Raw genomic sequence first — 142,414 nt, forward strand, 5'->3', positions numbered from 1 at the left:
ATAACCAAAGGCCAGAAAAATAATTGGTTCTCACATTGGCATGCTGGATTATTGGCTACAACAACTGATATTATGTTAATGAAGGGAGATATTTTGTTTTGCTCATGAATAATTTTTTTTAATAATATGCTTGACTGTGACAACCAAGAAGAGGTTAAATATATGTCAATTATCTGATGGAGTTACATGGACTTGATGTAAAAAATACATTTTCCCCATGGTCTGTATTTTCTATATGGGCAGAACTATTTGTATTTGACATTTGTTGCTGAAGTATTTTGTAATCTCACGTGCTCAGAGATGTATAAAATATTATAATGGCATGCTTAATATCTGGTGGTTTAAAAATAGTTATTACTTTAGGGGCTCCTGGGTGGCACAGCGGTTAAGCGTCTGCCTTCGGCTCAGGGCGTGATCCTGGCATTGTGGGATTGAGCCCCACATCAGGCTCCTCTGCTATGAGCCTGCTTCTTCCTCTCCCACTCCCCCTGCTTGTGTTCCCTCTCTCGCTGGCTATCTCTATCTCTGTCGAATAAATAAATGAATAAATCTTAAAAAAAATAAAAATAAAAATAGTTATTACTTTAAATATTATCTTCTATAAACATAAAGTATATGAATTAATTCAAAAAGCATATGAATTGATGCAATGTGGAGCTTTTCCAAGATATAAGGCATTTAGCTTGGTCCAGTAAATGGTTATTATTAATACCATGTTTTCCTTTTGAAGGGGTCCAGAATAAGCCACTCTGGCATAAAAAATATTTTAAGCTGAAAGCATTTAAGTTCCTGAAACCCATATTTGCCTAAAAGCAGCGTCTCCTAAAAGAATTCGGTTGTCATAAATCCTTTCCCTTCAAGCAATTTTAATCTCTTCTTGGAGAGGAAAAGTCTACACCACACCCAAACATACATGCCACAAAACTATCATATCTCCCATCTATTCTCCCAAGGGCCCATTTATTGTTCCAAAAAATCATTTGTGTTTAAATGCCTTTTTCTTCTGCTTCCCCACCCTGTTTCTAAGAAGTCATTTGTTCTCCCAGAAGTGCTCCTCTGCCTCTCCCCTATCTCCTATTAAAATGGTATATAAATCCCAGATTCCTCCTTGAGTCACATTTTTGTGTGAATAAAAATCTGTCTTTTCTCTTGCTAATCTAGGTTTGTCCATTTTATTTGCAGGCCTCAAGCATGAACCTAAGAGTGTAGAGGAAAAATACTTCCTCCCCAATACTTACTCTCTGAAACTTGCAGACACTGTTTACATATTTACTCTTTTCTGGTGTTATCACATCCTCCCAAATTGGATTTGTGATTGGACAAATGAGGTGACTCAGACTGAGAAAACAGAAGGCCCCTGTTCATGGTAGAGGTGGGATTTTTCAAGCAGCTCTATCTGACCCCAAGTCCCGTACTCTTTCTATTGAGCCTCTGTATTGTTCTGATGGTTATGTCACATAAATTCAGGTTTTAAGAGAAGCAGCTACCTGATCTTGTTTGGCTCTGTCTCTCATTGCTTAGTGGCTGAACATCTCTGTGCATCCAAAACGACCTACTCCCTCCATTTGTGATTCACAGACATGTAATGAGCCGTGTGCTATGTGATTACATCTATATACGTCTACATCACCAGGCAGTATATTTCAGATAGGACAGTATTAGCTCGTGATGCAGACTTTCCTTTATATACAACTTGAGATGGAGGCAATGTAAACACACTTGAAACTCTGCATGTTACCAAAAGACAGCTCTGTCCTCAAAATTGGAGTTTGGTGTACTGTGTGTTCCCTGGGCTTGCAGTGTGATGGCTTTTGGTCCTGCATTCGCCGCTAACCGTGATTTATTTATTTTTTTTTAGTAGATCCCTCAGGCTCCCTGAACGTCTGCTTTTTCACCAGGCACGTCCTATCCAAGCCTTTCTTCCTGCGATTGTTGTATCAACTGAGGAAACATCGAGGAAAGAGGTTTTTAAAGGTTAAATCCCCACAGCGCTATGACTTGAAAAATCCTTATGAAACATGTTGTTTGAGCTCACGTAGCTGGTGCTGCCCTAGTCGAGGCGTTAGGTCAACCACCCGTCTGCGCAGTCCACGCACTTAAGGGTTTGTTTTTCCCTAGACACAGGCATGCACGGCGCCCTTCAAGACTCATGCTAGAAAGCACGGATAATAAATTATTAAGAGAACAAAGACTGAGCTCATCGAAAAGCTATTGCTCTGTGGGTAAATACAGCCCCACTGTGTATTAAACAAAAATTAAACCCCATTTTCTTTTTTATAGTTAACTTGCCATCAATTCAAATCGAGAGAACAAGGCACTGGACACAGTTAATAGTCTGCGGACCGGCCAGGCCCAGCTTTGAAAGCATTTACGCTTCCCTCAAGTGCTGCTTGTGCCCAATTATAACTCACTACTTACCATCTTCATAATTTAAATCTGTCCGCCCCTTAGGGGGGAAAATTTTTTGCCAATCAAAGCCATGAATGCACCTTTTTCTTTTTGACAGCATTAAATTAAAGCTAAATGGTCGGTTTTGAATGAGTTACTGTGAAGAATAAAGGCATTAATGAGGTAATTTCATTATGGAGACTCATCCAGGCCTATGTGAAAGCGAGGGAAGTAAGTGGAGGGGAAAGCTGCAGAGGAAATTAGGGTTCCTTCCACCCTAATTAATGTTTGGGGGCATTTAGTACAGGCACCAAATTAACTGCTCCAAAGAACTCTCATTGAAAAAAAATACATTGTTGCCCTCCTGTGTAATTAGAAGACACTCCAAGGAGAACCCTCCGTGAGTATAAAGCCCGGCTTTAACTGATGCTGCCGCTCCCGGGGAACTGGCCATTAGGGAGGCTGAAGTTTAGGGAAGCGCCAGGCGGACAATATAGGATTGTTTAGGTCCTCGGCTCCGGGAGCTGTAAACAGGTAACCTCTGAATAAGGAATTATGAGACTCCCGGGAGGCCTGTCTTCCCAGCAAAACAGTCTTAAATGCATCCAAAAGGAAGAAAGAAAGGTGAATAGACCCAGCGTGGTTAGCAAAGAGAATGCTCAATGCTTGTCTTAAGTGATTACATGAGGTTGTGCCGGCCTCTCTCATTGAGTTATCTTTACACTGCTTTTGTCTCCTCTAATTGGAGCTGATGAGGTGCTAATTGGAGGCCTTTTTAAAAAGCCCACTACTTTAATCATTGGAAAATCTGGGGAGACTGAGGGAGTGGAGTTAATGAGACCAAAAAAGAAAAAAAAGAGAGAGAACTCTAAAGCGTAGCCGGACCACAAATAAAGCTGTCATCTGTGTGTGTCCAGGAGGGCTGAAAGGGAAAGGTTTGGTGGGGGAGCAAAGGCGTGACCGAGAGGTTGGATTTTCAGATCTTTCCAGAGCATCTTCCCAGGTTAGCCAGAACAGGAATCATCTGGTTAGTCGGCTGTGCCCGTCCTCTCATTCCCATATTGGGCCGAATTCAGGCTAAACCCTTTGTGTTCCGACTCCCTGGCTCCCTTTCAGAACTGTGGGCAGAGACTGTATGGAGACAGGCATGCGTCATCCTGACCTTCGTCCCCCTTCTCTGAGGGAAAAAAATTCTCCTCCAGCTCGAGTTGGATGTGATTTGCCATTTCTTCCCCCCGTGGAGAGGAGCCTCCATCACAGACCTGCCCCTGCGTCCCAGGCATGGGGTGCAACGTGGTCATGAATATTTGCCTTCAAGGAAGAGGAATTAGTGAAAAGAACATAGTGTTGACTTAACCAACAGTGCTTCTGAGAGTTGAATGTGTTGATTTTTTTTTTTGCTTCTTCTTAATACTTTTCTATGCTTTCCAAATCTTCAGAATGAGCCTGTGTAACTTTTATCATCAGAAAAATGGCATCTTAATAGCTTCAGTCAAGGTGACAGTTTACGTTCTTAAGTAGCAAAGAAATGAGAGCGGAGTGGGTTCCAGGGAGGAGAGGGGTGCTAGGGAACAGTGGGCTTCCAGAATCATCTTCTGGCGGGCAGGGCGGTGGGCTTGTCTGCTCTTGCTGTGTAACAGGACCCCACAGAAAGGAAGGATGCCAGGGGGACGCGGAGATAAGCATCAAGAACAGGGGCTACATGGGGCTGCCATTTGACGCTCCCTTCCCTGACCTCTTGGAGGATTTAGAAAGTATGCCGAAGGATTTAGCACTTTATATGTCTTATTGTTGTCAAACACTCCTTGCAGGTGAATTTCCTGACACATCGTAACTTACTTGAGGGCACTCACCCTGCGGTTTGTCTCCACTTCCACCCAAGTATTCAAGTGCTTAAGTTACCTTTCCATGCTGTCTTAATGTAAAATCCAGCCACACCGTAGCCATCGATCAAAGAAATACAAAGTTGACATGCCACAGGTCAGCCTGTCACTGTGAGCACGTGACATGTGCAAACCCTAGGGCGACTGCAGTTTCTCCTTGTTGAAATGAGCTGATACATGCCAAGTGCTTGGAACAGTGCCTGGCATGCAGTTAGGTGTCAATAATTTAAAGCCAACACAAGGAGACTGAGAGACAGAAACCTGGGAAGCGGACAGTCGTAAAAGGCAACAATGATTGCATAGCATCTGGTCTGAAAATTGTAAATCAAAGGAAGAGTGTGGTTTAGGGGGAGATATTTAGAATGAACATTATTTATGTCATTTGTGGGCTGAGAAGGCAGCCTGCCAGTACCCTGGCTCTAGGTCGGTGAGACCACACTCCCCACACGGAGAACCTTCGGATTGCAGCGCTAGAAAGATCCCTACAGGTGCCACTGTTCTGCAGAGGAAGAAGTGATGAGCTCATAATCACCCAGGTCACCGAGAGGGGCTGAGTCTGCACCAGACTTTAGATTTTCAACTTACCAGGTCAATGCTTTTTTCCCCTAATAACATGCAGCCCCACGGGACTGGAAACCAGCCAGTCTCCTCCTCTGAAGTCCCTGAGTACGTTGGATTAGAACAGGAGAGCCCTGCTGTCCATTGTATACACACGCATGGATTTGCACACGTATTCTGACACCTGGACCTACGATGTCAGCCCCAGTTGGGGGAAAATCCTTCTTTCATCTTACATGGACAATTTGAAAACCAAGAGGAAGGTCTCTGTGTGTGTCCGGGTGGCTCTCCATCAAACCGAGGCACTCAGTCACTCACGCAGCTGGGCATTCAGCATCCAACAAATACTGGGACGCCTGCAAAGTACCACCCTGAGCTGAGTACGGGGGTTATGAAGGTGAGAAAACCCCACACAACCTGCCCTCGCAGAGCTTCTTGTCCAGGGAGGGAGGGAGGCATTGCACGAAAATTTACACGAGAAATATTCTGATTCCTGATGCTGGCATAAATGCTATGGCGGAAAAGCAGTGTGTGATGCCAGAGTATGGGTGTTGTAGGACACATTTACCAAGGTCTCCAGGTGACACTGAGGCAGGTGATTTGAGCTATGGTCAGCAGACAGCAAAACCTCCCCTCAGCTGCTATTAAAGCAGCTTCTAATGAGTTAATGAGCAGCCTGAGGATGGGGGTGACTGGGCAGCCGGCGGGGGAGGGGAGGGCAGGGAGGACACACCACGATCTGCAGAACCGCAGCAGATGCTTCAGCAGGAGGCTGGGGAAGCTGTTTCCCAGCTGACTGCAGCTTCTGAAAGAGCAAGCAGAAGGGTCGATCAATGTGGCCTCCATCAGTTCAGTGGCCATATTTTTTAATATTAAAAAGAAAAAACCAGAATGAGTAATCTGACAATGTTTTTGTTTTACAAATTAATTTGATCAAATAACTTGCACAAAATTTAAATTGAACTTAGTTATACAAGTATTCGATTGACTACATTGGAAAAATACCTTTATATGAGGTCTGAGACACGTGAGAGCCAGAAATTAAGATCTCAGCTTTTTTTTTTAATTTTTATTTTTTTAATTTGAGAGGTGAGAGAGAGAGAGCACAAGCATGGAGAGCAGCAGGCAGAGGGAGAAGCAGGCTCCCCACTGAGCATGGAGTCCGACGCAGGGCTCAATTCCAGGACTTTGGGATCATGGCCCGAGCTGAAGGTAGACGCCTAACCAACTGAGTCACCCAGGTGCCCCAAGATCTCAGCATTTTAGCGTGAGAGGGGAATTTGAAGATCACAGAGACATATCTCCCAATTGGACAAGGAAGAAAGGAAGATCCAGAAAGGTAAGTGACTTCCTCGAAGATCATGCCAACGGCAAGATTAGAGAACGGGGCTCCTGGATAATACATAAAGTGGGTTAAAATGCCTCAAATACATCAAAAGCCATGAGTTCAAAACGACACCACCAAACAGAAAAACACCGGAAGCCAACAACAAAAACATATAGGTCACTTCTGGATGATGCCTGGGAACTAACTCTTTCGTTTGGAACTGTTTAATTGTGTTGTCCCTGCATTTCAACCCTCTGTGGAGCGTGGGCTATGCTCTGTAGGTATCAGAGCAGGCTCTGAAGGGGGTTAGGGGAGGGTACATTTGAAGGGCAAAGTCTGGCAGGTGGCAAGTATTGGAGAGGCAACGATAGCCTTGAGGTAATGCACCAGCAGGAATGGAAAGGAGCAGGAGCATGAAGCCTCCCATCTGGAATGGCTGGGAGGGAGCTTTCTATCAAAAGGATTCTAGTGCTAAATGGGAATTTAGATGAAGGAGGAGGACCATAGTGCCAAAGGGTCTACAAGATGACTAAGGGCAATGGTAGAAGGGACTAAAGCTGTTCTGGAGAAGAGAAGCTCTAAGGGCAGAGGGCAGAATTTGGGAGTTCAGAGGTGTTCCTGGTACACACCAGGAGTGATGGGGAAAGCTTCCTGGAAAAGACGGAACTTGAGTTAGAAAGATTAATTGGTAGGTTTGGGTGGAGAGAGGTCTCCGTGCACGACACGCCATCTTACCTAGACATCATTTTAATGTTCTTGCTTTTGGTTTGTGATATTTCATTTTGCTTCTAGATTGTTTTGGTAGCATTTACTTACCGTATATTTGTTTTTTCCTTAGTTTAATTTTGACCAAAATATTTATTAAACATATTTTATGTGCCAAAAAAAAAAAAAGAATATCATCATCTTGGGGAGCCTGGGAGGCTCGGTCATGAAGCGTCTGCCTTAGGCTTGGGTCATGATCCCAAGATCCTGGGATCGAGCCCCGCATCAGGCTCCCTGCTGGCAGGAAGCCTGCCTCTCCCTCTCTCACTCCCCCTGCTTGTGTTTCCTCTCTCGCTGTTTCTCTCTGTGTCAAATAAATAAATAAAATCTTTTAAAAAAATATCATCATCTTATCAAACCCAATGAAATAATGGATGGAAGAAAGAATTGTCAATGGTGGCTCAGAACCAGACATGATGCATCTCCTAATAGGAGTACACATTCATCGCTGCCTATGACCTATTCTTGCCAAAAATTCTAACAAGAATGGTGGTATTCTGATGGCTCAGCATTCTCAAAGATGACCTTTGTCCCAGGCTCAGAAGTTATTTTGCAATAAACCCCTAACTGGTCCTCTAGCATCTTGTGGTCCTCAGTCTCCTCATCTCAAACCCCCAGAGCGATCCACATAAACTACGTATTAATATGCATCTCTGCCCTGGTCTAATGGGCCAGGCCCTGCTGTGGGTTGAATTGTATCTCCCCACCACCAAGAAAAGATATGTTCTAGCCCTAACCCCCAGTACCTATGAATGTGACCTCATTTGGAGACAGGGTCTTTTCAGATGTCAAGTTAAAATGAGGCCATCCTGGATTAGGGCGACTTTCATCAATGACTAGTGTCCTTATGAGAAGAATCAAATTAGACACAGAAACACAGAGGGAAGACGGCCATGTGAACACAGAAACTGCAACTGGAGTGATGTAGTCACAGCCAGAAATGCCAGAAATCACTGGTAACCACCAGAAGCCGGGGCTCTCCCGCTCATCTACAGGGATGCCTACCTCATCCCCTCGGACCTCCTTACCTATTGTCCCCTCTGGCCTGGTCTGATGACAATGACTGTCATCCCTTTCCTGATCTCCTCAGAGGTCCCCCAGTCTTTGAACCCTCACATTTCCTCCCAGGCAGAACTAAAGTTCTTCTGGGATCTCAAAGCACTTTGTGCCCACCTCTTATTTCATGTTTACTAGGCAGCACGGCAGTGGATTTCCTGCCAGGTGTGAGCTCTACCATAGCAGGGAGAAGGTCTTACTCTCTCCATAATCCCAGCACCCTGCAGAGTAACGGTAATGGGATTGAGTGACTCGGGTTCCAAGCATGGCTCCGAATCTTTTCCATGTATTGACTCCGTTAGTTTGCACAACTCTGAATCATTATCCCCATTTTACAGATTAGAAAACAGAGGCACAAAAGGTTAAGTGACTTGCCAAGTATCATACACAATAAGTGGTGGTGGCATGATTCAAGACCATTCTAGACAGAGCTCCCGTGCTTTACTGCCTCTCAGGACATGGCGTAGTAATAGGTGACCAGGAGATGAGACAAGGGTGGGGACAAATAAATGAACGGATTTGTAAAACTTCTCTTGATGGTGTGCATAATCTAAATCCAACCAATTCATCATTCTCCTATGCTTCCCAAGTTACCAACCCCAGAGCTGGAAGTGCAATTTGAGAATGTGTCTGAACGATGTTGAATGGCATGGCAAGGGAACCCGGTGGTTTCTATGTGATCTGAAGTTCACCCATACGTGAATCCAGTTGCCAAAATCCTGGGATCCAGTTGACTTTCTGTCCACAGAGTTCCCTCTGGCCATGGCCTCTAATTCCTTGATTTTTCATCTCTCGCATCTTTTGTCACTTTCCCACCCTCATCAGCTCTTCAGTTCCTTTGCTTGACCTTGTTGAACTGCATTCAACTTGATTCATATCTAAGTTAGCCAAGCACATTTTAATGTTAGCTTTCAACAAGGTACTACTAGGTGCATTAGCTTGATGTTTTCTCAAAACAATGTAGATGCATTTTAAAGTTTTACTATGCTGATCATTAATGAAATGTTACAAAATCAAAACATCACTTAGCAACCACGCACCACACCCACGAATGGCTTTGAGGAAGTACCGTCTGATGTGTTTTCCACTCTTGTTCTTTTTTTTTAAGGTTTTATTTATTTATTTGACACAGGAGGGGGAGAGCAAGCACAAGCAGGGGGAGCGGCAGGCAGAGGGAGAAGCAGGCTCCCCACTGAGCAAGGACCCCAATGTGGGGCTCCATCCCAGGACCCCGGGATCACGACCCAAGCTGAAGGCAGCTGCTTAACCAACTGAGCCACTCAGGTGCCCCCCACTTTTGTTCTTTACAATCCTTTTAAAAAAATGACGGTACAGGGGCGCCTGGGTGGCTCAGTCGTTAAGCGTCTGCCTTCGGCTCAGGGTGTGATCCCGGCGTTCTGGGATCGAGCCCCACATCAGGCTCCTCTGCTGGGAGCCTGCTTCTTCCTCTCCCACTCCCCCTGCTTGTGTTCCCTCTCTCACTGTCTGTCTTTCTGTCAAATAAATAAATAAAATCTTTAAAATAAAATAAAATAAAATAAAATAAAATAAAATAAAATAAAATAAAATAAAATAAAATAAAAATGACGGTACAATACACATAACATAAAATTTACCATCAGTGATATTAGTACATTTACAGTGTTGTACAACCATCACCACCATCTAGTTTCCAAACATTTTCATCACCCCTAGCAGGAATCCTATACCCAGTAAGAAGCCCCTCTCCATCCTCCCTCCCCCCTGCCCTTGGGAACCACCAGTCTGCTTTCTGTCCCTATAGATTTGCCTAGTTTGAATACTTCATATAAACGTAGTCATATAGTAAGTGACCTATTGTGCCTGCTTGTTTCACTCAGCGTACATGTTTGCAAGGGTCATCTGTACTGGAGCACATATCAGCTCTTCGTTCCTTTTGTGGCTGAATAATATCCCATTGTAGGAATCTATCACGTTTGGTTTACCCTGCACCATGAATGGACATTTGAGTTGTCTCCAACTTTCAGCTATTGTGACCAGTGCTGTTATGAACGTTTTCTTTGAACACCTGTTTGCCATTCTTTTGGATATGTATACTCAGGAGTGGAATTGCTGGGTCCCCTGATAACTTACGTTTGAGTTATTGAGTTATTGAGTATGTTCTTGAGTTATAGGCAAACCAGTTCCCATAGCAGCCGCACCATTTCACGTTCCCATCAGCAATGTACGAGCGCTCCCACTTCTGCACAACCTTACCAACACTTCCTTTCCTTTTTTTTTTTTTTTAATTATAACCATCTTACTAGGGGTGCCTTAGAGTCTTTTTAAAGCATGAATATGATTATAGCAGTGCATCTCAAAGTTTTATGTACATGTGCAGAGCCTGGTGATCTTGTTAGATACAGATTCTGATGCCATGGTCTGGGGTAGGATCTGAGATCTGCATTTCTTTCTTTCTTTTTTTTTATGATTTTATTTATTTATTTTTGCATGCATGCGTGCGCATGAGAGAGAGAGACAGAGACAGAGAGAGAGGGAGAGAGAGAGAGAGAGAGAGAGGGAGAGAGCACAAGCAGGGGGAGCAGCAGGCAGAGGGAGAAGCAGGCTCCCTGTTAAGCAGGGAGCCCAATGTGGGGCTCAATTCCAGGACCCTGGGATCATGACCTGAACCGAAGGCAGGCACTTAATGGACTGAGCCACCCAGGTGCCCTGAGATCTGCATTTCTAACAAACTTCCAGATGATACTGGTGCCACTGGTCCATGAGATTCGTTTAATGGCACAGATCACAGAGGAAGATTATAGTAGTTCCTTGCTGAAAACACTCCAGCACTTTCCATCTGTAATTCAAATAAGATTCAAACCCCTCACCATGTTCAGAAAGCCCCTGCAATCTCCCAGCATTTTCTCCTACCCTTCTCCAACATTGGACCACACCCCAGTCCTTCTGGGTTTCTCTTCTGCCACAAGCCACAGCTTTCCCGACCCAGGGACTTTGCACTTTCTGTCCCTTCTGCCTGGGACACTCTGTCGCCTGATCCTCACTTGGCTGCCTCTTTATTCCTCAGTCCTCAGATCAAATGTCTCCTGATAGTGAGGCCGTCCCAGAGCCCTCCACCTGCCCACCCAACCCTGCCAATCACTCTTACTCCCATTTCTGCTTGCTTTTGGTATTGTTGTTGTTGGGTTTTGCGGCATTTATCAATACCACAGTTTGAAATTTTCTTTTAAAAAAATCTGTCTATCTCCTGTTATGAGCATGTAACACACTAGGAGACCAAGGCCTCCTCTGTCTGGCTCATTGTTCTACCCCTAACGCTCGGAGCAGTGCTCGCGTGTAGAGGAACAAAATAAATGTTAATCAGATGAGTTAATGAGTTGATTGCAGTTCTGGGCCCTTGTTATGGTTTTTAGATGTGGTCACACACATCTGAAATTGAACCCAGAGAAGGTTATAAATCATGACCATAATTATAGGCACAGAGCACCTTCCTGCATACTTCCAGACCATTTAAACAGTCATCAAAGGGCTTCAGTTTATTTCTACCTCCCAGCTGGCTGGTGTGTTATATCTGCTACCAAATCTACAAATCTACTTCCCTCCCCACCCCAGTGCTTTTTATATCTGTTTACAAATACAGAAAGGAAACTATGAGGCCCCCTTACCTCCGCCCATCCCATTTCCCTTTATAAATGCACATGGGCGGGGTGAACATCTCAGCTGAGCGTCCTCTACCTCCATGGGGAGCCTTCCCCCACCCCATCTGATAAAGCGGCATGTTTTCCTCACTTGAGGGTCTCCACTATACAACCAAGTGTTTTCAATTTCCCTCAGTAGAGCTGATATCTCTTTCTTCTCCTTTGCCTTTGGGCCTCAAGTCTCCGAATTTCTTTGGCCCTTCTTTGTGGCTCTGCTTCTCACTCAGCAATCTTATTTGGATCTCAGCGCATTGTGAGCTTTATTCTATCAGGTTTCCTTTTGTCTCTCTCGGTTTTTTTGGTCAACACTGGGCATTCATTCCTTTATCATGAAAAGAGTTTCCTAAATAAACATACAACGTTCATAAATCCCATCAGCCTGTGTATCTCCGTTTTGTGGAATCTGAAGACTCGTTCCCTAACACCGTGAAATCTGTCCTTTTCCAGTTTGGTGTCACGTTAAAGTGAATTGTCTCTTTCCACTTCCTGGCATCTAAACCTGATAAGTTTGGGATCATTTTTGTCTCTCACATACTCAAAACTGTCCTGACCATAGAACGTGTGTACCTCGGTGGATGCTGAAATCACATCATGCTGGGCTGATTTTCCTGGCAAGGACGTGGTAGTAAATCTTTGCCAAAATATCTTCCTTGTTCTTTACTCTTTTCTACCTGAACCCAGAAGTTCATCACCCTCTGCTTTTCATCTGTCTCTTGAGTTAGTGATTATGAGCTGAAATTTTCAGTGCCGAGGTTTCCTTGAGTGCTGGTTTAGTCGACCACGCCATTGGCCCTCGTGATAAATCATCTTTCTTGTTACTAGCTCTCCTTCTTATTACTGAATATCCAAGAATGTACAGCATCCCATGTAAGTCCGACTGCATTTCTCTCTCTTGGGGTTTACAGCACATTTCTACTTGCTCACCAGTCTCCTTCACCAGTCTGTGGACTCTTGCTGTCAGACACCATATCTCATTTATCTTGGTATCTCCAGCATCCAACACAGTGCCCACCTTACGACCGATTCTTAGTAAATGTTTATAGAGTATTGACAAAATACACATGACTCACAAGCAAAGAGTCCCAAAACCAAGGCAGGCGAGACAGAACATACAGTTGAGCGTGAAATGTGTTTCAGTAAGCTTTTGAAGGAGGGACGTGAACAGGGTTCACGGAGTTGTAGAAAGCCTTGTGGAATTAATGTAAGACCCAACCTTGGGCATTGGGGAAAACGAGGCCCCTTAAGGAGTCAGCGAGGTGCTGGAGGTCTCCACCCTGTCCCACTTAGGTTTCCTCATGGGGCTTTCTTTGCATCCCCACCTTCTCACAGCACTTCTCATCAGGTCCTTGGCACCCTCCCCTTCCACCTTTACCAACCTGGTCAGAAATCCTGTTATGGTGCTTATCTGTGCAACCTTATCTTATTTTTTAGTTCAGCGTGAGATAGCAAAGCCTCTGATGGACAATGCTACCTTTGTCTCCTCTTCCAAAGGTCCCTTGGGCCAATCTCCCAGCCTGGTGTAGTTACTGAGGCCACCCTTCTGGAGAAACTAGGCTGTGAGGTAATTAGGTCATAGGAAGCCCTGAAATGAGAGGATTCAGCTGGAGACAAGTCTAAAATTCATAGAGAAAGATTGGCATAGCTTGAATTCAAGAGAAGCTAATTTTAGCTCCGTAGCCTTGATCTAGCTGAATAGTGACAATTATATCCTTTTCTCTAAATGTTTAGCCTGCTATAGCTTTTGAAGCATTTATTTTTCTATCACTGCATCATTCAATAGCAATATAATTGTTATTTCTATTTCCCTGGCTCAAACGGGTCTGGGAGCCAGTTACCATTCCCAGTTCATTAACCGACTGGCCTTTGCATTAACAGCCCCTCCACCGGGGGTTGCCTTGGAGACAAAGCTTCCTGTGGGTAATCCAAGATTATCTAGCTCTTTATCCTGCATGTGACCCTTAATTACTTGCTAAATTAGAATGGTTTTCTGAAAATCACAAGCGGAGGTTAATATGTTCTTCCAGAGCTGGTCAAGCTAAGATGACACTGAATTCACAGGGAATTCACGTTACATGATCCCTGAAGGCGTCTCTTTGAGTAAGAAGATGAACTCTCCCCCTGGGAGGCACTGCCCCCCCATAAAGCCCCTGTCACTCACTGTTCCTCCGCCTGCTTTTCTAGTTGTGGTTTAATCTTCCCGGGACAATTCACTATGTCAATATTGAGCAGATTCATTCTGGTGCAGGATCCTGCATCCGTTCGTCTTTGATAACTAACTGCTTTAAATCTAAGTACGTATTTTTACCATAATTGCAGGGTTTTACTCTATGCATTTCATCTGTGCAATCACCAAGCTTCATGTACCAATTTGGGACAAGCAAGGGAATGGAAGAAACTATTTTAAAAAACAGAAAGTAAACACTTTGGGGGAAAAAGCTGGGGCACTAGCGTGTCCTCCCTTATATTATGCAGGCCTCAAAGGGAGATTAGTGGAAGGAGGGGCCCTCAGAATGCAGCTAGTAAGACGCCGCTTCAGATGGTTTTTGGAAGTAAAATATGAGTAAATGCGGGTATTGAATGAGAATTATCATGAAAGCATGCATTTAGCATTACTAGTTGTTTATTCGTCTAGACTGTACTGAAACCATTGAGTGTAGTTCTTGAAGTTAAAAAAAGACACTGTCTTAAAATTTTAAATATTATGAATGGTCCTCAACATAAAAGTAACAAACTAGAAATAGTAGAGACCCTGGAATCTCATAGCCATCCATCCAGGAAGTGTTTAGGAAACAACCGAATTGAATGTGTTAGAAACAAACACCATTAGGAGAGAAAGACAATTATCATATGATTTCTCTCATCTATGGAACATAAGAACTAGGAAGATCGGTAGGGGAAGAAAGGGATAAAGAAAGGGGGGGTAATCAGAAGGGGGAATGAAGCATGAGAGGCTATGGACTCTGAGAAACAAACTGAGGGCCTCAGAGGGGAGGGGGGTGGGGGAATGGGATAGACCGGTGATGGGTAGTAAGGAGGGCACATAGTGCATGGTGCACTGGGTGTTATACACAAATAATGAATCATGGAACTTTACATCAAAAACTAGGGATGTACTGTATGGTGACTAACATAATATAATAAAAGATTATTATAAAATAATAATAATAAAAAAAGAAACAAACACCATTAGGAAGAAAGAAAAGAAAGAAAGAAAAAGAAAGAAAGAAAAGAAAGAAAGGAAGAAAGAAAGAAAGAAAAAAGAGAGAGAAAGAAAGACCATTGGTGATTGGATACCTCATATTATTCGTGCAGACTTTTGAAGGAGTTGTTGGCAAATTGCTAAAATCCTATTCAATCGGAATGTTCACTGATGACATACAAAGCTTTGTATGTTCAGGATTATATTCCTCAGCTGTATTTCACCTTTAAAAATATTTAAGTATCTGTTGTGTATAAGGCATTAGTAGCCCTCATTTTGTCCACCTGTAGGGGTCACAGGAGGAATTAGCAGAGAAGTCCTATGAAAATAATTTTATTAGATTTGATCATAGCTTAATCATGGTATGTGTGAAACACTCAGAAATGGACTATGGCACAGTCAGATTAGCTAGCTATCAGAGTGCATTTGCTTTTAGAGAGAAGTTTGGCAAATCTTGGAGTGGTTCCTAATGGAAACAGAATTTCTTTGATAGTGTTTTAAAGTAGTTTCATTTTGCATTTCCAAAAGTGTGTTCCAGGAGTCCTGCCGTATGTTAATAAGTGTGCAAAAAGGCTCTTGTGACCGAATAGCTTTGGGAAATGCGTTAAAACAAAATCGACTGGGCTTCACCACTAGAGAATTTCTATGAGCTTTTAACACTTCGATGTGCAGACAGAAGCTTCAATCTCCTACACTCATCTGCTAATAGAACCCTGATCCTCCTGGTCTCTCATAGCATCCCTCGGCACCAGGGAATTTTAAGGAGCACACTCTGGGAAGCACCTTTTTGTTTCTCTTACTCTGATTTGACCAATGGGTGCAGATACAAATGATACAAAGATTGACCAACCAAACATTGATTACTACACCCTCACCTATAAAAGGTACCCTAATTAAAAACCATCCTGAGGATCGAAGCAAATTGCTTATGGCTCCGCCCTAGCAGTTACACACTGGCCTCCAAGAGACAATACTGACTCCAAAGGCAGGAGAGGCGATCCAGAGAGGGAACTCGACAGTTCCGTCTAGAGACTCGATCCCATGCTGTGCTCACCGTCCTTAAAAATCTTACATCTTGCATCCCTGTTATCTGATTATTTGAACTATGGTGTAATCTTGAACTGAAAACTCTTTTTTCTTATAATCATGTTATCATGCCCTCCTAATTTAGATCACTCTTCCGTCTTGCACCCATACGCACGTATAAAATCGTTATCATGTTCTTGCTTAAACAAGTTATCATGTTCTTGCTTAAACAAGTGTTGGTCTAAGAAGACGCTGTTGGTTGTCTTCTGATCTTTCATTTCAACCCTCTTCTTTCTAAACTGGACCTCGACTTTGGTCAGCTATTCACCCCTCCCACACATAGGGGTGTGGCTCAGGGAGCCATCTCCCTCCCCAGATCCTAAGGTAGATCATGATTTGTCTAAGCCGGTGATCCTCAAAGTGTGGTCCCCAAAACAAGCAGCATTAGCATCACTGGAACTTGCTAGCAATGCAAAGTCACGGGCCCCATCCTCGACATGCTAAATTATGAATGTTGGGGGTGGAGTTCCACAGGGAGTTCTGAATCAAACTAAGATTTGAGGACCACTGTTCTTAACCAAATCTAGTAATCCCCCTCTTATCAGTAATTGATTCAGTGTATGGTCTTCTCTTGGCTACTGTTAATGTTCCAAAGATGGGCATGTAACCTAAGTTGAACAAAGAACAGTAGTTTGGGGGTGCCTAGGTGGCTTAGTTGGTTAAGGGCCCGACTCTTTTTTTTTTTATTATTCGACAGAGATAGAGACAGCCAGCGAGAGAGGGAACACAAGCAGGGGGAGTGAGAGAGGAAGAAACAGGCTCATAGCGGAGGAGCCTAATGTGGGGCTCGATCCCAGAACGCCGGGATCACGCCCTGAGCCGAAGGCAGACGCTTAACAACTGCACCACCCAGGCGCCCCAAAGGGCCCGACTCTTGGTTTCAGCTCAGATCATGATCTCAGGGTCCTGGGACTGGCCCAGGGTCAGGCTCCTCACTCAGTGCTACATCTGCTTAAGATTCTCTCCCTCTTCCTCGCCCTCCGTCCCTCCTGCTGCTGAGCAAGCTCTCTCTCTCTCTCAAAAAAAAGATTAATAAATTCTTTACAAAAAAAAAAAAGAATAGAAGAATATATTCCAAAGTTGGAAGAGAGATTTTTTTTTCTCTCTCTCTCTCTCCCATGGAATGTGGAGAAGGAACTGCCATCTAGAAGTTGGAGAGAAGCCTGAGGACAAAGTGAAAATAAGGTAGAGCCAAGGAAATTTCAAAGATGCATAGCAGAGCCTTGTACCTTCCTGCACCCAGTCCTACCTCTCACCTACAGTTCTGGGGAAAACTTACAGTTTATGTTATTTTTTCTGCCACTTTAAATTGAGTTGTGTTTTTTTGTTTGTTTTGTTTTTGTAGCCCAACACGTCCCATTTATTAAAATATATATACTAATTTTCTCATTATTTAAGATTAAATCTGAATTCTCTATACAGGTGGTATTCTTACGGCCTTGCCTCCAGTATAGTGGAGTATTCAATTACGCTTAGTGAGTGATACAAATGAACAGATGCATGAATGAATGAATGACCACACACTGAAAGATCAAGCAGATAGTATCATCATTTTCATGACTGTAATGCAAATAGCGAATTGTCATGTAGTCTTAGTTTGAACACTGTACTTGCTACAACTAAGTGAAATTTTTCCCAGCCAGTTTAAGTGAAAATGAGAGTCTAAGGTTGTTGAAGTGTTTCATGGACCAGATTTTTATCCCTGACTCTAGCCAACAAGAATGAGTACCACTGGTAAGGGTAACGTAGATGGGTTAAAAAAAAAATCGAAATTGATCACCAATTATGGGAAAACAACACATCGATCCAAAGGCTACTTCAATGAGCGGGAAGACCAGGAAGAAAAGATGCCTCCCAGTCTGCTCCTGATCTTTTTACTCATTTAAGAGCAAAGCAACACCACAGGTTATATAAATGGGACAGTCCAGTCAGTCTTCCGGCATCTAAGACACTTTCTGCTAGCATCGGAGAGGCATACAAGGTGTCACTGCTCTTACCAGGAAGGAGTTACAAGGAATCAGTCACCAAAGTGAGCCCCAGTGTGGCTACTCATTTCTCAGCTCTGTGCTGGGCTCAGCAGGATGGGGATAGACTTCTGTAATTTATATCTCCCTTCTGACTTAAAAATTAAAGCTTAATTTTTGAAAATTGACTCAAGCATTGGAGAGTGGTAGAAAATCCCTTCTTGCCATATTTTACAAAACTTATGTATTAAAACAACAACAACAAAAACCTTGTGGTATTGACCCAAAGGTTCTATTGTAAAGAAGGCTTCACGTTTCATGACTGATTTGTAATTGGGAAAAACTTGAAGAAGGGCTTTTAAGATGTTCAACATGTTATTTTATGGAAGATAGGCATATAGTTTGAGAAAGAGGACTATTTCTTACAAATGAAATAGCTAGGGCAAAGCCTTGATGTTAAATGAAAATATTGGGTTAATTTCCTCCTAAATGAGTGAATGTACGTTTATCACCCTGAATAGTGCCTGATACATAGTAGCACTCCATACATGTGAGCTATGATATCAGTTAGGATTGCAGGTAACAAAATCTGGAAATAATAGCTCAAATGAGTGAGGGTCTTATCTCAGAAAACAGAAGTCTGGAGATAGGCAGACTTGGCCTGCCAGAGAGCTCAAGGAAATCATTAAAGTTAGGGGCTCCTCTGGCTTCTTGGGCCATCATTTTTATTGGTCACAAGATGGCTGCTGCTCTCTAGGCATTGCAGACACATTTCAGGCAGGAAGTAGTACAAAGAGGGAAAAGGAAAGCCTTCACCTAGCGAGGTTTTACCTTTTTATTGATACCTGACTCTCCTCAGGCATTTCTGCCTACCTCTCATTAGATGTCCTGCAGGCTGGAGAAATGAGTATTTCAGCTTAACGTATTGCCACCCTAAGCAAAATGGTGTTCTTAACAGAACCGAAGGAGGAACAGATAGTGTGCAGGTATTTAGTAATATCCACCTAGGCAATCATTGATGAGGTTGGGGAATATACGTGAGGTTCAGTGGGGTGGAGTCCGGAGCCGACGACCAAGAAAGAATTCTTGAGGCATCTTTGGTGCAAAATGGTGGTTTATTAAAGCACAGGGACAGGACCCGTGGGCAGAAAGAGCTACTGCCCCGGGGTTTGTGAGGAATGGCCCATTATATACTCTCAAGTTGGGAGGGGGTTAGGGATAGCGTAAGTCTCTAAGGAATTTTGGAAGCAAGGTTTCCAGGACCTTGAGGCGGCTAGCTGTTGTTGGGAAAAGGTCATTTATTACTGTCTAATAAAACCTGAGTCATGAGACCCTTCATATGTATATCGGTGGGCCATATGCTTGGGGGATGATTGCCAATACGTATCTTGGGGGGTTAGAGATAAAGGAAGTTTCCAAAGGAATTTTTATATGTTAAAGTAGACTTACAGGATCTTGGTTGGGGGGGGGGGTCAGGTAGGACTGCCTTTTGCCCTTAGCAAAGTATTAACGTCGAGGCTGCTGAGTTCCTAGAGGAATGTCACTGTGCCTGTTTCGAGGACTTGTCAATGGGCTGTAAGTAGTAAGGACTGTTTCTTTGTCCTTTAGGGCAGCCAGGAGTGCCTGAGGAATGTCACATACATCCCATGGGGGGGGGAGGTTTGCAGGGTGTCAGCTTCTGCTTTGTCCTCAGCTTGCCTTCTGTTCCCTCATCAATCATTACTTCAACTGAAAGGCAAACCTAAGGACATACAAGGTGGAGGGTGTGCTGAGGTGGGATTAGGAGAGAAATTTGAAGTTATTCACTGTGTCAAGTTCTCTTGTCTCTTGTTTCTATTGCCCTACTCTTTTTTTTTTTTTTAAGATTTTATTTATTTATTTGACACACAGAGAGATAGCCAGCAAGAGAGGGAACACAAGCAGGGGGAGGGGGAGTGGGAGAGGAGGAAGCAGGCTCCCAGCTAGGAGCCCTCGGTCCCAGGACCCTAGGATCACTCCCTGAGCCAAAGGCAGACGCTTAATGACTGAGCCACCCAGGCGCCCCATCAATTGCCCTACTCTGGTCTCACTCAGACACTGGTCACCTCTCCCCTAGGTGTTCTCTCTCAACAAGAACCTGCCCCATTTTTTTCTCCTTCAGACCATTACAGACACGTCCTACTTTCAAGAGCAATATCCCAAACTCCCTAGCTTAATATTCATGGCCCTCTTGAAACTTCCTCACACAGGTTGTCGGAGCTCAGTGGGCTGGGACCATCAAACCACTGAACTACGCCTTCTTTCTACAAAGTCCTCCTAATGAAAACCAGCTACTGAACAATCGGTATCACATCAAACGAAATGACTTTCCTCTAACACATCCTGGAACGGTTTATTACAGCCAGAGGACAGATGTGGTTGGTCCACAAGTGTTAGCCCTCAGGAATTCCACCTCTTTTTTTTTTTTTAATTCATGAGCTACGCACAGAGAGACAGATAGAGAGAGAGGCAGAGGGAGAAGCAGGCTCCCCAGGGAGCAGGGAGCCCCATGCGGGACTCGATCTTAGGACCCTGGGGTCATGCCCTGAGCTGAAGGCAGACACTTAAGCGACTAAGCCACTCAGGGGCCCTCCTGCGTTCCACCTCTAACGCATGTTACGAGGCAGGAGAAAGCTTCTTGCAGGCGGGCATGTGGTCTGCTCTTCCAACACTCCGGGTCGCGTTGGAAGGGAATGTTGGAGACCCTTTCGCGCCTCAGAGAGGACAGGAGGAGCTCGCGGACAGCACCGCCCCCGGGCCCCGCCCTCTCCCGTGGGGCCCCGCCCACTGATGCTCCGAGTCAGCCACCGGGCTCGCGGAGTCCGGGGGCGGGGCTCACCCTTGCCCTCGGGGTCTCCCGGGCTCCGCCAATCAGCGAGCGCCCTGTTGGCCGTCCGCAGCTCCCGCGCCCCTCCTCCTCCCGCCGGCCTCCGCTTCCCAGAATCCAAGATGGCGGGATCCAGGCAAAGGGGTCCCCAGGCCAGAGTTCGGCCTGTTTTCTGCGCCCTGCTGCTGTCGCTTAGTCGCTTCGCGGGGGGCGACGGCATGGGAGGCGACCCTGCGGCCGCTGTTACCGCGGGCACCGGAGCCGCGTCGCCACACCGCCGTTTCGAGTACAAATACAGCTTCAAGGGGCCGCACCTGGTGCAGAGCGACGGGACAGTGCCCTTCTGGGCCCACGCGGGGAGTAAGCCGGGAAAGAGGGCGGGGGGCCAGGGTCTCCTCCCCGCCTTGCGTCTCCTCCTCTCTGCCCTCTCCCTGCTGCACACCGCTGGCGCGGTGGACCCTTCTCAGCAGCCCCTCCTGCAGGTCGGCTCTGGTCCGCAGGGCTCTCTCCGCCTGCGCCCGACTCTTACCCCTATTCTGACCACCCCTCGGCCTCCTGTCCTCCTTTGATCTCGTCCGTTCTTTCCGTTCGGTCTAGAGGTCTTTTGTTACTTTCCTACACTTCCAAGCACTCAAACTCTCTTCTAAGCATCACATTTCACCCTAACGCCACGTCTCAACGCGAACGTCCCGCAGCCCCACCTCCGGCCATCCCAACCTGAGACCTGTTGAAGCAGCTTCCCTACTACCTCCTTTCCCGCTGCTCCTAGGTCCTCCCCTGCTGTCTTTTCTTTGAGGAAAGAGTGCTAGCAATGGTTAATGCCCCAGTTTGTACCCCCTGATGACTCCGGAGATAGCATATGTTGGTTTTCGAGTAGTTTTTAAAGCCTTGTTATGTTCGAGGACATCGTTACGCTGTTGCAACTACTACACCTTGAATTTGCGTTTCAGTGACTTGGTGTGGTCTTTGATCTTTTCAGTTGTATTAACACATTATGTAACAAGAGTCGCGCTCATCCCTTTATTTAGCAGAAGGGATATATTTTTTGGTATTGTTTCTGCACTTGATACGTGAAAATAACATTACATATACAGCCTCTTCAAAGTTATATTTAGTTTTTTTGAAAATTGAATGCAATCTGTGCTCCATATTTTATTCACTCTGTGTGTTTGTCACTGTTAGTAAGTAGAGAGCCTTGCTAGACATTTACATATGTGAAAGAAAATGTATCTTATCTGTACTTTCTAGTGCTGATGTGTCACTGCTGACTAAGGAATCAGCCATAACACTTGGCGTGCTGTAAGCTCTGTTCAGTGACCATCAGATGCACCCTTTGAAGCAAATGGCAAATGCCTTTCTATGGGGTGAGAAGTTCTGGCATTTAAAGCTCCATCATTATGTGTAATTAAACAATCATTTATATAAGGTTTGTGTATATCGTTTTAGAATGTCAAGTGCTTGAAACGAAATATTCCATTTCTAGAAAGTAATTACTGGATAGGAAGCACACTTGAGGAAGGACCATTAAGCTGAAATTAATGTGTAATTTGAAGGTATAAAATTTCAGTTTGACTTAATGACCAAGTCATTAAGTTTTTGAAGTAGAGTGCAATTATTTTGTTACTAAGCAGACATTTGCTATGTGCCCACTCATCTAGGGTATATTGCTGGCCTTTTGTTATCAAGGTGACATTGTTCCTAATATGCAAAGATGCTGCAGATGTACCAAACACAAGTTTTGGGGGTTTTTGGTTTTTGTTTTGTAATGATGATGAGCTTTTCAGTCATGGTGATAAATTTGCTCACACATTTTCACTTCTGCATCTCTCCCTTGCCTGCTTGTTGTTCTATCTTTCACACTACACCACATACATCAGCCAATTAAGAATGTTAATCAACTACTCCAATTAGCTACCTTGACTTTCTCTGCAGACCCTATATCCAAACTAAGCTTGTCTTGTCTGCAAAGAATTAAAGTATGACTAGACTGAGTTTGAAATAAAGGGATTAGTGTTTTAGTCATGACTCTTCTGTATACTGACTCTGGGAATCCCTGCTGTGAATACCACTTGCTTTCATTATCACTGGAACTTCTACAGTCTGTTTTCTTAACACCATTGATCATTTTTTCCCTTCTGGTTTTGTCCCGAGAGCCATTATTTAAAGCAATTTTTTTAAATAAAGAAATTTGAGATTTAGTTTAAACATGGCCCATTACATTCATCCCCAAATGAAGACCAAATCGATTGTGGTACTTTTCTTAACTCAAATGTCCTTTTGTACTGTTAGTACACGTCCTGGGTTCATAAGGGCACAAAAATGATCACAGCAGTTTGTAACCCTTTGTAGCTCTCAGAGTGCTTTCACCTTCATTTTCTGATTTGATTATTTGTAGGCAAGGCAGGTGTTAGCTGTCTTAGAGATGAAAAATCTGCTGTTCAGAAAGGTTAAGGTTCTTGAAAAGGTTACATAGCTAGTGTCAGTAGACTAGAACTCATATCCAGGTCTTCTGATTCTGTGTCCAGTACTCTTTCTGTGAGACTTGCCCCAACATTTAAGTGCTTGAGAGTGATGGTGACAGAGTGACTGATCTTACTAAAGTACTCAACTTGTCTTTTGTCAGTTTCTCCTAGCTGTGAAGACATAATACAGTTATTTCCCAGAATGGATGTCAGAGCTGGTTAATATCTGAGAGGGTGTGTTAGAATTGTTCAAACTTGCCTGATAAGTGCTTTAATAATATCTAGTTCTATAACAGGACTAGCTAACATTTATTGAAATACTTCTGTGCACTTATATGCCTGTGAGGTTATTAGAGAAATGGAATAACTTGCCTATAATCAAACAGCTAAAAAGTGATGGAATTGGGATTTGAACCTCGCTTGGACGTGCCTACCACTATTTTGGGGATCACAATTCTCTTTGAGCTAAAGAACTGTTTATTGACTTGAAATTCAGTTGACCCTCTCCCTAGAAGAATGTATATGTGCACAAAACTCTCTCTCTCTGTATATATATATAATTTTTGGGGTGTTTATGGAAGTGATTGAGCCCAGCCCCTTCATTTTACAGGTGAACATATGGTGAACCCAAGACAGTAAGAATTATTTGCTCAAAGTCACACAGCTGAACTGAGTCTAGGAATAAGTCTCTTGATTCCTAGTGGTATGTTCTTTTCACACTGAGCTTTCTAACATTTGTAAATTGGTAAAATAGTTTTAAAACTAAAAACAGTTTAAAAAAAAATAATATGCAAGTTTCTGAGGTACTTGAAAGAGAATATTATGGAAATCAAATAGTTGATTTGCTTTTTAAGCCATAGTTTCCTCCCTTCTGCCCCTTGAATTTTTAATGTATTGCAGCGTTAATTTTTTTTCCCCCAGAGATATTTCACTATTCAAAAGATGGGGGCGGGAAGGCTGTTAGAAAGCTCTAAAATTTTATTTTATTTTATTATTTTTTTAATATTTATTTTTTATTATTTTTTAAATTTTTAAAAGATTTTATTTATTTATTTATTTATTTGAGAGAGAGCGAGAGAGAGAGCACGAGCAGGGTGAAGGACTAAGGGAGAAGCAGGCTCTCTGCTGAGCAGGGAACCGGACTCGGGCCTCAGTCCTGGCACTCCAGGATCATGACCTGAGCCAAAGGCACACGCTTAGCTGACTGAGCCACCCAGGTGCCCCAAAAGCTCTAAAATTTTAAAGTTGAAACTGTCAACGTGTGCTTTTTTCCTAACAAAATTATTGTATAGTTTACTGAGTTAAAATTGGATCTCTGTAGGCATATGGAACAGTTTGGTGATGGTTCGTTGAATTTTACCTAATCATAACTTAAAGCTCTTCTTCCCTGTTTTTTGTTCTAGATGCTATTCCAAGTTCAGATCAAATTCGAATAGCACCATCTTTAAAAAGCCAAAGAGGATCGGTGTGGACAAAAACAAAAGCAGCCTTCGAGAACTGGGAAGTTGAGGTGACATTTCGAGTGACTGGAAGAGGTCGAATTGGAGCTGATGGCCTGGTATGATAACTTCTTTAACTTAGAAAATGTGTGTCAGGAGCGCCTGAGTGGCTCAGTGGTTAAGCGTCTGCCTTCGGCTCAGGGCGTGATCCCAGAGTCCTGGGAGCCTGCTTCTTCCTCTCCCACTCCCCCTGCTTGTGTTCCCTCTCTCGCCGGCTGTCTCTCTCTCTGTCAAATAAATAAATAAAATCTTTAAAAAAAATGTATCAATGCATATACCACTAGCCTCTAAATGTCCCTTGTTATATATTTACAGGCAGTTTGGTATACAGAAAATCACGGCTTGGAGGGTCCTGTGTTTGGATCAGCTGATATGTGGAATGGTGTTGGAATATTTTTTGATTCTTTCGACAATGACGGAAAGGTATATTTGTTGTCAGGACTATTACCCCCTTGAATATATCTGCTAACAAAGTTAGGCTCTGAGAAATAGCAGCTTATTTAACACTTTTGTCAGGTTAGTAGCTCAAGAAATTCCCAAACTATATTTTAAGTATGATGATTAGTCTTTATATAACTGGGACTTTAGAACTTTAAACTCTTTGCTCCTGATTTGTCATACACCAACTTGAGGTCGTAATGGAGTTCTAACTCTGAGAACTTTGTAGTGACCTCCTTCCCCAGTGCCCTGAATGTGCTTAGTAATTTTGATGCATAAGCCTGAGTCATTCAGAGGTAGGCAGTGAAACCAGCAGTGTCTGGGATTATGGTCTGTTTTCATGAAAATACGCTGTGCATTACTACCACTAGCTCACATATTAATGCCTTTTCATATGTTAATCCCTCTTTTTGATCCGCCAGTTTCTCTGATGTCTTTAGGAGAGACTAAAACAGTTCAGAACAAAATGTACTTGCCATTGAGTGACATTAACTTGTGCTGCCTTAGCAGACTAAAGACTGATCTTTGTTTCAGCTTGTGGTTTCTCTGCTGATTGTCAGAGGTCATTATTAGCAATGTAAAGGAGAACTTTAATAACTCCTTGAATGCTGAGGCATATTAGTCCTCCTGTTACTAAGTTCCATTGGGTCCCGCACTTGTCACACAGAGTGAGTCCTCAAATGTGTGTCGTAGTTGAATATTCACACAGGGCACATCATTGGTCTTTATTGAGGCGTTAAGAGACTGCTTCTGAATGATTGTAAGAGTTCACTAAATTTTTTCTAAATAGGTAGAAATCTTTTCTATTAAGTATCTTAAAATTTTGAGTCCTAGAATTTTAGAGATATAAGAGAATGATCTAGAATTCTTTGACCTAAGGACTTTAAAACAAATACATTCTTTTTATTTTTAGAAAAATAATCCTGCTATAGTAATTATAGGCAACAATGGACAAATCCATTATGACCATCAAAAGTAAGTTTGTGCTTTTTATATTATTTGATTGCAACTTCTTTGTGAAAACCTTGTAAAATATTTTGTTTCAAATCTGAATATTTTTCAGATGAAATACGATTATTCTTTTTCTTGAGATATATTTTGTAACTTGGTAGAAAGGTCTTATTTTAATATGGTCCTGTTTTAAAGTTCATTCTATGGACCACCTCAGATTTCAGACATAAAAAAGAGTTATTTTATTGAACCTAAAATTATGTAGTATTTTGAAAGATTTATAAAATGTTCCTGGTTCTCGGTGATGCCATTAATCGTGTTTCTTTCATCTTTATCTTTCGAAAATAAAGTTGAAACCCTTGACCAAACTAATGACCGAGCAACTCACACCACCTTATTCATTCTTCACGTTGCTTTATTTAAAGATTCTCGGGGTGCCTGGGTGGCTCAGTCATTAAGCGTCTGCCTTCAGCTCAGGGCGTGATCCTGGCGTTATGGGATCGAGCCCCACATCAGGCTCCCCTGCTGGGAGCCTGCTTCTTCCTCTCCCACTCCCCCTGCTTGTGTTCCCTCTCTCCCTGGCTATCTCTCTCTCAAATAAATAAATAAAATCTTAAAAAAAAAAAAAAAGATTCTCAATAGGCCACAAAATGTCTAAGTGTTCGGTGTATTTATAGTGTGTATGAATTAGGTATGTACATTTTTTATTTTTCCATGTTTGTTTTGGGAGGAATTACCTTTGAGCCAGTCGGTGAACTGTAAGAAAAATTACTCATCTGTACTTCCATTTACTGTTCCTACCTTCGTGATTTTTAGTCCTCCTGGTTCATGACCACCTCTGGAGCTATTGAAACCGCAGGTGCCAAGGCCACCTCCTTGTCAGTCCGCTTGAGTTGACTTGGGTGGAATCTGCATTTTTAAAAACTCCACATGTGTTTCGATTCTGCCCTGACGTAAAGGACGATTTTGCCCTCGTCTCAGGTAGAAGAGTAGAACTTTCCTCTTGCTGTCAGCACATGGCGGCATTGGCTTCTGATGTCATCTATAGTTCTGACAGGAATCACAGGGAAAACTTGCACATTAAGTTTGTGTCTTCTGAATAAGTAACTTCAGATTTCCCAAGACTGTCATTACTTGCTATTATTTTATCTTTCTGGACGCTGATTGTTTTAAATAGTTTTTAAATATTGAGAAGCGTTCTTACATTTTTTGTTTGTTTTCCCTTTCTTCACGCTATAGCGATGGTGCTAGTCAAGCTTTAGCAAGTTGCCAGAGAGACTTTCGTAATAAACCCTATCCTGTCCGGGCAAAGATCACGTATTATCAGAAAACACTGACAGTAAGTAACATTACTTAGAAATACTCAACTGAGCAATATTCTAGTAGGACTTCTCATTCTGAATCTTTGATAGAAATTAAAGGCATGTAACTTTGGATGTTGGTTTATGTACACGGTGTTACTATGAGAGAACAGAAGTGGCTTCAGAGCTTGGCCTAAGTGGTCATGTGTTGTAAAACCTTCCCCATAGGTTTGCATTCAGTCAGTACACGTTTAAGCATCCCGCTTGCTAGATATCCCCCATTACATACATATTAGAGCCATCCAGATACAAATCTGAGTAAGAGAAAGGTCATTTTCTCCAAAGAGCTTGTAGTCTCTTGGAGGGGAGACACTTGTGTCACATTACTGTGCTGGGTCGGGGACGTATCACAGCACACATACCATTAAGTAATCAAGGGGTTAGACTCTTAAAACTGCAGATGGGAGCAGGGAAGGTCAGAAACAGTTTCTCAGAACTGAGCTGCACCAGGAAGGGGAAGTGGAAATTTCTGAGACGGGGTGCATATTCCAGGCAGAAAACAGGCACAGGGATGGTGAAAGACTTGGGAAGGGCACATGATTCGAAACGGCTGGAGGATAGAGGAGACTGTGGGGAGTGGGGTTGAAAGTTTGGTGGTGGCAAGGCACGTAGGCCTTGGGTAGTTCATCCTATAAGGAACTGTTGAAAGTTTTAAGCAGGAAAGTGAAATGATCCCATTTGCAGTTTGGGCAGATGACTTAAGCAGCAGTGTTCTTATAATGGTGTTTTTGAAGGGGGACTTTACTTGTAATGGGCCATGCCCGGTGCTCTGTACTTCAAGTGCAGTTTCTCACTTACTTGTTCCAGTAGCCCTATGGGGCAGGCATCCGCATCTTATACACGGGGAGATGGGATTTGGGACATTTTTAGTAACTTACCGTCGTACCACATAAGTAACACAACTGTGATTTGAACCGAGTGCCGTCTTCCCTGCAAGACTCCACTTGCGGTCTGAGTCAGGGGAGAGGAAAGAGAGGTGAGGCAGTTAGGAGGGAGAGACGTGCTTGGGGGTAGGAGGGTGTGCGCAGCGGGGGAGTCAGAGGTAGTTCCTGGGTTTCTGGCCAGTTGTACAACTAACCCAAGAAGTAGCACATTTGGGTTTGAGTGAGGAGTCGGAAGGCTGAGAGTTGGTAATTAGTTCAGTTGTAGACAAATTGAGTTCAGGGTAATACTTAACGTGGGTATATCCTGGGGCACCTGGGTGGTTCAGTTGGTTTAGTGTCTGCCTTTGGCTCTGGTCATGATCCCCAGGGTCCTGGGATCAAGCCCCGCATTGGGCTCCCTGCTCAGTGGGGAGTCTGGTTCTCTCTCTCCCTCTCCCTTTCCCTCTGCTGCTCCCCCTGCTTGTGCTCTCTCACTCTCGCTCTCTCTCAAATAAATAAAATCTTTTAAAAAACAAAAAATAAAGTGGGTGTATCCAGCTAGTAGTTCTAGTATTAATATCATGTGAACTTTGCTTGTTAAAGGTGCCATCAATACCTGGTTATATAATACTTACAAATAAAAAATATCTTATTTAAAATTTTTTTTTCTCCTAAATCATGAGCTAGCGTTGCACAGGCAGTTCTTTGGAAAACTTTATATTGGCTTAGTCTTAAATTCCAAACTAATTTAGAGGTCTCAGAATAGAGGTGTCCAGTCTATTACAATTGACTTGGACTTGAGTTCCACTGTAATTATTACACATCCTGTACTGTTCCGTTAGGGTCATCAGGAAGTCACGCTCACCGTTACGTGGCAGAATCGAGACACCAACCATGGGGAGTACAGACACACACTTGAGTTCACACATTGCAGGGAGGCTGCCTACACGGCCCAAAGCAGTGAACCCTACCAGCAATACCCAAAACATTCGTCCTACAGAATGCACTCCCAAGAGAGCTCCATAGTCAGAAGAGATTGGGCACGGCTATGCAAATTAGCACATTGAAGATTCTAGAAAGTCATGGAATTACCTAATATCTGAATGTCTATAAAACTAGTGTTCGGAAGAATACATTTGAGAGCGACTTGGCAGGACACAAGACTGACTGATTCCAGCCTTTATAAAATGTTTTCTCAGTCTCTTATCTCTTCCTGCAGTACTCCCCTCTTTTCTCTCCACGTGGCCGAGTCATGCTTATTCTAGAACACGCTGGTTCAGATCCCTGTTCCATCAGACACACCAAACATCGGCTCATAATGATCTGTGTCTCTGAAACTGTTTTTTTTCTCTAATGCATATTTGGCCTTTGAAATACGTTGTCTTGAATTACTAGTTAACTATGGTTTGCTTGTTTTTTCTCATCAGTATGATGATAAACTTGTCAGTGTAGATATCTTATTCCTTATAGTCCCTAATATTGTGCTCATTTTAGTAACTCAGGAAATGTTTATTGAATTAGCACTTATACATTTATCTTGTCGCAATTGTTTGAACTTCAGAGGGAAAAACAGTGTAAGCAGGAGCAAGAAATGCTGTGAGTGGAGGAACTTAGTTAAAACAAGAGGTTTTTAAATCCTGCTCGAGTAGGAGTTAACCATGGATTGAAACTGTGAGATCAGTAAGGGATACTATATAAGGTGAATATTGATGATCTCCTGAGAAGTGTTCCCGGTACTAATCAGTGGGCGTGTGCTGCCTGTACAGTCACACACCTAACGTTCCTCCAGACTCATAATACAATGAGTATGTCCCCCCCCTTTTTTTTTTTAAAGAATTAGTAATAGAGGGGCACCTGGGTGGCTCAGTCAGTTAAGCGTCTGCCTTCGGCTCAGGTCATGATCCCAGGGTCCTCAGATTGAGCCCCGCATCGGGCTCCCTGCTCAGTGGGAAGTCTGCCTCTCCCTCTGCCACTCCCCCTGCCTGTGCACTCTCTCTGTCTCTCACTCTGTCAAATAAATAAAGTGAAATATCTTGTATAATGATGCTGAGTAAGTGAGGTTATTTCACGGAAGAGGATTACCCTTTATAACAGTGAGAGAAAACTAATAGCTTTTTGACAGTTGGTTAGTAGACCAAATATAAAGATCAATTAATCATAAATTGACTATTTGAAATTCATTTTACGATGTCTGTTGTAAAAGCTATAGCTGTAGTATGTCTTTTTTAGGTAATGATCAATAATGGCTTCACACCAGATAAAAATGACTATGAATTTTGCGCCAGAGTGGACAATATGGTCGTCCCTTCTCAGGGGCATTTTGGCATATCTGCTGCAACTGGCGGTCTTGCAGGTAAGTCTTGCTGTCTTTTAATATTAGAAGTTTGTGAATTGAGTTTCATGGGGAATAGTCTATTTGGAGATATGTAGACTTGTTTACTTTTAACCTTTTAAGACGTGCTGTAACCTTTACATAGTTTGCAGAGCCAGTCTTTTGGTGTCTTGAATCTGCTCATTTTCTCCTGAGATTCTGTAGGTATGCAGTTGGCTAGGGCTGCATACAACTGATGGTCGACATTTCAAGTCAAGGCTGTAATAGTGTAATTGCCAAGTGGTTTAGGATCCTGAAAGTTGTCACAGCACATTTAGATGAATTTAGTAGCCTGAGGAAATATTATTGGGGACTAAAGTTTAAACAAGATTTATTTACCATTTTTGCCCCACATTTGGTGATAAATGAACTTCTCACATTAATACCATCTTGTGTTTAAAAAAAATATATCATGTTGTGTTTACATGGTACATTGTATAATTTTTCACTATTTTCAAATGTATAATTGTGCCTTACAACATCACAGGGAGGGAGGGAGAGAGGACAGATTGTATTTACCCTATTTTTAGTTAAGTTTGCCAAATCTTGGATTAAAGTACATTATAAATACTACGTGGCCAGTAATGGCCAAACCAAGGCAGGACTTGTTTTTGGTTTTTGACTCCTGGGTCCAGTGCTCTATTACACTGTACGTTTTCTCCTGAAGTTCCGTAACTTACACACTTAAAGAGTGTTAACAATTTTCTCTTTCATCTGGCTGCATATGTGGATCTCCATAATAGTGACAGAAAGCATAGAGATTGCCAGTTGGAATTAATTGCTCTTGCTTTGCAGACATGACTAGCCAGGATTGGTATTTTAGGTCAGCATTATGAGGTTTGATCTGCTAAGTCCGTTTTCAGCTTAAGCAGCCTGATATTAATTTGATTTTTAAAATATGATTTTAGATAAAGTAAAATTGTTAATATCTGCTGTGTGAGGGAAACAAACATTAATGATGTATAGACAGTGTCATCATATTATCTAAGTTGGAATGCTTTGAGAATAAAAGAAGATGCATTTAGTAATGCCAGGACAACATAGGTAAATCAGGACTGTCCCAGTAAGCCAGGACAAAGCAATGTCAAGTTTATAACAAGAAAGTAAGGCAAGTAGTGGTAAGTACTGTAAGAAAGATTGAGAGACAGGTACGGAAATACGGAAGGACGGGATTTTGTCTCATTTGGCTGGGACACAGCCAGTGAAGGAGATTTGTGGGAAAATATGGGAAGATCTGGGTGTCAGGTTTAGGAGTTTGGGCTTGGTTTGACCCCTCATTTTTTGTTTATTCCCTTATCCCCTATTTATTATTATCCTTTATACCCTTATTTATTAAACATCTGTTATATATTAAACACTGTTAAATATTCTGGTTTAGGATAAAAGAAAGTGAATTTTAGTTGATTTCTGATGTAACTCTTTTTCTTTCTTTTTTTTTTTTTTTTGATGTAAATCTTGCTGGTGAGTTTTATCTCTGAGCTCACAGAGCACCATTGCCTTTACCAGATGAGATTTGATTTTTGTTATTTTTCATATTGACTATTTTTAAAGCAATAGATCTTTCTAAAGTAACTTCACAACCATAAAAATAATCTATTATGGAACTTTTTTTTTTTTTTTTTTTTTTTTTTTTTGGTAGATGACCACGATGTCCTTTCTTTTCTGACCTTCCAGTTGACTGAGCCTGGGAAAGAGCTGGTAAGTACACACATTTTTTTTTCCCCAAAAAAAGTTTGTTCTCAGTTTATTGGTATCTCCTTGTATCTGAAAACTTGGGAAGCCCAACTTAGATTTGAGTCTTTTTCTGCCTGTTATTGCTGTTTGATCTTGTAAAAGTGACTTAACCTCTGTACCCCGCTCCGTTTCTTCGCTGGTGAAACGGAGACATTGGTACCGCTGCCTCATGGTGTCATGAGCATTAAATAAGACAGTGCGTGCACTCGAGAAATGGTGGTGGCCAGTGTTACCGTTTTGTTGTGATTATTAGTAGTAAGAGTAAATTGGTTTTGATTTAAATAAGAAGTAACATTTTTATGTTAACCTTTCAACTAGTGGTTGAGTAGTTAAAATGAAGGGGAAAAAAGTATTTTGAGGTTTATTATTTTCTTTTTAATTTTTTTTTTAATGATCTATTCCTAAATTTCAAAAAAGCCTACACCAGATAAAGACATTTCAGAAAAAGAAAAAGAAAAGTATCAGGAGGAATTTGAGCACTTTCAACAAGAATTGGATAAAAAAAAGGAGGAATTCCAGAAGGGCCACCCTGACCTTCAGGGGCATCCTGGTGAGTTGGAGGAAGCTGTGCTCAGAGCCGCACAGGGGCTGTGGCAGGTGCACTCATCCCATCCTCGAGCTCTTGTCTGGCACATCCAAGTAGTTTCCTGAAGCAATCTATGAGCAAATCTGCCATCACAAGGCTTGGAGGTTGATGTTTCTACCAGAAGAGTGTGGCTTAGGAAAGCGTGCGGTGGGCAATACTGGGTGATGTGAACAGTGATCCCCCAAAGTGTGGGCTCTGTGAGAACAGGGATTGTTTTTCTGTTGACTGCCCTGTGCCCCTACACCTAAAAAACACGAAAAACCCAATGCTGACCTGGTAGTTGAGACTCAGTAAATATTTGTGGAATGAAATCACGTAAAGTTTGTCTTTCCTTTGATCGGCACACATTACCTTATTAATATAGAGGTAATACTGGAGAAATATCATAATTCTTATGAAAGTAATACGAAATGATTCTCTAGCTCTCCTACCCTTACTGCTCTACAGAACTCTGAATTTTAAAATTTGCAGATTTTAAAATAGTCTAAGCCAGTGCTGAACTTCAGTGTGCTACATGTCAAAAATAAAACATGACAAGTCCAAGTAGAGTGACTTTATATTATCTGCTAACTTTTATCTGGCTTGTTCCCACCAGCACAGATGATCAAAGCTGTATTTAATAAAGCCATAGCTAGCTTTTGTACTCCCTGTAGTATGTTTCTCTAAACGATCAGTAATAGGAATCAGATTTAATGAAGATAAGAGTGAAAAATAAATTTCTCTTCTTGGATTTATTTTAAATATCACATATGATTTGTGAGTATATCCTGAAGCTTATTGTAGTAAGTGAATGAAATAGTTTTCAGCACAGTCAGCTTTAAAAGGAAAATCAGCTATTTTCAACTCCCTTTTAAAATTTATTGTGTAAGTAAAAGGCACAGATTTTAAAAGGGCAGTTTAATGAATTCTGACAAATTTGTATACCGGCTTAATCATCACTCAGGTCAACACAGAGAATAATTTTATCACCCCAGGATGTTCCCTCTGCCTCTTTCAAGTCAGGCCCCCTCTGTAGAGGCCACCAGTGTTCCCGATTTCTAGTGATACAGATTAGTTTTGCCTTTTCCTATAGCTAGAATCATATAGTATATTTAAAAGAAAATTATTTTTAGGTGAAAAAAGTTCAGAACTAATTTATAATAGGTATTCAGCCACCAGACATGGCAAAAAACAAATAGTAGTTTTGTCGTGATTGAATTGATTATCTGCATGTTTACTGTTGAGGAGGTCATACCGCTGGAGTAGATCATACTGATGATGGTCTAATGTTAGTATATGTAGATACTTCAGTCACTTATGGTATTTCAGAAATGATTTGGATCGTTTTAATTTGCAATTTCCATTTCAGCGGATGAAATATTTGAGAGCGTAGGAGACCGCGAGCTGAGACAAATCTTCGAAGGACAGAATCGCATCCATCTAGAAATCAAGCAGCTGAACCGACAGTTAGACATGATTCTTGATGAACAGAGAAGATACGTCTCTTCCTTGACAGAGGAGATCTCTAAAAGAGGAGCAGGAATCCCAGGGCAGCAGGGACAGGTAAGCTTTCCAAATACGCATGTGTGCCGTAGGTGGCGTCTGATGGAGGAGGAGGCCTGGAGGAAAGAAAGGCTACTCTGCCATATGTTCCTACAGAACTGGGTTCTTCTGTTTTTCCTCCAGATCACCCAGCAAGAGCTGGATACTGTTGTGAACACTCAGCATGAGATCCTGAGACAAGTGAATGAAATGAAGTAAGTCTACAGAAGTAATGTCTGAGTGTTAGGTGATACATTTATCCAAAATTCATGACCTCTCTCTCTCTATGCAAGCACATTATTATTGTAAGAATTCCACATGAGGGTAAGAATCACATTCTAGATTCATTTTATAAATCAGGGAGTGGAAAGTACAGGAACCTTTGATATTCAAAAACTGCCAATAGGCCTCAATGTTTGAATTGTTCTAAGCCAGAAGAGAAAAAATGCTTTAGCATCTTTTAAAAAATACATTTGTCACAGCTACTTGACAGCCAGGAGTAGTCATACATTTCTAAAATAAAGAGAATATGTGTAATATATAACAATTCTGTGGAAAATCCTAGAAGAGCAAGCATGCATAGCATTGTAGAACTGTAATACAAGTGTGCCTGGTGCAGGAACTTCTGTGTGATGGAATGAAACCGTTTTCAAGGAAATATGCTGGGTGTGACTACCTCTCTTCCATTCCATCTTGTATCCTAAGAGAGACTGGACAGAGAGTTGGAGCAGAGAGGAGCTACTGTGTCCTTGGAACTTTGAATGATAAGTTTGTAAAAAGTATTCACTTAGGCAGATAATGAACAGCTTTCAATGCCTGGAGTAGAGAAACAGGCAAAATGTTACATTTTATAAGCTAACATTTTAGAGTAGTGAACCAACCAGTACAACCCTTGACAAACAAGAATGTCAGGGTGAGTTCTTTAGCACTGGAAAATTAAACAGTATTAGGTTAAACAGAAGGTGATAATATCCACATTTAGAGATTAAAGGCAACCCCACTTGGAACTGCAAATTTGTACTTCTTTTCACTTGTACTGTCCGGCATTTTTAAAAATCTTTAAGTTGTAAACTTACGATTAAAATATTTATGATCTTAAATGAATAGTTAAATTCTTTCAAAAATACGGGCGCCTGGGTGGCTCAATCAGTTAAGTGTCTGCCTTCGGCTCAGGTCATGATCCCAGGGTCCTGGGATCGAGACCCCTTTCTGGCATTCTGCTCAGTGGGGAGCCTGTTTCTCCCTCTCCTGCTCCCCCTGCTTGTGCTCTCTGGTTCTCTCTCTCTCTCTGTGTCAAATAAATAAATAAAATCTTAGGTGCTCCTGGGTGGCTCAGTCGGTTAAGCATTTGCTTTTGGCTCAGGTCATGATCCTGGGGTCCTGGGATTGAGCCCTGCATCGGGCTCTCTGCTCAGCGGGGAGCCTGCTTCTCTCCCTGCCTCTGCCTGTGCTCCCCCTGCTTGTGCTCTCTCGCGCTGTCAAATAAATAAATAAAATCTTTAAAAAAAAAATTCTTTCAGAAAGAGACTGGATCATGTGACATTATTTTTAAAAATCTTTATTTTGATCTAATTTTAGACTTCAGACTTGCAAAAATGGTACAATTTCCATCTATTCCTTACCCATCCCCCCTAATGTTCACAACTTACATAACCATAGCACAGTTGTCAGAGCCAAGAAATGAACATCATTGGTACAGTACTATTAACTAATGACCTTATTCAAATTTCACCCATTTCCATGCATGCCCTTTTTTTTTGTTGTTGTTCCAGGATCTTATCCAGCAACACACATTGCATTTAGTTCTATCTCTTTAGACTTCTGCAGTCTGAAATAGTTCATCTTCCCTTGTCTTTCATGACCGTGACAGTTTCCGCGTTGAGCAGTTATTTGGTCCATTGTCTCTTGATTCAGGTCTGTCTGGCGTTTACTCGTGACTGGATGGAAGTTCTGCACTTCTGACAAGAATACAACACTGTATCATGTTCATGATGTCTGTGTGTCTTATTGTTGTTGACGTTGGCTGGGATTACTTGGTTATGGTGGTTTCTTCCTGCTTTCTCTGTTAGTATCTTTCCTGTGGTGATTAATTATATTTTGGAAAAGATACTTTGAGACTATGTAAATATATAAATATTCTGTTTCAGTTTAAACTTTTGCTTGCTAATTGTAGCATCCATTGACACCTTGCGTGAAACAAGAATGAGGTTTTTCCCAAATGCTGATTTTTTTTTTTTTCTATTTTCATCATTCCTTCCCATGTATTTATTGGAATTTTGTAAGGACCGGCTCTCTTCTGTACCATTTATTTATTTAATCAGTTATTTATGTCGTATGGGCTCATGGATATGTATTCTATGGGTTACAGTCCCATACTATCATTATTTACTGCTGAAAGTGTTTTGCTCTGGTAATTAAGAACTCCTCCAGGTTGGCTTCTGTGTTCTTTCAGCAAGCTCCCATCTTTTTTTAAAGCATTTCTTCACTTTCTGGTGCTATACCATGTTTCAGGCTCATTTTGTGTTTTCTTTGCCCCGGCTCTAGAATCAACCACCTCAGTGAACAGTGAACCCTGGTTCCTTTTATTGAAGAAAGGTATTTAGAAACCCAAGATCTGGACAGTAGGTGTGCTCACTACCCCTGCAGTGCCCCTGCTCCTAGGCCCTCTCAGTGGACAGAGCTGGCGAATATATGAGTGTCTGTTAACCCACCTATATACACATATCTTTATTTTTGTACCCATCACTTTACGTTTGTATTAAAAAACCCCTGAGGGGCGCCTGGGTAGCACAGTCGTTAGGCGGCTGCCTTCGGCTCAGGGCGTGATCCCGGTGTTCTGGGATCGAGTCCCACATCGGGCTCCTCCACTGGGAGCCTGCTTCTTCCTCTCCCACTTCCCCTGCTTGTGTTCCCTCTCTCGCTGGCTGTCTATCTCCGTCAAATAAATAAATAAAAAATCTTTAAAAAAAAAATAAAAATAAAAAACCCCTGAGATTATCCAGACACTTTGGATTCTGGTTGGACTAGACTAGGCTGAACATTACAGGATTGATTTTCACCTCCTTCTTTCCTTCTTCGAAAATTCTTTCTTCAGGAGGAAGAAACCTGGTTTTTATTATCTATAGTGTATTTACTTATGTTAGTGTGCATATAAGGTACCCATAAAGTGGTTTCAGATTGTAAACTCACATCCCGGTGAGAAACATGTTTACTGTTGGATTTATGTGAAAGTCCTTTTGCATCTAACCTTAGAGTTTGTAATGCAGATGGTATCTTCCAGACAGTTACTTCGTTCAGTTCTCTTCCCACTCTGCTCAGTATGGTTATGATAGGCATTTGTAGCAGAGTTAGGCTCTTTGCTAGCGTTTGTATTCTTCCTACATCCTGGTTGATTTTAATTGTGTATATTTGGCGTATAGGGAGGTTTGTGAATATGATGGTGCTGAGAGGTGCTGGGTCGAAATGTATGTTCACTGAAGTGTCACTCCCTCTTCCTCACTACCACCCCATTCCCATTTCCCCCCTTTCTAGCCTTTTCCCACCCCCACCCCATTGCTAACCTATCCCATTCATCTCTGGTTTGTTTTTCCTGTACTTTTTCCGCCATGTGTATTTTCTTAGATCCCATTCTTCCTTACGTGAATGGTAGTATATTCTAGATACTCTTTTGTGCTTTGCTTATTTCACATAACAGCGGTACTAGAAAGTCTTAAGATTCAGTTAGTGGTTAGTAAATCCTAGCCCTCTGGCTGTATTATCCATGAAAGCACTTTCTAGAGTAGTTAGCAATCCTCATAAACTCCCACTTACTAATTGAGAACAGATGTCATACATACCATAAGTTAAGGTAAAAACAACTCAGATTTCTAAATTTGTCCTTGAGAGCTTTTTTCCTTCTGGATTAGACTTCAGAAAAAAAAACGAAAGAGAAAGGAAATATTTGCCTTTTGTGGAATGGGTAGTTTGTGTCTGTGGATTTTCCTGTCGTTAGAGAATCATAGAATTTTTTTTTTAGCAGAAGCTCAGTTCACAGAAACAGAAACAAAGGCCCTGACTGGTAAAAGGTCCCAACATAAGAAGAGTCAGAAGTGGTTTCATTATCTCCCCACTTTCCGGTGCTATTTCTAGCAAAGCAGAATGCCTTTTGCCGGTTTTCATTTTCACTTTAGACATTTTCAAACATGCAAAGAAGTTGAGCATAAAAGCCATCCCTCATACCCCATCCCCCATTTGCAGTAGTTACTAGTAACTGTTCCTCATGAAGCACCGCCATCAACCCCTCCGGGTTCTAGCGGCGGTCACGGCCATAACCTGAATCCCTCGCTTCCTGAGAGTGAACGCTGGCACTCTTACTCTAAAGTTCCCTCTCCGTGTATTTTTTTTATTTCAAGATTTTATTTATTTATTTGAGAGCGAGAAATTGAGAGAGAGAGAGAGGGAACATGAGTAGGGGCAGAGACAGAGCGAGAGAGAGAAGCAGGCTCTCCGCTGAGCAGGGAGCCTGGTGTGGGACTCGATCCCAGGACCCTGAGATCATGACCTGAGCCGAAGGCAGATGCTTAACCAGCTGAGCCACCCAGGCGCCCCGTAAGCTGTAGTTTTATAAATTATTTTCCAATCCTGAATACAATTCCGTATTTCTAAATACTGATTTTTTTTTTTTTTTTTAATAATCTAACATACTGGGCTTAGAAGTGCATCTAACCTTTTAAAATGCGGGACTGAAAAAAAATCATTTTTCTAGCAGTTCCCTTGTCTAAAGGGATTTTCTGTTTCAGGAATTCCATGAGTGAGACTGTCAGACTGGTCAGCGGCATGCAGCATCCGGGGTCTGCAGGGGGGGTTTATGAGTCAACCCAGCACTTCAATGACATCAAAGAGCACCTTCACATCGTGAAGCGGGACATAGACAACTTAGTGCAGCGAAACATGGTAAGCTCTTGCCTTCTACTTTTATCATTACCAGTCTTCCTTAGTTAGAAAAGAACGAACGCATATTCTATGGAACATATTAAAACTTTTTACTTAATACTAATGTTCATTTTTAATATTCAAGGTAGAATTATTCTATATGATCCAAATACCTTTGTGTTCCATGTTTCCATACCCTATTGAATAGGATTTTTTTTAAAGATTTTATTTATTCAAGAGAGAGAGAGCATGTGCATGCAAGAGGGAGGGGCAGAGGGAGAAGCAGACTCCCTGCTGGGCAGGGAGCCCAATGCAGGACTCCATCCCAGGATTCCGGGATCATGACCTGAGCCGAAGGCAGACGCTTAACTGACTGAGCCACCCAGGCACCGCTCCTTACCCTACTGAATAGAATTTTTAAAAATACATTGCTATTCCTATCATTGGAGATACCACGGTCTCAGACTTCTGTTTTCTAGATTCTTCCTGTAAATTTTCTTTTTAAAAAAATGGCTCTTGTTATCAGTAGTGATATCTTTAAACAGTTTTAAAAAGGTGAACATCTCTTGACCCTTTACTGAGACAGATGCTGGGTAGCTCCTACTTCTCTGGGCTGTGAGGAAGTGCAGGTCTGACACTGGCTGACTGGTAGCCTCTTTCTTTAAGCAAGATTCTTCTTTTTTCCAGCAACTTTTCCTCTCTTACTTGGTTCACTTTTTAAAAGTTTTTTTTTGTTTGGTTTTGGTTTTGGTTTACTTTATCAGGCCTTTTTTTTTTTTTTTAAGTGTAAGTCCATCTACATTTTTAGAGATTGGCCGTAAATATTAAAGATAGGTAACGTGTTTTCAAAGTTTAATATGCACAAGAGACAATATTAGACGATAGACCTGTGGTCCTTGTTTACTGGCTTCCAAAACCCTTATAAAATTCACAAATGCTTATAGCATTTGCCTCCCCCCCCCTTCCAGTCCAATCTCCTTGAAATGACCACCACTAAAAATTTGATGTGGAACAACCCGATCAAAAATGTGCTAGAGAAATGAACAGTGTTCACGGGAAAAGCTTGTGCCATATATGAAAAGATGCTGAAGCTACTTGAGAGAAATGAAAAATCAAACTCTCCTGTGATACCACACCTGTTTGACAAAAAGCCAAGTCTGACAACATACTCCATTGCCGAGGCTAGAGGAAAACCCAGTGGCACAGTGCCAGAGGGAGTACAAGATGGCCTAACCCTTGGGAAGGGGAGTTGAACAACATATGGTAAAAGTACACATTCATTTGCCTATTTAACCTAGCATTTTTCACAGACACACTGGCGAAAAAAACAAAAACGGATACCTAGGGGCACCTGCGTGACGCAGTTGGTTAAGCATCCGACTCTTGATTTCAGCTCAGGTCACGATCTCAGGGTTGTGGGATGGAGCCCTGCATCGGGCTCCGCGCTCAGCCAGGAGTCTGCTTGAGATTCTCTCCCTCTGTTCCTCTCCTGACTCTCGTGTGTGCGTACTCTCTCTCTCCCTCTCTCTCAAATAAATAAGTCTCTTAAAAATAACAAAAAACATACGTGGTGTACTCAAGGCTGTTCTTGCAGAACTATTTCAATAGCTCTAAAAGACTGGGGACAGATTGGGGAAATGGGAAATAAGTAATAAGATGGTAATTATGAAGCCAGCCGTATCGATAATTATACTCAATGTAAATTTCCTATAAATTCGGATCTACACTAAAGCTCAGACAGTTTCTCACATCTGCAGAATAAGATAGATTCAAGGAAGACTAACTTTTTATTTGTGCTTTTTACTTTTCCTTGTTAGGGAACAATTTGGGGGGACTGTAGTTTCTCTGTCCACTGTTTCTTGCTTTTCTTACTATAAGCAGAAGCTGTGATGAAATCTTCCCCTTTTTTACAGAGGCTGTGCTATTTATCTTCTCCCTGCTTGCTTTCACTTACCAGTGTGCCCCTAGTGGCGTACAGATCCGCCTTATTCCTCTTACAGCTGCATGAACCCCGTTATGTGACTGTATCATAGTTTATCATTTCTCATGAGAAGTCAGTCAGTCTTACTTTTGTTTCTCTGTACCTAATGTGTCTTTTTTCTCTGCTTTTAAGATTTTTCTCCCTGATAACTGATTTTCAGCAGCTTGACTATGATATGTTTTGCTTTCGTTTTCTTTTTCCTCTGCTTGGGGTTTAGTATCTTGGTTCTGTGAGTTTATAGTTTTCATTAAGTTTGGAAAATCTTGAGCCAGCCTGAGCGCAGCCTGCCACAGGGCTCGATCCCACAACCCTGAGGTCATGACCTGAGCCAAAACCAAGAGTCACATGCTCAACTGACTGAGCCACCCAGGTGCCCCTTCTCATTTCCATTTCAATTTCTTCTCTGATCCATGGGTTTGAAGTTGTCTTTCTTTGTCCTTCCGCCACCCCCAAAATGCTGATCCCATCATTTCTTGCCATTTTGTTCCCTGCCTTTGCCTTCAGACAGGTATTGTTTGCTTTAGGTTGTGTCTAGCTCTGTTAGTTGTCTGCTGCTGTGTGGTTGGTCCGTATTACCCAGTTTACCTTCCTTGAAGTCCTGATACCTTATATGTTATGTGAAGTTTTTAAAAAATACCTATTATCCTTTAGGAAAGAAAGTTAATATGTTATTCCGTAACTTTCCTGAGGTCAATAACTAGTAAGTGGTAGAAGGGAAGAACTTAGGTCTTTAACATACACTCTTGTCTCCTTTATATCTTTAGATATTGCCTTTCTTAACTATATTTTTATGTATGTCTTAGATATTCGTATTTTTCAAATATGAGTTAAGAATTTTCTTAGTAACCATTACCTCTCATCCAAAGCATTGTGGTCTATTCCCGGAGTTGTGTTTGAGGTGGTTTTCTCCCAGCTTTGGCCTGCGTTGTGGTGGCCAGGCTGGCACGGGGGGGGGGCGGGGGGCGTATATATGTCCTGCAGAGCCTTGTCCTGCAGATGTGAACGTACTGAGAACAACTAATCCGAGAGGCCGTTCTGTCTGGGTACCTTGCTTAAATCTTTGTCCCTGGTATTTAATTACCCCCTTAAAATAGAAAGAATACCCATGGAAATAGGAAAAGAAACATTTTTCAAAATACTGATTGGTGATGCTGACTGCTAGGAGGTGGGGAGGGTGAGGGCTAAGCAAAAGCCCTTATATTTGTCAGGCAGGTCATTGGCAGGGTGACCATGTAATTGCCTGAACCAGAACACTTTTGAGAATAAAGGGGATCCTATTAACATCACTGTAGTACAGCAAGTATAAACTGTGTGTGTCCAGGGAGCTCGTGGTCTGTGACCATCAAGAACACAAAAAGTCATCATCGTTGTGCTGCAGATTCGAGCCAGAAGGCGGTGTGGTAGTGACTGGACCGCAAAGGTGGAGGCCTTCCAGTGTCAGCCACTCTTGCAGAAAGTTCGGGGGGAGGGGCGCCTGGCGGGTTCAGTCAGCACAACATGCAACTCTCCATCTGGGGGTCGTGAGTTTGAGTCCCACGTTGGGCACAGAGATTACTAAAGAAGTAAAATAAGTAAACTTTATTTAAAAAAAAATGGTAAGAATTAAGGGAGTGGAAGATATTTATGGGATGAATAAATGAAAATCTTGAGTTCATGTAGTTAACCATTAATTTTGTAAAGGTGTCACATTTCTTTCTTTTTCTAAAATCCCAATTTGACTAATTGTCCTAGTTCTTTGCCTTATAGCCATCAAATGAAAGACCAAAATGCCCAGAACTGCCACCGTTCCCATCATGTTTATCTACGATGCACTTCGTTATATTTGTAGTGGTACAAACGGTGTTATTCATTGGTTATATCATGTATAGGTAAGTCTCTCAAATCGGACTCACTGTTCTTCTGTATTTGTTTAATTTTAAGTACTCAAAGTAACCTATGTGTGTAACAACTTCAGTCCTTGTAAAATTTGGTTTAACACAAAGCAGGTATTATATTTAGTCTATTTCAGTCACGTGGGAGTGCACGCTTAGAAAGTATGCTTATCGTAACGCATTATATACTTCCAGAGACAATGTATATTTCAATTCTAGGCAATCCTGTTTCTTTCTGAAGTGAAATATATAGAACTTTCAGGTTTTTTCTTTCTCTTTTTCCTTAGGACTCAGCAAGAAGCAGCTGCCAAAAAATTCTTTTGACCACCATTTTCATATGTGAACATCATGTATGTATGTACAAAATGTTGTCTTTTTGAGGGAATTTAAGTATTTAAATTGCTTCATAGTCTAAATTATTAAATTTTGTATAAAATGACTGTTTAAACATTGATTTGCAGTAAGAATAAACCTTAAAACAAAGACAACCACATGTAAATTTGTGCATAGTACGTAAATCTATTTAAATTTCAGCGAATGTCTGGCCAGTAAAATACAGCCACTGAACAGAATATTGATAAATAAGAGGGTAAATATTAGAAACTAGGGGCAAGTTACCCCTAAGTCTCCACACCTGCCTTCCTGCCCCCCCCAGACTGTGTGGTCCAGTCATGTTTATTTTATAACCAGAGTCTTTTTAAGAGGTCAGAGTTTCCTACTCCAAGACCCAGTCCAGCAGTCCTTCTAGCTGATGTCATTCCCTTTGAAATCAAAGAATATTTTGTCTGAGAGCTGTAGGATCTAGGTAATAGGCTTCAGAATGTTGAAATATCTTTCCTTCTGATTATCAGTGATACGTTTCACTTTTAAAGGAAATCTTGGGGGAAAATTAATAGCTGCTCTTTGCCTGGAAAACCATTTAGGTGAAAATGTTCCTCTGATAATGGTTTTCTGGTTCTGCCTGGTGATGTGCTCAGTTCATGACCGTGCGTGCTCGTGACTGTCTCCACGCCAGCGGTATCAGTTCAATAGGATGAAAATCATTTTTGGATTTATGTTTGTAATTGAAGGAACTTATTTCTCCCATTTTGTATACTATGTAAATTCAGCTCAGATCGCACGTCCTGGGGAGGTTTTAAGTTCACCAAAAAACCTACCACTGCGTTTTGGTTTACATCACCCGTAGTCTGTTGTTCAAATCAAGGAGGCTGGAGTAGAAGCAGCGTTCAGACGTTTGAAGGCAAAATTTGAAAAATAGAATGAATACTTCTGTTTGTTGTTGTTTTTTTTTAATGCCAGAACTAAGGATATTGTGAAGCACTTGTTAGGAAGCTTAACCTTGAAATGTCAGACTGGGGGGGGTGGTTGTAGTCTTTGTATGTGGTTGTCCTAGGTGTTCTAGAAGCAGTCTGTAAAGGACATTTTAAAATGCAGACTTCATGTTGTTTTCACAGATGATGTAGACCTATGTTTTTGCTGACTTCAAAATACTCTTTTACCTCTTTTAGCTAAGTAGTTAATCTTGCATTTGTCATAGAATCCAAAATAAGAAATTATACTGTTTTATAAAACAGTACCATTTCATTCTTCCAAACCTTCATAAATTTGTTCTCAGATGTCATTTACAGATTGGGCCACCTGCCTAAACTCTATACTGAGGAACTCTGCATTAGAGCAGTACCTGCTTCGTACTGTGTACGCAAGCAGTCCTAGCGTTGCTTGTTCTGTTAGCATTTACCCTGGAGTGCCGAATAAGAATATTCTAATGACGGTCACTTTAACAGAGAAAATGCTTCTCTGGTGTTTCTCCTTTGTGGTATTCACATTTTGAAATTCATGTTCCAGAGACATCATCACAGAATTTGCTCTTAATCTCTGGGGGTGGGGGGACCTTCAGAAGAATATTTAAGTTACGGGCTGTGAAAGTTGGGAAATCCTCTTGAGATAAAAGGCTGCAAAATTTCCAGTGTTACAAAATCCGTGGTCACATGTGCCTGAACAGACTAAGGGGACACCAGACATTGTGTGCGGTGACGTCGCTCAGGCTACAGTTTGAGAGGAATCGTGCTGATCGTTACTAATTCAAGTGGAGAGAGCTCTTACGAAAATGCATGAGTCTTTTTTTTAGTCATTTAATTTACTTGAAAATCAGTAAAGCAGTTCGCACAGGCTGTTCATCATATTATTTGAAATCCAGTTATTTTCCTCAAAATCATCGACTTTAAGTAGCTCATTTCTGCGGAAAAATGTTTGCTCTGTGGAAAAATCAATCACTGCCAGGATTCTTTCATTTCTGCACTATTGTGTCTAATTAAATTTGTTACCTTCTCTCACACCAGCAAGTATTTTACGGTGCCTTGGATTAAAACAAAATTTTTGGTTTTAAAATTTTATTGTAAGTCATCGTGCCTGTGATGCTACTTTTAAAAAGAAATCCAGTGACATAACGGCTAATACTTTATTTTTTTAAATGTACCTGTTTGTGTTCTAATTGTCTGAATGTTTTATTCAGCTTGAAACTTTACTAAGAAGCCACAAACAGTAAACAGTGTTTTGTTATGTGCTAAAGGGACATCAGTGTTTCTCAAAGTGTGGTCCGTGGACCACGTGGGTCATGGTGTGCTTGTGAAGCATACGGATTCCAGGGCTCCCTTCTAAACCACCCGAGTCAAAATTCAGGGGCGGGGCTTCAGAATATCGCTTTTCAACAAGCACCTCAGGTGATTCTGAGCACACTAGTGTCTGAGAACCACTAAGATGGGGAGTGGAAAAGAAGTATTTTGTTTTGTTGGTTTAAAGCTGAGCTGAGAGCATAATACACCGTTTTCATTGTCGATGATACTAGCAGATGTGCACTGATTCTTTCATTCTTACAATTCATGTTCTTCTTGGTTTATGAATAGCCACAAACTAAACCCAGACTGTTGCCTGTCGCTCTTGGTACTTTAGTTGATGGCTTTTAAACTTACAAAATCATCAGATCATGGTCAAGCCATGGACACTCCCATCTCAAAGTCTGCCTGCTAAAGCCTTTTGCTTTCCTGATGGCGATTTTTGTGACATTTTATCTCAGACAACTGTACTTTTTGATAACTTAGGGAAAACAAATTACTTGAATAAGGGATTGCCTGACCCGATGCATTGCAGAGAAACAATCTTTGTAAAGAACTTAAATAATAGTTGTGAATATTAAGATGTGATTATCTTTTCCTGTCCATGTGCTTATTTCAGGGAGATAGTGAACAAACGATTATATGGGGGATTTTTTTATTTATAAGATCTAATGTAAAATCACCACTTGCAACTTTTTAGATCTGTATGTTGCCTGTTTAATATATTTCTTTTAAAGTTTAAAGGGTTTTCTATCCACTGTTAATTTCAATTGGATAACATTTTGTCAAGTGTTTTTTTCTGATTGTTATTTGATGCTAGCTGGAATTCAAGAAATGACATTGACCTTATTCAAATAAAAAAATATTTTAGTAAATTTACTTTTTCCTTCATTGATCTCGGGTAATAAGTAGTCATTTATTTTCCAAGTAGGCTCGGATTGTGCTTCTGTCTCATTTACCATTTGCTACATGCTGTGCCCCAGGCGGCCTACCACGTGCAGCATCAACACGTGGAAGCAGAGAAAGAGAAGTAGGAGTGACAGTGAGTACAGCTTACCCTTGCTGGTAATGACAGACACCAACTCATTAAAACAGTGTATTTGATGTTCTCACCTTCAATGAACCAGATACTGGTGAAAGTGTAGGTAAGCTGGAACTCTGAATCGTAACTAATGGCAGTTTTAAAAAGTACTTCAGTCTTCTCGGCTCGCACCATTTATTTAATCGAGTAATTCCAATGTTGAGAGCCCGTGCAGTAGGGAAAGGAAAGGGGGCTTTGGCGTCAGACAAAACTGGGTTTACATCTTGGATCTGCCCCTTACTAAACGTGACCTTCAGTTCCCTTCCAGTATTGCTCTCAAGGGCTGGTAGCTGTAAACGAGTCTTCAGAAAATGGTAGTGGACTCTCTCCTGCTGCAACACACAGGACTACTGCATAGAAGAAAATAAAAGATTTAAATAAATCAGATGGGTTTGAAAGAAATCAGAGGAAATGACATAATGCCCGCTCCGCGAGCCTGCTGGGAGGGCAAGGGGTGGTGGAGACTAGACTATGCGTAGACAAACCCCAGACACTGGTGGGAGGTGATGCAGTTCCCTTGGGGCGTCGCGCATATGCCTTGCCTGCCTCGCCGTAGTAAAGGTTTGGGACTTTATTCAAGTATGATGAGCAGCCTTTGGAGGGGTTACACCTGGGTGACCCGTGTCACAAATCTTGGAATATTTATTTTCCTTTTCTGGAGGAATAAAAGATTCTACACATAGCAAATAGTTTATTGGATGTCCAAGTGGAGAGGCCACTGTAATAAATGGAGGAATAGAGACTTTAAAGACATGATCCCACTTTCAATGGAATCCTCTACTGGGGAGACCGTGAGAGATTCGATTTCATGAAACGGCAAAACCAGGGGGTATCCAGCTGCCACACCGAGTGGCTACTACCTTAGGGTCTCTGTGATGCTAGATTACCCCCTCTCGCCCACATCCATACCGAAAAGTCTAACTCTAGGGATTTCACTTTCGGACCAACACTATGACATAGGACCCATCTTCAGCAGATCGTCTTTTTCTTGGGGAAATAAAAGTGGTTTTTAGTCTCATGAAACACTGCAGTGTTTTCTGATGAAGAGTCAGGCTGATCTGAGCCAATAAAACACAGAATCCCAGGCTGTGGCTTTTACCCCGTCAGCTGAAGGGCTCTGTGACACCCCTCAGTGCGATGAGGAGAGGAGACATAGTGGGTTAGAAATGCAAGTGGAGAGGGGCGCCTGGGTGGCTTAGTCGCTAAGTGTCTGCTTTTGGCTCAGGTCATGATCCCAGGGTCCTGGGATCGAGCCAGCATCGGGCTCCCTGCTCAGCGGGAAGCCTGCTTCTCCCTCTCCCACTCCCCCTGCTTGTGTTCCCTCTCTCGCTGCCTCTCTCTCTAATAAAACCTTTTAAAACGAAAAGAAAGGAAAAGAAAAAGAAAGAAAGAGAAAGAAATGGAAGTGTAGAGCCAATGGTCCGAACACATTAGGTTCCCAGCCGTGCCATTAAAAGTGAAAGTGGAGCCCGTGTGAATGCGCGTTCTCAGTGGGAGCCCTGGGTGCAGTTCCTATCTCATCCTCAACCTCTGCAGTCTTTCCCGTTGAGATCATTTTAGCAACATCTTTCAATAGGTTAGTAAAAGGGAATTATTAACCATTACACAGTTGTGTATGACTTGAGGGACGCATTTCCCGAGAGGGCTCCCGACGACAGACAAAATCACAAGCACAGGTTCCAATGAGCCTACATCTCTGTCTCCGCCCCACCCCCTCCTGGAGTGCTTTAATTAGAAAGATACTAACAGATTAAAGTCTTAGCCATACTCAATTCCTCCCCTGACCTGAAGAAAACCAGGGCCACTGAAAATCTGCTGCGTGTTCGACAACATTGTCAAAAGTTTGATGGGAGTACACCAGTGAGCGCGAACAGAGCCCCCAGGAAGTGGACCGAATGTGGGGGGAAGGTGACCCTGTTGCAGGTGCATGATTTAGCTCACAATGGGCTTACCTTCTGGGTGCGAGCATGGAAAGTGGTGCGCCATTTCCAAGCAGAGATGTAACACGTCCGTGCAGGAGAAGACTAAGGCAGTCTTCCAGATCTAAGTGAAGGGCCCGCGGGCTTGCCGTTCAGACTTGCCTCGGGTGAGGATTGGTGTATGGGCCACGGGAGCCACAGAAGCCGTGCAGAACTCAACACACACCAAAAGGCAAATCCTTGCGTAGTACTTAAGAGTCCGATGAGATAAAATGTTGGATCAAAGGATTATTTTTGCTTACCGAAGCATTTTGGGTTTTGCGTCTCCCCGGGCTCCTTTTTCAGTGGGCTGTTGTGCTCAGGGGCTGGAATTTGCACATTCCATGGCAGGCAGGTAGTCCGCTCTGATTAATCAAAACGGGACTCTTGATGGAGCCCTGCTGTGCTTATAATTTCAAATTCAGAAATGGGTAGGGAGAGTAGATAATGTGAGGGATTTTTGCCTCTGAAATTAGCTTAGTGTATTAATTCAGAAAGCAGGCGGTTGTCTCTTGGTAATCGGAACCATCTGCCTCCCCACATGCAGGAGTTTATCTCTCTAATCCGGCTTACAGCGGGCAAACCCCTCTTCTCTACCATCGTGCCCTTGAGCAGACGAGGCCGTGCAAAGCCCTTTGCTCTTAAGCACGTCGCTGTCGTTGAGGCTGTTTGGAGATTTCATCTTTTTTTCCTCTCTCTTCTTCACGTTTTGTCTGAGTTTGGGTTTTATTTCTCCTGGGGGCAGAAACCATGGCTTTCTTTATGAAAACTATGATAAGTAACCAGGTAAAGAATTTCGGATTCGGTGGCGGGTCTGAAGAAAAGAAGGAGGAAGGGGGAACATCGGATCCAGCAGCAGCCCAAGGGATGACCAGAGAGGAGTATGAGGAGTACCAGAAGCAAGTGATTGAGGAGAAGTGAGTACCCGCGGCCCCCTCCCCCTCTCAGAGCCACGAGAGGCGAATTCTGGCCGCACCTTCCTCGGCTGCCTGGCCTCGTGCGCTTTGCTCTTTAGATGCGTGTTCTCGTGCCGTTTGCCTCTGACCTTGGGAACGTGTGTTGTGCCGCGGCAGGTCCCATGTCCTGCTCGTCGGGATGGCGGTGGGACAGAATGACTGAATCTATCTGTCGTTCTGAAAGCGGCTTAACACTTTTTCTGGTCTGGGTTCATTGCACTTAACCTCAATTGAAATGTTCAGATGAACGAGGGTGTGCCTTTCTCTACGGTCTTCCCCAAGCTCACCCTTCTAGCACATAGAAAGCCTCCAAATGGAAGAATTCAGATTTTGTACCTGGAAGAGGGCCTCGAAGCGCGCACGGTGCAATCTTTTTTCTCTTACGTGTGTGAAAGAAAACCCTAGAAAGCACAACAAGAGGATTAGGTCATAAGACTCGGCTTCATAAAAACTGTGAATAAATTTGTAGGCTGTTTCTTATGGAAATTTTAAAGGTACAGAAAAGTAGAACAGTATAATGAACACCCATATAAACCTATGAATAAAGTCACAGTTAACATTTTGTTGTATTTGCTTATAGATGATTAGTTGGACGGATGGATGGCCAGATAGACAGACAGATAGATAGATAGATGATAGATGATAGATGGATAGATAGATAGATAGATGGATGGAAGCATTTTTGAAGTAAATTGTAAAGTGAAAGTAAAGACATCATGATACTCCACCCCAAATACTTGAGCCATGTACCTCCAAAAAATAAGGACATTCTCCTAGCTACATAAGGACATTCTCCTGACTATGTAAAATAAAAATAAAACATTAGTAACATTTTAGTTGGGCATTATGGAATGTGAAAAGCACTCACAATTTTCCACTGCTGTGCACGCTGACCTTTAAGTATAATCTCTATGTAATTTTTTAGATTTTAAGGTCGCATAATTTAAGAGTCTTTTCATAACAATGAAGAATTGAAGCCTCAATCTTGAGGTTAAATGTTCATCTTTTTTTTTTTTTTTTTTTTTTAAGTATTTCTCGGGGCACCTGGCTGGCTCTGTTGGTAGAGCATGTGACTCTTGATCTCGGGGTTTTGAGTTCAAGCCCCACTTTGGGCATGGCGCCTACTTTAAAAAAATTAAGTATTTCTCATTTGAGAGTATTTCTTTTTGCCATCATGGCTCTTTTGCTAATGATCAATTACATAAGAGTGGCCTAAGTCCTATTGCTAAGATGATTATAGGTGAAAGGTTAATGACCTGGAGGAAACTAAGAAAGTACAAAGGCTTACATTTAATGGAAACTTTATTGTATTTTTTCTGAAAGAAGTTGTAGCTTATAAACTACCTAGAATGTGGTAGTCTTGGCTCTGCGGTCAATTAAAGTCAGTTAAAAAAAATAAATACAACTCCAAACATGATGTTGGTGCTAAGATAAAACTCAGGCAAAAGAAAGAGCATCCCTCGCATATCGGCTAGTCTGGCCTCTGGCTCGTAAACGAGCAAACAAACAAAAAACAAGTATAATGAAGAAACAGAAGCAGAACAATAGCACCAAATGTTCTCAGCTCAAGTGGGTGAGTAAAAAGAAGCTGGCCAGAAATTTAGACTATGCATCTGATTGCGTAAAATATCACATAAGAGGTCCAAGCTATAAATCTGGCCACGGATATGGCATCTGTTTGATGAACTCATGTCCTAGTTTCCCCTAAGTTTATATCCGGACAGATCAAAGGTCCGAATGCCCAAATGGTGCTGTCAATCAGTGGGTTGGGTTATTTGCCAGCTACCTGGCTCTGTGTGTGTGCGTGTGTGTGTGTGTGCGTGTGTGTGTGTGTGTGTTACCAACTTGGTCACCCAATGTAAGAAATAGCAGCAGAGCAATGGGGTCAGCCTGCTTCCCTCTGGGAAGAGGCATGACTTTCAGTTTGTTGCTTGAGTTTTCAATACCTTCATCACCTAGAAGGCAACAAAGTCCGTTTATCCCTCCATTTCTCTCAATAATAGTAAAATGTCCCTTTACCTTAATTATGGTATGATAATTGCTAAGAATCATTTGTTACTTCAACTTTGATATGCATCACAGAACTGAACATAAAAGCTAAAATTACAAAGCATTTAGGAAAAAAAACAATATCTTTGCAAGCAAAGATTTTTTTTAATTTAATTTTTAAAATTTTTTTTGTAAGCAAAGATTTCTTAAACATGACTGTGAAAGCAATAACCATAAAATTTTAAAATAATGTAGACTTTATCAAAGTCGAAAATTCTTGTACATCAAAAGATACCATTAAGAGAATATTTATAAGAAAGTCACAGACTGAGAGAAAATATTTGCAAAATATACCTGACAAAGGACTGGGTTCTAGAATACATAAAGAATTTCTACAACTCAATAATAAAAGCAAAAAAAAAGGGCAAAAAGCATTGAACAAATACTTCATAAAGATAACAAATGGCCAATTAGTACGTGAAAAAAACCCATCTGATATCATTAGTCATGATGGAAATGAAAATTAAAATCAGGCTAAGGTACCGCTACACACACCAGAATGGCTAAAATTAAAAGGACACAATACCAAATGTTGGCCAAAATGTGGAACAATTTAGAACTTTTATTCCATTTGATGAGGCATGAGATGGTACGGCCACTTGGGAAAAAGTCAGGCAGTTTCTAATAAAATTAAACTGACTCAACCAAATTACCCTGCAACTCAGTAGTGCCGTGCCTCGATATCTACCTCAGAGAACCGAACACGTATGCCCACAGAAAGACTTGGACGAAAATGTTCATAGCCACTTCATTGACGGTGGCCCTGAATGGGAAATAGTCCAAGTCCATCCACGGGAGAATGAATAAACAAGCAGGACATATTCATACAGGACAATGCACTCAGTAATAAAAAGGAACAAACCACTGATAAATAACACCACCTCGATAAATCTCCAAAGTTCTTCTATGCTGAATAAAAGAGGCCTTATACAGAAGAATGTGTAGTATAGGGTTCCATTTTTAGAACGTTCTAGAACAGGCACAACCACTCTATGGTGGATAAAGGACAATGACTGGGAAGCAGGTATTAACGGGGCATGGAGATGAGAGAAGTTTCTCAGGTGATAGTAATGTTTTTCATATCTTCATGGGGGTTTGGGTTATACACAGAAACGGAACCAGTGGGAGAAACAGACATGCGTATGGGCATATGTGTATAGGTATATATGGGTATGGGAGATTGATTGTAAGGATTGGCTCATGTGATTATGGAGTCTGAGAAGTTTCCCCATCTGTTGTCTGCAAGCTGGAGGCCCAGAAAAGTCTCTGGTGTCGTTCTCAACTGAAGGCTGATGGGGGCAAGTCCTAGTTAAGGGCAGGAGAAGATTGAGATCTCAGCTCCAGCAGACAGGCAAAGAGAGAGAGAATTCCCCCTTCCCCTCTGCCTTTTCTTTTCAGTCAAGCCCTCAGTGGATTGGATGCTGTCCACCCACACCGAGGAGGGCAATCTGCTCTACTCAGTCCATCAATTCAAGAGCTAATCTCATTTGGAAACACCCTCGCAGACACACCCAGAAATCATGTTTAATCTGGGCACCCTGCGTCCCAGTCAAGTCGCCACATAAAATTAACCCGCCCAGTACACGGAAGCTCTGTGCACATAAGTGTGCACAGATTTTACTGCAAAAGAAAAGAAAGGAACCGCCAACAAGTACGTCACTGTAGTGAATGGCGTACGTGCTGATGTGTTTGGGGGAAAGAGTCTGGGTGTCTACAACTTTGAAATGCTTCCAAGGAGGAGATGGACGAATGCATGGATAGAGAGGAAGATAGGTATGTGATAAAACGTGCATAGTAAGACGCTAATTGTAGAAGCCAGATGGTGAGTATGTGGGTTTCACTATAAAATTCTTACAACTTCTCTGTATGTTTAACATTGTTCATAGCAAACTATTGGGGGAAAAAGCTCTGCTTCTGCCCAAGCCCTGGGTCACTGATGTCTTCCGCAAGTCACTTACTCTGTCTCGCTCCCGAAAGCCGGAAGGTGGACGCCGGTGTTGTCTGGGGCCTGCTCTGGGCCTGACCTCTGGGAGGCTGGGGCGCGGTGGCTCAGGGAAGGCCTGTGCTCAGGGCCCCGTGGGCAGTGGTTTCATCTGATCACTTCACATCAGCCCCTCCTTCAGGCAGCCTTCTGTGTGGTGGTGGAGAGGATTTCAAAACGTGAAGTTAAGAAACAGAAACAAGCTTAGCCGCCTGAAAATGAAAATGGAATTTCTTTTAATGCGAATAATGTTTCACGCAAAGATGCTTCGCCAAACCCCTCAGCAGAAACCCTACCAGGCCGGACGCCTGGGGCTGGCTCAGTTGGGTAAGGGCCCGGCTCTGGATTTTGGTTCAGGTCCTGATCTCAGGTCGTGAGATCCAGTCCCGCATCAGGATCCATGCTGAGCTCAGAGTTTGCTTGAGATTATTTCTCTCCCTTTGCCCCTCCCCTACACCAGCTCACTCTCTCTCTCAATAAATAAATAATTTAAGTATAAAAAAAAAAAGAAAGAAAGAAACCCCAGCAGGCCTCACATGGGCCTAACCTAGGAACCAGAGTAATGTGGGAAGCCAGCCGTGAGCACCATCTTGGCTCTTGCCATGGCTTCTGTCCCCAGTATGGCTGCTTTGTCCCTGCCTCTCCACTGTCACCTTTCCTCGCCATGACACCCAGACCACGAGGCCCCTGGGGACATGGAGCCCATGGCCTCTAAATTCACTTGTTCCAGTGAATGTCTGTCTTTCTCGGTCCCAGTCCCAAACTCCCAGAGAAAGGATTTCATTTGCCCAGCTGGGGCCAGTCCAATATAGCCAGAGGGCAGGGCCACGTGTATAAGTGTAGCCCTTCGTAACGCACCTCTGTGGGCAGCTGGGAGCGGAGGCAGTCCCTGGGAGCTTTGCAGACATCCCCAAGGGTGTCTGCTCCTGCCTCGGTCACCATGAGCAAGGGAGTCCATTTCAACCCCGCCTAGTCCAGAGTCCAATTAGCTCATCCCCAGAACATCATGGAAAGCTACCCTACCTTGTTGGGGATACCTCCTTCCAAACAGGGAACGGAACACTGTACCAAAATTAGGGCCTGGAGGGGTGACGATGAAGGGAAACAGTTTTCTAGATACATCCCTAAATACCATGTGCCTCTAAGGGCCCCCCAGCCCTGGACGCTATGACCCTGTTTTCACTGGACTAAGAGTCACTCAGGAAACTTGTTAAAAACATAGCTTCCGCTCAGCTGCCCCCAGGGATTCTGATGAGTCATTCTGAGATCAGACCCAGGCAGCTTCTTACCCAGCACCCAGGTGATTCTGATGTTTGTGGTCCCAGGTCCCAAGTAGAGCGACCCCGTGAGGTCAACTCTATACTGGGAACAGCCACGCTGCCCCTCTCCGCGCTGCACCCTAAGGAGATTCCCAGAACCCAGCTGTCCTGGACTTCAGGGGTCTGCCTTGAGTTACGACAGGAGAATGACAGAGAGGCAGGTGTTTGGGGACCTAGGACAGTGTTATCCCAGCGTCTGGCTCCTCTGTGCGGGGGTTGGAATGTCCTGAGCTCTCTAAGTCCTTCGATCCTTTATTCTCTTCTTTTGCTTTTAGGATGGAAAGAGATGCTGCATTTACACAAAAGAAGGCGGAGAGGGCGAGCCTCCGAGTTCACCTCCGGGAAAAGTACAGACTCCCGAAGGTGAGGCGCTCTTAACACAGTAACAGCCTGTTCGATTTCTTACGTCATAGAAAACGGGGAATGTTTGATTATCAGCAAAGGGTCACACTCATGAAAACACACACACACACACCACAAGCACACACACATACATGCACACATACACCACATGCGTGCATGCACACACACCACATGCACACACATACATGCACACATACACCACATGCGTGCATGCACACACACCACATGCACACACATACATGCACACATGCATACACATAGCCCACATGCACTCACACATACACGTGCCCCACATGCACACACGTACACACCCCACACGCACTCACACATACACATACATGCACACATGCATACATACATACCCCACATGCACTCACACATACACATGCACTCACACATACACATGCACTCACACATACACATGCACTCACACATACACGTGCCCCACATGCACACACGTACACACCCCACATGCACTCACACATACACATACATGCACACATGCGTACACACATACCCCACATGCACTCACACATACACATACATGCACACATTTGATGTAGTGAAAAGAACATTGGGCTAGTTCATAAAAACTAGATTCCAGTCATTTAACCTCTATGAACTTCCATTTTCTCTCAACAAAATGGAGTTAATACTCGTAAGTGACATTTTAATGTTCATTTCTGTAAAGCCCATAGAACTTCTATGTGTAACTGCACAAGGAGGAAGTAATCATAGCTGGCATTTAGTATCACGCACCAGGCACTGTTCGAAGGGCTTCGGTCATAGCAATGCATTGAATCCTTCCCAACAGTCCTCTCCGGTATTCTATCATCACCTCCGCTAGATGATAGAGGAAGCTGAGGAGTAGAGAAAGTAAGTCCCTCCTGCCAAAGGCCAGGAAGGGCAGAGCCCGAGGTCTTCACTCCCACCTACTCTGCCTGTATTTCAAAGGAGCGATCCGTTCCTTCTTGGTGGGGACGCTGTTGTGATGGCCAAGCCCCAGCATCATCCATTAACCCATCTCAGTGCTGGCGGAGAGAGCCAACACCCATAGGCTCTGGCCAGGCAGTTGGTTTACTGATGGGAAGAGGAGGTGTTGACGTGTGATGCTGGGGTTCCGAAGCTCTGCTCCTGTGGGTCCCCTGCGGACTTCAGAAGCTACAAGCATTAAACAAAGGGAGCCAGACCCACTGTCCCTGCAAAGTCAGTGCTGACGTCACCGAAGAGTTCAATAGCCCCAACTTGTGGGAGAGACTCCCCGCTAAGATGCCCCAGGAACCGGGTTCTGCTCTCAGAGAGGAGAGGAAAACTCACAGCCAAATGTAAACATTTTCATTGCAACCCATGAATTTTGAAAAGAAGGGCTTTGCTTTTTGCCTCCCTTAATCTGGTTTAATGCCTTTTCCCATTGGGCTCTTGGGAACACGGTCCCCTCCACTCCCATCGTCTGGCAGATTCCCTGAAGCTCCCTGGGATGGTACCAGCTGTCTTTAGGAGAACTGGGTTTCAATCCTGGTGCAACCTCAGATGGCTCTTTAATATGTCTGAGCCTCAGTTTCCCCATGGTTCTCTCTATGCCCAGAAGTCTTCTTTCTTCATAATAACCACCAGGGATCTCGAAGACCTTGAGTTAACACACCAATCTGGGTCAACAAGGCAACAACTCGAGGTCAAGAACCTGAGGTTTTGATTGTTTTCTCTTTAATGAGGGCCCCATGGTCCTGCTCCTTTCCAGAGCCTCCGGGGTGAACCCCTCAAGGCTCAACAGTAGGGCTTTGATGGTCTTCAGAGTAAAAAGAATCCCCAAATCTCAGAGTCAAGCTATCCTTTGGGACTAGAGCCTTTCCAACAGAAGCTATAAAAAGAGGAAAGAATTATAGCCACGAAATGTGCACATTCAGGCGCTGCCGGGAGAGGACCAGGGGAGGGACAGGGAGTATGTCTGTGTAGGATAAGGCTCCCTAAAGCCAGCTGGGGGTGCAGTGGAGGGACCGTGGAAAAACCAACAGATTGTTAACAGTGGAGCCCGTATCTCTCATCGCATGAGTTCCCAAGGCTCACCAGCCCTTCTCCCCATAGCGGCTTCAAATGTCTAATGCATGTGAGGGCCTCACCTGATTTTTTCCTGGACCCTGAAAAAGAACTTTGAGTTCATCTAAGAACCTAATGCCATTGACTCTTTTTAGATGTGAGGAAACAGCAGCCTGAAGGGTTAGGGAGCTTTGCAAAAACCCACAGCCACTGACTGATAGACCCAGGATGGGAGCGTAAGCTTCTCAACCATGAAAAAGCATGACTTCCTCATGAAAGGATTGAACGCTGCTCCCTCTGGCCCCGAGGTCTCTGCAGTTTCTACTCCGTGTTCGAGGTGTCCCAAAAGTTTGAGTGCAGTTTTGAGCTCTCTGTGGCTTCAACCTGCAGGAAGACTTTTGGGACAACCTGTACTGCTCAGGGTTTCAGTGACCTGGTGCAGACTCCCAGCCCGAAACCCAGCAGACCCACGGCTTCTCCCGCTCCTGGGTCGTCTGCCAGCTTCGGCCCAGCCCCGGAAGCCACTGCGAACTTCCAAACACAAGCCAGAGAAATAGATGCGAATATCGCTTGAAAGCATGCTGCCCTTGATCCCTCGGTGCACTTGGCTTTCAGGCAGAGGCCTCCCTGGCGTTCTTCTATATTATGGCTGCATGTCATAAAAGTGGACTGATTCTACACGGTGCTTCCAGGATTGGCCTGTGGTGTGAATAGTAAAAATACTAACAGTACAATTACCCGCTTTTCATATAGCACGTACGAAATGGGGAAATTCTAACCCAATTACACAATCCACAAAATGGTAATTAATAGAAAGTATATCATAAAAAATCAACGGGCTCCCATTCTACTTTGTCCCTTACCAGCAAACGTGGCTAACGGCCCAGCCTCACCGCAGCACCTTGCCCGTGAAGTCCAGCCCCACCCTTGGGTACTCTGGGCACCCCCCTGCCTCCCATGGCTGTTACAGGTGGCCTCCTCCCCTCCCGCCTGCCTCGTCTAGGTTCTGGACACAGCGGGTCTTCAAAAGCCCCCAGGCCTAGAAGGCGGCTCTGGGAGACAGAAGCATTTCCCAGGCCAAGGTCAGCCCCTGGCTGGCAGCTTCGTGTCCGTGCAGAGTGGCCACTCCTGTCCTGGCTTCTGTGTGCAGCGCGCCCAGCAGCCACCGCAGGGCAGGGACAGGATCGGGTCCCTCGCGCCCCCTGGTGTTCCCTAGACGCAGAGCGCACGGCAGGGAAGTAATGGTCCGGCTGCTGTTCTCAGTTCTGTGGGGACCGGGGTTGCAGCAGGGACAGTGACGGTGGGAACAGATATAAATGTCTGGCCGTGATCTTTTTTTTTTTGGAAGTCTATTTGTTTGCCACTAAGGGCCAGATTGTGCATTGTATTGTAAAGCAGTTGCCATGCTGGCGAGCCTGGAAGGGCCTGGTGGGCCCTCCTAGAAGCAGCTGTCACAGAACAGGAGGTGGCCGTGCCCGTGAGAGGCCGGGTGGGGACAGGCAGGGAGGGGAGTGTTGGAGCAGCAGGACCCTCCCATGCTGTGCGGGACAGAGCTAGAAAGCAAACGGGGTTGGCTGTCTCCACAGCAAGCAGGATGGAGGGGGATTTTGAAACGCCAGTAACTAAGGACGAGGTGAAGGCAGTGGAATATTTGGCCCTGAGAGGGGAGGACTTTGGGGAAATGACCACTATGAGGACTGTCATTCCCTGGGCCTTGAAAGCCATGCTTTGATGGTGATATTGTACCAACCTAACTTACCTGGAGGGGCCCGTGCTGCTGGCTACACGGACCTGTATGTAACTCTCAGGTGTTTCTTTGATTATGCAGAAGGATGCTAGCAGTGGAATCCCTAGAATGCCATCCGAAAACCACAATGGACTTGAACTTGTAGGTCTTCATCTCCTCCATGTTCCCCCAAGGAGCAAGGAGGCCCTGAAGGTCAGGCCGTGCCCAGGGCCCTCGCTGTGATTGGGAAAGCTCAAGGCCATGGCCATATGTCCAAAGACCCCAGGGAAAGGAATGAGGGGCCGGCAGCCAGTGCTACAGCCCTGGAGTGGGGGAGGGGTGTGACGGAGGCCCAGGCCAGCCAGGAACTGCTAGGCGGGAGACGGGGCAACAGATCCCCAAATCATTACCTATCCTCTTCATGGGGCTTGACATCTCGATTACTTCACTTATTTGATTACTAATTTGATTACTGCCTTTGAAAATGGCCATTCTGGTGTGTGTGTGCATTATTCAACCATAAAGAAAGGAAATCTTGCCATTTGCAACAACATAGATGGACCTTGAGGGTATCATACTAAGTGAAATAAGTCAGACAGAGAAAGACGATGCTGTATGATCTCACTTGTATGTGGAATCTTAAAAAGAGGAAGAAGAAGTCAGATACAGAGAAAAGACTGGTGGTTGCCAGAGTTGGGGGCGGGGGGGATGTGTGAAATGGGTGAAGGGGGTCAAGGGGGACAAACTTCCAGGTATAAGATAAATAAGTCCTGGGAACATAATGTAAGGGTTGGTGACTATTAAAAAAGGTCATCGAAAGACATTGGTAGGACAAATCGTATTGTCATGAACCATTAGCGATAACCTTCGGATGGGCGGGGTCATCTGAAGAGCACGCCCACTGCCCCTCCTCCCGCCTGTCTGAGGTCTCGTCCTGGGGCAGGGGTGGGCTCCTGGGCTGCCCGGGGAATTCGGCTCCCAGCGTCTGAATGGTCTTTCTACTTTTATTAAACTTATTTTTATATATATAAAAAAGCATGTCAGTGCATAATCATAAAACTCATTGAAATCAAAAGACTTGCCCAAAGTCATGAAGCTTACTGGGCCAATGGGACCTCCAGGCTCCTGATTCTTCATCCAGTACTTTCTATGCCCCATTGTCCCTACACCCTCTCTCAACTGTATCTCCATCCAGGATGGTAGACTCAAGAATGAACACAACCGTCCACCAAGAAAATAGTGCTGGGCAGAAAGCAAAGGGTCACCAGGCCCTTCCTGGGCTCCTCATAACCACCTTTCCCTCCCCTCGAGGTTTGCAGACTGCTAAGCCCTCTGTTGTCTTATAAAGTGCCTATTGGGTAAGCAGCCGTACTAATAGTATTAGCAGTCCACGGGGAGCTGGACACATTCACCGTGTCCTCCAGCTAACGAGGGATGACCCCCTGGGTGCCTCATTCACAATTCCCTGGGGTCACCGGTGCGGCAACCAGACAACCAGCAGGAGGCCGTTCTGGGCCCTTCCCCTTACCGAGGCCCAACGGAGAGCAGATTTGAGGAAAATGTCTTCCCGGGAGCTGTCAGGTCTAATGAGGATAACTACGTCACATTTTGGAATTAGAACTGTATTTTCTAAAGAAATTATTTGGCTGGTGTTCCCCGTGAAAGAGTTTCACTGATTGCTGACCGGGGGAAGGGAATTTGGACTCAGGAAAGGAGCAATTTGGGCCCGGCCCTCTAGGGAACAGTAAAAGCCTCCTCTCCCAGTTCATTCTTCACTGTTCATGACAACACTGTTTATTGTGCCCGTGTCTTTGGATGACCCCTTTTAATTGCAGTAATCACATAAGGAGTCCACTAAGGGCGGGGAGCAAATGCAATAATCCGAGGGATCTAGGAACCAAGCATGTCCACGCAGTGTGGGTTTCCTCCGGCTTTGGAACCGCAGGTGCTCAGAGGGCTTCAGGCGCCTAAAGGAATCCAAGATGCTCGAGTTAGGATTGGGTCTCGTTCCACGGATCAGCCCCTGTCCTGTGATTCCACTGTTCCGTCTCCGCCGTGTCTCCTTTATAAAGAAGGTCAGATCTCTCCCCAGGAAAACAAGCAGATAGCACTTTCGGAGTAGACCTGCTCTCTAGGTACTTTCCCGAAGTGACCTGCTCCCACTGCCCCCTGACGCCTTCCTCCTTCCGATGCTGGGTAGTCCTGCTCAACGCCAAGACCAGTGACCCCCTCCCGAAGCCCCCTCTCTCCTCAGCTTCCGGGTCTCATTCACCCCAAACTGCCCCCCCCGTGTCTTCTAATGACCTATCCTCCCCAGGTGTGCTGCCTCCAGATTTTGGAATATTGCAGGTCTGCTCTTTTCCCACTTAATCTGCACACTCTCCCCGCCCCCGGGGGGGGTGCATCTTGCTGTCACTCTCAGCGGCCACCCACGTGTGGATGATTCTCAGACCTACACCCACAGCCCCCCTCTTCTCCCTACGGTTCCTGCTGCGTCGGCCTCCGCCTGGGCACCTCATAGCTCTTCTCCAGAACAGACTGGCTCGTTTTCCCCCAAACCTGCCCCTCCTGCAGGCCCCATTTCTAGGGATGCCCATCCCCACCCCAACCTGTCCCCTCCCCCCTCCCAAGGCCGGCGGGGCAGCCAGAAGTCACCCTTGACTCTTCCCTCCTACTCCAGCCTCATATCCAGTAAATCATCACCCTCATGTCACCTCCTACATAATTCTCAGCTCATCTCCAAGGACAGGGCTCATCTTGCCTCACCTCTCACCACAACAGCTCAGCAGCGGCTTTTCCACTTTGAGTCTTGCTCCCCTCGAAATTGCAGAGTGAGGTTTCCAAAATGCAAATCTGATCCTATTTATCCCCTGTTTAAAAAAAAAAAAGGTTTATGATAACATCTGAGAATAAAGTCCCAGTCCCGTGGCTTGTAGGCCATGATGTGGTTCCTATCTTTCCAGGCTCAGCTCTTGCTACCCCCTGCTCAGACTGGACTTTCTCCTGCTCTGTTCCCTACATTCCGCTCTCCGTGGCCCCTTTTCTTCCTGGAAGACCTCGGTCTAGTCCCACTTCCCATAGAACCTTCTGTGATCCTCTTCTCCCCACCACCCCTCATGCTCCCATAATCCCGGAGTGCCTGTCTCCTGTTATCTTACCACCGTGAATATTCTCGCCGGCTGGACCTGTGCTCTTTAACAAAGGGGCTGAGTTGTTCATCTTTGTCTTCAGTGACTTGCACAGTGCCTGACATGTAGAAAGTGTGTCCACACACACACGAAGTGTTTGCTGAATGTTGGATGTCACTGGGAAAAAGGAAAAAAAAAAATACACCCAAAGCAAAGTATCGAAAACAGCAGAAAGAATTTATCTGCTCTAAGAGTCACATTAAAATAAATGTTCACGAAGAGAACAAGTCTGGATTATAACTGTGTATACAAAGTCCAAAGGTGACTTTATATTATCATTAAAATGTCGTATTTCTTCAAATAGAGGAAGTAATACGTTTTAAGTCAAGCCACAAGATTCTTTCTAAAAACAAATGTGCTCCTCTTCCCAGCCAATTCAGAATGTATATGTAAGTCAAGCCAAATTAATAAGAGAAAACAGTTCCACAATGAGCCCTAATCCTATTAACAGAATTGTCAATCTAGGTTAGTCATTGAAAAATAATGTTGTGCCCCCTGCCGAGCTATATGATTTAGTTACACCTGGTGTTTGTCTGCTGTATTAAGGGCAGCATTCATTTCGAATAAAGACGAAGTAGAAGAAAATCTACCAGTGGGGTTGTGTTTAAACGTGTCACATCGAAAGCTCCCTTAGAACAGAATTTAAAAGTTGTCTCTTAAAAAAAGATCTGATTCTGTGGCTGTTTCTTTGCCAGGCTCCTTCAGATTCGGAGCTCCGGGGCTGCCCAGTGGGGTCCCAGCCACTGAAACCCCCTACCTCAGAGCAGCTGTTTCTGGTGGCAGGGCTGGAGGCCATCAGGGGCCGCGTCAGGGGCCTTCCCTTCCTTCTCCTCCCCATCCTGTCCCAGTTCAGTTTGCTCCTTCTACTCCCACCCCTCAAAGAGCCATGGACTGAATGTCCTGAGGGGACCCCGGGAAGGGGAGAGAGAGCCCCGGGACACGGGTGTGGTGGTCCTCGGCCACGTGGGCAATCTCACTGAATCCTCACGAATGCCCCGTAAGGTAGGAGATATTATTTCCCCTTCACAGATAAGAACACGGGCTGGGAGGGGGAGACGAAGAGGGGCTTCCCAAGGTCACGCCCCCTGTAAATAACAAAGCAAGATAAGACCCCAAGCCTATCTGACCCCACAGGCCATATTTTCCTGCTAGCCCCAGCAGCGGTGCTGGCAGCTCCCTCCTGAACAAGCTGAATGACGTTTATGCAAGTCTCAGGACCTCGGCTTCCACCTCTGTAAAATGAGAGGCTTGGACAGTGACCTCCGCGAGCTTCTCGAGCCCTTCTGCAACGCCTTTGCAAAGGAAAGAAGCGGGAGATGTACACAGCTGGGATCTAGAAACCCTCATTCCTTCTGGGTCCTCACACGTGTGCCTGCTCTCAACCAGAGAAGTCAGATCCACACCCTCTGTCCAAGTAGCTGTGGGGGGAGAACAGTGTGGTGTAGCAGACATCGCAGGGAGCACGCCCCGGACAAGGGTCTCTGTGCTGCTCGGCACTAGAATCACCTGGAAAGCTTTTAAAAAATTATATTGCCTGGGCCTCTGCCACAGACCATTGGAGCCTACCTCGCTCCTGCTCTGGCCTGAAGACCCCTTCACCTTTGGCAAAGCAGGCCAGGCTCGCTTTTACCTGCGGTGAAGGGGTTTGTTGACTGGCTGTGTTCTTTTCTCTCTCCCTCTGTCCCCGCGTCTCATAGGTTCCCGCAGGACAGGAACCAGGGGTGGCTGTCACTCTCCCTAGAAGCCAGCGCAGCCCCCTACTCACACCTAGGACAGTGAGAGGTGGTCCGTGAAGACCACTGGTCCTCACAAACATGGAAACATCCGATGTTACATCAACTCGTCAAAGTCAAAGAAATCCATTAATCTAGCTGTTTGGTAGCGTGTAGACCCAAACAAAATAAACAAACCAAAACCCAAATAAAATCTGCCTACAATCCAACAAGCCGGTATTGGCAACACACCAAGTTTGACTGACTAGGACTCTAACAAGGGGTGAACGCTCAGCTTTTTGACAAAACAGCCGTCTGAGATAGGATCGTTGTTCAACCTGTCTCACTTGGGTACAAGGTGAAGGCCCCTTTGGGGCGCCTGGGTGGCACAGCGGTTAAGCGTCTGCGTTCGGCTCAGGGCGTGATCCCGGCGTTATGGGATCGAGCCCCACATCAGGTTCCTCCACTATAAGCCTGCTTCTTCCTCTCCCACTCCCCCTGCTTGTGTTCCCTCTCTCGCTGGCTGTCTCTATCCTGTCGAATAAATAAATAAAATCTTAAAAAAAAAAAAAGATGAAGACCCCTTTATCAAAATCTAGGGCTCAGACCGTGGGAATCCAGGGCCGTGCTTACCCTTCAGCGAAAGGTCAGAAATCAGTCACAGGGAATGAGCAGAGCAGGGCGCGGGGCTATTTAAATAACGGGGCATTCAGCGCTAGTAATGAAGATTATAAATCTGGTTAAAAACCAAGAGATTAAAACTGATTCTGGTCAGACGGCATAAAAATAATTAGCTCTTAACTGCATTAAACAATATCCCAAATTGATAAGATTTCTGGAAACGAGAAGACCTCTCAGACCGAGCCTCTAGGAAAAAAGGCCAGCTGTTGGGCTCCTAACTGTATGCTGCTCACCTCCCTCCCTCCCTCATTCTCGCCTCCCTTCTTTCACCCCGTGCTTCCTGGGGCTGAGCCTCCCCGCCTCCCCGGAGCTGATTCAGGTCGTCTGTAACTCCGCTTGAATCTGGGGGTATGCTGAGGCATTACCGCCTTTCCTTGATGTGTGGACGTGGTTCACATGTCTGGCCTCCCCCGCCTGACTTGTCAATGGGCAGCAGAAAGTGCGCACGAGACGCTCACTGCGTGGATTGCAAACAAGGTCCCGTGGGCAGGGAGGTTGCTGAGGCCAACGGACGAGGCTGCGCATGGGCCACCGGCCACCATCTACACTTCATTGATTCTTCTTCGTGGCTTGCTCTGTCTTGGATCTTTCTCTCAAGGGCCAATACTCTCCCACAGTGACTCTGTGTCACTGTGTCTTCTTAATCTCAGGGACCCTTTCAGCAGGGATGGTGACAGCGAGCTGCCCTTTTTTCTCAAAAATATGGATAACCACAGCCATGCTTGTCCAGGGCTTAGAAGCTTACAAGACCATCTCACAGCACACCTCCTCCCATCTGCTCGGGAATCTTTCGAGGGCCCTTCCACCGGGCATCGGAAGTGTAAGGTGACTTGCCAAAGGTCATGCAGAGGACGAATGACAAAGCTGGGACTCAAACCCAGGTCTTTGCCACCGGCCACCTCTGCAGGGGAACGGTCTGAGTCAGCTGCAGAAGGCTGTAAAAAGCCCAGACCCCTTTTTACAAATAGGACCCTCGCCCTTGGCCTGTACTGGACCTGGGGCCGGCTCGCAGGGTTAGGATCCAGTGGTACAGAGGCCGGGCCCAGGTTCGGTCCTGAAGGGCTGCATTCTTTTTTTTTTTTTTTAAGATTTTATTTATTTATTCGACAGAGATAGAGACAGCCAGCGAAAGAGGGAACACAAGCAGGGGGAGTGGGAGAGGAAGAAGCAGGCTTATAGCGGAGGATCCCATAACGCCGGGATCACACCCTGAGCCGAAGGCAGATGTTTAACTGCTGTGCCACCCAGGCGCCCCTCCGAAGGGCTGCATTCTGTCCGCTAGCTGCTCGCGGGCCCTGCCTGGTTGGCCTACCCTTAGTCGTAAGGTGCCCACAGCACAGGCTGCAGCCCAGGGCAGTGGATTCCAGGGTCATCATCTGAAGCAATGGCCCCCCTGGCTTGGGCCCTGTGCTTTAGAGGATTTCCCCTGTCCCTTGGGCTACATCCCTTCATGTGGGGTGAAAAGTCTACAGGGCCAAAGGAACAGGCCTGTCCAGTGCCCACGACCCCCTTTTAGACCACACTCCAGCTGCCCAGGACCCGGGATTCCCTGCCTAATGTTTTGGGAGGCTGTTCAGGCCTCTTCACCAGGCCGGTGCCCCTGAGAGCTCAGGGAGCTGCTGGCCCGAGTCCTGCTAAGCCTCAGGAGGGGTCTCTACACTTCAGGCTCCTAGGGAAGGACAGACCCAGAGGCGGGGGGCAAAGGAGGGCTGGTCGTGAGCCTGGGCCCTCTGGCAGTTCTCGTCCTCTGGGTCCCACAAACATGCACGTGGGTCTGACAAAGCTCAGGGAAGCCTGATAGCTCGGCTGTCTCCCAGAACTGAGGCCCTAGTGCCGAAAGGGAAACAGGCCCAGTCTGCCAGGAACGTGACTGGGGAGTGAAAGTGGGGGCCATTTCTAGGCCAGAGGTAAAGGGACAGAGAGGGCAAGGCCTCTGACCAGGCTGACCACCGCGCGCAGGAGTCACGATTGCCCAGCGCAAATGCCCGGCCCACCACGGAGGGTTAGTCTGGAAGTTGACTCTTAGTGCACCCCAAACAACGCAGGTGTCACTGATTAATCCTCTGTGACTCTAAGGCAAATAATCGAATCCCAATTTATAGATAAGGAAATCAAGCTCAGAGAGGTAAGATGTCCAACGTCACACAGCGTGCAAGTGGTGGTGGTCACCTTCACGCTCAGGCAATGATTCTGAAGCCCGCACTCGACCTCGCAGTGCACGGGCCCAGCGGGAGTGGCGAGTAAGTCGTAGCTACGACAACGGAGCTCTTCCCAGCAAAGCAGACCTGCATATCTAAGGATCGTTAAGGCTGTTGCCGTCCCTGACGACAGGCTCATCGAATCATTCAGTGAACGCTTACTGTCCGTGTCTGCCTGCCAGACACTGCCGGGTTCAGAGCCTTGTAGGTGAGTCAGCTACAGTCCCGTCTTCAGGAAAAGGGGAGCAGGGGTTCTTAAACTGTAGCACGCACCAGAAACCCCAGGAGGGCTTGCAAAGTCAAAGGTGGCTGGGCCCACCCTCCCAGCTTCTGAGTCAGCAAGTCGGGTGAGGTCTGAGAACGTGCATTTCCAACAAGGTCCCAGGAGACACCGATGCTGCTGGCCTGGGGACCCCACTGTGAGACACACTTCGGTAAAAGTGCCAATCAAGAGCCCCTTGGTGAGTTGTAAGGCAAAGTGGAACCCCACCGCTCTCCCTTCCCCAGGCAAATGGAATGAGATGAAAATAAGCCTGAAACTCCTCCTTGAAGGAAGAACCCGTTGCAAAGCTTCCCCAGAGGCAGGGCGCCGACCCACCAGGAGAAGGGGAGGCAGGGGAGCACTGTCCTCAGCAGTGGCCCAACTCTGAGCACCAGCTGCCTGTCCCTCCAGGCTACTCCTTCTGGTTTTGACTCCGGGGACATCCACAGAGATCTTATCACCAACCAGAGGGGCGGCGAGGGAGTGCCAGAATTCCCAGGAACGCCTTTTCAAATCATTATTTATTCTGGGATGTGTAAGAGAGAGGAGATGTCCTGCATCGACAGGAACTGAGAATTGCCAGGCTGACGTCCCGCTTTTCCTCTCCTCCCTGCAAAATTGCCCAGACGATGATCAGCAAAAAGGCAACCTCTAGGGTAGGTAAATAAAAAATAAATAGAGATGGAGGATTGGCTGGGAGCCCCTGCGGATTAACTAACTAATTAATCCCCACAACAGTTTGAGGAGGAACTAATTAATCCATTAAGCACTTTGAGGGGCCAAGGCCTGGCCAAGTGCGGGAGAGGTTTCCCTCCCTCGGGGGTCTGCGGTGGACTGTGGCCCTTCCCAGGGGCCTTCAGGGAGGCCGTGTGTGAGGATCGTACCCCCCCAAAGGGGTACGTCTCCCCCTCATGGAATCCTGCCTCTCACACGTCTCCACAGCCAGGCTTGCTGTTATTCTGCCCAGAGAACCAACAGAAAAAAGGAGCTCTGGGGGGAGCCACAGGGCCCTAGAGCTGGAGAAGGATTGGGGGATACGGTTTACAGGTGGAGACTGGAGTGTCCACCTTACCCTGACTCGCTCTTTGGTCCCAGAAACGACCGATGTTTGCTTATAGCCATTTCTGCTCAGCACCTAGGCAAGGGGAATTCGTATTTTCCTGTAGGTGTTGACTTAAACTCCTCCCCGGCAGTCAGCAGGTGTCAAAATCTTCCTAAAAACAAATCGATGAAGGTCTGATTAAGACTAAGTGATCGCTTTATCCTTCTGTGACTTTTCACGCACTTTGGTCACAGCACATTGAGGGGGGTGAGCCCCAAGGTCTGCTGAGATCTTTCCTACCCTTTGCTTTTCTGATGCTCTGTAATCTTCTGGGCCCCTGGAGCCCTTTTTGCCTCCTGTTACAACCTGATCTCAGAAATCATCTGATACAGCCATCTGGGAATATAAACTACCCATACCTTTCCCAGTGAACCTTTTTTTTTTTTAGAAAGGAAGTGGGGAGGGAGGAGCAGAGGGAGCGGGAGACAGAGGATCTTAAGCTGGGTGTGGAGCCTGATGTGGGGCTCGATCACACAACCCTGAGATCATCAGGTCATGACCTGAGCCAAAATCAAGAGCCGGATACTTAACCAACTGAGCCACTCAGGCGCCCCTCCCAGAGAAACTTCTTTAGATTCTTCTCTCTTATTAAGAAACAAAGGCCCCAGGGGCATCTGGGGGGCTCAGTCGTTAAGCGGCTGCCTTCGGCTCAGGGAGTGATCCCGCGTTCTGGGATCGAGCCCCACATCAGGCTCCTCAGCTGGGAGCCTGCTTCTTCCTCTCCCACTCCCCCTGCTTGTGTTCCCTCTCTCGCTGGCTATCTCTCTCTGTCAAATAAATAAATAAAATTTAAAAAAAAAGAAAGAAAGAAAAGAAAAAGAAACAAAGGCCCTGCAGCCAAAGGGGTAAAGGAATGTCTAAGACCAGGCAGCACGCACCACGAAATTCTGGAACAGTCACTCTTGGGACCGCAAAATGAAGTACGTTGGGGGCAGACTGTGGCGGTAGCGGCAGCACTGAAGGATGATGGGTAGCAGCAGCACTGAAGGATGATGGGTAGCAGCCAGGCCCCGGACTAGTCACCTAATAAACAAGCACCATGTGCCAGACTCACTTCCAGGTGCGGCGGAGTGTGTACGGTTGAATTTGCCAAGATTCTATGCCCTCATGGGGCCCCCTGTCTAGTAGAAGGGAGGTAAGGGGCAAAGGTTAAGCAGAAGTTGCCATGGTGACTGAGCACCCTCCGTGGCTGTGAGTCCAGACCACACCCTCCAGGGTGGGATCGGCCAGGGCCACTGAGTCACAGCCTGGGGCGCATAGACTGCGCAGCTTGCAAAGCGGCCCTGAGCAGAGTCCACAGTGTGATTCTCCAGCTTTGCTGGCAGGCAGGATGGGGACAGATCTTAAAACCCACATTGCTGAGCTCCACCCAGGAGCTTCTGATTCGGTTGGTCTGGTGTGGGGCCCAAGGATTTGTCTTTCTACTGTGTTCCTAGATGTCTAATGCTGCGGGGCCCAGGGACCACACTCTGAGAAGCACTGTTGTGGAAAGTTCTGACCCTCCCAAGGCACAGTGAAAGAGGGGCACGTCAACCAGGACCTCCAGCCTCCACGATGGCCACCAGGCCCAGGCTCTGCACAGAGAGAGACAGCCGAGCACGCCATCCACCCCCTTCATCCCCGACGGAGGATTTTGCGGCAGCTTTGACTATCTGTTTGGTGGCTTGGTTGTTTGAGAGTGGTTGATGTCTTCTGTATTTGTGTTTTGCATAGAGTGAAATGGACGAGAACCAAATCCAGATGGCTGGAGACGATGTGGACTTGCCCGAAGATCTCCGGAAAATGGTAGATGAGGATCAAGAAGAGGAAGAAGACAAGGATTCTATTCTTGGGCATTTACAGAATCTGCAGAACATGGACTTGGATACCATAAAAGAAAAAGCCCAGGCCACCTTCACGGAAATGAAGCAGACAGCAGAGCAGAAGTGTTCTGTGATGTGAGGGGCAGCGCGGCTGGAGGAGGGACCGCGGTCAAGGCGGAGGTGACCACTCCCCTCAGGAGCGTTTCCAGCAGTGTGCATTTCAACATAGCGAACACAGAAAAGCCATGATGAGAAAGCTCCACAAACTTGTAGACACCAACTGGATGTTCTAAATGTTCCTGGTAGAGCGCTTAGCGAGAACCTTGCAGTAGGAAACACACTTTCCTTCTAGTTACAAATGTGGCTCAGTGTGAAATTTCATCTGTGAGTGACACAGAACACGGATCTGCTTAAAGATCTTCAGGGAAACCAGGAAGAAATGAAAGCAAATGACATTTCCTCTCTGACTTCCTTTTTTAGAGGGCAAGGTCTCACCCCCTCCAACCATTAGCATGACTCCAGGTCCCTTGGGAAGAGATGTGGGAGGTCATGGAGCCCACTGGGAACCCAGGTGCACCTCTCACCTCTCACACCGCCTCTCACTCCCAGGCACCTTACGCTGTTCATACTTCCCATCAAGTTTGGCACTTGGACCGTTCAAGGTGAAGGGGCAGTGGCGGGGATATGATGAGAAATGAAGATGAGAAGTGAGGATGAGAAATTAAGGTGGAGAATAGACTTCACCAGCCCTTTGCATCATTCTAGAGGCCATGCGAAGAAAGGATTGAGGGGCTGACAAGTAGAGGCAGGGGGCAACTAGGAAGGCTATGGCTCCTTCCACGTTCGGCATCATCACCTGTTGTCTGTTGGTGATTGCAATGGGAACAGAGCAGGTGGATAAATAAAGAGCATTGGGAAGTTAAATCAATCTCGCTGTGTGTGTGTGTGTGTGTGTGTGTGTGTGTGTGTGTGTGTCTCCCCCACCTTCCTCTCTCGTCCTCTTCTCTCCATCTCACCTCCCCTATCTCTCCTTGGTTTTCCTCTCCTGTCCCTCCCCATCCCTCTGCTGCAGACTAGCTTCCAATAAACCATGCTGTCATTCTGTGCCCCAGTCTTCCAGGGGTAACGGATTTCCTTCTCTTAACACTTGCTCTCAGGGGAATTGCTCAAAAGACTTAGAATATTTACCTTGGAAACATCTAGAGCTGTTTAACTAAAGCCAACCAAACCAAAACAAAATACTAGCCTTTCAACGAACCTGTTCATTGAATAAATAATGCTCAGAGACAGCTTTAAAAAAAAATGATTTGAGAGAGAGAGTGCGCTTGAGAGAGCAGGGTGGGAGGGGCAGAGGGAGAAGGAGAGAAGGAATCTCAAGCAGATTCCCCGCTGAGCGTGGAGCCCATTCATGACCTGAGCGGAAATCAAAGAGTTGGATGCCTAACGGACTGAGCCACCCAGGCGCCCCCCAAAATAGGTTTTATCAAGAAGAACTGCTCTCTCAGGGGCGCCTGGGTAGCGCAGTCGTTAAAGCGTCTGCCTTCGGCTCAGGGCGTGATACCGGCGTGCCGGGATCGAGTCCCACATCGGGCTCCTCCGCTGGGAGCCTGCTTCTTCCTCTCTCACTCGCCTGCTGTGTTCCCTCTCTCTCTGGCTGTCTCTCTCTTTGTCACATAAATAAACAAAATCTTTAAAAAAAAAAAAAAAAAAAAAAGAACTGCTCTCTCAGAGGAGAGGAGAACTAAGACCAAAAGGCTAGGGGCTAAGCCGTTCTCTAACCAGAGTTCCTGAATGTGCTCCAGAAGAGAAAGTTTCATGTTATGAAAATATGCAAATAAAACAAATCATTAGGGGTCCAGGACCTACGATCCTTGGAAAAGTTTAGCCCCTCTTGGAAGTCCCTGGGAGAATACTGGAGCAATGCTGGTGGCTAATTAGTCTTGAAGTCCACTGTCCTAGTCCATCCTGGCTGCTATAATCAGGTACTAAGGACTGGGTGACTTATAAATAAAAATGTTTATTCCTCGTAGTTCCAGAGGCTGGAAGGCTGAGACCAGGATGCCAGCTGGGTAAGGACCCTCTTTTGAGCATAAATTCTCATTTTATCCTCATACCATGGAAGGAGCAAGGGAGCTCTGTGAAAGACCCAACAGACCCCACTCATCCCACTCATGGGGCTCCACTCTCATGACCTAATCCCCTCCCAAAACCCCCCGAACAACATCACCTTGGAGGTGAAATGAACCTTGAGGGGACACAAATTGAGGCCACAGCACCCACAAACCCCAGATACCATGGACATATTATATTGTATTGTATTTTTTTTAAAGATTTTACTTATTTATTTGACAGAGACAGCAAGAGAGGGAACACAAGCAGGGGGATCTGGAGAGGGAGAAGCAGGCTCCCCGCTGAGCAGGGAGCCTAACGTGGGGTTCCATCCCAGGACGCTGGGATCATGACCTGGGCTGAAGGCAGATGCCCAACCACCAAGCCCCGTGAGCATATGTTAAAACCATGCTTGTCTTTTATCAGAACTGGCATGCAAGTTGTGATTGGTTTTACAGCAGAAATGTAAAATATTCCAAAATTTTAAAGCTGCAAAATAACAGATAAAATTTATTTTCAGTCCAGTGCCTGACTCTGCCCCATAATGGACGGAAAGAGTGGGATGGATGGGTGATGCCTGTGGCCCTGGGTTTATATACTTTGTTGTGACATAAAACCGTGGTTGCCAGGTTAGCCCACAGACTAGCTGCAGGCTGACGCAGAAGCCCGACTTTCTCACGAGATGCAGCCAATGCAGATAAGGAAGCCACCACACTGGCACTTCATCTTGGCAAACGACATTGCTCTAATGCCCTTGGGTCTGCATCCCAGTGGAGCAGCATAACTACTAGAAGACTCTGCCAGAGTCATCAGACTCTTCTCGTACCACAACACATCACCCCACGTTACACCACACAAGCCTGGTCCATAGTACAGCATAGCAACCCCCCCACAGCACACCAACTGATGCCACGTACCACACACGTAGGGCGTAGGGCCAGGGAGGGCCTCTGTTAGGGCATCCAGAAGGCCTTTTTCCTTCTAGAAGTACATTGGTGTCTGTGCCACGTTAAGGACCCAAAAAGGTCTCCTTTCACCACAACAGAGAATCCAACAATTGTAGAGCACGAGGAGGGAACCTATTCTAAACTCCCATAAATCGGGACGGTTGGGTGGCTCAGTCGGTTAAGCGTCTGCCTTTGGTTCAGGTCATGCTCTCAGGACCCAGGTCATGCTCTCAGGGTCCTGGGATCGAGCCCCGTGTCGAGCATCCCATACAGTCGGAAGTCTTCTCCCTCCCCCTCTGTCACACTCCCCCACCTTTTGTTTGCTCTCGTTTTTTCAAATAAGTAAATAAAATTTTTTTAAAAAATGGACTTTCCGATTTTGCCTAGGATTACTCCGGCCCAGTTAGCTGGTGCTCTTACAACGGAGGGAGACGGGAGTTCGTCTTTTGAAAGCGTCTCGACATAGCAAGCTCAGTTTTTCAGACGCCGAGTAATCCACTTCAGTTTCGCTCCTGACGCTAGAAATCGGGCCAAATCGCCTCCTACAAACAGAACAGTCAGAGACAAGGAGAGGAGTGAGATTATAAACCAACACACGGAGGGTTTACTGCTTCTGATAACGGAGGATTAGCTCCTAGTGGATTAACCTGACTGCAGATAACAACTTTAAAAACAACTTTAAACTCTTGACCAAATACGAAGAAACCACAGCCCGAAGGCACCAGAGAGCAGCCAAAAGCAGGTCCACGCTGGAGGGGATCGAATCTACACTTGGAACACGGAAGTGGCACCAGTGAGTTTTCCTTTGTTCACCGGCTTCATCTGAGGGCAGACCCCAGTCAAGCCAGTAAGTCAGCTAAAACTCGGGTAGATAACCGGCAGCCTTATTGGCTCCAAGACCCAGGAGAGTCTGGGGTGACCCCATAGCCATAAAGTGAAAGAGCAATTTCCAGAAGGGACAGAGCCATAGGAGGGTGGTCCTAATTCTGTGTATAAAATCTATTCAAGATACTGGCTAATCCAGGACCTGTGCGCCCATCGGGCAGACGCTCGCGCAGCCCAGTAAGGTCAACACTGAACTAAGAATTCTGCTGCTGCCCACCCAGGGGAGAGAACTGGGAGTTTACATCTAGCCAAGTTTGCGCACTGCTAAACGAGCAAACCAAAATACTCTTCATAAAAACATGACAGCAAAGTACGGAGAAGGGAGGAAACAATATGTACAGGAGCACGAATCAATGAAATAGAAAGCAAACAAATGTTTTTTTAAAAGCCCAGCAGTTAGTTCTTTAAGAGGATCAACAAAATTGATACGTGCTGGATCGATCAGTCCAGAAAGGGAAAGAACAAGAACGTGAATTAGCAACATCAAAAACAAAATCCAGTATTCCCCGCAGATCCTACAGAGGTTAACATTTTAGTAAGGGAACATTACAGAGAACTTTATGCCAATACATTTGACAACTTAGCTGTCTCAATTTGAACTTGACCAATTCTTTTTTTTTTTAAGATTTATTTATTTATTTGACAGAGAGACAGCCAGTGAGAGAGGGAACACAAGCAGGGGGAGTGGGAGAGGAAGAAGCAGGCTCCCAGCAGAGCAGGGAGCCTGATGCAGGGCTCGATCCCAGGACGCTGGGATCATGACCTGAGCCAAAGGCAGACAGACACCTAACGACTGAGGCACCCAGACACCCCTAAATATATCTATAATTTACATAAATTTATACTTAAAACTCTTACAACTCAATAATAAAAAATTTTTTAAAACAAATACAAAAAGAAAGGGAAACGTGTGAGCAGACACTTAACATAAAGGGGAACACAGAGACGAAAGCATAGGAAAAGGCGCTCAGTGGGATTGTCAGGGAAATGAACGTTAAAAACAATCACAACATGAGCTCCTACCACAGACCCACCAGACTGTTTAATACTGTGAAAACTGATAACAAGGCGGGGAGGGTGTGGAGCGGTTGGAGCTCTCCTGTGCTGCTGGAGGAAGTGTGAAAGAGTATGACCAGTTTTGGAAAACGTTCTGGCACTTTCATATGCAAGTCATGGACTAAACCTCACTATCCTCTGACCTAGCACTGCACGCTTAGGATTTGAAAATACACGTCCTCAAAAAGATGAGTCCAAGGATGTTCACAGCAGCTTTACTCATAATACCCAGGGAGGGGACGCAGTCCGGAGGGCCATCAACGGGGGAATGGATATCAACAATGGAACATTCATACAACAGAATACTAAGAAATAAAAATGAATGATACACAGAGCAACATGCGTGAATCTCAGAAGCATCAAGCTGAGTGAAAGGAATCTTACACAAAAGAGTACGAATTCCATTCATAAGAAATTCTTGAACAGGTGAGTGGTGCCTGGGTGGTTCAGTCGGTTAAGTGTCTGCCTTTGGCTCAGGTCATGATCCTGAGGACTTAGGATCGAGCCCGCATTGGGCTCCCTGCTCCACCGGGAGTTTGCTTCTCCTCTTCCTCTGCCTTTCCCCCCTGCTGACGCCCTCTCTCACTGTCTCTCTCTCTCTCTCTTTCTCTCTCTCTCTCTCTGAAATAAACAAATAAAAATCTTAAAAAAAAAAAAAAGACATGGTGCTTTACTCTCATCTCAGAAAATTCTCGCATGCCCCTTCCTGGCCAGTGCTCGCCCCCATTCCCCTCGAGGCAAACGCTGTTCTGGTATTTTTTTTCACCATAGACTGGTTTACCCGTTCAAGAATGTCTTTTCTTTTTTTTTTTTTTTAATTTCAGATTTTATTTATTTATTTGAGAGACGGAGAGAGAGAGAGTGAGAGACAGCACAAGCTGGGTGGAGGCGCAGAGGGAGGGGGAGAAGCAGACTCCCTATAAAGCAGGGAGGCCGGTGCGGGGCTCAATCCCAGGACCCTGGGATCATGACCTGAGCCAAAGGCAGAAGCTTAAGGACTGAGGCCACCCAGGCGCCCAGTGATGCACCATGCCTTGATAGGGATTTGCTATAAAACAACATATTAAAGCATATATGCTTTTGTCAAACTCATTATATGGTACACTAAGATGTATGTATCTTACCATGTGTCTATGGCACTGAGAAAGAGAAAGAGAATCCTTAAAAATTATTGAACTCTAGCTAATGATATGCATGTGTTGGTGTGCTTGGGGGTGAAAGGCACTGAAATCTGCTACCGACTTAAAAAAGAACAAGAAAATACAAGAGATGGATGGATAGAAAGACAGATGAATAAATAGATATATTAGAACAATATAGCAAAATACTGATTTTAAAATCCAGGGGGCAGATACCTGGTGCTTATAATCCCTTCAACTTTATTATATATTTTTAAGAGTTCTTAACACATGTTTTATATTTTGTCATTAAATATTGGGGGCAGGGGCACCTGGGTGGCTCAGTTGGTTGAGCGTCTGCATTCGGCTCAGGTCATGACCCCAGGGTCCTGGGATCCAGCCCCACATCGGGCTCCCTGCTCAGCGGGAAGTCTGCTTCTCCCTCTGCCTCTGCGCCTCCACCCAGCTTGTGCTGTCTCTATTGTGCGCACACTCTCTAATAAATAAATAAAATCTTTAAAAATAAAAAAATTAATAAATATTGGGGACAGAAGGCACAAACTCTTCCAGTTGTTACCAGCTTTAGTGAAAAAGCATGATCGGAAGAAAGGTGGAAACAGATGATGCAATGAAGTTTGGAGTTCCCCGTGCATTTTGTTTTATTTATTTTTCTAATAATGTAGTTTTTTTTTTAAAGATTTTATTTATTTATTTTAGAGAGAGAGAGCACGCAGAGCGGAGGGAGAAGGAGGAGGAGAACCTGGAGCAGACTCCACTCTCTGTGCAGAGCCCCACGCGGGGCTTGATCTCACCACCACGAGATCACGACCTGAGCCAAAACCAAGAGTCAGACACTTAACCAACTGAGCCACCCAGGTGCCCCAATAATATAATTTTTAAAATTCGAATTCCGGCGTAGTTACCACACAGTGTTATATTAGTTTCAGGTGTACCATATAGTGATTCAACAGTTCTGTATGTTACTCGGTGTTCATCAAGATAAGGGTCCTCTTGATCCCCTTCGCCTATTTCCTGCACACGCTTTAGGCTCTCAGTTTCTTCTCCGCTCAGTTGTCCAAATAACAGACAGGTTCTTGGTTCATATTCTTGTGTTCATGTGTAGGACTTCCATTTAAGAATTCAAAACACTGTACCGTATATAAATCCTACTCCCATAAAAACTAAACATTTTGACAATAATTACATATTTCTTCATGCAAATAAGAATATAAAGGTTAAAATGAAATAAATATGCTCAATGTGTTACCACAGGAATTCTGAAGGGCCATAAAATAACATAACATAAAATTTACCACTTTCTCCATTTTTTAAAGGATTTGTTTATTTGAGAGAGAGAGAGAGAGAGAGCACTCAAGTGGGGGGAGGGGCAGAGGGAGAGGGAGAGAATCCTCAAGCAGACTGACTTCCCACCAAGCTCAAAGCCTGATGCGAGACTCAATCCCAAAACCCATGAGATCACGACCTGAGCAGAAACCAAGGACCGGAAGCTCAACTGACTGAGCCCCCCAGGTGCCCCCCACTTTCACCATTTTTAGGTATACAAGTTCTGTGACATGAAGTACATTCGTGTTGAACTACGATCAATGAAATTGGGTGCAATTCCACCCAGAAGTGGAATTTCTAGATCATCCTTAGATTTCTGTCTACGTTAGAAATAGCACTTTGCAGAACTACAAAAATGGTGCTTGGAGAATGCAATCAAATTTGGGATCATACAAATTAAATTCAGATTCAGAAATCTGGGATTTTCTCTTTTTTTCCTTTAAAAAAACTTTTATTATGGAAAAATTTGCAAACCTAACCAAAAGTAGCCTTGCAAGTATAGCAAATGCACACGTATCCAAATTCAGCCTCACTTTCCTCTAACGTGCTGCTCTCCTGGGAAAACTGTGTTGTCGACTCTACCTATAAACTGAAGACATCGTTCTTAGACGGGGTCTAATTCCTAGAGCTATAGAAAGAGCATAAACGCACAGTGATGCTTGCTTGTTTCCTCAAGTCATTTCAGAAAACTTGAAAGATTTCCAAGTTGTATTTCTTTAAAGCTTCTTCCTTTGACTTACCAAGCGCACACCCTCAGTAAGTGCCCTAAGCTCCTGACGTCTGAATGAAGACACTTCTGGGGAGCATCTCGAAAACCCTATTGAAAGCATCTGGTGGTTACAAGGGGCTAATTAGATTGGTCAGGATATAGGAGATCAGCATTTTTAGGGCTTAAGGGGTCAAAGGAGAAAGTACCATAAACATTGACAAACAAACGTCTATGAAATTGCAGTCAGCTATAAAAGGAAGCTACTGCGAATCGTCCGCGGGAGAGTCTCAGGAGCCGCTCTGGGGAGAGAATGGCATTCCCTCAGACGGTGCACCCCGCTAACAGAGAAGCCGGCTGGGGTGGGCTCTGAGCGTGGTGGCATTGCACGAGGTCTGGCTCCTCATTCAATGAAACTCACATCAAAGACCAGAGAGGAAACCCCAGACAGCGCTGATGCTAACAAGACTGGAGTGGCCCGAACTGACTTTTGAAAGCGATCAAATGGTTTCTGTCGACTATGTAGGAAGGAAAGCAAAGCAGCTCGACATTTTCCAAACACCTGGGAAATAGCTAGCTAATAATTAGAAGAACTTCAGATGACTGATGGTAAGGAGGTGAGAAAATACGTACTTGTGCTAGTTAATAGCTACGTGAAATCAGACGAGTTTCTTCACCTGTGTCCTCATCTGTAAACTACGGTTCCTTGCTGTTCGTCTTCAGATATGTGCAGCACATGTTCTGGAGGCTAGAGACCCAATAGACAAGGTCCCTGTTCTCACGCTACTTAGATTCTAATGAGGGAGACAGGTCACAAACAATTACACACACAATCAATAAGATAGTTTTGGAGAGTGGAAAGTGCTATGAGAAAAATAAAATGACAAGGATTATGTGAACATTTGCGGGGGGAGCATTTCAGGCAGTGAGACTAGTCAGTGCAAGGGTCCTGAGACAGGAAGGGGCTTAGAGGATTTCAAGAGGAGAAAAAGACCAGTGTGGCTGTAGCTCTGTGAGCAAGTTGGAGCAGATCGGAGGGTGGCCAGAAGTGTTCAATGAGGCTTCGTAAGTGGGGAAGGGGTAAGTCTTGACCTCACAGGGTGCTGTGAAAACGAAATGAGAATTGACTCCCTGATAACTGTCCTTTCAAAAAGAAGAGGGGAGGAGACTGCTGGAGACGGCCAAACTCTGAGTGGGGGGTGGGTCAAGGCTGCTGCAGAATGGGCATCCTCGGATTTACCTTCTTAGCACTCTAAAGAGGATTGATGGGCTTCAAGACCATCATCCCCTTGAGATAAATGCCTCCTGTGCTTCCCTTAGACACTCTGAATTCAATTAGTTTAATTAGAAAACAAGTAAAGAGGAATTATCTTAATATAGCTTTGCTTCTAACAACTCAAAAAAAAAAAAAAAGCCCATTTCTTTGGCAGGAATCCAAGATTCCCTCTTTTATTTATATATTCTGAGATAATGATGCAAATGTTCCATTTTAGTGGACATCTCTTACCCAATAGATCATATTTTAGCTTTAATAATAATAATAATAATAATAATAATATTTTCTGATTTCTTCACTCTTTAATGAAGTAAGAACATTGGTATGCTAGTGAATATTTTTAGACCACTAATGGGGGTGGCGGAAGAGAAGAGGGAGAATGCTCTGATTTTCGGTGTTTGCCAGTATCTGTGACTATGACTTGTTTCAACTAATGTGACATCGGTGAACTCAGAGCTGGGAAGGGATACTAACTCGGCTCTCACAAGCGGCTGAGAGCTGATTCCGGGACACTGGTTTTTTGCCCAAATGCCCTACAAATCTATTGCCAAGGCAATTTTTCCTCTTACACGGAGGCTACTTGGATTGGCATCAGCTGCAAAAGCAGATTCAGGACCAAGGCCAAGGTAATTGGGTTGGTAAATGATCGGAGAGTAGTACAAAGAGTAACATCATTGTGTTTGTTCAATAAACGTATTCCTCCAGGATTCATGTGCCCACTTACTCCAGCTACAAGCACGGGACTTCCAAGTGTAGACCCCAGAGAGCTCAGCATGGCAGTGGTAAAGCCACGGGGGCCTGCGGAAGAGTCAGGGAGTCTAGAGACTGGCCCTTAGTCCAAACCCTGCCACAACTGTTCTGTCTCATCGTGGGCAAACCACTTCGTCTTTCTGGGCCCCTGATTTCCCAGCTTCCCAGATCTCTGAAGATAAGGTGGGGGCTAGTAGTGGGAGCGCAGACAAGATCATCGCCAAGCTTTTCCTTCTAAGTCTTGAACATATGATCCTCTGAAAGACCTGAAAACTAAGTCAGAGGCTAGTTTTAAGTGATGGTGTTCCTAAAAATATCGTAATTGGGAAACAGCAGGAATGCCAAAGGAGGACATTTTACAATGGTCAGCGGCTGTATGTTGTGCCCACGATGTGACGTGCTATGTACAGTATAGTTTGGGGAGAATTCAGAGCATCGAAGGCAGACAAAATAAATAACACAGGGCTGATGCTTAAAAATACACGGTGGCTCAGTCAGTTAAGCCTCCCACTCTTGATTTTGACTCAGGTCTTGATCTCAGGGTCCCAGGATTTAGCCCCGCATCAGGATCTGCGCTCAGCAAAGAGTCTGCTTCTCCCTCTCCCTCTGCTCCTCTTTCTGCTCTTGTTCATGCTCTCTCTCTCTCTCTCTCTCAAATGAATTTTTAAAAATATTTAAGGGGCGCCTGGGTGGCACAGTGGTTAAGCATCTGCCTTCGGCTCAGGGCGTGATCCTGGCGTTCTGGGATACAGCCCCACATCAGGCTCCTCCACTATGAGCCTGCTTCTTCCTCTCCCACTCCCCCTGCTTGTGTTCCCTCTCTCGCTGGCTGTCTCTATCTCTGTCAAATAAATAAATAAAATCTTAAAAATATATATTTAAAAAATACATATATATATTGTTCACAAACCACTGTGAGCGAATTGGAACTCTGGGAACAGAGAGAGGATTCCCTAAACTTTATGGGACAGCCTTGGGAAGTTGAATGGTATACTTTATTTTTTTTTTTAACATCTCTGTCATCATTATAATTGACCAAATAAATTGTAAACTGCCCATCACACTTTTGTCACTCCCATATCAGCCAGACTCTGAACCACAGTATTCCTATACCCTTTGACTCCCAAATGTTCTTATTTTACCTGTAGTTCTGTTAGAGCCACGGGAAGGTTCACGGTGCCTGTCGTGTGAACACACCGTATTGGGAGGTCGTGTACATGGTGGTTAGACGGACACAGTACCGAAAAAACACCTAGGTTCTGATTTCACCCCAAACCCTGAAATCTTGGCAAGTGATTTAATCTGTGTTTCAGATTCCTTGTTTATAAAATAGAGACAATATTGACTATCTCATAGGGTTATTGTGAGGACGAATTAGGTAATTCACATAAAGTGCTCACAAGAGTGCCCACTGGCATAGCATCAGTATTCGATAAATTATGTGTGTGTGTGTGTGTGTGTGTGTGTGTGTGTGTGTGTGTGTATATTTAACCCTTGAAATTGAATTTGTTGAACTTCACTGTGTGTGTTTCATGTTTATGAGGTTTGGCTACAACTAAAGTTAAGTTGCCTGCCCTGAAAGAACATGTATGAGCTCGTAGGAGGAGTGTGGGACCAGAGGAGTTATTCCAGGATAAAAATACATCAACTGAGCGAAGAATCAACATGCAGCTGATAGAGTTGGTTTTACACACTTTGTGAAGTGATATCACATAGACCCTTCAATAGGCGTTTTTTGCCAAAACCTCAAACACAGTTTCAAGTCGAAATGACTAGAGGCTGTGGTCAAACGCCATTAACTCACTTAGTGAACGTATCACCGGCTCACCCAGCGCACAGGGAACTCACTCTACGAATGCCCATTTCCCACAAGACTGTTCTGGGGGAAGCAGTCCACCTAGAATGCTTCCAGAAATGGGACCTCTCGCATCCATCCAAGACAAAAGAGCCACTTTATGCTACAACTTCCCATAATTGCTGGCTACATTTAGATTTCATTTTCTTCATGCTAGCCTGTCCCTATTCCCTTTCTCCTCAAAATCTCCTCCTCCCACCCACCCCACTTTCAATTACTGTTCCATATTGTCCTTCCCACATCACAGGGAACCTCCCAGTCTGAAGACCCTCCCAAGCCCCGACCACCCCCACTCGCCAAACTTCTGGAAATGTTTCTCTGAGCCGGGCCAAATTTAAAGGGACTTCAGCTATGTCTAGGTTCAGCACGCATGTGGGGGCTGGGAGGAGGGATTTTTCTTTGATCCACCTAATGAATTAATGAATTAAACAGAGGTGGAGTTCAGAAGGCAGTCTCCTTACTTTTGCTGCAGTTGGGCTGATGATGAGCGGGTGTAACTGCTGGAAAAATGCAGCTTCGTGCTAGAATTAGGGACATGGCCGAGTCCATTCATCTTCCCTAATGGAGTTCTTGGGAAATACACATGTAGATTAGCCCCTAACAATGACCCCCGGCTGATTGCTTGGAGTGCCCTCCACCGTGCCCACAATGGCATTGACTAGCTCTTTATGTCGTGCACAAAGGAAGCCCCAGCCTCCTCTTGTCCTGCTTTGCCCTGTTTCCCCCCGAAGTCCCTCACCAGTGGCTGTTGAAGTCTTTTCTGCTTTTCTCTCAAGACTCTGAAATAAACAGTAAATAAAAGCTAACCTCACCTGGACCTATTAGGGAGAGCTGGGCAGTCCCAGAGGGAATTAACTTTGGAAAACAAGGCTCTAAGCCCCTTAGCGTGTGGGCAGAAGCTTAAGAAAACACTGCCAATCTTTGTGGAGCAGTGATTATAGAGATCAATTTAATATTGGGGAAGTTTACATAAAAAGCATTTTTGGTTGTAGGGGAAACAGCAAACGCCAACCAGACACTCGGGCAGCCAGAGGCATTAGCACCTCACCCAAAGGTCTATGTAACTGCCATTTGGGACATCGTGGGGATGCCGCGAGACCCTTTGCAGGGATAGTGCCTTTGACAGCCTAGAAAGCCCGAGGGCCCCAGCGACAGGCTTTGCCTGGACTGTAGTGGGAAACTCCGAAGGATTTGTTCAGTATCCTCGGACACCAGCACCCCAAAGGCCGCTGTCTACAGGCTCTGACTTCACTTCTCAAGGAAGCTAAGCTGCTATTATCTCAGCCTCTTAGATGCGGCGTCCAGTCTCCGAGAAGGATTAAGGATGGACTGCGGGCTAAGATGTGCTTTTATTCTTTTCAAAAACATCCCACTTTACAACATGTCTTACAAATGAGCCATAGGCAGAAAACGCTGGACAAGGAGTCCCATGGTCTGAGTTCTCGTCCTGACCCCTCCGCTTAACAATTGCAGCATGTTGAGCCTCAGTTTCCTCTTCTGTAAAATGGGGACAAATGTATTTGTCCTGCTCGCCTCACAGGGTTGTGAGGATCCTGGAAGCTCTAAGTGCAAATTGATTATTATGAACATAACTTAAAATAAAACATAACTTCCGGGGCGCCTGGATGGCTCAGTCGGTTAAGTATCCAACTCTTGATTTCGGCTCAGGTCATGATGTCAGGGTCCTGGGATGGAGCCTTCAACCAGCTCCTCAATTCAGCAAGGAGTCTGCTTGAGATTCTCTCTCTCCCTCTACCCCTCCGGAACTCTCTCTCAAATAAAAATAAACAAATCTTTAAAAGAAAACATGATTTTTCATTTGAACCAGTAGCTCAATTTCTATCTATGGCAAACTCACCTGTTTGCTATTTTAATTTACCTTTTTATGGGTCTTTTTATAGGCCTACTAAAAAATAGAGCGATTTGCATAATGACCACTCCCATATGCCCATCACAGAGGACTGATCATTCCATGATCCTTAATGTGGTCACATGTCCTTTTGAATGCCCTTCTAACACCACTTTAAAGGTGAGGATTGTGGGTGCCTGGCTGGCTCAGTCAGAAGAGCCTGCAGCTCTTGATCTCATGAGGTCGTGAGTTCCAGCCCTCGGTTGGGTATAGAGCTTACTTAAATAACTGAACTTTAAAAAATAAAGGTGAGGGTTGGAAGATAGGTGTCATTCTCTTGTTTCTTCCATTGTCTTGTCTCCCAGGCTGGACGTTAAACTTCTCAAGGCCAGTGCCCAGCCTTTCTTTTCTTTTGTGGTGCTAGCATGGCCCACCTGAGTGGGGACCCTCAGAAGGGAGGTAGTAACCCCCTGTCTGAATGCAAGCAGAAAGAAACTAATGGTGGGGGTGGGGGAGACGTCCCTGTGTGGAGATCAGAGATCCTACTGCAGAGGACGTTTGAAGAATCTCTGTTCAGTATCTGTATGAGATCATGAGATGTTAACTAAACTTACTGTGGAAATCATTCCACGACACAAGTAAGCCAAATCCTTATACTGCACACCATAAACTCACCCAGCGCTGTATGTCAATTATATCGTAATGAGAGTGGGGAAAAGGAAAGGAATCTCTAGGTCCTTAGACTTAGGAAAGCATTTTGGTTCACGTTTCCCGCTAATAGTGAAGGCGGAAGGGGGGCCTCCGTCGGGCATCAGAGTTGACAAGTGTCAGCCTTCACAGCGCGCATCACAGCACTGGCAGACGTGAAAAAAACACTCGCCCGCAGTAACCATCATTCCACCTGGCCTGCGACTCTCACTCCGCGCCAAGGAAGCCTCGTGGGGCTCCCAAAGTGGAATGAAATGCAAGCAGATTACGCCTATAACCCCCCGGAGAAGTGCGAGGCCTTCACCGCAGACGAAGGTCCTTCCCCCGTCAGCCTGAGGCTGGGACATCTCCTGGGTCTGGAGACTGTTTGGCGGGGAGGGAGTCCCCGCGGGACAGTCTACGAGACCGAGGGACCCCAGGAGGGTCTCCCCCCGGGCCTGAGCCCGGCAGCGGGTCGGTCTTGGGGCTCCCAGCCTCCTGCTGGGCGGTCGGGCACTCGAGGTCACTGAGCGCGCAGGCACAGATGGCCCCAGCGCCTCCTGGGGCTGGCGCTGGGGTGAGCTAGCCTGGCGGCGCGCGAGTCCGAGGGGACTGGAAGGAGCATTTAAACATATATAGACAAACAAAATAAACCTGAAGTCCGAGCCTTCGGACTACGGAGCCGAAAGAGGAGTGGCGTTGAAGGCAAAAAGAAGGAGAGAGAAGGGAAATTTCAAACTGGCAAGAAGCGTGCAGTGGCCCGAAGTCCTACGTTGTAGAGCCTGGCCCCAGTCCGTCGGCTGGGTCTTTCCAAAGGTCGCCCCGGGCGCTCAACCCTGCCAAGGATGTGAGCCCGAGGGCAGGGCGACTCCGGGGTAAAGGGAGGGATGGCGGGCGGGAGGATAAGCCCAAGAAGGCAGGTAAGCCCACGGGGTACTGGGGGAAGGTGAAACCAAGGGCGTCGGCCCCACTGAGGCCAGACGGAGGAAGCGGGCCCCAGAGTCGGGTCCCCAGGCCTGTCAAACATCCCACCGCCGGTTCCCCCGGGACGTGTGTGGAGCGTTTGGAGCGGTTCGGGAGGTGGACGGTGGAAAGTTCGGAGTGCCGGCCCCGCCCGGAGTGGCAGCCCTGGGACCCTGAGGCTGGGCGAGGAAAAAACCCGCCCCGCCGCCGGGGGAGGGGCCGAGGGAAGAGGCTGGGTCTTGGGCAGGAGGGGAGGAGCCGGCGCGAGCGGGCTCGCAGCCTTTAGCACCCGGAGCCCCAGCTACCCCGAGTCCGAACTTCAGACTCCTGCGGAGACCCAGGCCGCCGCCGGCCGAACTCACCTCCCGCGCGCGCAGCCCGGGCCCGCGTCACCCAACAAGCTTGACCTTGGGTCGGGACCCCGCGCGTGGGACGGCGGTACCCGGGAAGAGCCGACTTCGAGCCTCTTCTCTCGGTCTCCAAAGCAGGCGGCGCTGCGAGAGCGCGGGCCGCGCCCTCCCGCCTCCTGGCGCTCCCCATGCACCTGCCCGGCTGCGCCCCCGCCATGGCCGACGGCAGCTTCTCGCTTGCCGGCCACCTGCTCCGCAGCCCGGGAGGAAGCACCTCGAGGCTGCACAGCATCGAGGCTATCCTGGGATTTACCAAGGACGACGCGATCCTCGGTTCCTTCTCGGCGGAGCCGGGAGCCCGGGGCGCGAAGGAGCGGGACAGGAGGCCGGGCGCGCGGGCCGCCTGCCCCAAGGCGCCCGGGGGAGGCGGTGAGCCCTCCCCGCAACCTGCCCCGGCGCCTGCTCCGGAGTACGAAGGTGAGTGTGCACCCCTGGCTGCTGTGGGCCCTGAGGGGTGCCCGAATTTAGGAGCTCTGCAAGAGGAATAAGCCCCTGCCTTAACTGCTATTAAGGCATTTGGGCGCGGAGTTGGGGTTAGTGTGTATAGCAGGAGACTCCAATTTGCGTTCAGAGAAATCTTAGGCGCCCCTCATAGCCTTACCCCGACCTCCTGGTCCAGCGCCTGGGAGGAGCCCGCGTCCCGCTGCCGGCGCCCAAGGTAGGCGGAGTGGGCCCAGGGATAACTCCCGGGAGTCTCTCTGACCATCTGGGGCCTCTTCGTCACAGCTCCTCGACCCTATTGCCCCAAGGAGCCTGGGGAGGCGCGGCCGAGCCCCGGGCTGCCGGTCGGTCCCGCCACCGGCGACGCGAAGCTGTCGGAGGAGGAGCAGCCCAAGAAGAAGCACCGGCGGAACCGCACCACCTTCACCACATACCAACTCCACGAGCTGGAGCGCGCGTTCGAGAAGTCTCACTACCCCGACGTGTACAGCCGCGAGGAGCTGGCCAGCAAGGTCAACCTGCCCGAAGTCCGGGTCCAGGTAAAGCGCCCAGATCGGTCCCCGGGAGGGCCCCAAGCCCAAGCTGCAGCCGAGGCTCCGCTGAATCCCCGGGCGTGCACGCCTTTATTGCGGCGCTCTTCCCATTGGTCTTCCTCGCCCTGGCTCCCCCAGAGCCTCGGAGGAGCGTCACCCATCTCGCGGGTGCCCCACCACCGCCCCTGGCACAGTCCGTTCCAGTTTGTAGGAGCATCTCCCTTTTGGGGGTCTACCTCTTCGAACCTAAAGCGAGCACTAAGACCCGGCTGGCCAGATGAAGAGCGACAGCTCATTAGACGCAGCCAGGATTGGGGCGGGAGGCGGTGAGTAGAGAGGGAATGCAGGCAGCCTCCCGGATCGAGGCCCCAAATGCCACCCCCGTCACTAACTGCGCTCACCCTGTCGAGAAACGAAAACCCAGTCTTCTTGCAAGGGCCCTGGCTCCTGCAAGTTGAAAGTTTTGGTGGATTTGTTTAAGAAACTGACTTTTGCTTCTTTGGTGCACATCCAGCCAAACTTCCTGGGGCTGCAGAGAGGCCTTTTCTTTTCTTTTCTTTCTTCCTTTTTTTCTTTCTTTCTTTCTTTCTTTCTTTTTTTTTTTTTTTTTGGTAAAAGGGTTTTCGCTTTAATTAAAGCTGAATTATCTTTAATCCCTGATCATTAAAATATTTGAAAGCCTTAAATATTTGCTAGTCATCTGTGAAAAATCTGGGAGGATTTCCAAATTAGGAGAGTTTACAGAGGCCTGAAAGGGAGTCATTGGGAACAACTTTCCCTGCCTTGGAAAGGCCGTGGAACTAAAGTGGGATTTTCGTGTGTGTCTAATGAATTAGATTTCCGGGAAGTGACGATACTCAGGTGTTTGGGGGCTTTTAGCTTTACCTTAAAGGTAAAAGGGAACAAGCTTTTGCCTTTTGTCTCTTCTGCTTATTAGGAGTTTAAAGTAATGAGTAAATGTCATGGTTTTAAAAACTAGTTCCCTAATGTAACTCCGGATTAATTTGCGAGAACAGTTCCATTTCTCTTAATTTGGGGCAATAGAACTGCAATGGTTTCATTGAAGGTGTGGACATTTTAGTACCTGCTTTTCAGGGAGAGAGGCTGGAGTAGGGGGAAGAAAAGAACACAAGTGAAGAAGGAAGAGGAGAGACAGAGCCCCTACAGAATACAGGCACAGCCCACGCGGGGCTCCCTTCACACAAAACACCACCTCTGTCCTACCTTCCTTCCTCCCTCTTTAGTTGTTCAGGGATTTGGGCTCCTTCTCTATGTTGTCAGCTTCTTGAGAATAGTGTCTGTGACTTCTCTGTGACCACGGGGCCAGCACAGTGCCCAGCATATGGCGGGTTCTTAACACATGGCTCTGCTGTAATCAGATGGGGCGGGGGGAGGTTGACCGCGGGCCTCCAACTGTGTGGAGGGCAACAGTACAGCCCTCGAAGAGCAGACTCTCCCAGTCTTTAGCTCTCTGACTTTGAATTCTGGGTGGAAGACTGTAGCTGATATTTTGGGGGGCCAGAGTGGGACATGCGAGAAATTGGAGGGAGCAGTGGGATGGGAACCCTCCCCCAGCTGATGTTTCTCTTTTCTTTATCATTGGCAAATAGTTACTGTTTCTGGGGAAATTAGGGCCTCAGGTATGGAGATGAATCTTTTGTAGGAAGGGAACAAGGGTACTTACTTTTTTGTTCTCTCTCCTCCCCCCCCCCCCCCCAAATCCTAGCTTTACATACACTTGTCCTGCTCTGCCCAGGTGCTGGGTGGCTGTTTTCTCAGTGCTTCTAAGAGGTCCCCTCCCCCACTGACTCAAAACTGTCTTCTCCCTTCTAAGATCACAGCTATTCCCCTATTTCCTTCCATTAATATAACACTGAAGCCACCAGTTTAGCCGAAGTTCTTTCAGATTCTCTACTCAACTAGACCAGTTCTCTCTGTTCTGTTTCCAAGGGTAGTAACTTGGTAGTGAAACCTTAATTACACCTTCTGTTGTTCTTTTACCAAACGTAATGGACGTTTTATCATTAAGAGACCAGACTTCACTCTTGGTGCAGACTTTATATACATAAAGAAAAAAAACAAACACCAAAAGAAAAATTGAATTCATTGAACTCATCTTAGAATAATGTCAAAATTGACTCCAAAAAGTCAATGTAAATATAATAAACTTGAACTATTGTAATCACTGAAAGCCATTTATAAGGAATATCAGAAATACCAAAGGGATATCAATTAAAGAATGAAGACCTTATTAAAGCAGCAACTCAAATAAGCTTGGGACAAAATAAACCCGCTTTTTTTCTACTAGTTATCATAACCAGTAATTCCTGGGAAAAGCTGTATTTTAACATCCAGCGCTGCCAGTTAGGGTACTTAGAGTATTCGTTTATACATATGTTTATAATAGAGACCAAAGGTAGGTAAAGCAGAAAGTGGGGGCTCCTGGGTGGCTCAGTTATCAGTTAAGCACCTGCCTTCGGCTCAGGTCATGATCCCGGGGTCCTGGGATCGAGCCCTGCCTTGGCGGGGAGTCTGCTTCTCCCTCTCCCTCTGCCGCCGCTCCCCCTTCTTGTGCTCTCTCTATATATATCAAATAAATAAATAAAATATTTTTAAGAATTTTTAAAAAGAAAAGCACAGAGAGTCTGAGCCCAAATCACAGCCTCTGAGAGCAGCACCATATAGGGAGGAAGCAAAGTCTAAACCGAAGTGCCAGGAGGAGCTACCAAAGAGCAGGACCCCGAAATTTGGTGAGATCTGCTTTCCAAAATCCTAGGTCCGATTCCCAAGGTTAACTTCACTTTTTTTTCTGAGCACCCGCTCGGTGCCAGGAGTCGGAAACAGACAGAGCCACAGCTATGGGTGAAGTGAACAGGGACAAGGGTGACACAAGGAAGAAACAGACTCAGAGGGAAGGAGAGGAGGGAAAAGGCAGAAAGAGAAGACGGGGTGGAAAAGAAAGGAGAGCGTAGGGGTGGGGAGGTGGTGACAGTCCAGCCCCAGTTTTCTTTGGGGGCAAGAGAGTCGTCCGAGCGGGGCTGCCCCGGGAGCAGGGCGGGGGCGCGGCCCGAGCCTTCGTCGCCCCCCGACGGCCGTTGTGCTGCCCTCCGCAGGTGTGGTTCCAGAACCGACGGGCCAAGTGGCGGCGGCAGGAGAAGCTGGAGGTGTCGTCCATGAAGCTGCAAGACTCGCCCCTCCTCTCCTTCAGCCGCTCCCCGCCCTCGGCGGCTCTGGCGCCCCTCGGGGCCGGCCCGGGCGGCGGCGGTGGGCCGGCTGGGGGCGCCCTGCCGCTCGAGTCGTGGCTTGGGTCGCCGCTGCCGGGCGGGGGCGCCACGGCGCTGCAGAGCCTGCCGGGCTTCGGGCCGCCGGCGCAGAGCCTGCCCGCCAGCTACACGCCGCCGCCGCCGCCGCCCCCCTTCCTGAACTCTCCGCCGCTGGGCCCCGGCCTGCAGCCCCTCGGGCCGCCGCCGCCCGCCTACCCGTGCGCGCCGGGCTTCGGGGACAAGTTCCCCCTGGACGAGGCGGACCCGCGCAACAGCAGCATCGCGGCTCTGCGCCTGAAGGCCAAGGAGCACATCCAGGCCATCGGGAAGCCGTGGCAGGCCCTCTAGGGGGCCCGGGGACCAGATCGGGCCGGACCACCGTCCTGGGAGCCGACCCGGACCCGCAGGCGCGCGCCCTTTCCACCCGGGTTCCCCACACCGCCACCCTCCCGAGCTGCCTGAAGCTGCAGCCAGGCTTGGGTCTCAGACGCGCGTCTGCTCCTGGCTCGCCGGGGAGGATTGACCTTCCCGCCCGCCGAGGCTCTCTGGACACCGCCCTCCCCCCCCCGCCACGGACCCCCAGCCCTGCTGCTGGAGGGGGAAAGAGGAGGCCCGGGCCCTTGGGGTTCAGGGGACCCAAAGCCCCTGACCTCGGCCACTCCGGGGCGGCGTGGCTACCCCGGAAAACGACAACTGGGAGGAAGGGGAGGCCGAGAAATAGAGTTTGAGGGACTGTTTGTATGCGTAGTTTGAAGTATTGGGGAGGAGAATTAAAGATTGCCTTGTTTTGGTTTGACTCCGGTTAAGGGCGCCTAGGACTGCGGTGGCGGGGAGAAGGCGTGTGTGCAGATGGGGGTCCGGGAGGGGCTATATGACGGATGGGGTGGATCAGGGGACCGCGCAGGACCTGGGGCTCCCTCCTGCGTATCCTCCTGGGGCGCTTTGCTGCTGCCGAGACTCCATGCCCTCCACCCGAGCGCTCCTCTTCTGGCGCATGCCAGGAGTGTGTGGGGTTCGGGGTGTTCGGAGCTCAAGGCTCAGCTGCCTGCGCTTTCCCAAGCTCTCTACACCCCAACAGCCAAGCTGCGGCTGCTAATTCGAAGGATTGCCCCCAATAGGAAACGTCTACACCACTTCCCCAAGGGGAGAGCTGAATGTCCGGAACCCCCTGGGCCCCGCCTCCCTGCTTGCAGCCCGCTGCTGCCCAAGGGCCCTCTCGGATCACTGTCCAGGTCACGGGCTCGGTGCCAGCCCCTGCTACCCAAGACTGATGACATTTGTCCTCCGAAGACTCGGGCAGAGCGACTTTTTCTCTTCCAATCCCCGCACCTCTCTCGCGCGTCCCCAACTCGCTCCTCAACCCCTCAAACCTGCGGTTCTTTGTTCAGTGCCGGTCAGGTTAGCTGCGGTGCTCTGGGACAGTGTGTGTCCTGGAGCGTTCTGCGCCGGGACCCCGGAGGGCACGTCCTTGCGGGCGCGTCGTGGACAGTATCCGCGGTTCTTTGGCGCCGGCTCTGGGGCGGGAGGGAATCCAGAGGTCTCCGCCGGCTTCAGAAGCTCCCGCTGCACTCGGGGAGTCCCCCGTGAAGGAGAGCCCGGATCTCCCAGCCTGAGCAGGCTCGGTATCCACAGTGGATCCTGGAAACTGGGCAGACTCGGAAATAACCAGGATTCCCACCGCGCAGGTCCTCTGGCCTCGTTGCTTTGAGTGCGCTGGAAAAGATGCGTCCGGAGCTTCAGCATTACCTACCCACTGTTGTTTGTCGTTCGTTAGCACGTTAGTGAGCCACCCCAGCCCCCTTTCCTTGTCGAAATGAACCCTATGTCCCTGGCAGGTGGGAAAGATGCAATAAGATCAACTGTAAGGGCTTTGGGTGAACGACCGAGGACCCCACGGGAGGCAATATATATTGTGATCACGCTTCTCCGATCGCACGGTATCCCGGTCCTGCTCTTGGGTTCCTGAAACCGACTTGGGCAAAGGGTGCCGATCCGGAGGCTGGGGGTAGAGGAAGCGTCATCACAGGATTCAGGCCTTGCCATGAGAGTCCTGAGAGGGTATAAAATAAGCAAGGGTGTGTACCCCTAGACCCTCATGTGATGCCTTGCATATAGCAGGCTGGTCGGTAAGGATTTATTGGATGTGTTATTACCGTCAAGAGGTAGGAAGGAATACCTGTACTTTCCGTCACAAGGATGTTTGTTGGGAAATGGATGGATTGGCCAAGTGATCCCAGCCATTGGCATGGGGGGAAAAATAGGTAAACAGGATGAATGTGTAAGTAAATTACTTTCAGTTTGGATTCTCCTCTTTCATCCATCCTTTCATCCTTTAACGCCCCCTTTTACTAGGAATGATTTATCCAGAGAAGTCCCAACTTCACTGGTGAGTACTTGCTCTGCCTTCCCTCTCCTTCCCGCAGTCCTGGGCACCTCTGACCTTGCTCCAGCCACTGCCAGCATCTTCTTTGCTTCCTTTAGATCATTTCCATGGCTATTCATTTTGCCTCCTTATGCCATTTTCCTTCCTATTTTTTGTCACCTGCAGCTCTCCATCACTTCTTTCTCCCCTTTACTACTTAGGCTGAGAATGAATATTCTAAACCATCTCTTTAGATACCAACAGAGTGAGTCATACCTGGATTTCAGGGACAAATCCTTGGAAACTGATCAAAATACTAACAGCTAATGATCATTGAGAGCTTATTACGCGCCAGCATTCTTCCAAGCAGCTTACATCTACTGATTCACTTAAGCCTCACAAGGACCATGCCAGGAAGACACAATTAGCCTCATTTTATAAATGAGGAAACTGAGGCACAGGGAGGTTGCCTCAAATAACACCTCTTGAAAGCTTTGGAGCTGGAGTTACCAGGAGCTCTGCTCAGTTCACAAGCATAGTGCAGTGTTCCAGAAACACTTGCTGAATAGGCTCGCCCATTTCAACTCCCAGGAAGAACTCATTAGGCTAAATTGGGAATTAAGATCCTGAGGGGTGGGTGCTAACGGTCTTTCCGGGGCTTCCATCAGCCCCAGAGCCCCTCTTCCATGACTCCTAGGGGCTGCCTAATAGAGCAGCTCTAAGAGCTCCAGGAATAGGGGTGCAGGAGAGGCCAGAAGCCAGGACTTAACTCAGGCTGGAGGTGCGAATGACTTGCGCTAAAGAGCATTACTGCCCCAGACGACCCTGAAACACTTGGGGAGCTGCTCAAGCTCGTGGCTGCGAAAAGCCCTTTGCAGAAGCGCAGACTTCCGAAACTGGATTGTGCTGACTATGATTTGGGGCGGGCACAATTCTTTCAGGGACTCGGGGTGGGGGGTTAGGTCTCCCCACTACGCCTGTATCACTTGAAAAATGGTTCTTGAGTCTTCCATAATGAGACTGCGGTTTGGCTCAGGCGACGCTTCCAGCGTCCACTGAAGGGGAGCAAGAACTGGGAGTGGTTCGACAGGGTTCGGGGACGAAAGACACTGGTGCCCAAGCACAGCGACCTACGTCTCCAGGCAGGCGCGAATTCAGGTAGACTGGATTCAGTCAGTCTGAGAGGGAGGCCTCGGGAGCCTCCTCCCCAGAAGACGACATATGCTCTGACCTGCCGCGGGAGGAAGGCAGGTAAGTCTGTAGCCGAATCGCTCCGTTTGGGGTCCCGGGTACCTGGCCAGGAGCAGCGCAGGCAGGGTTCCAGGACCGGGGGGAGGGGGGGCGGGAACGGACGCCTCCGATTGGACCACTCCGAGAGAGGGGCGGAGTCAGGCGCCCTAGGGACCCAGGGCTCTCGCTGGCCGGTGACCCGCGGACACCAAGGGCTAATCCAGAGATCCCGCTCAAGGAGCCATGCAACCCTGGCGACGGCCCCCGCGTCGGGGGAGTTTCAGTTTTCGCGTTTTCCCCATTTTGGAGGAGTCCCTTCTTGCCCACGGGAATGTCGCCATCACACTGCAGATCACACACACTTGCCCACGGCTCCGAACTTAGGGTGGCGATTTTTCTCTCCCGCAGAGACTGAGGGCTCTGCCTCTCCCGGTCACCCGCTTCTGGAGCCAGGGGGTCTTTCTCCCTGTCCTGGGGCCTCACGCTGCGGCCCCAGGCCGGTCCAGGCCGTTCATCGCGAGTGGGTGTCCGGCTCTTGAAACCCAGTTCTGCGCCCTGCGGGCCTGAGCTCCCACCCCTGCTGCCTGGGAGGGTCACCAGGACTGGTGTGGGTGACACAGGGAGGACTGGGAGAGACCCCTTGCGAGGGGCAGGCTTTGACCAGAGCTCAGCAACTGGCCTGGGGTGGCCCCGATGTATTTACTTATTTTAAACAGAGAGTCCCTGTTCGGGAGATGGGAAATTTCAAACTAGGGGAGACAATCCCTGCCCTTCCCCCACTCCCATGTCCAGCTAATCCAGAATCTAAAGAGTGGAGACAGGGAATCCTAATCCTCCCCTCTCTCAGCCAAGTTCATCGGTTAATTGAAAGTCTTTGCTGCGGGATTCTGGAAGCCGGGGCAGCCCAGGACTCCTCTCCCCCCGGAGCCGCGTCAGCACCGCAGTGTGGGGACATCAGGAGTTCGGACTCAGCTGCCCAGCGACTTTAACATTTGAAGTCATGCCTCCCCGCTCCTGCCACCTTCCCAGCCCTTCCCTGCCCCCCAGCTCCACCTGTGGGCCCTTCTCTGTCTCCATCCAAGTGCTCCTTTTCACCCACAGAACCTTACTACGCGAACAGAATCCAAGCCTCCAGGAGGCCAGCAGGAAAATATTTGTGGGGAAGATAAAATTAATGAAAAAGTTGGCTCTTCCTCTCTGCACAGCCAGAGCGAGCTCCGCACTGGCTCTCGGGGCTCTGCTCCCGTCCTAACTTGCCTGGGAAAGGGGCGGCCCTGCAGCGCCCCGCGGGCTCGCGGGACCGTTCAAGAAGCGGATGGTGTGCTTTGTGGCCAATGTCGTCCCCTTAATTGGGAACTGGCTCTAATATTGTCTGGCCTCAGCTTGTTAACTGTACAGTAGTGGGCAGAGTTAATGACTCATTAGTGATTAATTCTTTAACTGTGCCTTAATTGCTCACTGTAAACCCCCTTTCGTAAAACTGGATTAAATCGTCTAGATCCTTGGCCACATCTCTCACTGCCCTAGAAGACGCTTGGAGAATGCCAAGTTCCCCCCAACTTCCCGCAGGTCGCAGGTCGGCTTCTCACAAGCAGGTGCCTCAGGGGAGATCTGTGGGGCAGCAGAGCTGTGACATTGCCTGGTAGGGACCTTCAACAGCCCTCCCCCAACACACACACCAAAGCTGGTTCTCCAAGATCCAGCCCCACCAAAGACACCTGAAATGTAGCACCCCATTTCCCAAGCAGCTTTCCTCTGCTCTGTACTTGACTTGGGGTGTGTTCACAGTAGATTCTGAATGAATTGTCTAGGAGGGTGCCTTCCTGCCCAAAGTCACCTGCAGAAGTTCTTTCCAGAGCTAACAGTAGCTGGGTTCTATATACAGTCTCTCCATTTGTACTTTAAAAAAATTAGCCCTTAGTGATTTTTTTCACCTTCTTATTTTTCCTACAATCTTTATCCATTCTGGAAATTTGTAAGGCATGGTGGACATGTAATGATAAACAGGAGTCTCCGCCCCCAGGGAGCGTGGTCTAAGTAGCGGAAATGACCCATTTCTACATATGTTTTCAAATACCTGCTGGTTTCCTCCACTTGGTGTTCCACAGGCCACCCAAACTAGATATGCTCAAAACAGAACTTACTCATCTTTACTCTGCAGCTTCCTATAACCTCCTTAAAACTCCTCCCTCTTTCTTCATTCAGAGCCACCCAATGGATAAGAGAATCATTCTTGATGCTGAGACAAGTTATTTTCCACTTCCTTTCTACCTCTTACTTCTCTCTGCCATGTAGCTTCCGAGTCTTAGCTGCCCAGAATAAAGACACCTCCCAATGTCCCTTTCAATTAGATATGATTAAATATCTACTAATGTCATAGAAGGGAAAACACTTCTAGGAAGTAAGCTCTTACAAGTCACCAGCCTTCTCTGCTCTTGTCCCTTCCCTGCCACCGCTGGCGAGGTGGGGGTGACACTGGTGGTGCAGTACCCACGTGGGGCCGTGTCATGAAGCTGTATGTTGAGAATGTGGAGTAACAGGGTGGAAGGGACCATACGTGATGAGCTCCTGACACGGGAGCTCTCTACTAGCTCCGGATCGCTCTCTGTGCTGTTTTCAGTCTCGTTGTCCCTGCCAGCCAAACCTAGCCCAATTCAGTCATTCCTTTCAACACCTATGTGCAGTTCAGTACTTAGCCGCATTGCCTTTCAGAACAATGCACTTCAGAACACCTCTAATTTCCCCTGTCCTTGATTTTCTCTGCCAGTTCTCTAGGTCGGAGCTTTCTTATCTCTCCCCCATGCTGCCAGGCTTCCCACAGCGTGTGGAGCTTCTCATATGGTGCTTACCACGTACGCTCCTGCTTTATGGTTGTTTCGTCATTGGTTCATTTACAATCATATATTGAGTTCTCTCTCTCTCTCTTTCTCGGGAGCCGTAAAGATATGGCCTCCATATGGATCTGCTTGTCACTCCGTCCTCAATCCATCCCTCACACTATAGCCAGAATTAGGTATCACAAGCAGGTCCTCTGCTTAAAACAATTCCTTATGGCCTATGGGACCAGAGCTGAGCTCCTGGTGAGTATGGCATCTAAGGCTCTTCTGAATCAGACCTGACCCATCTCTCCAGGCTTGTCTCTGTCACTCTTCCTCTTTCCTTACCTTCCTCTTTCCCTCTTTCTTTCCTTGCCCTCTGTTCAAGTGACGCTGGGGTACTCTGAGTCTCACTGGTCTACCATGTGCTTTTTCACTTGGTGGCTTTGAGCATAAGTGTTCCTTCTGCCTAGAAGGACTTCCCACCATCCTGCTCCTGACAAACTCCTCCAGGTGCCACCACCCCTCTGTGCAGCTGGCCCGCATTTCTGCAGCAGTCAGTTCCCTGTCCCCCCTGCCGGACCCCCCCCCCAAGAGTCCTCTGTTGTTGTCCACTCCAGGGCTATTCCAGCACATATCCCATAGTGTTGTCTGTGGTTCCCAGTGAAACTGTAGGATCCTTACAGGCCGCTGTCTGACCCTTCTCAGCATATCCGGTGTCTGACCCCATGGAAGCACCCAGTAATCGATGAGTAATAACTAACACAACGGGTGTGTGACTCCCAGAGAAAGCATCACGTTCTACACAGCTTCTAATAAAGAAACCTGCCTTAGCCTGTGAAGTCACGAAGTCACCCTGAGGAAGTGACACTCATGAGCCCTGAAGGGAAAACGGAAGAAAACAGGGAAGAGGGGAGGAGAAGGGGAGGTCACAACACCTGCAAAGGAAGTAGGAGCAGGGCTTGTCTGAGGCACCCAAACTAGGCTGGGCTGGCAGGAGCCAAAGGACAACTTCAAGAAATAAGCGTCTGGATGTAGCTACAAACAATCCCAGAGGTAGGCTTTGAAGAATTTTCCAGCACAGGAAGGGTGTCCTGGTGCTAGACAGCCAACAATGAACTAATGTCGCTACAGGTGGTGACATGATCATTTCAAATAGATTATCCTGCCTGTCGTATGGAGAAGAGCTTGGAAGGGGGTGAGAGAACATTCTAGAAGACCAATTAGAAGGCTATTGCAGTAACTGAGGGAGAAGGGAAGCTTGGCCTCATGTAGTGACAAGGTGGCCAGGTTTGAGCTTGAATGAGGAGATTGGGGGGGGGGGAGTGCACTGTTCCTGGAAGTCCTGCATGGAGTGCAAGTTCCTTCCATCTCCCTGCTCCAAAACTCCGTTAAAATACTGTCTTCGGATACAGGACATATCAGATATTAAACTGATAGGAACAGATGCCACACTTGATCTTAGCCAGAAGACTGAGAAACAATTTTTTTTTCTCGTTGTTCAGTTTTGATCAAATGAGTTTGAGTGAAGATCCTGAGTAGACAATTCCAAGCACTGGGTTGGAGCTCAGGGGAAGGATCCGAGCTCTGAGATCAGTGTAAGAAGATCACAGAAGCCGTGGGCACAGAGGAGTTTACATCAGGGGAGGGACCCGAGAGAGAGGAGGATGCCTAACGTCGGAGCCTTGAGAAACGCCAGCATTTGGTGAGCTTGCCCTGAACTTTCCCGCCCCTATGGCTTTACCCAAGCTCTGGAATATCTTTCCCCACAGAAATGCTTTAAGATGAAGGAGCATGCGACATACCCAAACTTCTGGGATACAGTTGACGCAGTGCTTAGAAGGGTTTTTAGCAGCAAATGCCTACATTAAAAAAAGAAGAAAGATCTGAACTTCACAACCTCACCTCCCACTTTAAGACACTAGGACTGAACCTGAAGTGAGCAGAAGGAAGAAAATAGTTGAAATCAGAGTAAAAGGGGCACCCAGGGGGCTCAGTCTGTTAAGCGTCAGACTCTTGATTTCAGCTCAGGTCATGATTTCAGGGTTGTGAGATCCAGCCCTGCATCAGCTCTGTGCTGAGCATGGAGCCTGCTTCAGATTCTCTCTCCCTCTCCCTCCACCCCTCCCCCTACTCGTGAGCTCTCTCTCTCTCTCTCAAATAAATAAAATCTTTAAAAAAAAAGAAATCAGAATGGAAATCAATGAAATGGAGAATGGAAAAACCATAGAGAAAATCATATGAAAAATATTTGATATAAGGAGTCATCAGAGAAATGAAAGACAAAACCACAATGAGTTATCACTCCATACAGATCGGGATGGCTAGAATCAAAAAGTCAGTAGCAGGACGTGTTGGCGAGAATGTGGAGGACAAGAACCCTCATACAATGCTGGTGGAAATGTACAATGGTACAGCCACTTTGGAGAGCAATCTGGTGGTCCTTCAAATGATTAAATACAGAGTTTCATATGACCCATCAATTCTGGTCAAGAGAAATGAAAACGTATGTCCATATAGAAACTCCTATGTGAGTGTTTCTAACAGCATTCTTCATAATGGCCGAAAGATGGGAACAACCCAAATGTCCCTCAACAGATGAGCTGATGAAGTGTGGCATATACATATGATGGGATTATTCAGCCGTGGAAAGGTATGAAGTATGCATACACCTACAGCACGGGTGGATTTGGAAGACCTTATGTTAAATGAAAGAAGCCAGTCACAGTAGACCACATACCATATACATGAAAATTCCTATGAAAGTCCAGAATAGGGAAATTGATAGAGACAGAAAATCAATCCATGGTTGCTTAGTGCTGGGGAGTGGGAGGATGGGGACGTAGAGAGTGACAGATAAAGGATATGGGGTTTCTTCTTGAGGTAATGAAAATGTTCTAAGATGGGCTGTGATTATGGATAATTGCACTTGTCTTTGAATATACTAGACACTATTGAACAGCACTCCTTTAGTGGGTGAATCATAGAGTATGTGAATTATATCTCAAAGCTGTTTTAAAAAAACACAAGGGGTGCCTGGGTGGCTCGGTCATTAAGCATCTGCCTTTGGCTCAGGGCGTGATCCCTGGGTTCTGGGATCGAGCCCCGCTTCGGGCTCCCTGCTCTGCTGGGAGCCTGCTTCTTCCTCTCCCACTCCCCCTGCTTGTGTTCCCTCTCTCACTGGCTGTCTATCTCTCTGCCAAATAAATAAAATCTTTTAAAAAAATTAAAAAATAAAAAATAAATTTTAAAAAACCCCGTCTTTCCACCAAGCTCTTGCTCCTTCCATCCATTTCAGGTACTTGTGTTGGAAAAGATTTTATTTTTTAAAAAGATTTTTAAAAAAAGATTTTATTTATTTATTTGAGACAGAGAGGGAAAGAGAGCAGGAGCGGTGGGGCGATGCAGAAGGGGAGGGAGAAGTAGACTCCTCACCTTGCAAGGAGCCCCACAGGGGGCTCCTCCGTGACCTGAGCCACCCAGGCGCCCGTCCTAAATACCATTTTCATTATGCCGCTCCCTTGGCAGGTGAGCCCTTTCAGGGTCAGTAACGATGTAGCAATTCGGCTAGCGGGTACTCAGCGCCTACTGTCCTAGCCACAGCGATACATCCCCTTGCTTCCAGTTCCAGATCTCAACTCCTCTTTCTGACCTTCAAGGCTCACCCTGCATGCCTCACTCACCCATTTCCTTTCCCATTGACCTTCCTGGTGATGGAGACTCTCCGCTTTAAACAAGCGACCTGGACAGCATTTTGCTCCCCCAATTCCTTCTCCATACTGTTACTCAGGGTGGGCAATACCTTTCATCCGAAATGACAGACTGGCCTAAAATGGCATTTCTCCGGGGAAGGAGAGCAATCGCTTAAATTCACCGTGTGCTGTTGAAGCTTGGCTGGAGAGAACTTTGTCTGCCAGTGATAGCTCAAAGAGGTGGGGCTGGGGCTGGGGGGTCCGTGAGGAGCAAGCATGAAAAGAGGGGCTCCTGAAGCCTTAGGGAAGCTGGACTCCTATGCCATTTGCATAGGGCCAGCCCTGCTGCAAAGTAGGATTGTTCCTGCTTTTTTTCACCTGGGTGCAAACTAACTGTCCTATGTCTGTCGCCTTTTCTCCTCTCTCTAACCCTAGTTCAAAGCTCATCTCCTCCAGGGATCAATCTTTGGTTTCCCTGCCTGGCCGCAGTCTCCTTACTTGCCCAGGATCAGTCTGTCTTGTATCTATGAATTCCCCTCCTCTGTCCTCCCCCACTCTTATTTATTTATTTATTGTTTTAAAATTCTTTATTTAAATTCAGTTTAGTTTACATATACTGTATTTTCAGGAGTAGAATTTAGTGATTCATTAGTTGCATATGACACCTGGTGCTCATTACATCACGTGCCCTCCTTAATACCCATCCCCCAGTGACCCCATCCCCCCACCCACCTCCACCCCAGCAACCCTCAGTTTGTTTCCTAGAGTTCAGCATGTCTTATGGTTTGCCTCCCTCTCTGTTTTCATCTTCTTTCATCTTTCCTTCCCCTTCTCTATGTTCATCTGTTCTGTTTCTTAAAAGCCATATGAGTGGAATCATATGATATGGTATTTGTCTTTCTGACTGACTTATTTCGCTTAGCATAATTTTTTAAAGATTTTATTTCTTATTTATTTATTTGAGAAAGAGAGCATGAGCAGGGGGAGGGGCAGAGGGAGAAGCAGACTCCCCCCCGCCCCCCCCCCCCCACCTCCGCTGAGCAGGAAGCCTGATCTCAGGCTGGATCCCAGGACTCTGGCACCGTGACCTGAGCTGAAGGCAGACTCCCAACCGACTGAGCCACTCAGGCACCCCTTTGCTTAACATAATACACTCTAGCTCCATCCACGTCATTTTAAATGGCAAGATTTCATTCTTTTTGATGGCTGAGTAATATTCCACTGTATATATACACACCACATTTTCTTTATCCATTCATCTGTCGATGGACATCTGGGCTCTTTCCATAGTTTGGCTATTGTGGACATTGCTGCTATAAACATTGGGGCGCAAAGAAAAGCAAAAATGAACTATTGGGACTTCATGGAGATTAAAAAAAAAAAAAAAAAACCCAACCTTCTGCCCAGCCAAGGAAACAGTCAACAAAACTAAAAGGCAACTTACAAATGGGAGAAGATATTTGCAAATGTCTTATCAGATAAAGGGCTAGTATCCTCCCCCACTCTTTTTAAAGCAAACAAGCCTTTGGTAAATGTGACTGCCTAGCATTTGACAGCAATCTGCTTGAGGCTCAAGGTTTAGCCTGCAAGGCTTTGTACTTAAACTCACACAACTGCATGAGTATTCAAACAGCCCTCCTGTGTCTTTTCTATACTTTTTTATTTTTATTGGAGGTGAGAAGCGCTCCGTTCAGATTACCATTATAGAGAGATGATTGGATTTCTTGTCAGGAGGTCACAGAAACCCCAGTTCTGCCACGGACTTGATACGTGGCTTCAGGCAGAGTAATCTCAGCCTGGCTGGAGTTCCCGGGCTGTGAAACAAAAGGGCTAGACCTCAGGGCCACTATTGTCCTCCCAGCAGCAAAATTCTGTCCCCCAATACTCTTACTTCAGTAATTTGGCTGAGGGTGCCATCCGATGGCCATTTTGAGAACTTCACCTGCTGACTGTGCACTAGAAGCTTTCCTTCTAGAATGCTGACTTCCCAGCGTGGCCTGCAATGAGCCAGGTAATGGCCTTCCTGTCTGACTCCTCCCAAGTCCATGGGTTTCATGCTCCCCCTTGGGTGGAAAGCCTTCTCCACTCAGATTCTCGCCCAGGCTAGGTTCACCCAGCCACGGGGATTCTTACGTCATTAAAGCCACCCTAAGAGAAACCAGGAGGCCAAGAAACCTATGATTTCATGTTGTCATCCCCCCACCCGCCCACAACACACACACACGTCAAGTTAGGAACAAATTGGTTCTAAGGTAATTCGTTCAAAGCAAGAGTGACCTAACTTCTTTAAAACTGTCATGAGGAAATATTTGCATTTTTAATAAAATGAGCCCTGAAGTAGGGCATTTTTTTTTTAAGATTTTATTTATTTATTTGAGAGACAGAGAGAGAGAGGGCACCAGCAGGGGGAACAACAGGCAGAGGGAGAAGCAGGCTCCTCGAGGAGCAAGGAGCCGGATGTGGGGCTCGATCCCAGGACTCTGGGATCATGACCTGAGCCGAAGGCCAACACTTAACCAGCTGAGCCCAGCTGGTGCCCCAATTCTTTTCTTTTAATGGAAAGCATTTGACGTATAACACTGCACGATTTTAAGGTGTGCAACCTACGAATGTGATACATTTCTATGTTGTCATATGATTTCCATTGTCACAATATTTAGCATCTCTGTCACGTTACATAATTATCCTCTCTTTTCAGTGGTTGTGATAACTAAGTTTTCTTCTCTTAGCAAGTTTGATGATCATAGTACAATATTGTCGATATTGAAGTAAGGCAATTCTTAATTTACATGTAATAAGTTAAAATTATGCTAAGGGTAGAATTTTATTTTATTTTTTAAAAGATTTTATTTATTTATTTGACAGAGATAGAGACAGCCAGTGAGAGAGGGAACACAAGCAGGGGGAGTGGGAGAGGAAGAAGCAGGCTCACAGCGGAGGAGCCTGATGTGGGGCTCGATCCCATAACGCCGGGATCACGCCCTGAGCCGAAGGCAGACGCTCAACCACTGAGCCACCCAGACGCCCCTAAGGGTAGAATTTTAGATGCCTGTGCAGTAAAAATATTTGACATATAGTAACCCCATCCTGATAGCCTTCAAATCACAGCAAATAGGTAATAAATTCAGCTCTACCATTAGACGTTATATACTATAAGATGTACACCCAGGGTAGTCTCTAATCCCCGGTATTAGACAACTTATTAGTGACATAAATATCCTAATACACCACCCCCTCAGAAATACATACATTTTAAGAGACAATTTCTGGAGGGCACACTGACCAATGCAAAGAATTAATGGTAGAATTTAAGTGTATAAGAAATCTGGTGGGGAGATTCTTTGAAACTCAGGGACCTTTCTGGCCATCCTCCAGGGACCAAGATGCTGGCAATTCTTAAGGCTCATACGTGGGAAAGGATACTAAGAATGGTGTATTTGTTTACTTGCTTCCTAGAAGAACAGACGATAACTGTCCGAGGAAGGGAATCATCCCGACTCTGGGGTATTTGTAGGGGACAGCTGTGGTAGAGGGAGCTAGAACTTGCCTCCCCCCACCTCCTCGGTTTTTCCTGTTTACAAACCAGGTGCCCTTGAGTGGATTTTTATTTACTTCAGGTTACTAATCTGTCTAATTTGCAAAATGTCATCTATGTTAAGGGTTGTTTTGAAATACGGAGCAAGACAATCTATTTGGAATTTCCAGGTATGACTTCTATTCATGCTAATGTGGTATCCACTCCCCCTGTTATAGGAAAAGGTGCATCTTTCTCTTTTTTATTTTTATTTTTTAAAGATTTTATTTATTTATTTGACAGAAAGATAGAGCCAGAGAGCACCGGGAAGGGGGTGGAGCAGACACCCCACTAAGCAGGAAGCCCAATATGGGCTCCATCCCAGGACCCCAGGAGCATGACCTGAGCCAAAGGCAGCTGCTTACCAACTGCGTCACCCAGGGGCCCCATCTATCTTTCTTTTTTTTTAAAGAGTCACATAGGAGAGGCTTCCAGTATGAGCACAGTACTTCCGACTGCATCTTCCCATTTCCTCAGTCTAGATATTATGCAAAAGCTGCAAGACTCTCAAACACCAACATCAGTGGAACTAGAAGGTAGTTATGATTTGAAGAAGCAAATGTGTACATGCTGCCCCACATGGCTGAGATGGCCATGGAAGCCAGGCGGAACAATTCGGTACCTTTTAGATAGTCAGGAAAGGGTTTTGTGTCCAGCTGGAGTTCCCTTCAAGAATAGAGGCTATAGTGGGGGCGCCGGGGTGACTCAGGGGGTAGGCATCTGACTCTGGATTTCAGCTCCAGTCATGATCTCAGGGTTCTGAGATGGAGCCCCTTGTCTGCTTCTCTCCCTCTGCCCCTCCCCCCCCCGCTCGCTCTCTGTCACATAAATAAATAAATCTTTAAAAAGAATAGAAGCTATAGACAAATAGTTGTGAATAAGCAAGAGTCCAAGGAATCTTATTCCTTCTTAGGAACCCATTTAAAAATAACTATTAGAGGGGCGCCTGGCCGGCTCAGTCGGCAGAGCATGCAGCTCTCCATCTCAGAGTTGCAAGTTTCAGCCCCGCATTGGGGATAGAGATTACTTAAAAATAAAATCTTTAAAAAAATAACTATTAGTGGATGGATTTCAGGTAGTCAAGAGAGAACTAAGGAATCCACAGGCAAAGAATTATAGATGAGCACTGACTATATGCCATCTACAAAACCACAATGAGACAAATGGGGGACGTGGTGTGGTTATTCGCACTCACATTATAGAACTGATGCAACTGACCAGAAAAAAAAAAAAAAAGAAGAAGAAGAAAAGAAAAAAGAAAGAAAAAGATCAGAACTAGAGTAAATTTGCTAGTGCTGGAATTCAAATAGTGTCACTTAAAACTGATAAATAAAAGAAGCATATTTATATTTAATAGTACAAAGCTAAATAAAAAAAGGTAACTTGGTTGAATAATACTGGGTGATAGGGCAAAGGGAAGGAGGGAGAAGGAAGAGTGTGAGCATCGTTTGGAGGAGGGAGTGCATAGATACTGCCTATAAAAGCAGGTGTCTAAAGATACGATATAGAAGAATAATTTTTAAAGGTCACCTCCCAAAACAAAAGTACAAACCTTGCTCAGTATCTGAAAACTATATCCACACGGGGAAGAAACAAAGAAAACAGATGATGCAGTGAGAGACTTTCAGAAGCAAAACCATAAAAACAAAAACAAAAGGGGGATTTATACTGCTCAAGAGAAAAATTCACCCCCAAAAGGTAAAAGTTATGACTCGCAATGGACGGTGTAACACCGCAGTAACAGGCACACAGCTGAGAGTGCAGGAGGCTGAGGAGAAACTGGAACCGTAGGAACAACAACAGTACAATAAACTCCCGCGTCGTCAGCCCGACCCACCCCGATCTCCGTCCGGGTGCGGGCTAGCAGGTGCAGCTGCGAGCACGCATGGGCCCCATGCCTGAGATTGGGGCTCTTTATTGTGTGTATATGATCACTCAGTCGCATGTTTTCAATTAAAAAAAAAGAGTTTGCCTCATTCAAAATTCAAAAGAACACTATTTCTGAGGTCATTCCATCTTGATACCCTGACACCATTACACATAACAGGAGGGCTTTCAGATGGTATCTTTGTTATTTGCACAGCAGGGTCAAAATTGCAAATTTCAGAGGCTCCTGGGTGGCTCAGTCTGTTAAGTGACCGACTCTTGATTTGGGCTCAGGTCATGATCTCAAGCATCGTGAGATCAAGTCCCCGCATCGAGCTCCACACTCAGCAGAGTCTGCTTGAGATTCTCTCTCTCCCTCCCCCTCTGCCCCTCTCCCGCTCTTGCTCTCTCTCTCAAATAAATAAGTACATAAATAAATTTAAAAAATCTTTTTAAAAATTACATATTTTAAATACTGATATACAAAAAATCGTTTAAAGCACAACTCTTTATTTTCTGAAATGAAACTAGCCATCCTCATGAGCGAAAAGCGGATTTGCCACGGACCGTTCACTTGTACAACTCTCCCCTAGGCCCCAAGAGAGGGCCTGAATTCGTTTGCTAGGGCTGCTAGCACCACTAACCGGGTGGCTTAAACAACAGAGATTTATCCTCTCACATTTCTGGAGGCTGGACGTCTGAGATAAGATGCTCTCTGAAGACTCTAGGGAAGGATCCCTTCCAGGCCTCTTTTCTAGCTGCTGGTAAACTCCATGGCTTGTGAGAGCATAACCCCAATCTTCAGATGGCATTCTCCGTGTGTGTGTGTGTGTGTGTGTGTGTGTGTGTGTGTGTCTGTCTGTCTGTCTGTGTGTCTGTAACCACATTTCCCCTTTTCATAAGGACACAGTCATATTGAATTAGGGGCCAGCCCTACTCTAGTAAGACTTCATCTTGAGTTCACTGATTAATAATTAACACGATCTCCAAATAAGGTCACATTTTGAGGCACTGGGGGTCAGGACTTCAATATATGAAGCATCCAGAGATAATAGCATTGGGGACTTGCTGTAGTTTCATATATTCATACATTTGCGAGTATGGAGCAGTATGGAGACATAAGGCTGGGTAGTATCTAGTAACCACCCAAGATGATTTGGCCCTGAATGGGATCCAATGGCACACAAACCCGGGTTGTACTTGAGGAACTGGCCATGGTCCTGAGGGCTGCCATGTGAGCGGAGGGGCTCTAATTTGGAAACTATGTTCACACAAAACCTGCACAAGAATGTACACAGCAGCTCAAACCTGGAGTCTGCCCAGATATCCTTCTACAGGTGAGAGGCTAAATGGACTGTGGCCCACGAGCCACGGAATGCTATTTAGCAATAGGAAGAGCGTACTTTTGAGAGAGACATCAGTGTGAATGCGTTTCCAGGGCATCATGCTGAGGAAGAAAGCTAATTCCAAAAGATTCGTGTTCTCTATGGTTCCATTTATGTAATACTTTTGAAATGACAAATTGAAGTCCTGGAGGACAGATGAGGGCTTGCCAGGGGGAGGGGTGATGGCAGGGCAGAGAGTGAGTTACAGAAGGGTAACAAGAGGGACCACTGCTCAGTATCTTGACTGTGGTGGTGGGTACGTGAACCTACACGGGTGATACAAGTGTATGGAACCCAAAACACACACACACGCGCACACATACACACACACACACACACACACACACACACACACACACACAAATGGGTACAAGTGTAACTGGGAAATCCGAATAAAATCAGAGGATTATTTCAATGCCATTTCCCCCGACATACCTAACAGTTAAACCAGGAACATAACCTCAAGGCCTCAAGTGAGCAGGCAGGTAATATAAGCAAATACGCAGGAAGGGGTGGACACCGGGGTGTGATGAGGACTGTGGCAAAGCGGACAAGGTGAGCCCCATCCACGGGGGCAGAACCAGGCACTGACTGTCTTCAGAAACAACAGGATTTTGCAGGAGCTTATAACCTAGATTGATATGTGAAATCCCTTGATTTGTAAACATGTGTGACAAATTCTGATTTTTAAGACACGGTCCAGGCAAACAGCGTGTCTACTGTGGCCCCCAACCAGCAGGCTGCCTGTTCCTGACTACTACTAAGATAAATTGTTTTTTCCATTGTTCACTTTCCTTTTCTCCATCCAACCCCAGGAGTTAAGTGGGAAGAAAGGGGCCCTCTCTACAGTCTAGTCCGGACATTTTTTTTTTTTTAATTCAAGATCAACCCCCAGCCTGCCCATTCAGTCTGCTTCTAGCTGAGGCATCATGGGAAATTGCCCAGCAGAGGGACCCCAATTTGAAGCTCCCAATTTCCTTTTTCATTTCTGTTTATTTCAGTGGTGGAGTCAGAGAAGCAATTATGTTGCTACAGTGATGGCCATTTGTCTTGCCTGCAAAGAAAGCAGTGCAGGCTGAGGGAGGCCCAGACAAAAGCCAGGAGCAGCCTGTCGACTGCGATCACAACATCAGAGCTCTGAGCAAGAGAAACGGACTATTGCCTGCTCTTCAGGACTCATGGTCTTAAAACTACTGGAAGGACTTTACGTGAGCATCTGAGAATGGAATAAAACCCAGCAAGTTTATACTTCCTGGCTGTGGCGACGTTTTGAAATTGGTATATGGCTCGAACCAGGGTTGGGGGAGGTCGCGAGAAATGAAGCTTAGGCTTGTTGCAGACACTGTTGGAAGTCCATCCCAAATCACTTCCAGCCTCCGTCCTCACTGAGCGAGTCTTCATTTTGTTTAGGTTCCTGCCCCTCCCACCACATGACTCATTGGTAAATCCTACTCAGGGGAGCTCAGTCCTAGTGGTCAGATCCCCTTCCTTAGTGGCACAGTTAGGGCAAGCATATGACCCAGCTGGTCACTGAGGTGAGGGATTAGAGACCTCGGGGGAAGGATTTATCACTATTCTTAAGGTGAAGCTTAAAAAGAGATGGCCTCTCTTCTTCCTTTGAATGTCTTCCTGTCTGGATGTGATGCCTGGAACACCAGCAGCCATTCTGTGACCATGAGAGAAGGAAGCTGAAGGACAAATCCGAACTGCTAGTGGCAGAGAGGTGAGATGGAAAAACCCACATCTTTGGAATATATTTGACTCCTTAAATTAAATTGAACCAAACAACCTTGAATCTCACCTCCCATGAGAAAAGAAATCTTTTTATCTTTTATGCAAATTTGAATTTAGGGTTTTCTGTTACTAACAGCTGGAGTATCCTAACTGGTACAATGTTCATTCCTGAAGCTCTACAGTAAATCTCTTTTCCATCTAGAGTCAGGTGAAATCATTCTCTCATCATCCACTAATGAGCTTAATGAGTCCGTTCACAGGGCAAAGGAAAGCAGGTCCACAGGTAGAACTCCGTGTGTCCCAGCAATCCCACTCCCAGCTACCCAAGGGAAACGGAGTCTGTATCTTGAAGAGATATCTGTGTTTCCATGTTGGTAGCAGCATTACTCATGATAGCCAAGATATGCAAACAACTTAAATGTCTGTCGCTGGATGAATGGAGAAAGAAAATGCACGTTCAGAGGAAATGGAATATTACTCGGCCTTTTTTTTTTAAGATTTTATTTATTTATATGAGATAGAGCAAGAGAGAGAGCAAGAGAGCACACACAGGGGGCGCCTGGGTAGCACAGTCATTAAGCGTCTGCCTTCGGCTCAGGGCGTGATCCCGGCGTTCCGGGATCGAGTCCCACATCGGGCTCCTGGGCTGGGAGCCTGCTTCTTCCTCTCCCACTCCCCTGCTGTGTTCCCTCTCTCGCTGGCTGTCTCTCTGCCACATAAATAAATAAAATCTTAAAAAAAAAAGAGAGAGAGAGAGAGCACACACAAAGGGGGGAAGGGTAGAGGGAGAAGCAGACTCCCCACTGAGCAGGGATCCCAATGCAGGACTTGATCCCAGGACCCTGGGATCATGTCCTGAGCTGAAGGCAGATGCTTAACCGACTGAGCCACCCAGGCACCCCAATATGACTCAGCCTTTGGAAGAAGGAAACCTGGTCATTGACGATGACATGGATGAAACAGGAAGTCTGTATGCTAATTGAAATAAGCCAGACACAGGAAAGAGAAAAACTGCACGGTGTCACTTATGAGTAGAATCTAAAAATGTTGAACTCTAAAGAAGCAGAGTAGAATGGTGGTTATCAGGGGTGGGGGAGGGAGCAAAATATTGTTCAAAGGCACCAAGCTTCAGTTATGCAGGATGAATAAATTCTGGGGATATAATGCACAACATGGTGACTATAGTTAATAATACTGTACTGTCGGGGCGCCTGGGTGGCTCAGTCGTTAAGCGTCTGCCTTCAGCTCAGGGCGTGATCCCGGAGTCCTGGGATTGAGCCCAGCATCAGGCTCCTCCACTGGGAGCCTGCTTCTTCCTCTCCCACTCCCCCTGCTTGTGTTCCCTCTCTCGCTGGCTGTTTCTCTCTCTGTGAAATAAATAAATAAAATCTTTAAAAAAAAACAATACTGTATTGTATACTTGAAATTTGCTAAGAGGAGGTCTTAACTCTGCATCAAAAAGAAAGGAAGGAAGGAAGGAAGGAAGGAAGGAAGGAAGGAAGGAAGGAAGGAAGGAAAAGAAAGAAAGAAAGAAAAGAAAGAAAGAAAGAAAGAAAGAAAGAAAGAAAGAAAGAAAGAAAGAGAAAGAAAAGGTAACATGCAAAATGATAGATTTATTAACAAGTTTGATTGTGGTAAGCATTTCACAATGCATATGTATATCAAAACATGATATTGTACGCCTTAAATATACGCAACTTTTATTTGTCAATTATACCTCGGTAAAGCTGAAAAAACAACAACAAAAAACCAAACAGACAAAAGCAAGGCAATAAGTTCCCTTCTTCCAGTTTGTTTACCAAGTCCCTCTGTTCCTGAAGGAATGTGGGCGGAAGAGTGCAAATATACCTCCCACGCGTCCACATAAACACACGCATCCATATATAGAGACAGGTGTGACAACAGCACAAAGGGGGCTCTTCTATGCCAATGGGTATTGGGAAAGTATCACATCTTGTGTTTACTTTTAGCGAAAAAGATGACATCCAATCAACAAAACATGATGTTTATTGCGGTCCCTTGTTTTCTTTTTTTTAAAAGATTTTAAAAATTTATTTGAGAGAGGGAGAGAGAGAGAGAACAAGCAGGGAGAATGACAGGCAGAGGGAGAGGGCGAAGCAGGTTCCTGCTAAGCAAGGAGCCCGATCCGGGGCTTGATCGCAGGGTCCTGGGATTGTGACCTGGGCTGAAGGCAGCCGATTAACCGACTGAGCCACCGGGTGCCCCTGCAGTCCCTTGTTTTCAAAGATGAAGGATAGGTGGGGCCGCAGAGAAAGCATACCGTCTGGAAACGATGGTTTTCTGGCACTTAATGTTCAGGAAAGACACAGGGCAGGGCACCTTCATATTAAACCCGGAGACCTGTTGTCTACAAGTCTTCCAGTCATGCCAGTGTCAAGACCCACTATTTCCAGCTTGGTTCCTTCCCGGGATTCAATCTTGTAACAGCCAACATGGCAAACACTACCTGCCCAACATCCTCCTCTTCTTTTCCTTATTAATAGTAAAAGAAATGTGGCTCTTAGGGAGTGGGGGAAGGGCAGGTGGCAGCCATGTCCCCAGCTGGAAAAACTACATTTCTCAGCCGCCTTTGCAGCCAGAACTGGTCAGTTCTGACCAAAAGACAAAGGCGGAACATTTCAAAGAGCAGGGAACATGTGTTTTGAGCCCTCCTATTACGGCAGACGTGTGGAAGAGTGGCACCTCTTCCCCCAAGGAGGGAGAGCGCAGCCCTATCCAGAGAGGAAAGGCCACCCCTGGGGGGTCTCTGGAGACAGAGCTGAGGGAGAGCCACCAGAATCTTCTCCGGTGAAGAGTTGGGCAAGAGCAAGGCATGATTACAGTGGCAGAGTAGAAGGACTGAGAACATTCTCATACTCTCCTCGGAGACTCTCAGTCCACCCGTGGTTAAAGCCACTTCTGTGGTCAATCAGGTGATATGTTCTGTAACTTATGTGGGCCGAGGAGAATGGAAGGAAAACCAGAGGGGAACAGAGAGATGTTTCTGTGTTTTATCTGGGTCTAATTAAGGAAGTGATTAATTGGAAAATACAAAGCCCGCAGAGATGAAGCTAGGAGCCCTTTCAGGGCACCTGATGACCACAGACTTCCTGCTTTGGGAATGGCAATAGTTCATCGTTATGGGTTTCCCTTAAAGAGCTATTTCACAGTGTCTGATTGAAGCAGCCTGAGGAAATGAATAATGTAAATCCCACAATTTACTTAGATTTCTCCCTCCACATCTGAGCTGGGGTAAAATGCTTTGTGATGATCAAATGTCCCCAGTAGGAACTGAAAGGTGGGCATTATGGGGCTAGAAATTGTACTGCACTGCTTGAAATGCCTGCTTTGTGTGTTACTGAACCTCTGATCATAAGCACAGACTGCCAAATTACCCTGAGCAATCCGCCCTGTAGCACTTAAAGAGAGAGAGAGAGAGAGAGAGAGGGAGGGACTGTTTTTAAAAGAACAAATTTGAAGATTATTGCTTTCTTCCCTTCTGGATTCTTCCTACTGGTTATCCTGCTTTGCTGCAAGGACTTCTAAATATTGTCACCTCTTAAGAGCAATCTTCTCTTCTTGCTCTATGCACACGCATCTGGCCTGCGTGCTGTGGAAAACAGCCACCAGGCTCCTGCTTTCCCAGAATCCCTAGCTGGATGTTAACTGTCCTTGAGAAGAGGAATGGGCAGAAATCAAAGAGGAAATTTTTTTTTTTTTGAGAAAAAAGGAAAAGGGGATATGTTATCTGTCTCTGACCATATTATTTGAACACCAGATTCCCACCCGCCTTTTTTGATAGGGTCCCACAGTTGTAGTCCCCTATTCCCCAAAATAGAATCCTTAAAACTACGTTTCCCAGTTTCCCTTGCGGCTAGATCCAGCCATGTGATCGAGGTTCCACCAATCAGACACAAACATTCAAAACTGATTTGGAAGTTGGGGAGGCGGGACATACCACTTCAGGCACACGTGGTGGCAGACGCAGTAGAAGAGAGTGACAACTCTGACAGTTCTGCAGAACGCTTTAGGGATAACAGGGCACGCGCTAACCACCTCACTCATGGCGTGGCTTTGATCCCTGAACCTGCTAGTTTCGCCTTGAGCCCATTTCTCTGGTCTTCCCTGCCTACTATCTTCTCATTTACTTTCCTACGAAAACAAACCAAGGAGGATGCTGTTCTTTGCAGCTAAAAATTACCATACCCAAGCAGCACACACTTCGATACGTGCTAAGTCTGCACTTGCAAAGGAGGGTTCGAGAAAGCTCTTCTAGTAGGAAACGGTGTATCTCCTAAATAAACGGATTCTAATGCTGACTTGGCCTTGGTACAGAGGAGCTCTGCAAGGATCAGGAGATTTGAGGGAGCTGTTCTTGTCTCTCAGAACACACAGAGAAAAAAATAATTGCAGCGAAAACACAGGATCACATCTACTCTCCTGACATAAGCAAAGAAGTGACGGTCTAGATGGGGTGGTTCTAAGAGTACGTGCTTCCTGGGGCGCCTGGGGCGCAGTCATTAAGCGTCTGCCTTCAGCTCAGGGTGTGATCCCACTGTTCTGGGATCGAGCCCCACGTCAGGCTCCTCTGCTGAGAGCCTGCTTCTTCCTCCGCCACTCCCCCTGCTTGTGTTCCCTCTCTCGCTGGCTGTCTCTCTGTCAAATAAGTAAATACAATCTTAAAAAAAAAAAAAAAAAAAAAAGAGTATGGGCTTCCTCTCCCTGGCTGGAGTGTCCCCGTTTGAGAAAGTTTCCCCTGGGGCGGGAAGACTGTTTTCATCTTCACAAGTGTGCCGTCAGAGGGCGAATCCTGGTGTTAGGGCTTACGCCCTATCCTTAGCTGCCTGGCAGACTTTAGCTGACACAGCCCAGGATCAAGTTCTTGGGAGAGACACCAGGAGGGCCCCAGGAAGAGGATGGTGGTAGGACTCTGTTGACACATTTCATGTTATCTCCCCAGGTCTGGCTCTGTGTAAGTTGTAAGTCAACACAGTTTTAAAAGAAATTAGAAAGACAACATCACATCTCTCGTAGTTCTTTGACAATCAAAACAAGAGCAAGATAAATCTCTTTACTGTTTCAAATGTGATTTCCCTAAATGAAGGAGATCTAAACATATGGCAAGAAGGTTTAAAATCTGCTCATGTGTGAATGTCATGATAAATTTGGAACCGGTGAGTGATACCAACCGCCAGGCCACGTTCTCTGGAAATGGAAGGGAATTTCTCGAATTCGTCTTCTCGTTTGTTGTGGAGCTGACTCAATCTGCCTGTGGGGACCACTTTCCTCCCAGACTGACAGTGAAATTTTGAAGAAAGAGCACTACTCGCTAGGCTTAAATATACCGAAAGGGAGGTTAAAAACGAGGTAATGTGGACAACATTAAATGCCATAGAACACCTGGTGACTTGACTGTTTCAATCCCAGTTCCATCTACTATGTGACCTTGGCCAAGTCGTTTGACCTCTCTAACGCTGTTTCCTCACCTATTGAGAAGGCTCATTCTCGGCTTATAAAACTGTTAGGAGGAGAATATTGGTAACCTTGGCAAAATACTTGGTCATGGTAAGGGCTAAAGAAATGGGAATTGAGTGGCAAGTAAGCCTCTACCTTCAGCCTCGCCCCTGCGATGGTAAGGGTAAGGGAATATGAGCTTCTAGTTGAAGCCTCTAGAAAGGCTATATGTCACTACAAGGAGTCAGTAAGTGGCCTTCAGAAGGGAGAGTTAAACATCCAACCTGCTTTCATCAGTGAGCACACAAGTTCATTGTCAAGCTGTTTATTAGTCTCTGCCACATCCTTTCATTTGGAATTGAAATAAGAGAACTACCTGCCCTTTGAACAATGTGCTTACGTTTTTTATTGTGAATGGTAACAGGTTGGGGACTAGAATCTCATTGACAAATAGCTTAGCTGTAAAGAGCATTAATTGGAAGACTCTTTATGGACAGTTATTCACAGCAAACAAATTCAGAACAGAAGATGCTGCTTGAAAATCATGAATTTAGTTAGGGTTGAAAGATACAAGAATAGTTAAGTGTTTTGCGCAAAGGAAATCTGGTTGATGATCCAGTAGAATCGATGCCCGTAGAACAGTCTCTTAAGGGTTTTGCTTTGCTTCGTTGAGAGAGGCCGTTGTTGTCCTGGTTAGTTCAGCTGGGGGGTCCTTCCCTCATGTTGACCTGGAGCAAAGAGTCCACCAACTTAAAAAATATTAAAAAGACGGAAGCAATCACAGTTAGTGATCCTGAAGTCCACTTCTAGAGGCAAATACATTCCCAACAAACCACCAGCATCACTTGGGAGCTTGTTAGAAAAGCAAATTCCTAGGTCTACCCCAGACCTAGTGAACTGGAACCTCTGAGGGTAGAGCGCAGCGATCTGGGCTTTCAGAAATCCCCAGGTGACTCCGAGCACGTCCACGCCTGAGAATGACAGCTGTCCCCCAAGAGAGAGAGAAACTGACTTCCTCTCTTTCCGGAGCCACTAGAGGTTGGGCTCTTTTTGTTCTATTGGTTTAACTAGTATCCTGATATGACTATTCAGGTCTATTTTGACCAAAGTTGGAAATTCAATGCATGATCGCCGGGAATTTGTTCCTACAGGGTCAGCAGAGAAGGGGGACTATTAGCAAGAATATGGAATCCTAATTCTCGCTTTGCTTCCTTTGGCAATGCCTCATTGCACAAATCAAAGCCAGTTTATGAATCACACAATTGCACATTACGAAGCCACAACTGCAAGGGGTAGTAGTGCGCAACTTGGGAACGGGAGCTAATTTGGATTTCTGCCAATTCTAAATTGATTGTGGTTTGCTTTTTGGGACTTCTGCTCACATTCAGACAAGAAAGAATGAGTAGTTGTAATGTTGAAATACGCCTTTGTTCCCATATAGCGCCCTTTATATGCTGAGATGAGAAACTCGAGCTTATTCTGCCTTGCAAGATTCTCTGGCTGTTCAGGTTCCCCAGCGGCCAGACCCGCCATTTGTTTCTAATAAAGGAATTCCTGGTAGTCTCAGGCCAGTTATTACCTGCTCTGTGGCTCAACTATCTTGACCAGGTGCTCATGAGGCCAGGGCCTGGGGTTCAATTCCCACACAGACCAATTAGTTTCGCTTTTCTCCATGTGCCCGGGCTGTACTATGTAGTGTCGCCAGGCTGCCTGAAGATGCTTCCATCCATCTTGCAATATGAGCCACTGGTCATAAAAGGGGCCAGTGGAGGAGGTGGGGGAGGATCCGCGAAGCCCCCACATTGGCTCAAAATACTGAATCTGAGCTGTGTGGCTTAGGGGAAGGGAAGTAAAGCTACAAGGAAAAGAGGAGGTGGTAACCTAGGAAGATCAAGGACCCGGAGGCAGGAGGGAGGGGTCCATTATTGGTGGGAAGAGCTATATTTGAGGTGGGGGTGACTTCACTCTGCTCCTTCATAGCAATTCTCAGGGTAATCAGGGAACTTTTAGTTATTCTCGATTACACGTTGCTGCTTTTCCTGTATTTGGAACTTCCTTTGGAGTGTTTCACATATTAAGAAATAAAACCCTTATTCTCTGTGCTGATTTGATGGGACGGTGGGAGCCATCCCTTAAAAGTGAAGGCAAACTCATACATTTACTTGCTTTCCATAACACTCTCTGCAATGCACTCCCCAGGCCCCTTTCTTCCTGTCCACCAAACAAGAGAAAAAAACAAAGGCTGCAAAGAACCATGGTCTACATCCAAATTACAAAAGGAACTCGAAGGCCAACTTCAACCTTCACTGAAACTCAAGACAATCCACAGTCACATCTAGGATTACGAATTAGCCCCCGGGACTGACTTGAACACTGTTTCATGGGATAGAAACCATTGGGTAAAAGTCCATTAATTTTTTGCGATAAGGGTACAGTTAAAAGTGAAGGTTAACCTTGAAAATGATGCGTCATAATTGCTAATGAAGTTCCGGAGCTCATTTGCCATGATACAGTAGTCTAGATTCAGTGCACATTTATCCAAATCTTTTCTGGATTAAGTAAATATCTTTGCCACCAAAACATAGGAAGATGCTCCGAGTTTCTGACTACAGCTCTGGGAGATTTGGCAACAGGACTTCATGTTTTATTACTAAAATGGGAGAGGAGAGCATATGTGGATAGTTTTTAATTTTAAGAAAAGTCCTTCAGCCTTTGAAAATTCCTGCTGCTACTTCTGGCAATGCTCGGCTAAGTTATTAAACTTCTTTCTAACACTGAGCGATATATGGGTTTCTAATAGAACCATTCTCTTGGTACTCTCTCTTGGTGAATAAGAAAACTGTAAGATGTTTTCGATTTGCATATCAACATTCTTCCAAAGCAAGAAGAGTGATAAACTCTTTCGGTCTGTGCAACAGCTACACTAACTGTTGAATTTTCTCATATCCCTGGGAAATGTATCCAGAAGAATGGTACCGACGTGTGCAATAGTTCGTTATTCGACTTAAGGTGGAATGAAACGCAGGGCTCCTGGGTGACTCAGTCAGTTGGGCACCAACTCTTGGTTTTGCCTTGGGTTGTGATCTCAGGGTTGTGGGATTGAGCCCCACACTGGGCTCCATGCTCAATGGAGGGTCTCCTTCCCAGTCTCACTCTTCCCCTCCCCCACTCACGTGCACTTTCTCTCTCTCAAATAAATAAAGTCTAAAAAAAAAAAGGTGGTATGAAATGGGATGGGCCTTCTAAACTTGTAAAAAGAAGAAAAACAAAACATAATAAGATATAGAAAATCGAGACCTGATTATGAAAAGATGACTTAGTTTCTCCTGCGTCACATGAACAGTGATAAATACTGTCCCACTGAAACAGTGTCTGTCACTGCCCACTCAGTCCACCCGACACTATGACCACTCAGAGATCTTTCTGGAGCTATTCATAATTGGCTTCACAGCTTAGAGAATATGCTTCTGACTATGATAGGAAAACTTTGATTTTTAAGGAGGAGCTGAATGTTTATTTTTTTAAAAAGATTCAGGGGCGCCTGGTTAAGCGTCTGCCTTCAGCTCAGGTCAAGCCCCGGGTCCGGGATCCCCACTCAGCAGGGATTCTACTACTCCCTCTCCCTCTGCTCCTCTCCCAGCTTGTGTTCTCTCGCTGACTATCTCTCAAATAAATAAATACTTTTTTTTGTAGATTTACTTATTTATTTGAGAGAGAGAGAGGCAGAGGGACAGAGAATCTCAAGCAGACTCCCCGCTGAGCACAGAGCCCAATGGGGAGCTCGATGGACCCTGAGATCATGACCCGAGCCAAAATCAAGAGTCAGCCGCTTAACCAACTGAGCCACGCAGGTGCCCCAGGAGCTAAATTAAAAGCAAACAAACAAACAAACAAAAAACATTTCAAATTTATGCAGAGCCAGGGTTGGGGGAATAAAGCTACTCAAAGTGGATATTGAAGTTTCACTCAAAAAGGAAATGAGCTGTGAGTGTAAGTCCACTTCAGTGTTTGCAAAATGGCTTTGGGGCTTTTACGGTGGGGATCGTGGTTACTCCTCAGACAAAGGAGACGGCGCTGCTCTTGGACATCCACCCACAGGAAGCCCATCAAGTCAGCTGACCAAGAAAAGGGCTCAGCCAGGGGCTGAGAAGTCCACCCCAAATTCCCAGAGCCCTCAGAGCCCTGTAATCCACCAATAAAGAAGGGAGCTGGTTGTGACCCCAATAATACAGGTATGGGCAAGAGAATCACTCGGGGCTTTGGACAACGTTGCTACTTATTTCTGTATCGGTGGGTTTAATCCAGGTTTTCTCTCTGAATAAAGGCTACTAGAGATTCTCTCCCTAGGTGCTTAATGCAACAAATGAACTTTCCATTTGTGTTTAGCATCGAGAATCCACAGCAGACCAAAGCGCAGTGAAACACAGAGCCTCCCTCCAGAGAAGCCGGCTGAAGCTTGGCAAGGCCAGCCCTGAGCCTCTGCAAAGGGGCCATCCATCCAAGAGTTAATCACCATGAAGGAGTGAAGGTGCCAGCTCCCCAAGCTCTGTGACTGAAACGCAATATTATTATTGTCAGAAACCATGAGAAGCAAGGCTACTACTATATCCTGCATCCTTTGTATTTAAGATCCATGGGGACCCACCGTTCCCCAACAGACGCTTCACGTGGCAGCAGACTGTCCAAGGAGCGGGCGTGGGCTCCTGCCCTGCTCTCACCAGTGAAAAGCTATGTGACTCATCTCCGTTTCCTCACCTTTAAAATGGAGAGAATAATAGAATGTTCTTGAATCTTCCTCCTAAGCCTGCTGTGAGCATGAACAGAGAAAGTGGAGGCGAACTGCTTTGTCTGGTACTTGGATTATGGTAATCACTCAAGAAAAATAGCTATCCTTAGGATTACTAGAATTGTGATTATTATTTTTGCTTTTTATATACATTTCATGGAAACGTCTTCAAGGTTAATGAGAATCACTTCATTTTCGGTTGCCTTGCTTTGTTTTCCTCCTATAAATTTTTTATTCTCTCTTTCATCCCATTTACTGTCGTTGTACTAAGCAATGCCGGTTTGGTATAATTCTTTCTCCCTCTCTTCTACAAGACCATATACAGGATAAATCAGTTGATTAGATATGTCTACCACGTTTCGAAATACTAGTGTGAGACCCAAACTAGGTAATCTCAGAACGAATATAAAGAAGTGCTCTTTTGCATAAAAGGTAGCAAACCAGAGTGCTCTCTTCTAAAAGCATATGTGAATAGCCCCTTCCACTAGTACTCTCCAAAAACAAACACAGGGCATGTCACCAGAGGAAAGGGAAACAAAAGCAAAAATGAACTATTGGGACTTTGTCAACATAAAAAGCTTCTGCACAGTGAAGGAAACAGTCAACACAACTAAAAGGCAGCCTGTGGAATGGGAGAGGATATTTGCAAATGACATATCTGATAAAGAGCTAGTATCCAAGATCTATAAAGAATTTATCAAACTCAACATCAAAAAAACCCCAAATAACCCAGTCAAGAAATGGGCAGAAGACACGAACAGACACTTTTCCAAAAGAGACATCCGTGTGTCCAACGGACACATGAAAAGATGCTCCACGTCACTCAGCATCAGGGAAACACAAATCAAAACCACAATGAGATGTCATCTCACACCTGTCAGAATGGCTGAAATGAGCAACACAGGAAGCAACAGGTGTTGGCGAGGACGTGGAGAAAGGGGAACCTTCTTACGCTGTTGGTGGGAAAGCAAACTGGTGCAGCCACTCTGGAAAACACTATGGAGGTTCCTCAAAAATTTAAAAATAGAGCTACGCTGTGATCTAACAATTATACTACTAGGTATTTACCCAAAGGATACAAAAATACAGATTTGAAGGGGTACAAGCACACAATATTTATAACAGCATTATCAAGAATGGCCAACTATGGAGAGAGCCCAAATGTCCATCAACTGATGAATGGATAAAGAAGATGTAATACACACACACACACACACACACACACACACACACACACGCTGGAATATTACTCAGCCACCAAAAAGAATGAAATCTTGCCATTTGCAACAACGTGAATGGAGCTAGAATGTATTATGCTAAGTGAGATAAGTCAGTCAGAGAAAGACAAATACCATATGATTTCACTCATATGTGGAATTTAAGAAATAAAACAGATGAACATATGGGAAAGGGGGGGAAAGGAGAGAGAGAAAAAAACCATAAGAGACTCTTAATAAGAGAGAACAAACTGCGGGTTGATGGAGGGAGGTGGGTGGGGGATGGGCTAGATGGGTGATGGGCATTAAGGAGGGCATTTGTTGTGATGAGCACTGGGTGTTGTATGCAGGTGATGAATCACTGACATCTATTCCTGAGAGCAGTACTGCACTGTATGTTAACTCACTAAAGTTTAAATAAAAATTAAAACCAACAAACATAGGGACTGACTCAAACAATGTCTGGCATCCCTTTCAAAATATTCTGGGAGGGCCTGGTGGATTAAAAAATCCCATCAATGTACAATCACTATAAGCATGACTACTGATAAAACTCCTAAATTGGGGGTTGGCACCAATATCCCTTTGATTTGCTAAGAGGAAAAATCATGTATTACATAGAAAGGAAATTACACGGAAGTGTCTATTCATTTCTCAGCGTGTATTGGTGTCAGCCTAATTAAGTGGTTCTGAAGACTTGCACTGTAAACAATTTTATTCTTATGGACTCCAACCTAACCTCCTTCCAACTCTCCCCAAACACCTCCACCCCTCACCCCACCCCATGCCACCCCCCTGCACCCCACCCCACTAGTCCTCTCCCACCCAGTACTTTATACCTTTAGGTTTTGAACCTAGAATTTTAAAGTTGCTGTCATCCTGGTAATCCCAAACAGACTGGGGAATGCCCAGGGGCTCCCTTTGAGGTGACTGGTGGCTTCCGGTCCCCTTAGCTTCTAGAAGACTTAGCAAATTCCTTGCAGCTTCTTCCCACCGGATGTATTCTTGCAGCCGCTGCTCCAGGCTCCCTCCCTCATAAACACGTGGGGACTCTCCCGTGCTCTTTTTCCCCATCAAGTGCCCTGTGAAAACAAAAACAGAAACAGACTACCGCCAATTGAACCCAGGGGAACAAATAAACAAGAAATTTCAGGGGACGCCAATTACGTTTGCATTGCTTCCTCCAAAGTGCAGAATAAAAAGCATTTTATTATCAAACGTTAGCTCGTAATCGATGGACATCTTTTGCTCCGTGTTCAGAATGCGCAACAAGCTGGACACAATCTACGACCGCAGCGCAGGGGCCCCAGGTGGGGTCCCAGCACCTCTGCTAACCAGCAAGCTGACCTCTGCCAAGGGTTGAGCATCCCCAGTCCTCCGTTTTCTCATCTCCACAATGAGCAGGTCGGACTCGATGAGACCTAAGGAACCTTCCATATCTGCAATGCTGCCGCCAACTCTGTGTGCCCCGAATTCTACTCCCAGCTGAACGATGGAAGTTAAACGTCGTCTTCAGTCGCTTCTGAATTGCTGCTGAAAAGAAGAGTCTTGGCGCTTTTCTTCGTGTGATTAAAAAAGATGTTGGCTTCCTCCGGGCTCTAATACAAATGGACCAAAGGAATTTTTCATTTAAACTTCCTTAGAATTTTAGCTGAGACTGAATCTAGAATTGTCACCTAGAAATTCGTTCGTTGGGTATGTCATGAAAAACGAGGTGGAAACAAGTTCTGAGCAACACTTCTCAGCCACGTAAAAGCAGAATTTTCTCCGAGATGTCTCAAAGGGTCCGTGAGAGGCTACCAATGGCTCCAGGGGTGTGCACTTGCCTTATAAATGAATAAAAGTTGCTGGGGTGGGGGGGGCAGGCCACTAACAATGTGGAAATTCATGTATGCAAGTGGGGATAGCCACAGGGACAGAAGCAGGCATGGAGTTCAAGGTCTACATTCCTAGCACCTTAGCCCCTTGCCAATAATACCCATATTATCTTATTTACTTTCCTTAGTGTTTTTTCCCATCTCTCTGCAATTGGATTTTATAGTACTTTTAAACTCCTGATACTAGTGAAACTATGAGGCTTTTGATTTAAAGCTCACGAGGAAAACTCTTTGTGGTTCCAATGTAGTCCGGCATTAGAAGGATTGAAGGCAAACTTTGTGGGAATAATGTTCGACAGACCTCAGCCTCTTAAAAAGGCAAGAGCTCCGTCCACCAACAGAGAAGCCCTCCCCGCGACTATTGTTGGCATGTGCTTACAGGACGTTTCACTCGATCTAGTCCACAATAAGTTCGATGTGAATGGGACTTGCCAAAGGTCACTCACGTATGAACAAAGAGTCTAAGGTTAAAATCAGCTCACAGACCAGACTCTACTATATCATACTGCTTTGAAGTGTCCTTAAACGTCCTGAAAATATAAGGCAGGTAGAAATCAGTCGGGGGTCTGGAAAGAAGGGTAAGGTCTACCAGAGGCTTTCTAATGTTATCAAAAGGAAAAGAGATCATATCTATCAGTGTATCATGACTCATTATGTGACTCAGAAAAATTAATTCTGTGAGTATCGGGGAGCCTTAAAATGCGGTTATACTGCATTGCAGCGTGAGCACCTGTGAAGTCATTCAGGACGTAACACCTCACACAGTTTCGACACCTGACTGAGGACACGGTCCCAGCTCAAGGATGGGCTCCTCCGTTATCTGCTTGGTCAAGCTGGTGCCCGGATATCCATGAAATCACCTGGCTTTTAGACATAACAGTGATTATGTGGCCCAACTTCCCAGGAAGCGGGGAAGCATTTGGCTTTATTTGTAGGGAGGAAATTGAATCATGATAATGGGAAAGTGGGATTAGAACCCGATGCTCCAGGAATGACCTCAGTCACTCTTACCCTCCCTCACTGCTCTTGTCTGGTTAGGATGCTAGAAATGAGAAAGGTGCTAGGGCCAACAAAGCAGAGGGGCTATGGAGATGTTCTTCCCAATAAGAACTTCATGTTTGTCATGCCTGAATAATTTGGTGGACTTTTGTAAAACGGGAAGGTAAAGTAATCCTCCTTTCTGTGGTTGATGTCATATAGCTCCTCCTGACAGTGTACAGGGCTGATATTTGGTGGGTCATGGTGTTCAGACTCCTACCCCCAGATCCAGACACTGGTCAAAGGGAAGTGCACACTGCCCGGGTCCTATTTCACTTTGGAGTTGGCTACTACCAACCAAATAAGCGTCTCCATGGCGACACGGATGCTCTGCCCACTTCCACTTCTCCCATCATCGTTTGTTATGTGTCCGTGTCATAGTAATAGAGATTTCAGCATAGACAAAAGACAGGCCCTTGAAAAAAAAAAAAAAAAAACCTTGCCCAGAAGTAAAATAAATGAATAAATAAATAAAAGCTTTGTCCCTCTTAATCACGTAAAAACACCACTACCACAGCAGGCTTGAAACATAAATGAATTTCCTTGAACTCAAAATTTGAAGATCACCCCAACTTAGGAAAATCTCCATTACGACACGGAGTGTTCAGCCCTTCTGAGAGCTAGTTTTTCTGGGGTGATCCTAAAACTACATTTCACAGTCTCTGGGGCAGCACTCCCACGGAAAGCCATTCTGCAACTGAACACTGGTGTTTTGGAATTCAGCCTTCCAGAACATTCGTGATGTCAGTGTTAGAGCCACGCCTGGGAGCATTTCGTGGGAGCAGAGGGGATGGTCACTAGTAGTAGTGCTGACCTGTATTTTCATACCTATATTGTGCACAAACAAAACATGTCCAGAAACATCAAGCCAGAGAAGAATTTAAGTTTTCCATCTGTTAACTTGCTTTCCACTGCCACACCATGCTTCTCTCAGCTTCAAGAAGCAATTCCCTTAACAAACCTGCAAATTTGTGCTGACAGCTTCCTCATGGACAGCAATATGTAGCTTGAGTTGGATAATTAAAACGAAACGACATGTCTCCAGTGATTGAGGAGGACGGGCATTTACTTAGGAGAGTGGAAAGCTAAATTTAAAATCTAACATCGTTCCTGCTTATGAGTGTTCAGACTCCCAGAGAGCATGTCTCTCCAAAGCAAACTTCTTCTCAATCACATGTTATTTTAGATCCAACTGTGATTTTCTACTTCACCTCCCTCTGTCTCTTGTTCTCCATCAACTCTGCACAGCCCGCCAAGAGAGTAAAAGGGGAAAGAGTGCACTGGAGAACAAACAGGAAGATAAGAAAATGGGGGGTTGCCACTGGTAGGTGTGCTCTTGGATCAGGGACCCCCGAGTGCCACCATGAGGAGTGTTTCAATGCCAGACCCCCTAGACCCCCGGGGACAGGTGCGCTAGGAACCACGGCCATCAGGGTGAGCTTGCATCAGAAACAACATGATTCTAGGGGCCCAGATGACTCTCTGTCCTCCTTTTGGCCTGTAAGGGCTGTCTAATAATAAGCCTTTTTAGTCCAAAAATATGGATGAGCCAAAAGAGGTTGGAAATCCGGGACTTGCGTTCCACGTTTCCAGCCCATTGGCTGGTGGCTGGACTAACTGGACAAGGGCCACTTGGTCTAAATTCCCAGAAGGCCTTTTCAAGCATGAATTCAAGGTTCGGCTTTGGAATACCTTCGAAATATCCTTCTCTCTTTGAGGGTGGGGTTTTTTCATCTTCAGCCCTCCCAGCCTTTCTCTCCATGTTCCCGGTGTCCCCTCAGGGATCACAAATACCTTCATCCCTGGGGCCGCCAGGACTCGGCCAAGGGTTCTTTTAGCGGCGATGAAAACTACCCTGTCGGCAACCCCGAGTTCTGGATTTCTCTGACAGAGGATATGCAACACAGAGGAGCAGAGGGCGTGACCGGTCAGCCTCACCTCTTCCCGTAAATGCATCCCGGTCCTCGCACCATCTGTGGCTCGGCTGGTATCTGGATTAGCAAGTATCCTTCCAACACACCCTCCCCCACTCCGAGTAGATGGCTAAAGAAACAGTGAAACACACACCACCCGCACCGGCGCCGCCAGCACCACCCCCCTTAAATCCCTTTGGGATCGACCCGCTTCTGGGGAATAGTTGGGGCCGCGGTAGCCGGCTACCTGGGGAGGCTTCGGAGGGAGCTGGAAGCCTTTCACTGGCCCAACAGAGGCTATGCCGGGCGCGGGGGAGAGCCCCGGGTGACGTTGGGTGGCCGCGAGGTGGCGGGGCCGCTACCCTTCAGCCAGTTGCGGGAAAGCTGTGGGGTCGCGCCCCGCTGCCCGCTGCCCGCCCCCCCGAAGGCGCCCTTCCCCCCGCTACTGGGGTTCTGGGCCCGGAGCAGACCCGGACTTGTGGGCCGAGGGAAGGGGGAAGGAGCGAGGGGAGGCCGCAGATCTAGAGAGACGGAGGACAGCGGGGTCTCGGGGACGGAGAGGCGGGGATCGGCGTGGGGAGCCGGCGCCCGGGGCCTGCGAGAGGGAAGGGGGAGGGCTGGGCAAGAGGGCGGGGGAGAGGAAACCGCCGCAGGGGCGGAAGGATGGAGCGAACTCAGGAGAGCCCCAGACAAGGGGCGGCGTTCCGGGCGCGCGCGCCGAGCCGCCAGCGACCCGAGGACGGGCTCCCACACCTGTGGCTTTGCGCGGCGCCCGGCTGGCGGAATCCCGGGGCTCCGGGACGCGCTCGGGGACCCGACTCCCCACGTCGTTCAGGGACAGAAGCGTGCGAGACGAGGCTACCATCGGACGGATAAAAGGAGGTGTGGGGTAGGTGAGAGGGCAGGTTGGCTCTTTCCGAGAGCCGACCCGGGCGCCCGCGGGAAGAGGGAGGGGAGCGCGAAAGGACCACCGGCGCCGCCCGAGGCTGCTCAGGGACCGACGGCTTCCCAGGACGGGCAAGGGGAGGGGGACGGCGTGGAGCCGGGGGAAAGCGGAGTGGAAAGGTCGCAGCGGCGGGCTGGGGTCCCGCCGAGGGCTGGAGCGCGCGGGACACTCACCCACCGCCCAGTGGTTGCCGCGCGGGTACATCTTGTCCAGCACGGTCCCTGCGCCCGCCGGCACCGGGGCGGCCGGCCCCCGGGGCGCCTGGCAGAGGACCAGCGCCAGCAGGACGAGAGGGAGCTCGCGGCGGCGCATGGTCCCGGCGGGAAGCCCTCGGAGCGCGCGGTGAGGCCGGCGGAGTGCGCTCTCCCCACGGAGCGGTGGCGCGAGGACCCGGACTCGGAGAGCGCCGCCGCCGCGCCCGCGCTGCCGCCGCCTCCACGAGGCCCCGACTTTATACGGCTGCCCGGGCGCGGGGGGGGAGGGGGGCGGAGGGCTCTTCTCCCACGGTCCCGAGCGCTCTGACGTCTCTCTGCAGCGAGCCGGGGCTTTGGGACAGCAGTCCCCGAAAATCATCCATTTTCCGGCCGAGGGAGGGAAGGGCTGTGCCCACTGCCCCTCTCGACCTGCCCTCGTAATCCTGTCCGCCCGGCCTACATCGGATTCATTCTGCCCATCCTCGACGCCTCCGCGGCAACACGATTTCACCGATCTCCACCCCAGCGTCACCCGGGGTTCTGCCGGGTGAGCCGCCTTCGGATCCTATAAGGAGGAGCCGAAACCCCGCGGCCGGATCCCAGGGGTGGGGCAGGGCAGGGAGGAGGGGGGGAGAAGCACAGAGGAGCGACGTTTTCAGGCCGGGCTTTGCTGGAGGGGGATGGAACCTGGATGGCAAGGGACTTGGGACTCTCACACCTTTCCCCCTCCGTGGACCACCTGCCTCCTCGAGGCCCCAGTCCACAGACACTCGCCTCCCTCTTACGGAGTCCCCTTCTCACCACCACCATCACCAATAAGTAATACCCTCATCCCACCTCGGAAAGGGCATTTCAGAGTTGCCCTTGCCCACTTGTGTAGTGAGATGCAGGTCGCAGCGGGAAGGATAGGGTATGTGAACAGAGCTAACAATAATTTTATTATACACCTGGCCCCTTTCATAAGCATATTGCTTCCATGAAGAAGCTGCTTTTATGCCGATTTTCCTAGGCTGCGTCTGCCGGAAAGCTCAAACTGCTGCGCACACACCTCTCTAGAGTCGCTCAACTTCCCTCTGCTGCTTCTGTTCTCAGATGTGAACAACGGCCAAGGGCCCAACTCCCGAGGTTTCCGACGCCGTGGATACAAAGGGGATGGACACCAGAGCAACGCGAGGGTAGACAGGAGCTGGGAGGATGCTGTTGCCACGGTTAGGCTGGCAGCGCTGGGGGCTGTTTGCGCGCTCCTGCAGGGCTCTTCCTCACCAGTACTGGGGCCTTGTCTCACTGGTGGGTCCCTTGTGGGTCCCTGGTGTTCCTTGTCAGCTCTGGTGTCGATACTGTAGAAGTTGAAATCCTACATGTTTCTCCACATAGCGGGTGATTCACTACGTTTGTGCCATTGTGAGATGATTACATGGGCGCATTGCATGACTGACTATCCTTGGGCTCGGAAGAGTATTTCCATGCATGTATCTGGCTATAAGGTAAAAAAAAAAAAAAAAAAAAAAAAGCTAATTTCAAGATCACGTTATTAGCCACAGAAATGCAGTTACTACTATCCTGAGGGAATGACCCAAGTGACAATCAAGAGCAAAAGTCCACACGTGGCCTGGACTCCACCTGTCCTGTCTTGCCAGGCTCTGCTTCCATCCCATCAGTAAGCAGACGTTCCACTGTCAAGTGATCATCCATAGATTTGCTGCCTCCCCCTTGGCCGTGAACTCCTGTTGGTCTTGTCGCCCTGTGCTCCTGCAGAGAAGCTGGGTCACAGCAGTGTTTAGTATGTATCTGACGCATGAACAACTCACCTGAGAAATGGTCAGGTCTAAATGCCTTCTACGACTTTGGGTCCTCGGAGGAGCTTTCGACCTTTATCTTTCCGGATTAAGTTGTAGAAAACTGTTCCTTCCCTTTGTTTAATCAAGATTATTTTAGGATCTTTAAATGATGTTTTGCCCCTGTGAGACCATGGAAAAACCACTGCAAGTACATTCAAATGTAGGAACAATTGTACTACGAGTGCAACTCTTCTGCTCATTCAGGCAAACTGCTGTTTCTTGGGTCTCTTGCAGGCCAGGGAATACCTGGGTCCCTCCATCCACTCCTGGTTTTCCTCTAAGCATCCCAGCATACAGGCTGTCTGCACCCAGTCTTGGGCGTGGACATGTGACCTGCTTGGCACCCCAAAAGGGCAATGACTGTGTCAGTCTTACTCAGGGCTGCATCCACAGTGCCTGGCCCAGTCCTGGGCACCGAGAAGAGACTCCATAGATGCGAATGGATACACTGTCGTGCAGATATAAGAGCCTGAGTCCTACCCGCTAACCAGAAAAGACAATGGATTGTTACCAGCTAGAGAAAGAAACCATACCATGTCTGATTCCGCCAGTGTTGAATGAGCCCGAACAGATCCTAGCTGGGTAACCTCTTCTATGCCTTTTATTTTTTATTTATTTTTAAAGATTTTAAAAATCTGTCAGACAGAGAGAGAAAGAGAACACACAAGCAGGGGGAACAGCAGACAGAGGGAGAAGCAGACTCCCCGCTGAGCAGGGAGCCTGATGCAGGACTCCGTCCCAGAACCCCAGGATCATGAGCTGAGCTGAAGGCAGACACTCGACCAAGTGAGCCACCCAAGTGTCCCTCTTCTATGCCTTTTAAAATCGTCACCACAACCCTGCCAGGTAGAGATGATTAAGCCCACTGGCTTAGTTAGGGGAAAGCTAAACTGCTATGAGAAAGAAACGTCACAGTGCGATGCCAGGTTCAAAAGGCAGGCCTGTTTCTCTTTCTCGTTACAGGCCAGGGCAGATGTTCTCAGTTGGAAAGTAGCCGTGTTCCACACGGGTATTCAGGAACCCAGGCTCTTTCTGTCTTGGGCCGCTGCCGTTCCCTCGTGTGCCCCTCCTCAAAGGGCTGTTCTACGAGGAGAGGAGCTTGTACCAAAATGTAAATCAATGAACTGCTTCCTTCATCGAGAACATCTTACTATGTCCAGTCAACCCTTGTCAGGGGTGAGGAACACATGGGGCCGTACGTAGCAGTGTCCACTCCACGGGGCTCAGGGCAGGGCAGTGTTCCCTGAAAAGAAGGCATGAACAGATGGGCACCCACTGTCTCATGCGCCATGGCCCTTCTCCCCAGACCCTCAGGTACACGTTGTCTTGTGCCTGATATTCCACGGTTGGTGCTTTTCCTTTTAGCCCAGTGACTCCCAGACATTGCATCACTAAGGGCATTTTTAGAATTAATTTCTCCCATAGAATTCAGGTTGGATGGGCCCATTTTCACTCACCAAAGACCTAAGGAACTGTCCATCAGAATTTCTAATCATGTTGAAATAAGTAGTATGACCACAGATGATCAGTGTAATTCCAGCTTCAGTCAGTGGAACATTGATTTTTAGTTAATCTCTGTTCAGCTTCATCTCGTGCAAATGTATATTTTTAAGGCGACTTCTTGAAATATGGAAACAGGGCTCATTTCTATCATTGCCCGTCATTGTCCAGGTAGGGAGACTGCTTAAGGTTGAGGGGCTCTGCTGGCTGTCACTGGTCATTTACACACTGGTGTCTGTGAAGGCTTTGAGGGCGGGTCTTGCTGCTATGAGATGCCCCGAGATTTCCAGGCCTAGGACAGAGCAAAGGAAGAAAGGCTGAGAAGGGACACGGCCGGGAACAGGGCAGTTGTATGTGGCATGTGCGTGGGTTCTAACGTGGCCTCCGCCACGCAGGAGTGACTATGTGACCTCAGGCCAGCCCCTTAGCATCCACATCCTCGTCTCTTTGTCTATAAATCGAGTTGGTGTTAAGAGGATTAAATGAGGTCATGTTGTATTTATCGACTGGCAGCGGCTTATTTATTTTAATTAATGATGGAGAAATATAATTAAGGCAAGCTAATTTTTTTTTAAGATTCTATTTATTTATTTGAGAGAGACAGAGAGAAAGTGTGCACACGGGCTGGGTTGAGGGGCAGAGGGAGAAGCAGACTCCCCGCTGAGCAGGGAACCCGATGTGAGGCTGGGTCCTAGGACTCCAGGATCATGACCTGAGCCGAAGGCGGACGCCCCACTGACTCAGCCACCTGGGGACCCCAGGGCAAGCTCATTTTTATCTTACATTGTGAGCTTCAAGATAGCATAATTCCCTTGTTCAGTGCCTAACCCAATGCCCCAGGCTATTCAGCTCCACTTAGCAACTATTAAGTACGAGGCACCGTGCCTGGTCGTCTGTACATTCACTCGTGTCATCTTCCCAGCTGTCCGAGGACATGGATGTTATTTATCCCATTTTATACATGTGGACACTGAGGCCCGGAAAAGGAACTGTCTTGTCCGACGCCCAGATGGTAATTGGCAGAGCCAAGAGTCGACCTCAAATCCTTCTGATTCCCAAGCTCTAAGTTTGGTAGGTCTGGTAAAAATGGACTTCTTTGTAGTTCCAGAACTTTTCTGGGGTTTGGTAAGTTTCATCTCAAGACATAAAAAGTATACCAAAAATAATTTTAGAATGGATATTGGGGATTAATTGTGAGAGGCCTTTGGGCGAAATCTCACTGCGGACCTCTCTGTTTGCTTGTTTTCAGCTGTTGCCCACTCCCCATCCCATCCTGCCTCTAGATTTTTGCACATCGCCTTCCAGCTCGCTCGTGGAAGTGGGCAGAAGTGGTGGGAACGTATCAATTTGCTTTCCAGAGAAGGCTACAGCAGGGACGGCCAGAGTCCCAAAATACAGCCCACCATGTCTGAAACTGAAAAGATATTTCTGAGATCTGTCTCCTTGAACATCCTACCACGGGATCCTCCTTGAAATCCGGATGCTCCTGGTATTTCACTGATTACCTTCCATGGTCTTCTGAGTGACTGGAGAGATCGAGCCATTACCCTGGATTCCAGACTTACAGTGTATGGACATCAGGGGTTCTCAGCCTCGGCACTATTCAGATTTGGGACCAGGTGACTCTTTGTTGCGGGGACTGCCCTGGGTATTGTAAGATATTTAGCAGGAGCTCTGGCCTCGAGCTGTTAGATGTTAGTAGCACCCCTCAGTGTGACAACCAAAATGTCTGCAGACATTGCAGATGTCCCCTTGGCAGGGGACAAACACCCCCAGCTGAGATCTTCTTGTCTAACCTAACTGCTCATCCTCCTTAACTACTTTCCCGCCCGGTGCTCCTTGCGCTCCCCCTTGAACACCCCAGTGCTGGAGAACTCACTCTTCTCCTCTTCAGAGAACGCTGGAAATGTTCCAGAGAACATTGTTCAGAGAACATTGGAAAACTCTTCCTTATAGTGAGTGTTTTTAGCTTCCCCATCATGTGGTCCTACTCTGCCCTGTTCAGTCCCTGAAGTGCTACAAACCCTATCATCCCTGCCCTAATTCTTCTCGACATTAGATTTTCCCGGTGCCATTAACGCTTCCTCAAATGTAATGATTGCCCCTCCCCTCCCAATCCTGACTGATCTGGACATCCTCCCGTGTGACTATGTTCCCTTTAAGCTTAAGAAAGTGAGAGACAGAGGTGGTGCTGAGGGTAACCACAAAGGAATCCCTTGCTTGGATCCTCCCCAGAGGGAGCTCAGCATGGGTCAAGAGATGTGGTGGGCAAGAGGCACTATTTTCTAGAACTTTCCACAGATATTATGCTTGTCTCACTTGGCCTCCTAGGGAATGAAAGCCACTGTATGAGCTGCTGTCTGTTTTGGGTCAACCCCGAAAGGCTCGGAGGCTTCAGACGTTGTCCCCACCCCTTGGACTGCAGAGAGGTGAGCCCTGGGCTGTAGGAGGGCCAGAGTGGGGGAAGTTCTGGTTCTGAGCAACTCTCTGGCTCTTTCTCCTAAGGACCCATCCACAGAGGCTGTGCTCCTCATCCTCTCTCCTTGGATATTTGTAAGGACAACAATAAAAAAGATCACGAATGTGAAAGCACTTTCTAGACTCTGTGAGAAGACGACTGCACCAACGTGAAGCATGGTTATCTCCAAATCATCATTTGCCTCCGCCAGCGGGCTTCTCCGGCCATGACCTCTCAACTCCAGCCAGGCAAAGTTGCAACTGAGTTTAGTAGTGCGTTCCTAAGGAAAATATTATTCAGGAAGGTCTCTGAAATGCTATTAGTTTAATCTGATTTGGCTTATCAAATCAAGGTACGTCTATTCATCTCTCTTATGCTTTTTCTGGATGGCGCCTCGCACTGTGGCACCCAGGTATTCAGACCAATATATCACATTATGACGGGAACGAGGGTGCCTGGTGGGTCAAGTGCACATATGCAGCCTCCCAGCACGGCCTCTTGGGAGGGCTGGGGAAGGGGTGGGTCCTTCAGTAGTGTCCTGCGGCATGCATGGCATTTCTCGAAGCCTGCTGACCACAGTGATGAGGAGAATAACGTCAGCTCAAATGAATTAGGTGGACGCTAGCTGCTTAAAATGATCGATCGTGGCACCTAATATAATAATGTGACGACCCTTTCCGCCAAAATTGGAATTCTAATTCAAGTTCGAACTAGGGTTCGTCGTCTTAAGGTTCAAAGTGGGGTCCTTTTGGCTGTCAGCTAAGACAAAGGAGGGGACACTTCCATAGGTATCCAGACCAGTGAAAACAGTAGTGCTCCAGAAGTCTGGAGGTTTGACTCTATGTGACCCTCTCGTAGTCACAGTATTTATGATAAAGTGAGAATTGCTTTGTATTGATATTTCATTTCACCCTTATTAACAAGTACGTGATTTTATTTTTCCTTTTCTTGGGGAGGGAGGGTCTTAGAAAATGTAGACACGTGCCCATGGTCAAGCAGCTGGCATTAGAACCCTGGCGGTATGGGGCAGGCCCTCCCTGTTCATCACAACTCTTCGTTGCTGACCCTGGTACAGCAACTTGTGTACTAAGGGTCTAGAGCTTTACCTAATTCACATCTAATTTCTACCTGTCTGCATTAGTCATGGTTCTCCAGAGAGACGAACCAACGGGATGTGTGTATGTATGAATACATACTGATCGATCTATCTACCTCTCTATCCATCTACCTATTGAGAGATTTTAAAGAATTAACTCAAGCAATAGTGGAGGTTTCCAAGTCCAAAATCTGATGGGCTAGGCCAGCAGGCTGGAGACTCAGGGCCGAGTTGCGGAATCCAAATGCAGCCTGCAGGCAGAATTCCTTCTTGCTTGGGGGAGGTCAGTCTTTTTCTGTAAGGCCTTCAACTGGTTGGGTAAGACCCATCCATATCATGGAGGGCAGTCTGTTTTCCCCCAACTCTACTGATTTAAATGTTAGTCTTATCTAAAAAGTACTTTCACAGAAACATCTAGAATAATGTTTAGCAAATATCTAGGTATTGAGGTCCAGCCAAGTTGACACATAAAATTAACCATCATACTGTCTCTCTCTCTTGTCAAATTTGGGCAACAGCCATGAATGCCGCAGTAATCTCGAAGGCACTCTGCATTTCCTGTAGGCATTGGGCAAATACCGTTTTCCTGGAGTTCCACCAAAGTTGGAATTTTCCAAAGGAACTCGGCTAGAAACAAAGGAAACAAAAAGCAAAAGAAAACATGAAAATGGAGACATGGGTAGGATTTTTCAAAATACAAACCAACTTTATTGACGTATCATTGACGTATTACAAGGCACCTGTTTTGAGGATACACTTTGTTGAATTTTGACAAATGTGTACCACCACCCCAATCTTGAAAACTTTCCCATCTCCCCCAAATGTACCCCCAGCTTCCGTAAATCACTGATATGCTTTCTGTTACTACAGATCAGTTTGTCTTTTCCAGAATTTCATGTAAATGGCATTTGACAGTCAGTAGTCTCTTTTGACTGGTGTCTTTCATTTATAGTGATGCTTTTGAGATTCAGACACACTGTTCCATGGATCAGATGTTTGTTCCTTTCTTCTGATGAACAGTCTTCTATCTCGTGACTGTGTTTCAGTTTGTTTCCTTATTCACCAGTTGACAGACATTTGGTCTGTTTCTAATTGCCAGGTGAGGGAGTTGTTTTGTTTTGCTTTGCGCGTTGTTTTGGGCCGTAATAAATGAAGTTGCTATGCACGTTTATATCTTTGTGTAACATACGTCTTCATTCCTCTGGGGTAAGTACCTGGGAGTGGGATTGCTTGGTCATGCGGTAACTCTAGGTTTAACGCTCTAAAAAGCTGTCCAGCGTCATGTCCTGATACAAAAGCCAACCCTCCCTGTTTGAGTGATCCATCAAGTTATTACTCCATGTTTGGAATGCCTCTGATTCTATTTACTGCCCAGAAATAAATACTTGCCAGAACGTCACCCCAGTGAACATTTGAACTCCTCCATCGATGTTTGCCCCTGCAAAGGGACGACTTTCCAGAACCCATTTCTACAGAGTTAGGATTTAAGTTCCTTTGAAGACACCCTATTGAAAACAAACTATTGTGAACTAGTGTGAACAGGCCCATCTCAGCTCCCTAGTGACTCACACGTTAGCTAGAGTACGTCAGGTACTCAGATCAAAGCACTGCAGGAACCCAGTTGCTTGGCTGAAGGGAAGAGAGAAGGAGAGGAGGAGGCTGTTGTAGATACACTAAGTCACTTCCAGTGGCCACTTCTCCTTTCTTTCTTGCTACCCCCAGGGCCCAGCCTCCCCCCATGGAGCATGGCGGCTTCAACTCAATCATAGTAGTCCTGTTTCCTACTTCCCTAGTCTCCTCTGCGGCAGGAGCTGCCACGTGACCTATTTTGGCCAGTGGGACCCCAGTGGAAGTCAGCCGACAGCCGTGAAAAAGCTTTTGCCTTCCTGATAAAGGAAACAGATATGGATGGCACCAACCTTCCACCTTCTTTCTGCCTTGAACGCAGACATTCCACCCAGCTCCAGCGGCCATCTTGCCCCCATGACAGAAAGGCTCAGAAATACACAGAGACATCAGCCCTGACATTGCTGAAATGGGAAATCACCATTAGCACCTGTCCACCTCTGCCTTCTTGTTACATGTGATGAAGAAACCCCTATTTGTTTAAGCTACTGTTAATACGATTTTTCTTACAGACCAATAAATCTGTCAGCAATACAGGCAAACTCTGAAAAAGGAAGTAGCTTACTGAAGGCAAATGTCATGTTTCTTTGACTAGCGCCAACAAATAGAATTTGCCTACAAATAGAATCAAATTCTTTTCTCCAATTTGCCAGGAATCCTCTAGGTTTTCCTCACTGATTTCCTCCTGCTGCAGTTTGTTCCCCAAGGAATATGGGTTGCTAATCCCTTCCCCACCACTTACTCTGTGACCTTGGCCAAAACATTTAAACTCTCTGCATCTCGGTTTCCTCATTCTTAAGGATTGTTGTGAAGATTAAAAAAACAAAAACAAAAACACTAAAAAAATGACTCTAAGCATTTTATTTTCTTTACGGAAGTGGAATTATCATGCAGTGCTGTACGTGCACAAGGGCTTAGGGGGACAATATAATGACTCGACGATTCTATACATTTCTCAGTGCTCATCACAACAAGTGTCCTCTATGACTTCAGCATTTTAAAGTGCTTTTTATATTATTCTGTGTGATCAGGAAGAACAAAATCTCTTCCATTGTACCAATCTTTAGCTTCCTGTTGTATATCCTGTTGAGTGCTCTTTTCTTCAGTATAAGCGTGTTAAAGCCTGCGTTCAAGGAACAATAGATGTTCACCAGCCTTTGTCACGGATTTTTTTTTTTAAAGCTAAATAAAGTTCTTCTGCAGAGTCTGGACTGTCTGTAGGAGCTCGGTAGGTGTTGTTGTTGACGCTGGTGATGATAATGATGGTGGTGGTGATGGTGGAGACAGGATGATGGCTTGAAAGCACCGAATCACCTTGTAGCCAGAAGGGTCTGGACTTCACCAGAGTTCTGTTTGCCGTTAGCAAAACTCTGTACCCCTGAACTAGGATGGCAAGGACAGTGGGTCTGTATCTGCCACTTCCCACTTCCCCTGCTGCAAAATAAATCTGCTTAAAACACAATATGCTAAGTTATTAAGCCAACCTTCCAAGGTATGTTGGAGGAAGGCCAAGTTTCCTTCAGCTTCTCCTGCAACCCCCTACCTCTCCCCGGTGCCTGCTGGTTACTCAGACTGTCCAACGTAATCAAACCCAACAGGGAAATGCTTTCCCTTTTCTCATTCAATGCCATCTTATTTAGCTCTGACCAGGGTTCTCAAATGTCCAGTTCCTTTGGCAATTTTGCTTTTAATTTATCTTCTGCATTTGCCATTTGTCAGGCATTTTGCATTATCTGCAAATTTAATCTAAATCTAAAGTCGGATTGACTTTCTCCTCCGGGTTGTTAATGAGCTCTGTATATTGGATAATACAGTTTCCTGTACTGAGGCCTATGGGATCCTTGATTCTTAGTCACGTTTAGATCTAATTTAAGATGCCACTAATTATTACTTGTACCGACCATTTGTCAGCAAAACTCAAAACTACATTCCGTCAAATCTTCCAGGCCCTCCTTCTTTAATTGCTCTATGAATTGCCTGGGTCAGAGGTTTCACATCAAATAAATATTTAAATGATTTCCACTGAATTCCCCTGCGGGGTTTCAAGTCCATAATTGCGTTCAAAAATGGCTGTGCCGGTATTAGAGAGAATAATTTGAGGCTTTTGAATCTGCTGGCTTGTTGCTCATTAGATTCTCTTTCACCATGTGCGGACAGATCTATTTTCTTATTAAATTTCTTAAATTCTTACCTGGAATGGCAGGCAGAGCATGAGAACACTCATTTCCTGAGTCATTGTGTTGATGAATATTCCTCTGCTTCTGGAGTTCGGAACCATACCAGACCCCAAGATTCCTGTTCTCTTCACCGTGTCTACAGTGGCTTTGAGGCCCCCGAAAAGCCTGAAGCGTCCACCGCTCTCTAAACAGAAGCACTAGAGTTTAATTCCCGCTTCTTACCTAGGTAGGTAGCCAGCTATTACATTACCTTCTAATCCAGGGGTTCCCAACCTGGCCCAGTTTTCCCCCCACCCCCAACCCCACCTCCCATCGCCCCTGCCCCAGGATATTTGGCAAAAGGCTTAGAGACTTTTGTGGCTGTCACAACTCAGAGGTGGGGGTGGGGGGCAGTGCTCCTGGCGTCAAGTGGGGGGAGGCTAGGGATGTGGTTAATCGTCTTAAATGCAAGGAATCTTCTGGCCCAAAATGTCAATAGTGCTGAAGCTGAGAAACCATGTAATATCTAGGCTATTCCTAAAGCTGGTCCTCTCTTCCACCATCACCACCACCAACCTGGCTGAGGAATAGAGACCTGCTCCCCACTGTGGCCAGTCCCTCACCTGTCTGGACCACAGCCCCTCATCATTAAGTTTAGGTGGGGGGTGGGGATTAAATTCGAGATAATCTATTCCTAAATCCCATTTCAGTTCCCTTCCTTTATCCCTCCCTCCCTCCCCTTCTCCTTTCTATATTTACACTGGGTGCCAACCATAGGCCAAGCACAGTCATCAACACCGTAGATAGATAAGTTAACCAAAGAGACAAAACCCCTCCCTATAGGGAGCTGGTGTTCTAGCTGGGGAGTGAGACTCAAGAGAGGACACTTCAGAGACCAGTAGGTTCTATGAAGAAAAGAAGGCGGGGTTCTATGTTCTGTTTGATGACACCCGTTTCAGGGGCCTGAAACCCGGTTTTGAGGTATTAAGGCTGAATGTTGACCACAGAGATGTGTGTTGTGGCTTTTCATTTTACTAAAGCCATGTTTGGATTCCATATAGTAAGACATAGCTACTTCCCATGGAGAGAACACTTTCCAGAATCAACAGTGAATTTAAGCTGTAACTTCACGGGCATGCGGCCACGCTTTTTATCTTAGCCCTGCAAACGTCTGCGGAGACAGGGACGCTGAGTTTGGGCCCCGGGTTTGCTACTTACGAGCTGTGTGATCTTGAGCAAATTCCATAATCTTCCCGAAGGATCGAGTCCAAGAAAAGAACGGCACCTACCTCATAGAGTTGCTCTAAGGATTCATGAAATGCTGTATATTGAGAGCTTAGACATTGCCCAGGACTCTGCCGAGCACTCAGGGAAGGAGCTAGTCTAGTGCTCCTATGAGGGAAGCAAACTTCGCACAGTTCAATTGTCTCTTACACAGCGAGCCACCACGACCTCCTTCTTCTGCCAATGTTTACTGGGAGGCAGAGATTTAGAAAATACCATTAGGGTCAATCCCAAGGCCTCCCGCCTCCAAGGTCGTGGCTTTCCATTGGACCGAGCTCCCCCGTCACCAGTGGTGTCAAAGAGAAACAGAGGCAGGCAGCTGGGAAAGGGACGGCAGGAGGGGGAGCCTTCGGCAGAGAACCAAGCTCTACTCCACTGAGAGAGAAGGTGGGAGAATTTTTAAACACTGGGTTGTGCTACAGGAACACTACTGCACGACATGCTGGGGGTTGGTGTGATGGGGCCATCGGCATTTGCCATTTGGTGCATATCCAGAGGAGAGACATGCTTCTCATATCTTTAGGACAGGAGATAGTTCACGAATTGGAGCAAGGCACCCACCACAGTGGGGCTCCTACTTCCGCACCAGACTGGGAGTCAGGGCAGCCATCGGCCCGGGTGTCTACACTCCATAGGGGTGGCTCCCAGATCCTTGAGGAAACATTTCTGGGTGGTAGAAGTTTTCAATTTTAAAGGGGCAGAGAAAGGATTTATAATTGTAATTTTTCTAGAGCAACTGCTCTAAGAAAAGAGACATCGGGGACCTGTAGTCGGGTTTTAGATGGAACAACCAGTAAATTCTTTTGACAGTGTCGAGCTTTCTTAGATAGGCATTTTAAGAAGGCTAGGGTCATCCTAGGGACACGGTTTTGGGCTGGTAGAAACCATGCTAGAGTTTGGTCAAGCCTTGTAGTGTGGGGGTCTGGAGAGAGTCATTTGTGCAGAGAATTTTGTGTTTTTCAACAGGCCTGGCTTTCCTGTAGACCAAGGCCTCTGCCACCTACGAGGAGCACCTCAGAGTATCTCAAGGTCCTTGATAAATCCTCAAGGTCCTTCATTAATCCTCAGTCAATTGAGGGCGTGGCAGGAGCTGTCACCTCTTAATAGTCCGCCTCCAGTTCAGAGACAACATTTTCTCAAAAGTCTGTTTAAACATTCTTACAAAAACTATAACATGGCCTGGAAGTTAATAGTGTACAAATGTAAACCCCACTTCTCTCCCAGTCTAGCTCCCCAGAGTTGCTCGTTACTAATAGTTTGATAATTTGTCTGAAAGCCTGTGTGCGTGTATGAGGCAGGCACTTTTACAAGCCCCATTTTGCAGACGAGGAAAACCAGGCCCTCTTCTCGTGTCGTGGTGACTGGCAGGTAAATAGAAGAGCTAGAACCTGAACCCAGGCCGGTCTGACGGCAGAGTGCGCGTTTCCACCCGCCGTGGCCTACGTCGATGCTATTGTTTTTTTCGCTGGGGTCGCGTTCCATTCCGAAGCTTGCTTTGTTCACGAGACAGTTGGCCAAGGACGTGTTCCAGCCACTACACATAAATCTACCTCCTTCTTTTGCCGGACTGTTAGCCCTGCGTGTGAAGGTACAATCATTTATTCAACCTGCTCCCCACTGGGGGTCACTTACGTTACTGCCCCTCCTGCTGTCGCGAACGACGTTCTGATAAACATCCCGGTGCATGGTCTTCGTGTGCGTGTATGAATATTTCCGCACGGTAGGGTCCTAAGAATGGAATTGCCCTATCTGAATTTGTGCACGTTGAGAATTTTCTGGTGGCTTCCAAATTCCCAGAGGACACCTGTAAATAGTGCTGTGTCCCTGGGACCTTCACTTCTGTCATTTCTGCCTGAAATCCTTGGCCTGTCACCATTTAGGAACTTCTCAGGTAAAACAGCCAGCTGCCATCGGTCAGGAAATTAGCGTGCTGGCTCCAGGGTGCCTGGGGAGGCTCTCTGGAGGACCCCCGCTCACTCTGATTTTGAATTAAAATTAACTGTTAATCCTGGTGAATGGAGTGGGGGTTATAAACCTGGCTTCGGCTTGGCTGGAGGGGCTCCCAGTTACCTTCTATAATTTTTGAATCGAGGCGTAAATTTAATCACAGCTCAGACTCTAAGTCTCCTTGGGGTTGACTTTTTATTCTTCACTGGAGGCTTAAATCTCCTAAAGAAACAGGTTGAATTAACAGTAGAGCTGGTCATGAGGAAATTCTTTAATTGGAGCCAAAAAAAGTCATGACCTTTTAACTTTCCTATGGTCTAAAGCAACCAGATAAACCAATTTTAATTGACTTAAAAGTATGAATACTAAAGCATATCCCACTCCCCACCCCCCACCCCCAGTTAGAAGGAAGATGCTTTACTATTTTTTCCAGCCTCAGGCAAAATGATCCAGGAACGAGCTTGGGGACAGGAAGACATGAATGGGTTTCAGGTTGGCAATTTCGTTGCTCTGCCATGCAAGTAGTTCGTGTGGAAATGACAAAAACAAAAAAGAAAAACTGCCACTTATTTGGCGTTATTCACCTTAACAACATCATAGCTACAGTGACTTTCAAAGGCCAGGACTGATATGAACTGAATATCCGCTAACGGACACGGCTGTCTACACATGCTCGATTCAAGGGAGAGAAATAGCTAGAAAACAGAGTCAGACAACACACCAGTTCAAATCTCTCTTTTTTTTTTTTTCCGTGGGTAGACTTACTGTCTGATTTCCTGGAAGTTTGTAATCTTTATGGGGAGTTGATTAAATTATATTTTTTATTAGCATTAGGATTTGTTATTACTTTAAAGAGCCATCAGGAAACCTCCCACTCCACTTGGCCCTTCCCCAACGTCACCCTCCCTAGCTCAAGTGCCAGCTTTCACCTGACAAGACCCCTGCCACAGCCTGCCTGCTCCCCAAGCATGTCCTGCTCTCCTTGCATTTTCTGAGGTGGTATCTGAGCCCTGGGGCACCGTGGTTTGATCTTCCTGCCCTTCCGTTCTCTCAATTCTTTCCCCACCCGTCAGGAAATCAATGTGTCTCCCCCTACGCTGGAGCCTGACTGAGCTGCACCTTGTCATCAGAGCCTCCCCCAGGTTCAGCTGGGACCCACATGTCCCTAGCAACCCCCCCACCGCCACACGCAGGGCAGGACACAAGCACTTCATCTAGGGGAGCAGGTCTCCCCACTGCTATTCAGGCTCCCCCTTAGTTTTGCTGTCCTGCCCAAAAATGCCCCTCCTCCTGGTGGTCGCTGGCTGTCCCAGCTCCCGGGCCCCTGCTTTCAACGCACAGCGAGCACCGCCCCCCTTCCCAGTTCAACCTGCCTGGTACTTATCCCCCCATTCAGACTGTATCTGGCTTGGGGGCAGTGACCAATCTCAACCTGGAACATATTTAATTAGCAGTTGGCCTGGGAATGAGTTTCCTCTACTCAAGCGAAATATCCACATTAATGATCGGAAGCCGAGGCACCTGCTTCAGAAACTGACAACAGGATAATAATCCCTCACCGAGTGTGGGGAACTGGCAGTGCCTCTGGGCAGGGTGGGGGACCCGTGCGTCCCTCTGCCTTCAGTTGCCAGCCTCAGTGGTCTTTGCTAATTCCCCCCTCTTCAAGTCCCTCAGCGTCCTCTGAGTTCTCTTTGCTTGTCCCCTTATATAGAGACCCTGTCACTTACGTGTTGGTCAGTGACCCTTTTCCACTCGATTGCACGGGTGCGTGCCCAACAGTCACTATTTGGTGCTGGTTGACAAATGTGACTACAGATGAAGAGGATGAGGCCCAGAGAGTGATAGAAGCTGGGAGGGATCCCCGGCCTCTGTGAAACCCACAGCCTGTCCTTCTAAACTCCACGTGGGGTTG

At 46.3% G+C, this 142,414-nt stretch overlaps 4 protein-coding genes and 1 pseudogene across 7 annotated transcripts; 3 read left to right on the plus strand and 2 right to left on the minus strand.

Annotated features, from left to right (window-relative positions):
- The first annotated feature begins 20,835 nt into the window (after positions 1-20,835).
- On the plus strand, positions 20,836-46,784 carry LMAN1 (lectin, mannose binding 1). Its single transcript, XM_045790201.2, has 13 exons — positions 20,836-21,108; positions 24,614-24,768; positions 25,025-25,132; positions 26,061-26,122; positions 27,338-27,437; positions 30,552-30,675; positions 32,333-32,391; positions 32,845-32,977; positions 34,362-34,555; positions 34,679-34,749; positions 39,313-39,466; positions 43,173-43,294; positions 43,585-46,784. Exons 1-13 carry the CDS (start codon positions 20,871-20,873, stop codon positions 43,619-43,621), a joined length of 1,557 nt encoding a protein of 518 aa, XP_045646157.1. The 5' UTR covers positions 20,836-20,870; the 3' UTR covers positions 43,622-46,784.
- Positions 46,785-49,688: 2,904 nt separating this feature from the next.
- Positions 49,689-70,460, plus strand: CPLX4 (complexin 4). Its single transcript, XM_045790356.2, has 3 exons — positions 49,689-49,865; positions 55,529-55,616; positions 70,233-70,460. The coding sequence occupies exons 1-3, from the start codon at positions 49,699-49,701 to the stop codon at positions 70,458-70,460; spliced, it is 483 nt and encodes a 160-aa protein (XP_045646312.1). The 5' UTR covers positions 49,689-49,698.
- A 15,944-nt stretch (positions 70,461-86,404) lies between these two features.
- Positions 86,405-90,861, plus strand: RAX (retina and anterior neural fold homeobox). 2 transcript variants are annotated; one of them, XM_087869993.1, is made up of 3 exons: positions 86,405-86,699; positions 87,003-87,256; positions 90,364-90,861. In XM_087869993.1, exons 1-3 carry the CDS (start codon positions 86,405-86,407, stop codon positions 90,859-90,861), a joined length of 1,047 nt encoding a protein of 348 aa, XP_087726119.1. The 2 variants fall into 2 exon arrangements, with proteins under 2 accessions (XP_087726119.1, XP_045646311.1); XM_045790355.2 differs by having other exon boundaries at positions 86,405-86,693.
- A 7,380-nt stretch (positions 90,862-98,241) lies between these two features.
- LOC123787570 (U2 spliceosomal RNA) lies at positions 98,242-98,406 on the minus strand (annotated as a pseudogene).
- A 16,561-nt stretch (positions 98,407-114,967) lies between these two features.
- GRP (gastrin releasing peptide) lies at positions 114,968-126,761 on the minus strand. 3 transcript variants are annotated; one of them, XM_045790354.2, is made up of 3 exons: positions 126,577-126,761; positions 121,491-121,711; positions 114,968-115,378 (listed from the first exon to the last, which is right to left on the minus strand). In XM_045790354.2, the coding sequence occupies exons 1-3, from the start codon at positions 126,713-126,715 to the stop codon at positions 115,325-115,327; spliced, it is 414 nt and encodes a 137-aa protein (XP_045646310.1). In that variant the 5' UTR covers positions 126,716-126,761; the 3' UTR covers positions 114,968-115,324. The 3 variants fall into 3 exon arrangements, with proteins under 3 accessions (XP_045646310.1, XP_087726120.1, XP_045646309.1); XM_087869994.1 differs by having other exon boundaries at positions 114,968-115,354; positions 121,469-121,711; XM_045790353.2 differs by having other exon boundaries at positions 114,968-115,375; positions 121,469-121,711.
- Between the last annotated feature and the right edge of the window lie 15,653 nt (positions 126,762-142,414).

The sequence above is a fragment of the Ursus americanus genome, chromosome 19 (assembly GCF_024610735.1).
Source record: "Ursus americanus isolate L20-20 chromosome 19, mUrsAme1.1.p, whole genome shotgun sequence".
Classification (NCBI taxonomy): domain Eukaryota; kingdom Metazoa; phylum Chordata; class Mammalia; order Carnivora; family Ursidae; genus Ursus; species Ursus americanus.

Excerpts from the sequence above, each read along its gene's own strand:
- LMAN1 (XM_045790201.2), top strand. The coding sequence starts at position 20,871 with ATGGCGGGATCCAGGCAAAGGGGTCCCCAGGCCAGAGTTCGGCCTGTT. Across the intron at positions 26,123-27,337 it reads ATCCATTATGACCATCAAAA|CGATGGTGCTAGTCAAGCTT; the intron begins GTAAGTTTGTGC and ends TTCACGCTATAG. Across the intron at positions 32,978-34,361 it reads TGACCTTCAGGGGCATCCTG|CGGATGAAATATTTGAGAGC; the intron begins GTGAGTTGGAGG and ends TTTCCATTTCAG.
- CPLX4 (XM_045790356.2), top strand. The coding sequence starts at position 49,699 with ATGGCTTTCTTTATGAAAACTATGATAAGTAACCAGGTAAAGAATTTC. Across the intron at positions 49,866-55,528 it reads AAGCAAGTGATTGAGGAGAA|GATGGAAAGAGATGCTGCAT; the intron begins GTGAGTACCCGC and ends TTTTGCTTTTAG. Across the intron at positions 55,617-70,232 it reads AAAAGTACAGACTCCCGAAG|AGTGAAATGGACGAGAACCA; the intron begins GTGAGGCGCTCT and ends TGTTTTGCATAG.
- RAX (XM_087869993.1), top strand. The coding sequence starts at position 86,405 with ATGCACCTGCCCGGCTGCGCCCCCGCCATGGCCGACGGCAGCTTCTCG. Across the intron at positions 86,700-87,002 it reads TCCGGAGTACGAAGGTGAGT|CTCCTCGACCCTATTGCCCC; the intron begins GTGCACCCCTGG and ends TCTTCGTCACAG. Across the intron at positions 87,257-90,363 it reads TGCCCGAAGTCCGGGTCCAG|GTGTGGTTCCAGAACCGACG; the intron begins GTAAAGCGCCCA and ends TGCCCTCCGCAG.
- GRP (XM_045790353.2), bottom strand. The coding sequence starts at position 126,715 with ATGCGCCGCCGCGAGCTCCCTCTCGTCCTGCTGGCGCTGGTCCTCTGC. Across the intron at positions 121,712-126,576 it reads CGGCAACCACTGGGCGGTGG|GGCACTTGATGGGGAAAAAG; the intron begins GTGAGTGTCCCG and ends TTGTTTTCACAG. Across the intron at positions 115,376-121,468 it reads TCTAGGTTCAAAACCTAAAG|TTGGTGGACTCTTTGCTCCA; the intron begins GTATAAAGTACT and ends ATATTTTTTAAG.